Here is a 124402-nt window from a genome sequence, read left to right on the forward strand (position 1 = left end):
ACGACATCAACAATTCGGTCATTCTCTTTATCCGGGTGTGGTTGCGCTCAGTGAAACGACTTGCGATTTTATCAAGGTTTTGTGGTTTTTCAAACTATTTAGCAGTACTTTTAAGATCCATCAATCATCTCATATTCGCTATCATCCTGTCCATTATGTCATTCGCATAATTTTCGCATCATCACCCCTTTTTTGTCACATCATCACCACTTTTTTGTCACATCATCACCACTCGTGTTTTGTACTGTACGCATTTCCTCGTGAATTATTTTATACTGATGAACCTTTTCCTGAGACAATACATGAAATTTTTGAACGAATATGTTGCCTATGTCTTATTACCTGTTTAGTATAAGTAAAGTGGTTTGCGTGGTCACCTCCATTTTCCGGTCATCAACTATAATATTTCAAGAAGCCCTAACCCTGGTGGAGAAAGGAATAACTACAACGGTCCCTTTATTGGGTTCCTTGTGCATACACGTGTATTATCCGGTTTTTAGCAGACATGAGACCATTTATACACCAGATTTATTCCGTTTTTACTCGGGTAATAACCGTTTGACACGAGATAAAAACACGTGTAATATACGGCCTATATGCCAGTTTGCGACCGTTTGTGCTGCATGGGCAAGTGTTTCCAAGGATGTTAAGAGTTCAAAAGATGAAGTTAAATTAACTAAGCAAATAGAAAGCTATGTGATCCATGCTGAGTGAGTAATACGCCACAAGTTAGCCAAATAACTTAATTATTTTGTAGGCATCTTATAGAAGTTTTATAGGTAACATTAAAAGATGTATTATCTTATGTTTATCGTTAACCAGCCACTATAAAATCGGCTCCAAAAGCACATAACATATCAAAACCTGACAACCTTTCAGACAGTACGCACACAGAATATACCTTTATACTGTACATAATATGATTTGCATAATGTGTATAGAAAAATTACCTTATATCTGTGCACAGTAAGTATTTCAAAACATAATGAATCAAAAAGCTGACATCATACTGAAAGCAAAAAATCATAACTCGTACAATATAAACTATATTTGCACTAACTAGATGGTTCAATATATCATGCAGATATTTTTAACAGAGGCCAAGTAGCTACTTCTGTATTCGTAAAAGCTGGTCCAGTAATGACAAAATAAGCTAGAAAAACTTACTGTGAAGCCTTCACTTCTCTAAATTCGGTAGGTAAAAAGTCCGGGTTACTTTTAAAATATAATGCCATCATTATCAAATCCACCTTTGAGAGATTATCGCAACAGCCTTTCAAGAAACCGTCTTCCATTTCGCATATATTCGATACATTCTTTTCTACGAATACAGAATATGGATGAAAAATTACTGACGTGACTAACGTCATAAAATTCCTCTGAGAAAAAAACGCATTTAAAAAAACACTGATATATTCACTTACTCAACGACTGCTTCATTGTAGCTTCTTCGGCCGTGCATGCAAAACAAAAAACGCCGTGGGAAGAATTGACGTCACCAACAATCAGAGCTAAATTCGCGTTTTCAGACGAATTTCATTGTTTTAAATGAATTCTAATGCTAAAATCAATGGCTTACGAGAAATTTGATTGGTGAAAATGGATTCCTGGTGAAAATTGCTATAATAATCATGTAATACTTCGATGAAAAACATTTCATGCAACTTTCCCATTTTGCATGAGTGTGGCCCAGGGAAAGGGACCGCCCTCCCCCCTAATAGGTGGACTTCACGGTCACGTGGCTTAGTACGAAGAGAGCTCTGCCCTCGCCTACCAAAACCAACCTCGGTATTACAACACTGATATTGGGAGCTCATTAAATCATCAGTGACGCATTCAGTGTTTCAACCTGAAGGTTGATTTGGTTGGTGATGGTAGAGCTTTCCCCGAAATAAACCACCGACGATCGAATTTCACACATTCAGGGAAGGGAGTCCAGTTGCATTCCCTGGCCCGTCTCACATATCGAGAGTTTTGCTTGGGGTTGGCCTATGGAAAGGGCCTGCCCTCCTACCCGCAAATAGATGAACTTCACACCCCAGCGGCTTAGTACGAAGTGAGCTCTACCCTCACCTACCCTTAGTATTGCTTGAACAATTGAGAATGAATATATTTAAGAGGGACACAGAGAACATTATATTAGAGCCACACTATATTTCCAGGTCCGATGGAAGCGATAAATTAAGAGAGATGTTTTGCAGAACGGATAGATATGGGATTTCGTTTTTCCCGGAACCATAAAGGGCTTTAATAAATACTCGTCCCAACCTCGTTAGATCACTTCATTTTTTTTAGCTGTAAACGGCTGGTGTCCTAACACCCCCTGCCACATGCCTTATAGGCGGCTTGCGGGGTATTATGTAGATGTAGATTACATCACTGAGAGGGGTTGCTCATAAAAAGCATCACTCAAATATTCAGTGATTAAACCTGAAGGTTTATTTTCATAGATGAGGGAAGAACACTCCAGAACTAAACCACAGGTGCGTGAATTTCATATATTCAGTGTAGGGGAGCCAGTTACTTTCCCATGTCCGTCTCCCAAAATGAGAATTTTGTTTGAGGGTGTACGAAGACCTCACCCAGTCTTCGAACCCGGAATCCCTCGATCAGCACCCAAGCACTCTATCCACTAGACCACCACGCCCCCTCCACGGACATCAAAGAAGCCGAAATACAAATTATTCCATGTATAACTCCTAATTTTTACTATTAATAGGGTGGATTCCTAATATTATTATATTGTCCAAATCGAAAGAATACTACTCCTGGAGTACGCATTTCACGCTCTTAGATTTTCAAATGACGATATCTATTTTTCGCGTTTAACGAAAAGTGAAAATTTTCAAGCGCGCGGAAACGCGACGGCTAAGTAGGAATGCTCGGAAAATTCCGTGCGACGTATTTCTGGTTCCAGCTGTCGTCGTGTAAGGTGACCTTGGGGCGAGGCTTGAGCGCTGATACGACGCAGGCTGCTAGCAGGTAGCTGAGTACCCTGCTAGCAGGTAGCGCTTAGCTTAAGTAAATAAGGATTATAATTCCCCTATCAAACGAAGGAAAATTTCCGAACTTAGGTAATTTTGATCGGTGGTTATTAAGAGATGTTTCCCTGAGCTCTGTGCCTCATGCATGCATTGGTAATCTCAGACAATGTAATACTCCTATCTTCTCGTATAGAAACTAGGTCCCTGTGACGTCACGAGGAGTGGAATCGCATGGGCGCCAATCTGGCCTTTTTCAAATGAGGTTAAAATTGACCATTGCCATTCGTCTAAACTGGGATTTCTAAAACCAAATAATTTGTATATTATGAATACACTAATGGTGGGTAACGAATCGCAATCAATGCCTTTCGTTATCTTTGATGAAGGAAACTACCCTATTATAGCTTCAAACTTATCGAGGGGAGCATAATTGAAAAATAAATGACAGAATCCTAAAGAGGTTACGACTCCCGACGCATGTTACGAAAAGGTTATTGGACGAAAAAGTGAAAGATGCGCGCTGCTTCGCACTCGCCAAGGTACAATAATAATGTCGAAAGCGCTCTTCAGCAAGTATATGAGATCTGAAGACGCCTGCTGGAATTCCGACGAAACTGTCGTCAACCTCTGACAGTTCACGCGGTGTAAACCCCAAACACGGAGAGATCCACGAATCCAGAACGCCACAAAAAACCACAATCTAATAATTTAGTTGTATATTTCGAGATATTCAGCAGTATCCGAAGAGATACTGGCAAGCGGCAAATAAAATTTCCTCTATCCAGCGAATTGAAGCATTATAATCATTGAATCAGGTTCAAGAACTGATTCTGTATACACCACGCATGCTAAATCAAAATCTAAAATCAATTTATTCCATCACATCAGGTTACTAAAACAATCGTTATTAGCTTAGAAACATTAATGGTAATTATTTATAGATGTCAAGACCATGGCGGTTTTTCAAAGACCAATGCTTCTTTCCAAAGTAAATCCCATTGCAACCAACGAAAAACCTCGAAAACGAAGCAAGAATTTGGGATCTTGAGCAGAAAAGTTAAATTTAAGATGTAATTAAAATACAAAGAAAACCTCCGAGAGTTGTCAAAAACTGCTACGATCGAACTCAGAGCGTTCGACAGCTTTTACATGCAATGGGTTGGGGTTACGTGGCTCCTCAGAGGGAACGTACTAGACATAGATGGCTTTAACAATTAAGAACAGTTATTTTATAGTAACAGAGGTTAATTTGATCAAAATTAGGCCGGCACTAAAACAAAAAAAAACTTTTAACTCACAGTTTAACTTCAATTAGGAAGTTACGAGCGTGCTGCGCCCGCTCCCAGCAGGTTTCCCCCGCTCTTTTCAATGCAGGTCCATAGAGGGATAGGCGCGTTTCTAATTTTAAAATGTAGAAAAAAGGCAGGGTCTTATGTACAAATTAAATTGGAATGTTCATGCAAAAATTGAGGTCAGAGGACCTCTTTAAACACAACATTGGAAGTAATTACACTATCCTCTGTTAAGCGCACATGATGACTCATACTTACGTATCAACAGGAGACTTGAATGTGGAATCAGCCGCATTTTGATAAAAGTTATTTAAAGAATGCGAGATATTGTTGCAAATGAACAAATGTATCAGTTGGTGCGCCGTTAACTTCAGGAATATTTGCCGTTTTTTTTGTTTTTTTTTTATTGTTTAAAAACCAATTTTGGGAAACAATAGCAATATTTAGGAAGTAAGATATGCCGTCGCATGTATTCTGATAAATTCTGTGCATTTTGGAACCTCATTTGTAGAGTTTGGTTGCGTATAAGTTGAGAAAAAGGTATCTATACAGCAGAAATAATATAGAAGATTATGTTATTAGTTCTCCTAACGCCCTCGCAAAACCTCTATCGAGGCCACTAGTGGGGTAGCATGTAGATGTAGATTCGTGTATTTCTGCATCTACGAGTTTTGGCCGCATTGGTTGTCAGAGGTTGACGACAGACGACAGTCAGACGACAAGATGTCTCCAGGTGGAAGGCGTTCCTCCAGCAAGCATGTGATATCTATCTATAATTATTTATAGATTTCAAGCCCATGGCGTTCTTTCGAAGGCCAATGCTTCTTCCCAAAGTAAATCGCACGGTAACCAATAAAATATCCAGTTCCTTACATAAAAGGAAATGCATGATGAGTGCACGAAAGATAAGTACGTAATATCTACTGGTACCAATTAGCAAAATCTCAGAGTCCAGTTTATGTAACTATCTTAATATTTTTTAGTGGAGAAACTCCATTCGTTTATAATTGTACCTAGTTTTTAAGAAATAAATTAAATTTAATCCTAAAATTTACTTTTTTCTTTTTGATAATTTATTTTTGGGTTAAAACTAATAGGGGATAAGCTCTATTTTTACTATTATAACGATTTGTGATTATATGGTTGTGATGTAGGCGACATGAAAAATGATGCATACTATGTGAGCATAGTTATTGCGTTTTATTACAAATACGAGAACGAATATTGTTGGAATTCGTTTTTCCTTTAATTCCCATTTGCAAAAATTCTGTATCTCTACTAATACCTCGTTAAAATAAATTTCTTTCAATAACATCGAATGAAAAAATTAATAATTAAATCATATCATACCGCCAAAGCAATTTGATGACCGTAAACGAAATCTCTATTTTAAAAAAATTTTTTAGTGGAATTACTATGAGAGCAGAGAGGACAAATACTACGGCGATTGCAGTGCCATAGAAATCTGTCAAAGGACAAAAGAGCCTATTGTGATTATGATTATCCTACAAATTAGCTTGGGTTTAAAATCAATGTATATACATAAGATGCTATACACTTTAGAATCTCCTTCCGCAACGTGGAAAGTTAGTTGTAATTTTGTATTGCAAGGAATGAAATACATTCCTGAAATTAAATGTGCATTCCTGCCATAAAAACTTAATAACTTCAAAAACTTAGCTATTTCCTTAAATAAAGTTCATGGTGACTTAGTACCGGACATAAAATAGTCAATTTGCCGGCTTCGGTAGCAGTGGGGTAATATCCCCGCCGGCCACAGCGAAACGTCGGTAAAGATGGAGAGCCTCACCCAGACTGTACAAAGGGTGGTCAAAGAGTTCCCAACGATAATCTTGAATTTTTTCGTCATGGACATTTGTTCGTCTATTTTTGACGCTCCGTCAGTCACGTCACATTTTGGAACGTTATTTGTCGTGCGGAGTCTCACAGGTGCCATTTTTGGATGGCTAAACAAAATTCATGAAAGTAGGAATAAAATTTTTAGCTACAATAAATAATTCGATGAATACTTAATTTCATTAATGGGCAACAAATTTATGCATAATAAGGATTGAGATATTTGTATTAATAAAAGACTGAATTACTTTGAAGTTTCTTATAGTTTTTCTTTCATTGAAATTATACCAACAAGTTTAATTTGGCCGGTAAACGCAAACATATTTTGCACAATTTCACAGCGCGGATTTTCCAATAACCTAACAAATACTTCTGAATATAGGGGGAATCATTGATTTCGGAAACATTTTATATTGATAGCGCGTTCAGTTGAACTTAAACTAAAATATCTCCTATCATATTGGAAAGTTATTATTCAGGTGTTAAATTAATTACAATAAAACATTCGTAGCAGTAAGACGCATATCCAAAATTTAATTCTTTAAATAGCTGCTGCTTTAAATTATAAACTTATTTAAAACTTTGAGATGAATATCACGAAGCTATTAGTATTTAACGTATTGTAACTTAAGTTGTCGCGCGGCGTCTACCAGACTCCAAAAACAAAAAATTCAAAATTTATTCCATACATATGTCACAAAACATCATTTTGGTGACTATGTCAGAATCATAAAATAATGAGACACAAGTAATATGACTTATGTATGTATGAGTTTCCTAACTGTGAAAATACGATGTGGTCAAAGAAAAAAAAGACGTCTTGTAGACGCCACGCGACTAACGGAGGGTTAAATCAGGGCACTATTGTTTAATATATCCTTCACTCATAACTGCAGGTCCATAAACTAGGCAATACTCCCGATGAATTCAACGAGCCGAAAATCCTTCTATATGCAAGAATCGTACGGCAGAACGCACAGTGGCGTAAATACGGGGGAGATGAGGGGATAGATCTCACTCCCCAAAGCATCAGAGAAATGAAAAAGTCATTTAAAAATATTGCCTAGTTTTGAAATATAATAACTGCATCTGCTTAGATTTAAATTTTTAGAGCCAAAATGATGTAAAATTTATATTCAGGCATGTCATTTTCCAAAAAATTTCCCGCCCCAGGCCATCTCATCCCCCCAAAGTATATTTCTTTTAATTTAATATTCCTAATAATTAATTATGGTTACGCCACTGAGAACGAACATTACAGCTGGCGGGATCAACGAATGTCGCGGACATTGTTTTTTCATGCGCGGACAGGCAAACGACGTCTGAAACAAAACAAATGCTACTCTAGCTTCTCAATAAATCCGTTGACGGCGCTGCTGGAGTAAAACTGTTACCCCGTTTACACTACGATCGTATCGACGTTGATCGGAACTACGGCGCGTTTACACGTCAAAAGTTACCATCGTAACTCAGTGCTGCCCTCGTTGTGGAATTGTGTCAGATAACAACTGACGACGAGACTGCGTGAGAAAATTGAAATCCTGGAAATTAAAAAGCAAAGGAATTTTAAAATTTTCATGCGCTAAAACTAAAGCTAGACCGAACTGTCGGTAAAACGTCAAAGAATGTAGGATTCATTATGGGAATCTATCCTAAATTTAACAATATTCATTAGGCAAAGACAGTAGATATGTCGCTTTGCTTCGTTCCAAATTGGAATATATTTTTAACTGGTCACCTTATTATAATATCGACTCAATCTGGCTTGAACGTGTCCAAAATAAATTTCTCAAATTAAATAATTACGATTTAGGAATTTCTCTGTCTGATTATAACACTTCATATCTTCAATTCCTTGTCAATTTGAAAACCATTGCACGACACACGATCCTCCAACAATGCCCTATTCCTCTACAAAATTATCAATTCCTATTTAGGTTGCTTCTATCTCCTTTTAGTTAATTTTAATGGATCCCGTCATAACTATACAAATCATCACCTGCTTGTTTTTAACTATCATAGAGCAAATTATGTCTTCAACTCCCAGCTATCCAGAATGATGAGGTATTACTAAAACTAGTCATAACAGCCCGTGAATCCTTTAAGAATCTAGATTATTTGAGAAAATGTGCCAAAAAATTTAAGAATATTCACGCATTAAAGAAAGTATACATATTGCTCTCATTATTTAACTAAAAAAGGCTTAGATTTCGGCTTTGATTTCTCAAGGTCTTCATCTAAATGTTATAGTTATTTATGGCGAATTTAATGGTTATGGGTTAACCTCTAAATAAAGAAATACATAAAACTGGTATAGTATAGAATATCCGATATCATTTGCTAAATAGAACATCAGAAAAAACTTTCCCCTTACGTCCTTCCATTACCTGCTCAATAATGTCTTCAATCGTTGCCATATATCTTTGATATATTAGAGTTATTTATGAAACATCAATTATCGTATCAAGATTGCGACGGCGCGAAAGAATCGTATGTGTATCGATCGTCATTTCCAAACTCTTTTTTCTAGGCACACTAGCGCTAACCATCGTAAGTTCGGCAGTGTTAGGTACTAAGGCCTACGATGGTAACTCTGCGCGTTTACTCGACGTTTTGAGGTAACGCGCGTACGGATCAACGTCGATACGATCGTAGTGTAAACGAGGTATGTGTTCCGAAGCGCCAATATTTAAATACAAGCAAACGGCACTTACTTTATGAATATGCTTCGTAATTCAAGGGGTCCTTCGCCCTGGAAAACGGGTACGGAAGAATTGTTTTACTTGAGTAATTTCGAAAATATAACGGAATTCAAATCTACGGAATTTCGACGAGGCGGCAGTACATGAATCAACAGCGAAGATGTCGCAATCGGAATTTAAACTTCCCTCCAGTCTTCACATTTGAAAATCTGAAAGTCACCAAGAAAAATACATGTACTCGATCTGAATCGTGTTGTCTCAGGTATTATTAACCCCAAAAGTCGGTCTCCAAGGCCAGAGAGAGTAACCGATAGGTAAGTTTAAGTTTTCCGTTCACCTCGAACTTCGGTTAAGACCTTCGAAGGACAAGCTTGCTTTACTCTCTCTTTTCGCTGAGGCTTACGCATTGCATTTTTCCTCATTCTCCAAATGTCCCGCACAATACCTTGACTCCAGAAGGATGGCAGAGATTAGTTCCCAGTTAGGTGAATGGTAGGCAGTGCGAAAAATCCACAGAGAAAAAATCATTCGCCTTGACCGGGATTCGAACCCGGATTCGCGGATTTCCGGTCGAATGCTTTAGTCAGTTAAGATACCGAAACGTCCTTCCTCCCAGTGGAAACAAATTTCCGAAGGGAGGAATTAGGCCTCGGTAGCTTTACTGGCTAAAACACTCGACCAGAATTCGATGGATCCTGGTCCGAATCTCGGCGATGACGAATGATTTTTTCCCTGTGAATTTTTCACAGAGTTGGTGCATTGCGGATGACTCCCTTTAATTTATCACTGTGGTTAGTCCCGGTACACTTAAACTAATAGTAGGCATATCTAAACCTAATTACAAAACTCACCTTTCCTCGCAGCTACTAGCCCAGGATAAGATACTTAACGTACACATTTTCTCAAATGCATAAAATAAATACGAATAAGCGGGTAGAAATGTCAAAATTTGAAAACTTGGCAATTTTATTATAAAGAATCAACAATTTCTGGGATTAGATAGGCTCTGCTCTCTATTCCATTCACCTATCTGTGAATCTATTGAGACACAACCCATCTTCAATACAACCTTCACCACGTGATCCATTTATCTCAACCGAACAGAGGCGGATTACGTTCGTTGTTTCGAAGGGTATTTTGTAATTACTTACCGAGGCACCTTGGTGGTTTGCAATGCCTCTCAGCAATGATACGTCTGCGGCCTGATGTGCGAACGCAAGTAGTTTTTAGATATTCATCAACTATTTTTAAAGATTATTTGTTAAGCTGGTGAAATAAAATCTTACATTGGAGAGCCACCTGAAATATTACCATTTTTCCGATTTTTCCCATTATCATAGTGCATCGTCCACTTGGGTTTCGATTTTTACCAAAATTACGTGTGGGCCCGTCCCCACACTTGATTCGCCACTACGTCTGGTACCTTCCTTCTCCGCTATTTCTTCCTTTTTTCAAATATATCCACTTAAAAAAGCTAAAAAATATGTTTATTTGCGTATTATGACGATGTATCCCAGTTTGACTTTTCTAAATCAACGTTGCATTGTTTTTTTGTTATTTTTTTTTACAAAAAAAGGGTCCGCTATTTTTATCGAATCGTAATTAAAATATTTTCAAAAATGTCTGTAACTTTTGCAAAATGTAGATAAATTATTTTGATTGCGAATGGTAATGTTTTTTTATAATATATAAATCATTATGAATAAGAACTTTTGGGCTATGTCGCCGCGTCAATTCTTGGGTGGCCCCAACGTTTCCCGACCGATGCTGGTCGCTTTTTCAAGGGATTCTGGAGAGTTGGGAATTTAAATTCTTTTTATGTAGGTAGGTATCTGTGTCAGGTGGTGGGGGAATGGAGCGGGAGGTTGGAGGAGTGGGTTGCTGATTCTCACTACGGGTTGCAAAGTACGGCTAATTTTAATGCAGGGTGAAATTATTCTTTTCTTCTTAGGATATTTCAATGGCTTCTCCGACGTGTCTCTGTTAATACCTTTTACTTTGGCAAGGATTTTGGCTTCCTTGTGTGGCCAAGCGCTGCGTGTTCGGCTACCGCGGACTTCGTAGATTGCCCCAGTCGAATCGCTCTCGTGCTCCTCTAGGCGTGTTTTGACTGATCTGCCTGTTTCGCCGATGTAGTTCTTCCCGCAGGTCTGGCAAGGAATTTGGTAGACCCCATCCACTTGTAGTGGAGTTCTATCCTTGACGATTTTTAGGAGATGTTTTATCTGTATGTGATGCGAGAAGGTTGTCCTTACCTGGAATTTACGTAGGATATTTCCTATTACGTCAGTCATCTCCTTAATTTATGGCAGGAAGGCTTTCTTCTGGTCGCTGAGGTCATTTGTGGATGAGCTCACGGCTTCTGCGGTATTGTTTTTGATCTCGTTCTTTTTGATGACTTTATTAAATGTGCGAGAGATAACTCTGTCGTCGAATCCATTTCCCCATAGAATGGCCTCTGGCTTCCGCCTCTCTTCGGCAAAGTTGTTCTAGTCACTTATCGTGTAGGAGCGGTAAAATCAAGGTGTTGACTACTCCATTTATTTGGGCTGGGTGATGGTGAGATAAAGCGTTCAGGTACCGATTTGTTGCTATTGGTTTTCGATACACTGTATGCCCCAATTTTCCATCCGCCTTCTTTTCCACGAGAACGTCAAGAATGGAAGTTTTACGTCTTTCTCTACCTCCATTGTAAACATTATATTGTCGTTAATTCCGTCCAAATAAGTATAAAATTCTTGAAGCTACTTCTTGTCGTGCTTCCAAATTATAAAAGTGTCGTCGATATATCTGACCATAATCCTAGGCTCGTGGGCGGCGTTCTGAATTGCTGTTTCTTCTATGTGTTCCATAAATATGTTTGCAATTGCTGGGGAGAGAGGGGAACCCATTGCTGCTCCAGACGTCTGTTGATAAAAATTATTCTTCCACCGGAAGAAAGTGCTCTTAACCTGGATCCGCCCAAAATATTTTTTTTGAGATTAATAATTCATATTCTAGGGGAATGGTAAGGGTCTCATATTTACTACATTCTGAAAATATTACGTTGATCGGTTGTGTAGTTTCCGAGATACAGGCTGTGACATAAATGTCACATTGGGCGGATCTGTTGTCTCTTGGTGCAAGGTAATATTTCCCCAGAAAAAGCAAATATTTTTCGCATTTGAGCTGCACTGTTCATTTAAATGATAAAAAACACTAGAAAACATATTATTAATTACGTACACTATTTTCAAGCTTTTGTTTAAATTTAAAGTAAATTGTTTAAAATTTAGCAATAATTTTCAGAGTTCCATTGCCCGCGATTCATAAATTTTTCGATGTAAATTGTGATGTTTTAAGATGTACAAATTTTCTGGATTTTTTCAATGTTATTTCAGAAATGTGGGGTATATTTAACTTTATAATGTTTATATTATAAACTTGTCAAATACACATCAAGAAAATTTTTTTAAATTTATGTAAAGTTTTCGGCAGGAGTGTTATGAAATTACAGAACCTTGAATTGACACAATCAATGGATTTGTTGAAGATACATTTAAATAATATTTTACATGGCTAATAAGTAAAACAGTTGAAAATGCATTTCTCAATTTTGGAAAATACATAGAATAAATATACATGATGGAAAATATTATCACAAAACATAAGAGTGTAATACAGTATAAAATTGAATGAAATTTGAATCAATTTGTTTCAAATAAACTAAAGGTTGATTTTGAATTCAATGCCGGCGTATACGTACCATTTTGAGTGGTAAGTAGTAAAGCAATATTTGTTCTTATTGCATGCATCGCATGCAGTGCATTTGACGGAAGCGCAATGTTCTCTAGCACGGCGTCGCCATCTTTTGTTATAGTAAAACAGAGACTAATTGCTCATTAGCATCGTAATATATTTCACTGTCTGGCTCTGTTGAAAATGAAGTAGTACGGCGGCTATACTTTCATCGATGTATGGTCAGTTATGTTTGCACTATTACACGCCTAATTGTGACATGCAAGGACCAGATTTCGCTTGTGAACAGATTGTGAACAGCTTCAGATCGTGAACAGCTAAGGAAATTCCAATTTCTCCAAATTTATCCGAATTTATCCAAAAGCCAAGGAAAAATATTCCACCACCAAAACTGATTGTCTTCCGCCGAATGAATTGCATGCGAGGACGGATACCAAAATACGCAATCATACTCTTGCCAAAAGAGAGTTTTCTCAGTGGGAAAAATCCCCCTGAAACGTTCTTTCAATTTAGTGATCTACGGCGAAGCTCCCACAATTTGTCTATTATGTCGGGCATCGTATTGTCTGCACAGTGAACGTATTTACCTATCACAAGGAACCTATTCCTTTCCTTGGCTACGGCAAGCATTGAGTTTTAAACATCCCCAGAATCTTCCCAGGAGTATCGCTTGGATGGAACCTTGTTACAACCCCATAACAGTAAAATTCCTATGAATATTTTCATCTCCTCTTTACTGATACTAGGAGATGAAAAAACAATAAACGTAGTATAATTATCTGTTTCTGCTGTGAGAAAACGTGTAACTGGTACCGAAATTCTTCCGGACTTCTCTTGAAATTCATTAGCATTATCATTATCAAGCTGCAAAACAAGCTCCACTCTTGCGAAGTTGTCATCCCGTTCAATTTTCCACATGTCCACCAGCCTGGTCATCTGCAATGTCCTCATCAGTGACAATTGCTGCTTCTGCTGGCTCAAGGTATATTGATTATACTTCGTCAAAGTCTTCGTTTTCCGGAAGCTATTTGGCTTCACACAGTGTAATATCTCTGAGCTATCGATATCCCTAATATTAAAAATTTTAATTCAAAAGTGATTACCGGAATAAAAGTTAATAAATGCAAATTTATCGATTAATTGATAAATAATAAATATTTTGGCGGGAATACGAAGGAAAAAACGTTGAAAATGTAAAAATTCTAACTAGAGCATAAAATTCGAAACTTTGAAGATTTGCATTGGGATCCGCCCAATGTGACATCTATGTCACAGTAACATTTATCAGAATATATTACAGAAATAGAAAGCAATACCAAACATATTAATGTATTATTAATAATATTGTACCATTATGTTGATACATACCAAAAATTGTCGCTGTAGCGCATATAGTTAATGAAAAAATTGAATATTTACACAAAGCGAACGTCCATTTTTAGTGTCTAGGGAAGGCACCTAAGTACCAGGGGTACTTAAAGGATACGTTTTCACTCTCACTTGAAAATTCTTACCTTGAATTGAAGCACTTAGCTTGCTCTTTCTCATAAGGTATAAAACACAACAATATACTGTGCCCGAACGATGCAAGAGCCATTACAGTGGAGCGATACAGGGTGTGACATTTTTGTTACATTGGGCGGATCCAGGTTAAGGCAAATCTCTACCAGCTTGGCGATGTTTTCTCTGAATCTGTCTTTGATGACATTTACCGCCTCGTCACAAGGAATATTTGTGAGGAACGATGTCACGTAAAAGCTGACTAGGATGTCTTCTTTTTTGACCTTGATGCCACTAAAAATCCGAAGAAAATGTTGAGATTTTTCACGCATGATTTCGCCTCTTCTACTACGGGCTGTAAAATCGGTGCCAGGTATTTCGCTAATTTACATGTTGGTGAGTCAATGGCGCTGACAATGGGCCTAAGGGGCACTCCTTCCTTATGAATTTTTGGCAGGCCTTAGATACAAGGAGTTTTCGGATCCTGTGGGTTGATTCTTCTTCTTTCGGCGGGATCCGGTACATAAGTCTTGATTATTTCTGTCACTATCCTTTTGTATCGGGAGGTTGTATCTCAGTCGATCTTTTGATAAGGTCCTTCTGCAAGTACTTCTTCCATCTTCTTATCATATTCTTCTTTCTCTAGGACGACCGTCGCGTTGCCTTTGTCAGCTGGTAAAATCACGATGCTGATGAAGCTCAGAAGAGAAATTTCTTGCCATTTATCTTGTATGATGTTGGGCATGATATGGTGGAAGTTCTTAATATTATTAAAATAAGACATTACTATATTTCCACTGAGTTTTATTATTACGCAACGCGTTTCGTCGTTACAAAAAACACTTGATAATGTTGTTTGTAACGACGAAACGCGTTGTGTAATAATAAAACTCATTGTCAATATTGCAATGTCTTATTTTAATAATTCTGGCCATTTCTTAATCACCAATCATTTTTGCGATTTTTTTTCAAATTTTCGAGAAGATATCAAATAAACTATTTTGGACTTTTGTCCGGCGATTTTCGATTTCGGAACAGTGTGTGGCAACTGCGCGGATGTTGAAATTAATTCCCACCGTTGAAAAAGCATGAATATTATCCAAAGGGGAAAGGTTTTTAGTGGATTTCCATTCCCACCCGGGGTTAGTTCGTCTTCATTTCCCACCCCTGGCATAATAATCATTGTGGAGGGACAGGTGATGTGGAGGAACAACTTGGATGGTAATCACTGCCAGACCGCAGATTGAAAACTAGACTAAACCTGTCATATAAATTCAAGAGCAGTTTATTTTCCAAACAAAGTTAGCCATACCAACGCCGGGTTTCCCTCCACATTAAATTTCCTATCCTACCTCTGCAACACAAAGGGAGCTGAAAGCGAAAAAAGTTGGCTAAAATATCAAAACAGTTTTTTGGTAGGAAAGTGTGACCTCGCATAGACGAACGCCAACATGCTACGGTAGATCAGATCATAAAAAATAAGTTAGATGGACTGTAGAACAGATATATTTAGAATGTCGTTTTTTCCCGCGATCGATTAGAGACTATGATGGCATCGTTAGGGCTTAGAAGTAGGTTAGTTGATTGGTAGTGTAGCTTACTAACTTATGCATTTCTTAATAAATGTTTCTGAAATTTTCAAGTATTTCTAACTTCATGTTCAGCATGTTCTTGCTTCATAGGCAGACTGCCTTTTGCTAATACCAACGCCGAGTTTCCCTTTGCACTTCCTTTCCAATCCTTCCTTCGCAGCACAGAGGAAGCTGAAAGCGAAAAAAGCTGGCTAAAATATATTTTTTTATTTCCTTCCCACACGTTAATAAAATACATGAGGACAAATTTGAACAATTTCATAAAAAAAACGATCTCCTTCGACTTACATTTGAAAATTACCAATTTTTGCCTCCCACTGTAAATTAATAAATGGCATGGTGGAAAAAAATTGTAGAGCAAGTTTTTTCTCAGCCAATTTTTAAAATATGTGCACATAAAAAGAAGATAATTCCGTCAAGCTACTAATACCACGTCATTTTACACAGCTTCTACTGGTGGATCTAAATTAAGAGCATACGCAAACTGGCGACAACGAATTTTAAATGATTTTTTTCGAGAGAGCGGTCGACTTCGGCAGATAGGATAAGCGCCAAGTTAATCGAAACGGAAAAGGTGCAAAAGAGATATGGCCAAATTCACTTTTCTATCATCGTAATCAACATTATATTGATTTAAATTAGTCTCCTCAAAGTTCTTTAAATAAAAAATGACGCTTTTAATCTAATCGCGGTACACCGCACAAGGTACAATGAAATACTTCTTTCTTTGAATCCAGTCAAAATTTATTCACACAATTTTCACCTCAATTATGCACTTAACTTAAGGAAGAAAAAACGTTTATATAGCTGACAATCGGCTCTTTTCTGTAGGGACGACCCTTCAAGTGGGGTCTTACGAGGCATTCACTCCCTAACCTGCTTTACCTATTTAAAAGCCTGCCAAATAGGGGCGTGGAAGAAGCGACATCTTGATTAACCCATTATAACACAATGATGCTTCTATGGAACATCAAAAATTATACATTTTCAGCTCTATTCAGGAAAGATTTAAACTACGTTTTTTGTGCTGTAAAGTTTAATGGTGAAGTATTTAGTGAAAATTTTCATTTTTTTAAATGAGAAGTGAAGAAATTAAATTTCTCCCAAACGCAGCTCTAGGTTAGAAAGGGTTAAAGGCCCGCGGCCCTATGATGGATTGTGTTTGCAGAAAAAGTTAATTTGGGACGATTAGAGAAGGAATTTTGAGGAAGGATAACAGGTCCTAAAAGACAAAAATAATTTTGATCCACACCCATTTCTAGTAATGAAATGCCCCTAGCAAACTCACCGCATGTAAATCTATTGGAGATAAACTTCTCCAAATGGGTTACTATAAGATTAAAGGTTACGGTGACTCGAAAAAAGTGAGTCTCCTGGGGCCTAAAAGGCTCCAATTTGCGTTTTCTAGTGTCGTTCGTATACGTTTAAACGTATTTTTTTCAAAAAGAGCCAGCAACAATTCTACAACATACAGATAATACTATACATTCTATAACAGATACTACATATGAATATACAGTGTACGAATTGAAAATAGATCCGGTGTTACAGAAAGTATGATTTGTAGTACATTTTCCGTCAATTCTACGCGCTTAATCATCAAGGAAAGTGGAAAGACCAGTTGTGCGAAATCAATTAACTAATTCTATTATTTTAGAAGGACTGAACGCATTATAATTCATTTTCCAGTTTCTCCCAAATCACTTCTTGAGTACGATTTAAGTTAACGTATTGGCACACTTCTCGTTAAATTTCATTCGGTAACTTTCACAGGGGTAAAACAGGAATAGACATGCTTTGCCTGTCTAAATATATCCCCGTACATTATATGAGAGTAAAATTTTCATTATTTTCCACTGAATATTTCTTCATCGAAAAGTCAACTAGGAATATGAAGAATTAGGTGGATGTAAATAAAGTGAGGTTTTACTTTCAACATTAAACTGCGTTTTAATGTTGAAATTTAAACATTAATTGAGTTTTAAGTTTAACGTATTCGCTCACTTCTTGTATTTCATTTGGTAACTTTCACTGGAGCAAAACAACAACGGAATAACTTCTCCAGGTTAAATATATCCCATTTTAAATGATACAAAAGTAATTTTTCACTATTTTTCACTGAATAGTCTTCCTCAAAAAGTCGACTAAGGCCTGAAAAAATAGGTGGATGTAAGTAAAGTGAGGCTACAGTTTCGACATTGAACTCCTGAATCAATTGATACCACAGAATAAAACCCGTTTCCGAGGTAAGATTTGAGCCTCGCATTCTCCAGAGGTTTGCTATTATGTTTAGCTGGAGTCACATAATTGGCTTAGTTATGGGGATCAATCGAGAAAACTCTAATTATGAGCGTTAGCGCTAGTTAAAGCGTTAAAAGGCTGTACTACGTCACCATCGGAATCACTCAAAACATTAATGAACCGTTGGATCGAATCAGCAGCCAAACACAACTCTCCATTCAGATATTCATACCACTCAATCTCTTCCAATTAACGCCTTCATTTTCTCGTCCTTCATGTTATTTGCTCATAATTTCACGCGGTCATTCCCTCTGTCAGACACTAATACGAGTTCATGTCAACAGGTTGTTATCTCAAAGCTAGTCCTTTCAGCTAGTTTTTTTTTTAAAGAAATTTCACCAAACCTTCTCTCTCCACAGGTCCTCCTAAAACTTTCATTGAAAATTCTGATAGGTCAAGTTAACTTTCGAAATCTCATAAATCTTTCTAATTTATTTTGGTCTGCTCCCTGTGTGACTTGCGACGGTGGACTTTTATCTTACGGATTTTGGCATGAGTAAACTTGAAATTTCACTCGTACTAACTGCTTGTCTGATACAAATCTTAAGCTCAAATCTCACACTAGGCTATGGTTAATAACATATAAGCATATTGGTACGTAGGCTTCCGCGGTGATTAAATTGGTAATTGTTTTACGGGATTTGGACCGGAAGACGGAAGCTGAAATGCGCCCTAAACTGTCGTCCACCAAAATGAGTCAACGTAGCAATAACCCGAAAATCAATTTTTAATATAACCCTATAGTTAATAATATATATAACTAATATCGGCGGTGCTAATATTTTTATTGAACTATAGGTCATATAATTAAGGCCTAGAGTAGTTATCACATCCACAGACTTTAAGTACAAGTCTACTATACGCAATAGCAATTGAGGTGCTAGAACGCCACGCGGGGCCTAAATTTAAATGTTTAAACATTTAAACAATTTCCATACATGAGTTTCTTATAAATTTATTTTGTAATACTATGTATGCTATTCTAGATAGTATAGTAATAATAATTTGGGTCAATTCTCAGATATACTATCCGAGAGAAGTTTATTAAATATTTTTTTAAGATTTTAATATTATAATAATAGGGAAGGGAAATTAGTCATTTTTTACACATTTTGTGCCTTAGGTACTTAAAGGCTAACTTTAAAATAAACCATAAATCACGGCTCTTTGATGATTTCGTGGAGATATAGACTGGGCCCTTTTATGGAAAATGCGAAAACAATTCAAATGAGCGTAAAACACACATTTTTTTCGCAGCATGATCTCGGTGCATTTAGTTTCAGGTGAATAGAGTGATGTGATATACACTCATATAGAAATTTTCACCAAAATCTTAAGGCCTGTTTACACGATACATTAACACGTACGAGTTAATGTACGTTTGCGTGAATGATTTTGGTGGACCGGAACGGAACATGTGCGAATGCATGAACCAAATTAGAACAGGTTCTATTTTCTGTGTATGCATTCGCACAAGTTGGGTGGTTACACGGTGCATTTTGGCGTTCACTCTCGCGTTCATACATTTAGACATTAACCCGTACGTGTTAATGTACCGTGTAAACAGGCCTTTATACCCTATAGGACAAACGTGAGTAAATTTGAGGTGGAAAGACCCATATCAATGGATTATATCCAACGATTAATGTCTACGTTTTTTATGGCTATCTTTAGCATCCTACTGATAGAACACTTACTGGTTTTGTGCAAATGTAATCTCAAATTTCTTTTAAAATTCATAAATAACAATATAATCGCCAATTGTTCTTAAAATGTGATGAGGTACGAATAAAAAATTGCTAATAATACTAATATAAATTAATAAATAACGTGTTGGGGTGAGCAGTACTGTGTTAACTAATTGAAGTAAAGCAGGGTTTCTGAGATTATTTCAAACCGACACAACTTAAACTGGAAAACATGTATCATGTCTATGCTTGCTGCAATTAAAATTAATGAAAAGTTTGACGCCGTATGATCACAATGAAGACAGCAAAATATATCTCCAGGCCGAAGCCCCGAAACTTGTCCCCCTGGGTGGGAGTCGCATACGCTACCACAACCCCACATGACCCGTCTGCTTAAAGATCCGATATTTTGGAATTATATACGGCTTATGAAAAGTACCGCATGAAAATTAATTAATTACAGCCAAACTAAGGCCCATTCAATGGAACCACTACTAGTTCAGAGATGTGTTCACCATTCCGAAGGGCATAAAAATACGGCATTGAAAAAGGCGAAGTAAGGTACGTGGTCTCCCCCTGTAAGTTACGAAGGTGCTCGATCAACTCCAATATTTTTCTGCTCTTGCGATTAATCAGTCTTCGACGCAGTCAATTTGTATCATGCTCATAAATAGTTCCGACTTTTTCCTTAATTTAATTACACAATGTCGTAACTCTTCTCCATTTGCTTGAATAAGTTTTTGCTCTTATCACGGTACATGGTTCACTATTAAGTACTATATATATTTGGTACTTTATATATTTGGGGAATCGATGCGCTGCAAACTGTAAAAAAAATCAGCACTTAGTAGTGAACCATGTACCGTGAAAAGAGCAAAACCTTATCCCCAACCTAAATTTTTTGAAATGAGGAATTTTGCATAATATATCTTTCAAGGGTAATCCGGCTTCGAAAAAAAATGGAACTCACTCACCGCAAGGGTAAATTTTTATGACAAGTGCATGAATTTTCCCCAGCTTAGACGAACGCAAAAATCTTTCTTTAGAAGCAACGACTATAGCCATCGAATTTTCGCAAAGAGCGGTACCGTACCGTTCAATTAAACGATTTTCCATTGCATACTCAAAATATAGGCTACACCTTATCCAAGCAAATAGAGAAGAGTTACGACATTGTGCAATTAAAATAAGGAAAAAGTCGGAACTATTTATGAGCATGATACTAATTGACTGCGTCGAAGACTGATTAATCGCAAGAGCAGAAAAATATGGGAGTTGATCGAGCACCTTCGTAACTCAGTGTTTTCGGAACAGTTCTCCATGAATCCAAATGAATCAGTGATTTCTTCATGTCATTGTTTTAAGAATAAATATCTTCCGATAAATAAACATTCCATCGATTTACTTTACCTGTCGGAAAAATTTAAACGTTTGACAGTAACTCTTGGTTCTTGGTCAACTGAGAGACTAGTTACTAAGTGCTGGGGGGTAGGAACCTTTTAATCTTTTTTTTTCCGCACCTCTTCCTATCCTTTCCAAAACCTCTAGACGATTCCTGAACGGGAGGATTTCGTACAATACAACGAGGTTCTAAATTTTTTGAAATGAGGAATTTTGCATAATATATCTTTCAAGGGTAATCCGGCTTCGAAAAAAAAAATGGAACTCACTCACCGCAAGGGTAAATTTTTATGACAAGTGCATGAATTTTCCCCAGCTTAGACGAACGCAAATATCTTTCTTTAGAAGCAACGACTATAGCCATCGAATTTTCGCAAAGAGCGGTACCGTACCGTTCAATTAAACGATTTTCCATTGCATACTCAAAATATAGGCTATGTATGAATGTTAAAGGAAGTCTGTAGGCATAGTTTTTATTCTGCATTTCAGTTACGGATATAAAAATACTGAACTGAACTGTAACTCAGTATCATTTTTCGCAAAACTTTGGTGCTTCGAGATTGCTATCATCACCGAATCCTGTCCAATTGATTCACTTCTACGGCGGTAAATTTAATGTCGCTACCACAAATACTAATAGATATTATTATCAGGTAGAATCATTCATCGTAATTGTTAAATTTATCAAAGATGACCTCCAGCCAACCCTAGGCATAAATCCCCAAAACCTGACGTATATATCCCTCCACGCACAGTTGATTACCTCCCTTTCCTAAACTTTTAATGAGCATTTCTATAAACTATTGTTTCTATAGACTAATGTTTGTAGCTGGCCTCCTCTTCCTCCATTTTTCTTGGCATTTTTGATTATTTATAATACCACTCTTATCAAATACCCTTACCCACACAAGTTCTACCACCCCTCTCAAATTTCACTAGTGCTCAACCCCTGAATTAATATTAATTTTAAACGATGCGTAGCCAGCTTCCGTCCAGAGTTTCTTTCAGATTTTGAAGACCTAATTGAACGAATTTCCGTTAAACGAAATAAAAATAAAATAAAATGCGTATAAAAGCATGAATTTTTGTACAAATCTTTATAAAGGACAACCTTACTACATTGTTGACGCTGCTGCCCCTTGATCATTTCAGTCCTTACAGAAGATTGTGGGACGCTCAAGTAACGCGTAACTTATATAACATAACATTCGTCCATTTTCCCGCCGCTCTGGCGCAAACATCGTTCCAATGTATGCTGATCACCCAAGTAGAACTTTGAACTGTATCTTACATAAGGTCGAATCTCAATCCTATCTGATGATTGCCAGGATAGGTTCAAATCGGGAATTTTTAAGCGCTTCACAGCAAGATTGTTGCGCGGTATCTATTGGCATTCCAGCCACCAACAGACATTATCCTATTGCACTTAAAATCATGAGCTATTACTGCGAAGGAAAGTTTGTGAGTACTGTCCTTGGCTCTTTCATTCCGTATTTTCTAATCTTCGACGGAGGCGTCAATGAAGTAATTGCCCTCAAGCGACGTAATACGCATGCCTAACAATGAAGGCACGATGCCAACTGATCTTCCACGTGGTGGATTTTAAAACTAAAACACGCACCTAAATGATTAACTTGTTCCAGAACCAAACCGGTTGTACGGACACAGGGAAGACAAGTTTGAAGCTGTAGTAATTTCAACCTTGGGTCATAAAATCCGAATTTAATCCGGGAGTATGATAAACGAGACGTAACGATGCGCGTCTAACGATAAAAGCACAAATCCCACTTATCTTCCACGTGGTGGGATTTTAAACTACAGCACGTCCCTTATTATAGAACTCGCCTCAGAACCAAACCAGCCCTACGAACACTGGGAATTGAAGCTAAACAGTAGTGCGTTTATCATTGGGACATAAAATCCTAATTAATCTGGGAGTAGGATAAGCGAGACGTAATATGCTCGTCTAAACGATGGAGGCATCAATCCAACTAATCTTCCACGTGGTGGAATTTTGAACTACAGCACGTCTGGCTGTCTCCAGTGGGTTTCTAATACTTTCATTTCTGGTAACTTTTGTCATGCTTGTTTATAATTTTTCAGGTGTATAGTTGTGAAGGTAACCCGTAGAACTTGTCCCAAAGCTAAACCAGTAACACTAACACAGGGATTTTTAAGCTGAAGCTGTAGTAATTTCAACCGTGTGACACAAAATCCTAACTAACCTTGGAGCATAAGCGAGGCGCAATATCCGCGCTTAGCGATGAAGGCGCGAATCGACTAATTTTCCAAGAGGTGGAACATTGAACTACAGCACGTCCCTTATTGTAGAACTTGTTCCAGAATCAAACCAGTCCCAAGAACACTGAGAATGGAAGCTAAAGTAGTAGTAGTTGTAACCTTGTGACACCAAATCCTCATTAATCTGGGAGCATAAGCGAGGCGTAATATGCGCGCTTAGCGATGAAAGCGCGAATCGACTAATTTTCCAAGAGGTGGAACATTGAACTACAGCACGTCCCTTATTGTAGAACTTGTCCCAGAACCAAACCAGTCCCAAGAACACTGAGAATGGAAGCTAAAGCAGTAGTAATTGTAACCTTGGGACATGAAATCCTAATTAATCTGGGAGTATGATAAGCGAGATTTCCATCAACTACTTCATTGGGCGTCATGTGTTTGTTTACACTCCTCCCTCCAGCGCCTCCCCTCTGCTCTCTCCCCTCCGCTATCTCAGCGCCCTCGGCCGCCCCCACGGCCTCTGCACGCATTTCCCGTCAATCATTCGTCCTCGAACGTAGGGAGACGTCGGCCGCACCATGGTGCCACTTCTCGTGCTCCTGTTGGTCATCCAGCCCGCTGCCTCCTCCGACGCCCTGACCGTCCTCTTCCCGCCCGGGGCACAGCTCTCGGCCCACGGCGCCCTGGCCCTGTGGGGCGAACTTCGGCGAGGGCCCGAGTCCACGTTGCCCGCTAGGAGCTCAGCCGACTGCCTCAGGGATGGCGAGCGACCGTGTTGGACATCCGCGCCGGTGAGTGAGAGCCACCAATCAACGTCCCACTTTGACTCACTTAGTGTCGCTCGTGATACTGGCCGGGGCGTCCGGGAAGCAAAGCCACCGGCCACCAGTGCTCATTACAGTGTGCCCCTCACAAGACCCTTCGCCAGTGTGGAGTCGGCGGTGAAATTTTTTCGCAAGACCACGAACGACTGTGGGACGTTCAAATAGCAGGACACTGGGATGGAATAAATACCGCAAATATTCGAATACCAAACCTATTGCCGGTCCGCTTCGGTATCCCAAGATTAGATTTGCGAGCTCTTCATTCAATTCTCCATTAAGATAACCTTTTCACTCCTAATAATTTCTTCTCATCACGTACTTAATTATCCGTTCCATATTTTTTTATCCAAGATCTTCCATTTCCGTTCTTGCCATCCATTTTTACCTTGACGATTACCCTCATGAGGCTCTTATTCATCAATATTTGGCCGATTAAGTAGCAACATCTTACTCTTATACATTTCCGAAGGCTCCTATTCTCTCTCACTCTTCTCAAGACTACCTCATTGCTCGCTCGATTTGATTTTCATCATTCCTCATCGGTATAGATTTCGAATGCCTCAGCCCGTGATATCTCCGCAGCTGTCATTGTCTAACCCGCACTGTCATATACATACCATAGATGTTAGCTCTGGTGAAGTGTTATATGCATAAATTTCCTACTCTTTGTATATCCTTCTTTACGTGGAATTCTCTCTTTAACTGGCTGTTATACAGTTTATTTCTTTCATGCTTCATCTATACCTGCAGGGCTATTCTGTGAAAGATAGCGGCTGCACTATTATGACGAAGATGCTATTAAGGCGCAATATTACGCCCCCCCCCCCCCGATTCTCTATCTCCAAATAGCGGCCCCAAACGGAATTTGGCTGGCTTCATTCCGATTGCGAACCCCTACCAGGGCATTTTTAACGCGCGGATCGTCGCTCTCAATTTTTTCGATGGAGATGTTGAGATGGAAAAAAATTATCAGTCCGTTACTATGGTTACACATCGTGCACAAATTCACTTTAGGGAGAGGCGCTCCGCCTGGAAAGGATCGAATGCCTTTGAAGTCAGAAAAGAAGATTTGATAAGATTTTTTCGAGCGACTAAGGAATTAGGGAGATACTTGTACCAACAATTGGAACTGACATTGCCGAGGAGAGTTCGAAGTGGCTTAAAAATACACCCCCAATTAGAAGGTTATATGAGATTGTCTACATCGCTAACAACATATGAAGCAGCATATTTCTACAAACGGAAAGCATTTATTATTTTTTTCGTAGTTATACCTGATTCTTACCTCTTTATTCCTCGTGGTTACCCCACCAGCACAAATACGAGCGTTCCCCTTTCTCGCCTTCCCACGGCGGTCATTCCTTTCCTAAATACTATTACGTTACATCTACATAATACCCCGCAAGCCGCCTAAAAGGCGTGTGGCAGGGGGTGTTAGGACACCAGCCGTTTACAGCTAAAAAAGAATGAAGTGCTCTAACGAGGTTGGGACTAGCGTTTATTAAAGCCCTCTATGGTTCGCGGGAAAAACGAATTCCCATATCTATCCGTTCGGCAAAACATATCTCTTAATTTATCACTTCTATCGGACCTGGAAATATAGTGTGGCTCTAATATAATGATCTCTGTGTCGCTCTTAAAGATATCCAGTCTCAATTGTTCAAGCAATCTAAGCCTAGCGCGCAGCCTCCGAGTCTCCAACGGCTCCCAGCCTAATTCGCTGAACATCTGGGTAACACTGTCTGTACGCCCGTAGTAGTTTTTGACGAAACGCGCAGCCTTCCTTTGTCAATTATATTGAACATAATTCATCATATTCAACATACGGATTAGGGATCGAACCTTGCTATTATTTTCCCATACATAGTTAATTATTGCATGCATTGGCGGATTTAGGGGAGCACGGGGGCACGCTCCCCTCCCCAGGCGCTTAAAAAATGGACGAGATTTTTTATACAAATATTCATAAATGTTACATTTCAATATAAAAGTTATAAATATTTACATATTAACAATTTTTATAATAAAATTAAGAGTATCTTTCGAAGACTAATGGTTGTATGCAGTTTTTTATCTCAAATATGAGAAGATCGTGTACCAGTCAGACCCTGGTGCCCTCCCAGAAAAATCCTGGATCAGACCTTGATTGCATGAGTACGCATTCGTATTTAACCATTAATTCCGCGGTGAAATCAATGCCGTTGTCAATGTATTATGACTAACCTTTCCATTATGTAACCTCTACTCGTATTCACCGCTTTAAATATATCTTCATGTTCGATAAGTTTCATCATAAACATTGTATGAGTTTGATCTAAAACCCCATACAGTTGTAAGTCCTTACTGTAAGACTCTTGAGTTTGATTTTCGTCGCTTGCAATGCCCGGAACTGTTTTCGATCGTCAATTTGCATCTTGCTCTCTGACCTCTTGGATCAGCAGGTAATATCATAAAATCTAAAATTGGCTTTCGCTGTCCGCTTTGTAGTGATGAAAGAATTTAAAAATATATTTTAGTAATTCTTATTATCTAATGATTGCATATTTATAAGTAACTTTCTGAATTACCCGACCTGTATCATTTACCCTACGATAATTTTCAAACTGACGGCAGATTTCACAAGGGCGATATATTACGCCATCAAAATCAGTGAAACATAACGCGGTGCAATATGCAGAATCAAAAACGATGATTTTTGATAATGGGAAATAGCGGCGGCGCAACATTGTGCCCTCAAGATACAGAATAGCCCTGCTGGTTATTCTGCTTCCCAAAAAACAGAATTCATTCATCTCTTCCACTTTTTTCCCCCTTGGATAGCCCATCGGTTCATTATTGCTGAATCCATATATTCCAGGCACAAATCCTTTTGACAGAAATTAGGGATGAGCAAATTTCGTGTTTATTTTTTGAGAATTACATTTGATGCTTCGACTTTTTTACTGCACGCGCTGTTTTGGAATTCATGGTTCTCATTATTTTGAAAAAAACTTAAACCGAGAATCAAAACGCGGTCCCAATGCTTGGGGAGACGGCGCGCCGTAGACCGCCTCAATATTCAAGTCACTTGACTCCCGAGCCAATATACTGGGGTTCGTGATGCTGGGTACTGCTTTACGCGGCCGGTTTGAAATAAAACGCGTTGGTCGTTGGGATTCTGTAGCTTTCGGCCGGTTAGCTCCGCCTTCCCAATTATCATCTTCTTGATTATTCTTCTCTGAGCATATCTTTTCACGCATACATACTTCTTGTCTTTTACATCTTTAATAATATATTCCATGTATTTTACCCAAGACTTACCTTTTACGGCCTTATCCACTTTTCCTACTAATATTGTCTCCATCAGACCTAATGATCAACGAAGATATCGTATTACCCACAAATTTTATTAGCAGCGTAATACATATGTCTTAACTGTTACAAAATCACCATTAGGTACTAACAAAAAGTACAGGTACTAACAAAAAATACAGGTACTAACAAAAATACTACCTGAATATGATTGTATAACAATTGAAACACGTGTAGTGCTCAGTAAATAAAATTTGTGGGCAATACGATATCTTCACTGATCATAAGATATGTTGTTCCACGAAATCTCTCCCAAAAAAGTCGACTTTTTTTCCATCAGACCTTCTTTCTTATGATATGATTGATTAATCTGCTCTGAATTGTCGTTACTGTTTTCATCAAACGTCCCTTCTCTCCAACTCTCCTTCGCAATTCCTCATTACTAACTCGGCCCTATCAATATCTTCCAACAGACTTGGGACTAGATTGGAGCAGGGGAGGCACGTGCCCCGGGCAGATATCAGGGGGTGGCAACATTTGATAAAAAATTTTTATTAAAAATAGGGATTTATTTTTTTTCGAAATTACAATGATACAATCGATATTGTTTGATTTTATTTGATTTTGTTGCATATTTTTATCAATTTCTATTACCTTGCCGCTGTATACCATTTATTTTCAATTAGTCAAAACAGGTAGAAGAATTTACTCATATTTATATTCGTCATGTTTGATTATAAAATAGTGTATTCATTTAATTTTCATCAACAAGTGTTTTTCACGGATAAAACTTCTTATTAGCGTACATCGGGCGTGTGATTTTAACCCACGCATCTCAAAAAATAGCTTACGGAGGTATTTACTAGTACTTTTTTTTGTCAGTGGTGGAGGAAGGGGAAAGGGGATCAAGGGATGGGGGCGGAAAACTTATCTTTGCCCTCCCTGACAAAACTCCTAATTCCGGCCATGTCTTCAAATAAATATTCCCGGCGCTCTTATGCTTAATTATTCGACGCTTTCGTCGGTAATCAAAGTGATTAAGAAGCTGAATGTTTGACAAGAAATCATGATTTGAAACGGATGGTTCTAAGGCAACTCCCAAACATTATAGTATTTGAGTGTAATAATAATATACGTTTTTCACATTGGTTCACTAATTTTTTTTGTTGGGTTCGCTAATATATTGAATGTGGAGTACCTGTTACCAAGAGGACTCCATAGAGGAAGCCCAATTCTATCCTAATTAAGGAATACTTCAGTTCGCCACTTCGGTCGCATTTTAATTGGTTTTCAAAAAAGTCCGCGGCGCGATGATGAGTGCAATGTTATCCTATTTTTAAAATATTTCGAATACAATATTTCTAATTGCGAGGAATAGCATTGAGATTTTATGAATTTGATAGATCACATCCTCATGTACATTAATTTCTGTTAACACCCCTAATTATACCTCATTACCTATCATGCGCGTTCAGGAGTCTTGACACTGTCCACATGACAAACACAAGAGGGAATCATAATCTTGTTGTACCTCATCACCGAACTGTCATTTACAACGAATCATTTACCGTTACTGCATGTAAGGAATGGAATAATCTTAGCCTTTCAACTAGGAACTCATCATCATTGGCATCTTTTAAGAGGAGGCTACACAAAGCACTTTTCACTTCACAACTAGCTGGTTAATATACATAACACTGAGCGGCGCCTACGGCCAAGTGATATGTATCACTGAATGAACTTTTATGAATTTATTATATCACATCATCATGTATATAAATTTCTATTAAAACCCTAAATTATACCTTATTTCCCCGTGAAACTCGGATCAATTCGTCCGTCAGCGACGCGAGTGGCGACTTTTATAAACCCATTTAAATGTGCGGAGGGTGACAACACATTTAGAGGCCGACTGAAGGATCCTCTTTTGTGAGGTGAGCAATTCTTTCCCTTAGTAAAATGTCCTTCCTGCTAGAGAAAATGAAACGGATCTCTAATGACGTCACCGACTTCTAAAAACTGGGCGGTAACTTTCGCATTTCATTTTAAACTTAAAGAGAACGGCTGAGCGGCGAAGATTTTCTTCGTCGGGACTTGACTTTCCCTTTCATATGAGAACGGAGATTTCTTTGGAGTGACGTCACCGACTTCTAAAAATGGGCGGTAACTTTTGCGTAAGTTGTTGATGTTGAAAAACCCGTTATAAAGGCCGCAAAGTGCTGTTTACGGGGAAATGGGAAATAAATAATTACATTTTATTTCAAACTTAAAGAGAATGGCTGAGCGGTGAAGATTTTCTTCGTCGGGACTTGACTTTCCGTTTCATCTGAGAACGGAGATTTCTTTGGCGTGCGATGAAGTTTTTCATTTTCGGTCGCCAACTTCGGTTCGAAACTATTGCCTTCGCTACAGCAACTGACGCGGTAGAGACCGAAAATGAAGAACTTCCCTTTCATTGCCTGATTTTTTTAATGAATTGCGAAATCGGGTCTCAGTGAAGGTGCCCATAACCTTCTCTCATAGAGGACCAAGTTCGGGTCGTTATATCGATCTCATTGAATCTAGATCACTACCTTAGTCATGAATACTTATTACTTAAGTTCAATTTATTTGATTTTGTAGCACATTTTATGAATTTTATTACACTGTCACTGTATACCAAATCACTTTCAACTAGTTACAATATAAACAAATTATTAGTATCCGTCATGTATAAGTATATTGTAGTGTATAAAAATAATTTTTACTAACAACTCATGTCCATTCAATCTATGTGTACACATAATTCAGGATTTTTAGCTACATTTATTTGTTTTTTCTACGATGCTTTATTCATTTGTTGTCTATCTAAATGTATTATTTTGATTGTACAGCCATCAACGTCTAAAGGACTCAGAATTCCACGATAATAAATGTTATTGTTAAGTTCGATAGCCCTTAAGTTCAACGTCGTATGCGACGATACTGTGCGGATCATTTCTGTGGACAAAAACGTTTGAAACCTAGAGCTGGGGGCGTGTGCCGAAGAACAAATAAACGGATTCGCGAAGCCAAGAAAAACGAAACTGAGTCCACATTTTAGCGCTATTACTCCGCCCAAGTTTCGGCTCAGGGTATGAATTTCAAGTTCCAATGCCATTGAGATGAAATCTGGGTCGTACAAATAAATTTTAAATTCAGTAGCACTGTTTCCTTTTTCCCTTGGGCTTTCTAGGGAGAAAATTCCGCCACGCAAACCCTGAAACAGTCTCCTTCACCCGATAAGATCGGAAGCGAGATGCGTAGTCTACATAAGAATAGAGGAGGAAGCAATATGGATCACGGTCAGGAAGAAAAATCCATATGGATAGGTCACTCTTCAGACGTAACAAATTCGTAAGGAGCATAATGGGAGAGAAAAATAGAATAGAAAGCCCACGTGGAAGACCAACAGACAAATATATAGGCCAGGTCAACAGAGACACGGCAAAATAGCCACAACAAAGTGACGAAACTAGCAGTTTAGAGGGTAAAATGGAGATTTACACTCAACCAAACTGGATATTGAATAACCCAGAATGGCAATGTCTAATTTTTTAACAGATTAAGAGTCAAATTTTGTCTGTCCAGTGTAGATAATACAAAATAGTTTCCCTTCCATTCAACAGCGTAAACCATTATACCTGACTTGAACGCGAGATATTACGCGACTTTTTCACGATTTAAGTTTGGAGCAGATAGAAACTCGGAAGCTTAGTTTGCTCGAGATATAAACGCCAGACATCTTTCAGAGCGACACAGAGAATGTCATCCTAGAACCTCACAATCCTTTTAGGTCCGACAGACACGATGAAGTAATAGAGAGATTTTGCCGAACGGAGAGGTATATGATTCCGCTTTTCCCCCGAACAATAAAGGTCTATAATGAATGACCTTATCTTCTTTTCTCCTATTTTTTTTGTTAACAACTGTTGTCCTAACATCCCCCGCCCCTCGCCTATTGAGTCAACTTGTGGGGTAGTACGTATAGATGTACCGAACGCTACTGTTCTTGTAATGTTTCAGAGTTAAAGTGTCCTTTCCGTTTATTATCCAATTGCATTCTTGGGGATCGGGTAGCAGCGGTGAGTCACGCATTGGCTCACCATCCTCAGAGTTTATACCCAGTAGTACACTCATGAGTTCATACCCAGGGTATGTAGCAAAGGGAGAATGAGCTTGGGTGCTGAGGAAATCACATCACTATATATCATAGCATATCTACATCCGTCGATAAAGATCGCTTTTTCGTAGGCACCTTTCATTAAAAGCCAAGGTTTATCTCCGCCATTCCTCTACTCCAAAACTCATTCTCCTATTGAACTACGTGACCACGATATCAAAAAAATGTTTTCGTTTGTGTCCACAGGCGCCGACTCCATGGGGCCTGAGGGGGCCCGAGCCCCCTCAAAAATTCGTTATGGATGTGAGAAAAAAAAGTGTCAGGCTTGTCGATTTTCCTCGGAGTGTCCAGATGTCGAGATTGAAGTTACCAGGGTCCTAATGTTGATCATATGACTCTTCTAAAATGCTTAAAAAACTTAAAACTCACTACTTATAAAATTTCCCGGGGCAAGATCCCCGGTTTGGCCCCCCCAATATTTTTTGTAAGTCGGCACCCCTGTTTGTGTCTCCGAATTCTTGGCCATCATATTTATAGTTTTCTTCCTCTTATGTTTCCACACATATATTATTCACATAAGATATAATGTGCGATCCTGTAAGTCCCATCGGTGGCTATAAATTACCCGCACGCCCGGATAGTATTAGATCCTTAACTGCCTAGGTCTAATCATCCACAGCAGTGATATCGTCGATAATTTTCCCAGCGTTACTTAGATTTTGAATGAAAGGAACAATTTTTTCATTTCAATCTCAATGAATTCGTGCAAGAACTTACAGCTTCGTACATCGGAGCTCACTTAACCTTGGATCACAAAACCTTCGTAATTCTTACGACGCGCCAAATGAAAATTCCAAAGTTTTGGAAAAGGCATTTTTTGATAAAAATGACGCATTTTATGGTATTTTAAATACTATTCCCAGGAATCCTACACCATAATTTTTGTCATAAATTACAGTAAAAAGACTCATCTAAAATGTTTACTATGAAATACATTACTTAAACTTTAAAATATACATTACCAATGATAAAACTTCAAGTTACTTGGTTGAAAGCACAAAAATAACCTCATTGTAAGGCAAAATAATAGCGTCGTCAAAATGAAGAAGTAGTGACCACGTGACTCTGAGTCAGGTTTAGCAATAAAGGGTCAACTACTACCAAAATCAGCAACAGACTTTGCTTAAAACATATTTTTATGATTTTAAGTAAAAAAAAACGGTGACGCAAAGCCGTTCCCACACGTTAGCGCTCCCCCTCACGATTGGCCCTGAGTCAAACAAGCCTCATCCTGAAGTAAAATGTCCTGAGTATTCGAACCCAAGACACCATAGCCCATTAGTCAGTCCATACTCGGTCGGACGGCTGCCAATCTGACAGCCAACGCTCGTTTAAAACTAGTTTTGCTTCGTCTTGCATAGATCGTAAATCTTGAGGAAAAAAATAAGAAACGCTTCAGTGAGATGTAGGAAGGGCGGTGACCTTGACACACTGCGTGAGATAATTCTCGCTACAAAAGTGAGTCGTGAATTAACTCTCTCTTTGCCAATGGAATCACCAACGACAGAGATATTGCTCGTCATGGAATCGGGTTGGTGTAAAGGTTAGGGAATTGAGTTCACCAAAATGTTTTTATTCGCGATTGTGATAGCTATTCAAAAGAAATACTCGCATTTTTTCCAGTTTTCGACCGATCTCCTGCTTCTCAAGCTATTCGTGACGAAATATCCACGACCTCAACCCTTTTATATGTTGATGACGTCACGAGATTATGAAGAGCGTTCACCCGCTTACCGGCAACTCCTCGACCTAGTGCATGGCCCTCCCGTGGTTGACTATTGTTTGCACCCAGGTGAGCAATTCCTTCCGTTGGTGAAAGGTTCTGCCTATTAAAGTAAATGAACCGGATATCTAATGACGTCACCAACTTCTGTAAAGTGGGCGGTAAATTTCGCATTTTATTTCAATTGTCGTCCTGACTTAGCTTTTCCTTCCATCTACCAAAATTCTTTTAATGAACCTTTCTATTAGTGAGGTGGTATGGTGTTTGGAGGAGGCTACCGACGTCTGAGGTCATATACGTCATGACAGAAGATTATGGAAGGAAGGGTGGTGAGAAACCCGGCGTCGTCATTAGCCTGTCCTTAACGAAAGGCACCAAGGGGACAACGCCTTAACGTCCCATCCGACGGACGCAGGATTGCGCTTGAAATGTTATCCACGCATTATTCATGCAGGGATCGGGTAGGCCGAAAATTCTATTTCACCACCGGGGTTCGAACATAAGGCCACGGGGTAGGAAGCAAATACTAGTCACCACAACAACCATATACCCCTATTTTAATGAATAGGGTTGTTCACCAATTTTTTTTACTGTCTAAAATGAAAGTACACACCGAGGGGATACCGGCGACAGTTTCAGCGCTTTTCTAATAAAAAATTTAATCCTAAAAAGGCTAGGCGAAAAGTGTGGAATCCGAGGGCCGGCTCAAACGCTCCGAAAGCGCACGAAGGTTGCCGAAGGCATGCTGACGTCACACACAGCGAACTTCTCGCGGATGCCGTCAACCCGGTCGAAAAACCTGTGATCCTGCGTCAGAGAAGAAACAACGAGGGTGAAAATGGAGGAAATTAGGAAGAAGGCGTATATATATAGCGGCGCTTTCTACCGCTTTGTAATTCTACCACAATAAGAAATCCGGGAAAACGTTTTATAACTGTGCCTCTTAATTCTCGTGTGCGAAGGAAATGGTTAACTGCAGCAATGCGAGATGACCAAAAATATCAACGGCAAGACATCTTATTATTGCTGTGAAGATTATTTTAATGTTAGTGTTAAATTTATACTAAAAGTTAATAAACATCACAACGTCAGTTTACGTGATATTGTTTTACTTGCGGTCTTCCCAAATAAGTCGAACGGACGAAAAAAATTTTAATTTAAGTTATTTGAATGGAAATAATTTACGAAAGATTAAGAACAATGTTTATGCTACTATTCAATGATCACCGAAGTTAATTGATGCTAACATAGTCTTAGATTTTTAATACACCAAAGATTGACACACAGTAACCAAACATAATGTTTATTGATGAAATATTCTCGAGCACATTCTCAGCCGAGAGTTTTGGAGTTGGTGAAAACAGTAATATAACTGACTTAATAATGAAGCTACCCCTAGAGATACTTAGGAATACCTAATAATCCAATGTACGCGATTGATTTGCCCTCTGGAATATTTAAGATTGCCCCTAGAGACATTTTCATCACCATCATCAAAATTCAATTAAATGACAGCTTGGAGAGATTAGGAGACCAATTACAAATCAGTAAGACAAGAGTTTTTCTACTATCCACGCAACTTTACCTCTTATTTCACATTGCTTAAAAAATTTAATATTCTTTCCGAAGCATAACAAACTTGATCTACCTTTGTCTTTTCAAGCCAATTACAGCAATGTACAGTATATAATTGAATGTTTTGAAATTCAAATTCGAAAACCCTCTGATCCAATATATCAAGCTTTGACATGGAGTGAGTATAAAAAATGTGATGCCATCAAGTATTTAGTACCTTGTGAACCAAATGAATTTGTAAATTTTGTTTCCCCTGGGTATGGCGGAAGAATAAGTGTCAAAAATTATTTTTCCTGTGGTTTCTTCTGATTTTTTGCTCAGGACAAACTCTTCCTTTCATAGTGTATATATTATTCTCTTTTAAGTTAGAAGTTACAAACTGCTGAATCGCCGTATTCTTTTCTGGCAGCGCTGAGATAGTTTTCAACCCTTATTAGGCCCATAATAATAGACCCGTAGCGCACCCCGATTTTGGACGGCCGGCAACATTCCAATAGTGAACAATGGAAGGGCATGGGAGCTTGCACACTGACCGACCGCGCACCGGCAATGGTAACAAGTCTGTTAGCTACCGGCCAATGCCACTGCGGATCCCCTGCGCCAGCTCAACAAGCAAACAACTTATCTTTTGACCTGTGAAAATCCGGCGTGTGTGCAAGTAGTGCTTCACCGGTAAAATATCGGCCGGTATTTTACCGGCCGTCCAAAATCGGTGCGTGTGCAAGGGGCCTTACAGTAACATTCACAAGAATAAATATTGACAATAATTCGCCATTCCATATCATGATTCAGACGAATCTGCGACGAACAAAAGTGATTATTTTATGATAATAGTTTCCTTATGTCACCTAAGTTTTTATAGGCTATAAATTATCAAAAGCCTTTAAAACTAAAAAACGAGCATTGCGTGACAGGGATTTGTGATATAATATGAAATGTACCCCTCGAGAACCATTTCAGCGTTTACTAGGGGATAATTCGAATAATAATGGAAGCCAGGGCTGAGTAAATCGTAACAAAATTAAATATTTGATGGAAAATATACTCTTAAGTACGATTAACATATTTAACAGTGCTATAATAATTAATATGCATTGACTCCTAACTTGCCTGCTTGACTCCTTGAATTTCCGGAGCGCTAAAAATGTCATTACTGCGTATTTAGATTTTTTTCTTGTCTTGACCTCTTCTTATTCATGATAAAAAATGAGCATCAGAGCACTCATTTTAGGTGGGGTAGTAGAATTAGCCCTCACAAAGCCACAATCCGAAGGCATTTCTCACCACGGCATCCACAAATTCAAGCACGGCACGGATAACGGCGTTCACCGAAAGCGTGCAGTCAGCGAAGTAGCTGTGTGTGACGTCACAGCCATTCGAGCCTGACTTCCCGCCGAAACTGGCCGTTTCAAAGACGCACAAATTTCAACGGAGCACCAAAGAAAATGTAATGCACCTATTGCAGAAATTTTTTCACCAATGTGAATTGTTAGCCAAAACTCACCGTTAGCATCTACTTAAATGGGTAATTTCGTTTGAGGTTAACACCCCTATTGCGATAACAGGTCTCAGTGAATGAATCCATTACGTTCTCACTTAGAGGGCCAAGTTTGGGTCACGATATTGCTCTTATCGAATCCCAATCACAACTCTAGTCATATATATTTGCAACTTTAGTTCAGATTCCTGCATATAGTAAGATACTATTCAATGGGGATCATTTCTCCCAGCGATAGTTTTCTCCGCACCAACACATTTAGCCAACTCATTTTCCAGTGCCAGGACCTGATATATCGGCTTTGACTTATCAAGCATAGCTTCAAGCTAACACACCGGCTCCATAAAACTGGCGAGAATCGCTTATCACCTAGAATATTTTATGAGTTTTTCGATAGACAAAAAGAATACCACCTAAAAACGGCAGACTGGAATTGTAAGGCTTAGCTATTGAATGAGATTTGAAGTTATTAACCCTTTCTAACCCAGAGCTGTTTCTGGAGGAAATCAAATTTCAAGATTTTTCATTTTGAAAACTTGAAAATTCTGCGCTCAATTATAATTATCGTGGCAGCTATATATTTCGTCTTTAAAATTTACACCACAAAATAATGCATAGTTAAGATATTTCCTCAATATGCCAGAAAATTAATATATTTTCGATGTTGCTTAGAAGCAGCAGTGGGTTATAATGGGTTAACGCCGTTGTCAGTTTTTTTTTGTTTTTTTTAAGTAAATGAAAGGTCGTAGCACTTTTCCACAAGAATTTTTAATGCGTACAACGCGTTTCGGCTCACTGAGCCATCATCTGGTACAAGACGCTTGAACACATGTGAAGATCCCTTTTATACACTTGAGAAAGGAGAGTATTGGAGAAGGAGAGGATTTGACATGTTTGAGGATGGGGGGGGGGTGGGAACGGGTGTACAGAGTATAGACAATGGGGAAAGATACTACTACGGGATGTGGAAAACCCACGTTGGACCGCACGTCCACATCCCGTAGTTGTATCTTTCCCCATTGTCTATACTCTGTACACCCGTTCCCACCCCCCCCCCCATCCTCAAAGATGTCAAATCCTCTCCTTCTCCAATACTCTCCTCTTTAGGGTATAAAAGGAATCTTCACATGTGTTCAAGCGTCTTGTACCAGATGATGGCTCAGTGAGCCGAAACGCGTTGTACGCATTAAAAATTCTTGTGGAAAAGTGCTACGACCTTTCATTTACTTAAATATGTCTAACTTCCACCAATTGAAGCCTGAATCTGTTGAACTTAGCCGTTGTCAGTATTGCATTTATAATTAACAAAGGATTTCTGAAACGTTTGATGAAAAATTGCAAGGTTGAGCTTAAGTAGGTACTTAAACAACATCATTGCATGCAACATTTGAAAGTTACACTTCGCAATTTAGATATTTTTATACTGAATCATTGGACGACCAACTAGTTTCTTCAGTATAGTTTCATCCAGCTCAAGAGGGTTCGGGTTGATGTGGTGGCTAGAGTGTTGGCTTCCCACCCCGTGTGCTCGGGTTCGAATTCCAGCGGTGGCGGAGAATTTTCAGACTGCTCGATAACTGCTTGAATGATGTTAGGACATTTCAAGCGCAACACTCCACCCGTCCTATGGGACGTTATGCCGTGGTCCCCACGGTGCCTTTCGTTCAAAGCAGGCTAATGCCGACGCTGGGTTTCTCTCCACGCTTCCTCCCATACCCTTCCCTCGTGGCGCAAATGACCTCAATTGTCGGTCGCCTCCTTCAAATATCATACCATCAAATTCAAAAACATAAAGTGCGGGAGTAAATACAGGGTGTCCCATTTATCTTGACCACCCGAAATAACTTGTTGTCCAGATGTAAAGTCAAAAATGTGTAAGCAAATGTCCATTAGCCGTCAGGGGGACATTAATTAGCATGATTTCCTTCCTTGTAGCTTTGTTATTCACAAAGATATGAACAGCGGTATTCCTTTTTTAGATGGCACCATTTATTTTTATTCGGCAATTAATTTCCTCCATTTATTAAAGACATACCGCTGTTCATATCTTTGTAAATAACAAAGCTACAAGGAAGGCAGTCATGCTGATTAATGTCCCCCTGACGGCTAATGACATTTGTTTGACACATATTTTTGAATTTGCATCTGGACATAAAGTTCCTTCGGGTGGTCAAGATAAATGGGACACCCTGTATATCACATCAATAGCATTGACACACTTCATCTCACTGGTACCAACAGCTTCAGCCTTCAGCCGCCTCATGGATAATGAGCAACACTGGATCTCCTTTGCAAATATTTGAAGATACAGAGACAGAGAGAGAGAGAGAGAGAGAGAGAGAGAGAGAGAGAGAGCTGGGGATGTCAGGTCAACGAAGTTTGAACGGTCAAACAATCGTAGTGGGAAGGCAGAGATTAGGAGGATGACTCTGAGTCATTCGTGTTCGTGGCCAGCATGTGGGCAGCTTGATTGCTGCTCTTCGATTCGCGACACGGCTACTAAGAGCGCCCACGGTCGCGTCGGGACAGAGCCCAAAGAATGTCTCCCCAAAGTGACTGTGACGAATATAACAAAAGAGGATCCTCAAATCCCTAAATGTTTTGTCAACCACCGCGCATTTAAAAGAGTTTACAAAAGTGGCCACTCGCATGGCTGACGGGTAGAGTGATCCGAGTTTCACGGGGAAATAATAATCAGCACATCACAAGTGGATGCACTAACTTATCCCAAAAAGACTATCTGCACCGTCACAATCAAATATGCAACATCATTCACCAGAAATTAGCTCTAAAAATATAAACTCATAGAAAATGCAGTTCCTTATTATAAGTACACACCTAAAACCATCCTTGAAAACGATCACTGTAAGATTTATTATGACCAATTAATTATTGCCGATAAAACAGTCCATAGCATTTGACCTGATCTAGTAGTGCAAGATAAAACTCACAATGAAACGTACTTGATAGATATTGCCGTACCTAATTAGCATAATACCACGACAGCCTACACCAACAAAATGGAAAAGTATGAAGAACTTAAAGATGAAATTAAGAGATTGTGGAAATCAGATAAAGTACACATAATACCAATCATTATCTCTCCCACAGGAGTAGTGCCTCATTCAATCCATCAAGGTCTTCAAACTATTGGACTGCCGAAATACTTGTTTATTACAATACAAAAAGTAGCAATTTTAAATACTTGTCGAATTGTCAGAAATTTTTTCAACACAGAGAAAAAAGACGAGAGTGCTTGGTGATACCTGTACCTCTCCTAAAACCAGAAAAAATGCGGTGAAAATATAATAAATAATAATAATTATTATAATTATAATAAGATGTTCTTATTATAATAATAATTATTATTATTATAAGATGTCCTTATTCGGGCGAGGTTGAGACGAAGAAGTCCCCTCTTTCACCTAACCTCTCGATAGCGTCAATGCAAACATATTAAAAAATGGTAGATAAACGTTTACAATACAAAATGTGCGCAATATACACTATTTGTGAAATGTCAAAAAAGTTAAACTGTTAAAAGTTAAAGATAAGTGAAAATTTAGTGTAAAAAAGATTTTTGTTCGTGGGAAAAAACATGAGGATAAGGGTGTAGTATCCTTCAGCGAAAAAACCCACTGCAGGAAAACGCCCACACAAGAAGGGGGCATGAAAAACCTGCGAAAACCTACTGGTGAAAGCTAATGCCATGTTACATGTAGAATACAACATAGTTAATGAGGTACAAAGTATACACAAATATTACACATGCAATTAAGACATAAAATGTAACACATATATGTATGTATGATGTATATATGTAAACATTCAGTGATACATATCACTTGGTCGTAGGCGCTGCTCAGTGTCATGTATATTAAGCAGCTAGTTGTGAAGTTAAAAGTTCTTTGTGTAGCCTCCTCTTAAAAGATGCCAATGATGAGGAGTTCCTAGTTGAAAGACTAAGATTATTCCATTCCCTACATGCAATAACGGTAAATGATTTGTTGTAAATTACAGTTCGGTGACGATCTATAACAAGATAATGATTCCCTCCAGGGGCGGATCCAGGATCTCTTTCTGGGGGGGGGGCACAAGGTTACCCCGAAATAAAAATTGAGCGCCATGATAACGGGACCGTATTAAAAATCTTGCATAGTTTTTAATGGTCTAGGGGGGGGGCACGTGCCCCTGTGCCCCCCCTTAGATCCGCCCATGATTCCCTCTTGTGTTTGTCATGTGGACAGTGTCAAGACTCCTGAACTCGCATGATAGGTAATGAGGTATAATTAGGGTTGTTAACAGAAATTAATGTACATGAGGATGTGATCTATCAAAATCATAAAGTCCGATGCTACTCCTCGCAATTACAAACATTGTGCTGCAAAATATTGAAAAAAGTGGATCGGTTTTGACAGAAATTAATATACATGAGGATGTGATCCATCAAATTCCTAAAATCTCAATGCTATTCCTCGCAATCACCAACATTTTACTCGAAATATTGGAAAAAATAGGATGACATTGCACTCATCATCGCGCCGCGGATTTTTTTGAAAACCGATTAAAATGCAACCGAAGTGGCAAAGAGAAAACACCCTTAATTAGGATAGAATTGGGCCTCCTATATGGAGTCCTCTTGGTAACAGGTACGCCACATTCAATATATAAGCGAACCCAACAAAAAAATTAGTGAACCTTTTTGAAAAAGCAAGACCCTGGTTTCATAACATAACCTGACTATGTAACTAAGCTGTGAAAGCCGGACCGTGCCTTTTCAAATATATTAGTGAGCGTAACAAAGTTTGTTCTTTCATTTTCCATACTGGAAATGTTTCACACAGTTGAGCCTGAGGTCTTGAGCTGTATTTTGAAATTCCCAAGTTCATCTCATACTCACAATTCTCATCTTACGCTGTAAATAAATAATACACACTCAATTACACTCGCATATTTTAATTCAATCGAAAAACTTTTGACGGGATCTTGGATATGAATGAATGAATGAATTTATTACTCCAACCTTGAATGTACACTTTTTTTGACAACACAAAACTAATGGACCTTTAGGTAGCTTCAATGGTTAAAATAAAAAACCGACATGGAAGCTACCTATATTCTCGACCGCCTCCCACCTGCTTGCTGAGGTCTTAGTAATTTCAAATATAATAAATTAAGCATCATTACGTAACGTGAGAAGCACAAGGTAAAGAAAAGTTGATGGATAAGTGGATGACCGAGGGCAAGTGCTAAGGACAAGTCAAGAAGGTTAGGGGGAAGAAGAGCCTCAGGAAGGTAAAAGGACAAGCTCTGAATAGGGTAAAATGAAGGGTTGCAGTATACTAATCTTAGGATTACAATACTACTTATGTATTATTTTATATATATTTTATGTATATAAGTGAGGCACTAAGATTAAATGATATTAAGAAGCATCATAAGAGGTAAACAGCAAATAAGGCATTGTGCCATCTCTTTCTCCGACGGAAATACATTTTTGGGGTTGACTGGTTAACTCTCTAGGCCAGGGGTCTCCAAAATACGGCCCGCGGGCCGGATCCGGCCCGCGCACTCGTTTCAAGTAGCGCGCGGTTCTCGCTCGTGTAACTCTGTGAGACGCCGCTAGGAGCATTGCAGCGCTGTACTGCGCGTCAAAGTCGCCTTCAACTGTTCGTAAATAAGAAATACGCCACCGGATACTTCAGTAGACGTTGGTATCGAATACTTCAGTCATCGGCAAATTTGCTATCCGGCCCGCGGGGCGATTCGGAACTTGTAATGTGGCCCTCGTGGCCTAGTAAATTGGAGACTCCTGCTCTAGGCAATCCATTTCAAAGTGTCAGCAATTTTAGAACTTGGAATTTAAGTTTAAATAATCACAGCGATTCAACGCCAATGCTCGTGACGACAGGTGAGGAGTAAATTCTCCGGAATTGTCGTCGCGAGTAGCTCGAGGAGTAGGCGATGGATCAAAAAACGGAATTATACGAGTCCCTATGGTTTTCAGACTATCAAAATCGGCAATAAAATTAAATTGATGAAAAAGCCCATTCAGACACCCATGTATTAGCGTGAGGTGAGCTCTACCTTCACCTATCCTAACCTACGGGTTGAATCACTGAGAGAGTACGTGAGGGAAGTATTGTTATCCACGAACAACTTTTTGAATAACCCGTTGAGCAGCATCTATACTCGTCACTGAAACCATGGATACATTTCCACCTCATAACTTGCGCATTGGAAATTAAGCGAAACGCTTCTCAACCAAACGGCTGCGTCATTTTGTAATAGTTACGGCAGTTAGCGCAAATCAACCTTAATTTTCCGACCAGGGATGGATTACGTAACCTGGAGAAAAATAACGATGGTGGCTGCACCTGTTGAAAACCAGGCCCTTGAGGTCTGTTGGCAACGACTAATAATTTACATAGTTTTATCGTGAGTTGAGCTTCATTTAAATGATTATAGGCAATCTACCGTTACATACCTGTGTTTACACAGGTGTGTTTAGAAAATTCTTCCGATACTCCGGTTAATTTTTCCACGTTAATCGAAAAAAGGTTCAATACATGAATGCGTCGTAAACAACATGTGGACATAAGACTACAGCTACAAGAAATCGGTGACTTTTTTAATATGTAGTTGTTGAACTAGGGATAACAATTTACTCAACCGAATCTCAGAAAAAGAGACAAATAAGTACGAAAGAGATTTTCGTTCTCAATATTCACAGCTCTTAATATTTGTATTCCGTTTTGTAGTGCCTGCACATATATAATCAACCGCACATCAAAATCACAAACTTTTCTACTTAATTTGAGAGGTGAAACAAAATCTGGAAGTTTTCGTAGCGCCTGATACTTCATAAATTGGATCAAAGGCTTAGATTTTTTACAAATGGGCTTTTATCTTCAGTTAGCACTTGGTCATAGGAGCCCATTTGGTAAAAATAAGTGATACCCCATTTTTTTACGAACTTACAGGAAACAGTACATATGAGTGGCATGTTCTTGGGTAGATATTTAATGAGATGGACTACACCAAGTCATGCTAAGTCTTTTTCAAAATGCCAATGATAGCTAAATGCCCAAGTTTCAAGCGAAGCAAGGCAGATTTGCAAGAAAATATTTTTCATAGTGAAACGATAGATACGTAGTGATTGGAAAAAATAGATGCCCTGGAGGCCCTTCTTACAGCTCAGTCCTTCAATTTTTCATTACTTTCTAGGGATAGTTCAGGAATTTTATTCACTGACTATAGGAGAGACTAGTGATTATGTTAGTTAAGGTACTTAGATCGCTATTGTGGAACTGTTACACCTTGGCGAATAAAATACGAATTTCCACTTTTTTATGACTATTTACTAAGGCGAACGAAATCAATACACTATAATTTTATAGCATTCTATTCACCAGTGTATGCGATCACAGATAATCATATCGTCACCAGTGTTTTCCACTTCTAGGCTTGAGAACTTCGATAATCGGATTATTTCAGTCATTATAATCGAAATAAATGTTCTCCACTCTAGTAAGTCCTCTACTAAAGGAAATGAGGCAGAGGTTCTAGTAGTAGGTTAGAAAGTACCCACGGCCTGCAATGAAGATGGGGTATGCCATAATACTTGGCATTTTTTCTTGAGCAATAAAGTATGGCTTAAAATGACTAGCTTATCCAAAATAGATTTTCTGCAGTGATAAATGACCACATTCTATAATCGGAAAATGTATTGAGAACAATTTTCAAGAGCTTTGGATTAGGTAAACATAATTTTTGCTTAAAATGATTTTATTCCTAGAAGTTTCCTCAATTACCCATTTGCTGATTTAATAGTAACTCAATTTGAGTGTACTCATAGAAAACTGAATAAAATCAACTATAGACATAAAAAATATGCAGAACATATAGTTTTTCGACCATTCAGAGCGGAGTAATGTCCTCTCCGCTAATATAAATGCACACGCCTAAAATACGATTCAAATATGACGGAGAGACGTGTTAGAGGATCGGCAATTACGATACAGGAGCACAAGATCTCAAGGCTATGGGTTTTTGTATGAGGCTGTTGATTTGCCACTATATACTTCAAAAGGATGGAGTTTTGCCCAATAGTTGAACTTTCCTGGCCCACAGGAGGACAAGAGGAAGAACCGTTGGCTTTAACAAAGCAAGATGCAGGTTATCCAACAAAAAAAGACCCAATCCGTTTGTAAAAAAATGTATCTTTTCTATGAAATAAATCCTCGATTTTAACCGCTTTGTAGTAGCGTCAATTACAAGAATTACTGGCATTATATAGTCAGGAAGCATAAAATATTTCAACGTGAGTTTATTGATTCCTCTCTTAGTTAAATTGGTATCACTGAATTTCCAGAAAATATGATGAGAGAAATAGTAGCAGAAGCAAACTTTTTGTGTTTTTTTTAATGAAAATGTTTCTGGAAGGAACTTTTTAAGATGGCGCATCACTTCCTCTCGACATATTTTGCCTTTTTTGGTGGTGACATATTGATCCTTGAAAACGTAAGGTATCACCTTAAATTTTTCAGGCTAGTTATATTGAGTAGAACTTCGCCAACGTGTACCTGTACCTAAAATATTTTAAAAAAAAAGTTACATCCCATATAATACTGAGGTACAGTTTTGAACTTTGAGATAAAAGGAAACTTTGAGGATTGAGATCGAAAAACGAGTTTTAATAGTCAAAGATCGAAAAGGAAATCGAGATGAAGTCATGATCTTCGAGTTTCGATCCAAAATTGATTTTTCAACTTTGGTATTAACCAATTTGTTTGATCCCAGCAGTGACAGTACTGGCATATGGTAACACCACCCGTCTCATTAGAAAGACTTTTCTCTAAATTGGAAAGAAACGGCCTCGATTATCAAGAAACCATGTCATTCAGTTGATTTTTCTGAAAAATTGTAGGAAGTCGACTGATTCACGGTTCTTATCAGTGATCCCAAAACTTAAATGTGCATGCATTTGTAAATTTTTACTTCTAATCACTACTTTACATACCTTGAAAAGTTCATGGTGATAGCAAATTCTTTTAGAGTGATTCGTCACCCAAAAGACCAGTCGAGCTGGAAGCATTCATCGGCTTAAGGCATCGATGAATAGCTTCCATCCACAGTCAACTTCCGAGGTAATGAATGCGTAAAGGAATCCAGACGCTGATTCAACGCTATCCTTCGCCTAAAATATCTTGAACGAGATAAAACGGAGGGTCCGCGAAATATGCAGGGCGATAAAAATTCCTACTGATAGAGGAACAAAAATGTGTCTCAAAAATGAAGCAGAAACTCATAGCACGCACATTCCATAGTACCACCGACTAACCTCGCTTCGCGCACGGCAAATGTTTAAATAGGGCTAGACATGTGGCCACATATAGATTATTCACAGATCCCTGCGTCTCCAAGAGTAAAGATGCCGATTTAAAACATTTTTCCTTTTTCCTAATGCCCTATGTTATCAACTTCATGCTTTAAGACTGCAGTCACGTCATGATAGCCGCCCTGACCAAATATAACCTCATAACAAAACAACACATCGCAATAGCCATAAATTTCAATCATTCTCATCGAAGTAATTGATTTGCTCGGCTGAAAAAAGAACAAAACCACATTACTCAAACATTCCTTACAAATAAATTGAATCCTATCGGCCACAACTTTGTAAAAAATTATGGCTGATTTAAAACACAAACTGTGTGCATAGTTTTCACAATAATCATTAATATCTAATCGGAAAGATTATAATATATTATTATACTTCTCTTATTTTACCGGTAAAAACGTGGAGCTATTACACGAGAAGTTTTATTGCCAGGGGATATGTGTTGCAAACACAAACATAGTAGCCTCAACATGAAACCCTCCCACGTGATATTCTAATCGTCAAGTACCCCCAAAATATTTTCAACTTTCCCAAAAATGTAAAGCGTCATGTCGTGTTAACTAAAACACGGTGTTAGTTACCGAATGGTATTTTTATACATGCCTGATTTTAACTATATTTATTACGTTTTTCGAAAATCTCTCTATAGGGTGGTCTATACACTAACGGACTTTGTTCACTTTCAGCATTTAAAGAGGAAGATTGACTTACAGTAGACTTACCCCCCAAGCCCCGAAATTTGTTGTTCGACTGACTTCTAATATAATGTAATTTAAGGTAATGTACGTCGATTATCTACAATCAGCCAATTTTTAATGGAACGTTGAAGGCGAACGATTAATTGAGAATTAATAGGCTCCAATGGAAGCAAAACGGTCGAACTCAAACAGCTTTAAAAAAACATAGATATCTAATCGGATAGGTGACATTGAAATTTTTGTTCGCGTTTATTTTACGAAAAATGCTTCACAAAGTCAACCGATGACAGTAGTCACGTAATACGATCGTCCACTTCGATAAGAAATCGTAATTCGTTACAAATATTCGGCGGAAGGAAAGGAAAGAAGAGATATGATGAAAAAAATCCTCCTCCAGTAGCCGTTCCTTCAAACTTTTCAAATCAAAACACTTCCGTTGCCCTCCACTTTATAGGAGTTGGTGACTTCATTGGCTCGTTCTGGATCACTATCCTTACAAAGAGGTGAGTACATATCACTCACGAGGTTTTGAACAAAAACGAACAGCACTATCCCATTCACAAGGAGGAGGACACGCGGTGTCATCCCTGGCAGGAGTCGTTGACGTCATCAACTCAACAGCGAAAGGTGTAAAGCCATCGCTTTTATGCCGAAAATAGCTCGAGAAGTAGCCAAAGGACCAAAACTGGAAAAATACGGCTCTCTTTATCTATTTATATATTTACCTATAATATCTAAAACTATCACAATCGGCGATTTAAAAAAATGACGAACGAGCCCATTATCCATAATCATCGATTTGCAGTCGATTGTCGAGGGTCCAATTATTTTCCTCGAATAATCGAATCCAACACAATCGACAATGAACGAGCTCACGTGAAGCATATTCGACCATCGGCAGCTGGTGTCCATCCTTCGGTGCCCGCCATCGAAAGCGGAGTCCATCGCACAGGTGTACTTAGTTTCTACTTTATTCCACCGTGTCTCATCTAACCACAAACCATCCATTTCCCTTCCCAAGCCCTTTATCCTTATTCTGCACAACACAGAAACCGTCTTCTTTGGCCAAGTCATGTAGGTTCAACATTTATACAGTCATCATCATTACAAGTACGATTATTATTCAGATTCTCTGGGTGAATGGCCCCATCTTCAGCATTTGGTTGGCTCGCACCGCTATTGCCTTCAAGAGTGAAGAATGCTTAAAGTTAAGACTATTATTTCTTCACTTCTCTCTGCAAAATATTCCCTAAAACTGTTAGCTTTTGATGCAGCTGAGTTCATTCTCAAGCTGTACCAAGTGGTAAATTGTTAAAAGTCTTACTCTAGAAATTGACGTACTATTGAAGTGGTGCTGATAAATATTGCCTCCTACAGATTGATATAAGCTCTTTCATGATAATTATTCACCCATAGTTGCTCAGTCAAACCAAGAGTGTTCGCCACGGCAAAAGTTATTTGGTTTAGCCGGAATTCGAAATCATATTTCTCAAACGCCGGTCCGGTATGCTACCAGGCGTACCACCAAGCCAATTTCCCTAAGGTGAATTTCATTGTCACTGTTCATTAATTCGAAAATTCTATTGCTATTGCTATTAATAATGCCAATATTTTTTATTCATTGCTTTTAATTCGCTGATTTATATCAAATGGGAAATGTTCACTCACTCTAGAGGTGGATTAGGCTTGGGCTCGGATATTCAGAAATAAAATGCACCCTATTCTATAATACTCGTTTATCGTTGATTAGGGGACTCCTCACGATGAAGCAAGTTAGTAACCACGAAATTTTTTGCACAAGGACAATAAGACGGTTTTTGATTCTTAGCCTCTGCTTCTATTTACAAATTTTTTGACATAACCCCGTCAATAAGGATAGATAATTAAATGATTGTAATGATTTTTGTTTTTAAGTATACAGTGATGGTCTGGCGGGGAATTAGCGATTTTCAAAACACCATGTTACGCAAATTTCATCCATAAAAATTAAAGAAAGGTATGCAAAGTCCTACAAGGCTAGAAAAGGGCTAGTTCGGAACTCTTTCAATGATACTATTCCATTGACGGTTTCTTTAATATTTTTTTATGTAATAGAAAACATACAACAACACACCATGGAGGAAAAATTGCAAATGTGTGCAAATAGAAAGTCTAAATGTGTTTTACGTGAAACTTCACATCAATGAATTCCTTGTGGATGTTGAAAATTAAAGGTATTTACCAGGTGGACAGGAAGAGACGGGCCACCGATAAACGGTTAAATGATAATTTTTGAGGAGCTGCCAAGACGAGATTATTTCAAGTGTCGACAGATTTAAAAAAAAATGGTGATAGCCCTATCAATAGCGTTGATAGTCACGCAAGCATGGTCGACTGCCATTGTCACATGGAAAAATCTCCAATAAGGCAATATATATCTTGATCACATTCTTTTATAGTTGCACTTCACCATAACACAAAAGGCAATATTTTAGATAAAAATGTTTCGATAAAATCATCTAATCATGGTTTTTTCCCTTGCCAACCATGAAAATTCATATATGCAATTAGCCTTACGCGAATTAATATTTTTTCAGAAGTAGTGATATATTAAATGAATATAATATTTCATTCCGAGTATGTGCACCATACAAGGGAAGAGGAAATTTATCAATTATACTGGCAGCGTATCACGTTTAGAAAAGCTAAAACACCATTTTAACTAATTTTTCGCACGGAGTGGTCTCAGAATTTTCGAAGAGGATCCTTTTTGAATACAATATATTTCTATATCGTCTAGGGATTTTCCCCATAAAGTGTTTAACGTCTTTTCAGTACATTATAAATACGTTGAAACGCAAGGACTGCCTCACCTCATAGTTACGATTGTCGATTATCCAATACATAGTATAAATCTTTAAATAAATAATAAATTAATAATCACCTGAGGGATCATCCTGTTACCATGAAAATGTTGAATAAATTAGGCAACCGTAACACTTATAGCTATTCACGTTAATGTTCTGATTTTTATCTAAAAATTAAAGCATATAAAAAGCATTAAAGCATATAAGCCAATAGAGCAGTATCTCATAATCAGAGCATGAACAGCCTTTTTCATTGCCTTATCACTTGATACAGTACCGCACGCAAAATCATTTTTCAATTAGTCTCTACATGAAATAAAAAATTTTAATCGGTATATGATTCAGTCAGATACAATTATTTCTAGCCAGCCTGGGTATTTAAGAGCAAAACCATGACACCTGATGCAGTGCATACCCCTTTCACCATGCAATTCCTATTGGTATGACGAATTAGATAATTTCACTTTCGAAAATTTAGAGACTGATTGTCAAGATGAGAGAGTGAATATTTTTGAGCTATTCGAAAAAGATTTGAGGCAATGACATGAATTTCAAAGGATTTTAATGCAGATGATTAGATGCCAAAATTGTGTGACGGTAATTATCATTACTGTAAACATTGCAGCTGTCAATGCCAGAAATAAACTTAAAGACCATCAGATCGACCTTCACGTGAAATACTCAAATATATTTTTGCACAGAAATTTGGACTCAATATTACTAATGTTAGACCAAAATAATGAGCATTTAATTTGAAGTTTTCCCGAATATCAGACAATTACTTATACCACTTATTTTTTATCAGAGCGCGACCCGGGTTTCAATGGATTATCATCATCTTCAGGCGCAAATTATGATAATAATTATAATTATATCATAATCAAGATATCATAATTTGCGCCTGAAGATGACGATAATTCATTGAAACCCGGGTCGTGCTCTGATAAAAAATAAGTGGTATAAGTAATTGTCTGATATCCAGGAAAACTTGTAATGGAATACCACAAAGTAAATCAAGATTTGGTGAATTTTATTTCATTTAATGTTAAACTTCATTCCTTAGTAAAATTTATTGATTCCAATGAAATTACTAAAGAATGAACAGTTTCTGTTGAACACTTTTATTTTAACATTTACTCCATTAATAAATTTAAATAATACTGCAATCATAATCAGCAACCTCTAAAATCTATGTGGATATCTATTCGTGCAATTTCATTCAAAATTTTATACTGCGAATAACTCTTCATGATTTGGACCCATACATTGGATCGCGTGCCGTAAACACAGAGACATAACGCTTACCGCGCAAAACAAAAACAACGAACGCTGAAACTTTACGCTTAGTTGCAGACCAACCCCAGTTACGTGAAAAAAGCACTCTATGAAGATCATCTACAGAGGTGAAGTCGATGACTCAATATTTCTGATAATTGAAGCCGTTAGTTCAAAAACAGCCAAGTCCATTCAGCAAACTAGTGAAACAATATGTTTTTGTTTACAAGGCTATCAAAACGTTCAATTCCACTTTTCCCGTGATTATATTTATACAGATATGCTAAAAAATATTTTAAATGAATATGAATGCTATAAGGACGTTTATATGAATATATTACCGTATATTATATTCATTAGTAAATAAAAATCCAAGCAACAGATCTAGAAGCCCGAAAAATATATAGGCACATTAAATCTATTCCTCCGGAGTACCTCTCTAAAGGACTAGTGCTGTATTCGAATTCATGGCATCTATTGTTAGATGGTTATTCTCCAAAAGAATACCCTTCCAATCTCACATTCTTTCCCCTGGAGGACATCGTCAAAATAGGTGAACAAAATTCGTCTGACTCTCTGACGCCCCTATCTGGTCCAGTTGGCACTTCATTGGACACTAGAGAGCTATGGTGCTTGTGAACATCAAGTTCCTGTCTTCGATACCCCACCAACACTTTCGTGTCTTTTCCCCTTGTTGGCAACCACAGCGAGTTATTCAATTCCAAAGAAGTGCATTTTTCTCGAAAATTTCGGTTGGACCTCTCACTAAAGAATCCCTTTGAATGTAGGTTGTGTAAACTACATCTCCCAATATTCAGATGCTTCCGTTAAACTAAGTCTCCTGCATCGGATGCTACCTCTGCTGACAAATGAAGTCGCGCCTTTGGTGCCTTAGAATGAGTTAAATAAATTTTGTTAAATTCTTCTTTGATTTATGAATATTATTAAATTTTTCCATGTAATGAATTTTGTTACTAACTTTTCTATGAATTTAGTTATCCAGTCCAGTATACGAACGATCTGTCTGAAATGTTTGTTTGTACACGTAGTGTTTTCCATTAAATGACCTTAGGAATTCAACAAATTCAAAGTTTTGTTTGGAAAAACAACATATAAACAACATCGTATCTAGCATACGAACGATCTGCCTGAAATGTTTGATTACACACGTTGTGTTTTCCATTAAATGACCTTAGGAATTCAACAAATTCAAAGTTTTTTTAGGAAAAACTACACATAAACAACTAAAACTAAAGTTGGTGAATTCGGTAAAGTAGAGTAGTTTCTAGAAAAGGTAATGAATTCAGGTATGAATCTCACTGCCAATAACTAGGTTACTGGGTAAAGTCATCAAAATGTTAGCAATGCCAATACTCTGTGGAGGAGTACTTTTAATAATTATTTATCTTCATAGAAAAATTTAATAATATTCATTAATCATAGAAGAATTTAAAAAAATTATTTAACTCATTCTAAGGCACCAAAGGCGCGACTTCGTTTGTCAGCAGAGGTAGCATCCGATGCTGGAGACTTGGTTTAACGGAAGCATCTGAATATTGGGTGAAATAGTTTACACAACCTACATGTATTCAAACGGATTCTTTAGTGATAGGTCCAACCGAAATTTTTGAGAAAAATGCACTTCTTTGGAACTGAATAACTCCCCTAACCAAATTTCATTATTTTCTATTACTGAGGTGCAATGCGTACAAAAACTGCAGTAATTTTAAACCTAAAGGCACTTTTTACCTCATTAGCCGGGGGGAAAGGTCTCTAGTCAGCGGCAAAGAACTTGATTAAGATCTATGCCCAGCATAGGCCTGCTAGAATGTAATGCTAAATCTCGTGAAACAGGCATTTTTATTTCTTAAATTTAGTTTATGAAAGGTGCCAGGAAGTAATGTTGTTAAACAATAACCCATTAATCTACAAAAAACTATTCTAGTAGTTTTGTGAAACATTACGAGCATTTTACCTTTCACTGGAATAAAGTTCTGTTCACAACATTGCTACACCTCAGTTGCGACCGTTATCTAAATGCTAGGTAATAAGTCAAACAAAGGCATAGTCCGAATCAATTGACTATTCCCTCGAAAAGCAGGAAACTCCGTTCCGATGTATTCAAAGATATAATTTTTCGAACCGTCACTTACTCTGTCTCTCAGTATAAATTTTGGTTTGGATAGGCGAGGATAGAGCTCTTTCGAAACTAGTTCACAAGTGTATGAATAAAACAGCCGCGTAGATCCTTGCCCTGGGCTATCTAGGAAAGCGAGAATAATTCTTTCTGGGTATCCGTAGGGTTTCACCGGGATTTCAACTAGGAATCCTTCGGTCAGGGGGTTTGTATAGATAAGTATTAAGCTCGCCCTAAACTAGCCCAAAGGTGTATGAATAAAACTGGTAGATCCTTTCCATGGGCCACCTAAGAAAGCGAGAATATTTCTTTCGGGGTGTCGCATCGACTTCAATAGGGATTTCAACTCGGAGCCCTTCCGTCAGAGGGTTTGTATAGGTGAGAATAGAGCTCTTCTGAAACTAGTCCACAGGTGTATGTATAAATCAGTGGGGTAGATTCTTTATCCATGAGAATAAACTAAAATGGTAACCTAAGGACCTTGATAATGACACTACGTGTCGAAACCGGGTCGGTACATAACTAAATAAAATTGTGTGGAAGGTTACTATTTTAGTATATTCTCGTGGATATAAAACATTTCCACCAGATATCGCCGGACACTGTGAATTAGGGTAGATTCTTTCTCTGGGCTACCTAGGAAAACGAGAATATTTCTTTCTGGGTGTTCCGTAGGCTTCAGTCGGGATTTCAACTCTGAACCCTCCGGTTAGAAGGCCGAACGCTCTGACACCCACTAAGCTACCACGCTCGCTTTCGAAACGTTTGACTCATTTTATTTCTTCATCATTGGGTTGTTTGGAGGTTTACGTGCGGGACGCGGGCAAGTCCTTAGGGAGACAGACGCTAACTCCTGCGGCGGGCATTGTGAGACCCAATCTTGCTTTCGTCCAAAGAATAATCATCTCTGTGGTAGCGGTCCAAAAATTGGCGGTCACAGCGAGGGCGAGTCAACGCGGGATGCATGACAAGGAGGCCTCGTTCAATTGAAGGCAGCAGCGGGAAGGGGACTATACTCGGAATTTCGCGATCATAGTCGAGTAACTCCACTTGTTGCAGCCATTACACAGGCAAACAATGAAAAAACTTGTTTACTGAAAATACCTTATTCCTATGTTTTTAAAGCTGCTGAATCCAAATATGATGGTTTTAAAGTTGTATCGCCCATCATTTATTCATATTTTACAGTTAAATTTATGAAATCAAGCTATATTTTTAGAATTTAACAGCTTTTTTTATAGTTATAATAAAATCGAAAAAGTAGGTCTAATGAACGAAGATAATGGGGATTACTGTTGGTACTTCACCGAGAAGCTCAGCGAGCGATTCATCGCTACACAAGAAGCTTCAAGGAAAAAAGGGAAAGAAAATGTAGACCAATTCCAGTTGACAAGTGAACCCTGCATTATCACGCAGTAGTAAATACAAACAATTTTATCACGATGTAGTGAACAGTAAATACAAACAATTTTATGATGTAACACAGTGTTTCATTGATTTCCCTGTATATACCGTATAGGGATATTAGACTAAATATCAAATACATATTGCTTGGAAACTATGGGTTATACAAAAAAACTACGGCCAGGTTTGGATTCGGCGCATCAAAATCTATAAAGATCAGCTATTAAAATTTAAAAAGTTTTCAAGCAAAATTTTTTGTTGGCCTGTGTTATTTGCCATGCCTTTCCGTCACGATGTACTCTAAATTCTTTGCATGATGTAGACAACACTGGGAAACAATTTTTCGCACATTTTCTGTGGACTTCAACTCTTGAACTGCTTTAGGGTAAAATAGGTAAGCAGATGGTTGTGTAGTAGGTACGCCATAAAAGGGCTAAATGGTAATAGATCATCGTTTTATCAGTATTGAAACATACGTCAGGTATCAAACTTAATGGTGTTGAGGCACATTACCCATTAATTTCACACTACGATATTAAATTAGAATGACAGTGAATTTCAATTAAAGAACAGTAAATATAGTCAATGAGTCTAGAAATCCATCGTTCACATTAGTCCAATCAGAAGCATATAAATTGTGAAAAATAGTCAAATTTTCTTGACCTTCTCATTTAATAATGTTTGGCGTCTTACAAAAGGTCCTTGGTGATGCTTTTACATGCGCAATTTCTAAGTTTCTGAGCGGGATGGGATTTGACAATTGATTTCATACAGGTAGGTCAGCGTTGAAAATTTGTCGTATAGATCTTACAGTGTCCCTAATTTTCCATGAGTAGTCAATCCGTTCAAATGAAGTGAAACGTCAGGATTTTTCACTTCTTTTGTATCGGAATAAATATTCCATGGAAACTGTAAGATTCCCATCATTCGCATTGCCATCTTGATTAATTATCTTGCCAATTAATTTCCTAAGCCTTCCATATCTACTCCCAATTCCAACCAAAAACGGTTATTAACAATATGTATTAATGAAGTTTACGTTATGCTATCTTAGACCAGTAGTCATTCTTCAGTCGAAACAGCGATAGCTAAAAGAACATTTCACCGTCTCCAACAGCTAAAAATTATACGAGAAACCAATTACCTTCGAAACATCCGTAAAAATTAAATAAACATGCAATAGATTCCGTCTGATGATGCTAAAGTGCAGCAAAACAAACGGCATGCGAAACTCCAGATAACTTTATACCGCAGACGAATTTGCTAAGAGAATGACACTTATGATTGAAAGCAGAAAATCGAAAGAGTATAAAGCAAGAATGTTTGCGATACTTCCCTTGCTCTTGCTTCGAGACAAAATATCACTCAACGAGATTCACACGAATGCATTCAAATTGATAACCTTTTCTCAATGGATTCGCGGATCCAATGACTAACACAAACCATGAAGTGAGAGATTACGAGCGCAATCTTCGCTGCCAAGATAAAATTGAGATGAAACGTGATTTGGGAGATAAAAAAAAAACTATGACTTCCCGATACGATTGAAACTTAAATGCGTCATTTAACGATTGAGAAAATACGATAGGCATTTTCCAAAGGTTTTCGTGCAGTTTAATAGATTAGCTAGACTGTTACCCGGATTTTTTCAGTGGTTTCGTTTTACTGACGTTAACGTTGTACTTCCAACCGTGCTGTACGGCCTAAACCCCGCCTTAGATGTAATCGTGGAAGAAATACACCCGTGGAATTTAACAATTATTTCGTTACATTTGAGTGGCAACCGTGTCAAAGTTACAAAAAAGATTTTAAAAGACACAATTTTTCCAAAAATAGCGCAAAAAGTAAAAAAATAAACTTTTCACCTTTCTTATAATAAAGCGTGACTATTGCTAAGGCTCATTAGAAGGGAGTGTAGGGGAGCCTGATACGTGAGTAAAGATTGAGAAGCGATATTAATACCTAAACCTAATTAGCTCCCACGCTGACGACAGCCCATGGTTATTGTTGTTTATTTATTGAATCATTTTCTTATCCAAAAGTCCATTTAGGGCCCACTAAATTGCAACACCCTGCATGCAAGAAGACCAGATGGCTAAAAAAAAGAGGCTACATAATTCGGGCCCGATATAAACGCACGGAATATTTTTCCACGGAATCAAATATGACAACCCAAGGTCTACTCGGACTCGGGTCCCTGACAGAAAATATACACCCCCAGGTACACGTGGGATTGGGCTTCAAAGTGTTAGCCTATGCCCAATAACTCTACCTCCGAACCAAGGGACTGCATTGAGGTGGCCTTATTACATCACATGATTATTATTATTATTATCATTTAGCCGTTATACTGTATGTTTTGTTTTAACTTTCGACCATTTCGTTATTTATGATCGGAGCACTTCGCGTTTTATATCATTCTTCTTAGCTTGTTTAATACTTTACAAAGTATTACTTCAGTGCATTATATGCATGTGACAACGTTGTATGACTAGGCAAGGGTGTGAGGTGCATTTGGGGGACAGCGATTGGTTGCAAACCATGTTGGCGCAGGGTTCTCCGCCCGTGCTTATAAAGTGCCATCGGACAACTCTTGCTGGCTGGACTGTAGGGCAGGCGCGCACTAGTGCGACCACGACCACGACCTGTGGCACACGACCAGTTTTAGCACTGCAACAAATGGAGCGACGCGCACTAGGCCAAGTGCGACTCGTTGGTCGGACCCGAGTCGTCCGACCAAAATTTTTGAATTTGGTCGTCTCCGACTCAGCGGTCGTTGCGGCCAGAAATTACGCACATTGTAATGGCGCGCCGCGCACTGACTCCGACTTCACTCCGACCCGACCATACGAACTGAGCAAGTGGACGGTGAATGTGTTTTGCTATCGTGGGTGTGGTCGTGGTCGTGCTTTGGTCGGATGGTGTGCGACAGAGATATGTCGTGGTCGTGGCCGTGGTCGCGCTAGTGCGCGCCTGCACTTACGGTATACACACTATAGTTTCGACCCGAAGTAGTTTTGACTCCGATTTCGTTTCGACCCTGAGTTGCCCCGGGTTTATATCCATTTCGTTTCGTTCCAAAATTTCGCTCCCTGGAACGAAACTATTGAAATTTTACTGGTTTTGACTTTCGTTTAGTTTCCGCTGCCATCCCTGCTTCCAGCGATGCTATTACACGCTATCCGGAATTGATTTATTGATAACAATGGATTTATCGGTACCCATATTGATGTTAAAGTATCTGGAAGTTACGATAACTTCTAAGTCACACGCCAACTGGCTTTCGAGGTAGTTGAATATGTAGACATAAAAATTTACTAAGAGATGCAATACTACGCCATGTTCAAAGTGGTTCTTTCTCGGAGTTTTTCCATATTCGTTGGTGATTTGTAGCCTTAGAAAATATTTTTCTGATCAGGATCGATGGAATCGGTTAACATTTTCAATCGAACCATCAGCAATTTCTTCTCTTGTCCTCTGCTTTATATCCCTTTAAATAGACTCCGTATGAAGTGGAGAAACATTGATAGAAAACTTCATTAATCAAGAGCTAACACTATTGTCCCTTACCGACTAGTTTTTCTAGATAACTTAAGAACAAAAAATGTTTTTAAGATTCTTCTTCTTTCTTAGATGTTCTAAGATTATACAGATAGACGGTTATGGATCGTTTGAATTTTGCACCACACAGCCTAAAGCGGAAAAAAATTGTTGAATCACCATATTTATCGTTACGTTACGAAATTCTCGAGTATACTGAAATAGCGATATTAATACCTAAACCTAATCAGCACCCATGCTGATGACAAGCAATTGTTTTTGTTTTTTTATGTAAAATCATCAACTGGCTTTTAAAGAGGCTGTAGAAAATAAAATAGGGGAGGATCCGACCAACAAACCAATGGAAGAGAGTTGGAAAACCATTAGAAGTGGTCTGCAGGCGGCAGCTGAGGAAGTTCTTGGTAAAAGAAGAGTCGTTATGAAAAAACCATGGATCACGCAGGAAGTATTAGATCTCATTGAAGAAAGAAGAAAATACAAGGCTGCGAAAACAGAGGAAGGACAGAATCGTTACAAGAGGATAAGGAACGAAATATGTCGTAAAGCGCGGAAGGCTAGAGAAACGTGGATGAAAAGCATTTGCGAAGACGTGCAAAACAATCTTAAACATGGAAAAGTAGAGGCCGCCTATAGGATAGTGAAGAACCACTTTAAGGAAAGGGGCGTAAGATGTAATACCCTTAGGGACAAAAACGGAGAACTATTGATTGAAAACGAAGAAAAAGGGAAGAGATGGAAGGAATATCTGGAAGATTTGTACAAAGGAAGTCGCCTCAGAACGAATGCTATCGAAAACGAGAGGGAAGTGGATGCCGATGACATGGGAGCCCCAATTTTAAGATCGGAATTTGATGCGGCTGTAAGAGACCTCAGTATAAATAAAGCGTCTGGTATTGATGACATTCCTGCAGAACTAATCAAAAATTCAGGAGAGAAGACGTTGAACCAGCTAAACAAAATCATTAGTGAAATGTATACGACAGGTGAGATACCAAAGGATTTCGAGAGGAACATTATAATCCCTATTCCTAAGAAGAAACGAGCGGAGAAGTGCGAAGATTTTAGGACCATAAGCCTTACTACACATGCATCAAAGATACTGACAAGGATCATCTATAGAAGAATAGAACGAAAAGCAGAAGAGTACTTGGATGAGGACCAATTTGGATTCAGAAAAAAACAAAGGCACAAGGGAAGCAATATTGGCCCTAAGACTGCTCATAGAAAAGAGAATGGAAAAGAACAAGCCAACATTCGTTGCGTTTGTGGACTTAGAGAAAGCATTTGATAACGTGGATTGGAGCACGATGCTTGGAATCCTAAAGGAAATTGGGGTTCTTTATAATGACAGAAGAATCATCCACAGTTTATACAAAAACCAAGTAGCCGTGATAAAATCAGGGCCCAGCTGTGAAGAAGCAAGAATTAAGAAAGGAGAGCGACAAGGCTGTACATTTTCACCCGTAATTTTCAACGTTTACATTGAAAAAGCCATTAAGGAAATCAAAGAAAAGGCATTGGGAGTGAATATCCATGGAGAAAAAATAAGCATGCTAAGATTTGCCGATGACATAGCCGTTATAGCAGAAACAGAGAAGGATTTGAAAAATATTCCGGTTAATATGGTTAGGGTAATGAGTAGATATCAACTGAAAATAAGTACGAAGAAAACCAAGATCTTAGTATGCAGCAGAAGAGAAGAAGTCAAGACCAACATTAAAATAGGGAGGCAAAAACTGATAGAAGTGGATGAATTCTGTTATTTGGGAAGCAAGATAACTAGTGACGGGAGAAGCAAGAAAGAAATTATCAGCAGAATAGCCCAGGCGAAGAGAGCATTCCACCAAAAGAGAGACCTGCTTACAGCGGGAAACTTAAATATGGATGTAAAGAAACAATTTATAAGAACCTACATCTGGAGTATGCTCCTATACGGAAGTGAGGCATGGACAATGACCGCAGTGGAGAAAGCAAGGATAGAGGCCTTTGAAATGTGGTGCTACAGAAGAATGATGAAAATCAAATGGATCGACCGAGTTAGTAACGAGGAAGTCCTAAGAAGGGTAGGAGAGAAGAGAAGCCTCATGAAAACCTTAATAAGAAGACGGAACAACCTTATAGGCCACATCTTGAGACATGATGGCCTGATGAAGACAATCGTCGAAGGACAGGTGGAAGGCAAGAATGGAAAAGGAAGACCTCGAACAAAATATATGGAACAAGTAAAGAGAGATGTGAAAGAGAAGAAATACGTAGGAGTGAAAAGATTAGCTGATAGGAGAACTGAGTGGAGAGCTGCGTCAAACCAATCCTAGGATTGTTGACCAGTGATGATGATGATGTAAAATCATTTCTCAAACCGTAAAAGTACATTTATGAGCCGCTTAATTCAGCACCTTCCATGCAAGAAGACCAGATAGCTAAAGAAAGAGGGTGCGTAGCTAATAGGTCGTCACTAGATTAATACCTGAGTGTAACCGCGGCATCCATTAGCTGTCTTTGAACCAGAGCCTAAATGCCTAAACCAGGTAAGAATTCACGAAACATAAGAAATTAGCCATGAAAATTAACGGGAGGGTTTAATGACTCAATATACGCCCAAAGAAAGAAAACAGGATTGTGCAATAAGTAACCATCAAATAGTGCTAATAGTTGGAATTAATATGACTTACATTAATATAGTAGAAATAATAATACCTACTCCAAATGTTTACTAAAGTATTTTATGCAAAGAAACAATTAGCGATTATATAAACAATGTAATGAACACTAAGCATTACTGTCGAGCGGTTAGTCAAAGTGAAATAAAAAGGTTTAAAATATTTTCGTAGCCAACGCTTCGTTGTGTTTGACAGCTTGATCAGGTCTTAATCATAAAAAGTATTGAAGAAATTGATATCATGGTCTTAATTTCTATCTTCAGGTCATCATCGTCAACTGTTGCCTGAAATGTAGACGATGAACGTAGTTGGTAAAAGGAACACAAATCCCATTGGCTCATAATTTTATGAGAACTAATTGATGAACCAAGTTTGCCAGGATTATTGAATAAAAACTGTGAAATGACCCTGCCAAAAGAGTGCCATTAAACGAGGAGAATTAATCGACCAATTTTGCCGGTACAGCGACAAAATGTAATTTATACTATTTATTACACTGATTCTCACATTAAAATTCCCATAATTCTCCCCCAATTAGAATCCCCAAGTTCAGTTAAAATAGAAACATTTCACGATGCAATACTCTTCATTCTCAATTGCTTTCTCAAGCTTGAAAACGCGGTACTATAGACGTACTTGAATTGTAGAAGGGCGATCAAAAAGTGAATATTGGTCCAGTGACTTGGCAACAGCGTCACATATTATCGGCTGAGTTGAGACACAGATATAACTGCTTTTCATTCTTCTCGTCAATAATGGGATAAGATGTACACAAAAGTGTTGTTTTGATACGGTATCACTCACTGTTTTATCATTCAAATTGTATCGCACGTGCTTTTCCGCTCGTACTCACGAAATATAATGACCGACGAAAGGTAATTTACAAGTCATCAAAATTTATAAAGAATGGTTGCGATAAGCACGATCACCCTACTTTGTAGTCACCACTCCCACCATCCTTACCCTGAAAATGTATCATGTTAGTTTTTTAGGGTGATACGCTTCTCTAAGAAAGAAAAGTCTTTGAATCAGTGATGGAGAGCTTTTCATCGGCTAGGTGCACGAGTTAAATTTAATGAGGCGACTGATTTGTACAAGGGCCATCAAGAGCAGTGGCGCAGCGAGGGGGGGAAAGGGTTTTGGGGGATAAAACCCCCCCAGAGCTCCCAGAAATTTTTAAGTTTAATCCATTTTACTTCATTGGATAAGAATTACTTATAGAATAGTGATAGGATTAATCAAATACCCCTCAGAAAGCCGTAAAACTCACCATTTTGAACCATTATTCTTGAACATTTTCTGGAGGAGAGCCCCCGCAACTCCTACTTACCCTGGCGGGTATGCAATACCCCCACTCCCCAAAGTAGAAGTTGCGCCTAAACCCCCCCCCCTAAACTTAATTCTTAGCTGCGCCCCTGATCAAGAGAGATGATAATAATCATCATCATTAGTCAACAAACCTAGGATGTTTTGACGCAGCTCTCCATTCCTCTATCCTTTCCGCTAGCCTTTCCACACCAACGTATTTTTTCTCTTTTACATACTTTACTAGCTGAGACGGCGAACTTCGTACCGCCTATTAATCACTGAAAAGTTTAGTTACACCATTTATTAATCAACAGCGGACTGAACTGATTTTAATAATTATATTTAGATTACGGTAATAAAATAATGAAAATTTAAAAAACATTAATAAGCATAACGACGGCTGGTTATAAATATATTTTCTTTATTCAAACTACACCGGGGAAGTACACCAATGTATGTACATGCGGATTTTTTCAATGAATTTTCTATTTTTTTTTTGTTTTAACTTTGGAGATTTAAGATACTGTGGTCTTATAAAGCAATTATTAATTGATTGTTTAAGGCGTAACTTTCCGTCCGTTGCCTTACCACCTGTCCTTCTCAGGGCCGGATTTACCGTAATGCAAAATAGGCACGTGCCTAGGGGCGTCGCAGTCCAAGGGGCGCCTTCTGTCACCTCATGCGAGTGGCTATGTCTTATCATAAAAATCGGGGAGGGGGGGCTCAAGTGCGGAGGAGCGCTCAATGGAGAGGTGCCTATGGTGTAATTTGGGTAAATCCGACCCTGGTCCTTCTACGATTGTTTTCATCGGGCCATCACGCCCCATAATGTGGCCAACTAAGTGGTCCCATTTTCTCCTTAAGGTTTTTTTTAGAGGTTTTTCTTTTCTTCCACTCGTCTTAGCAAATCCTCATTACTTACACGGACGATCCGTTTTATCTTCACCATTATATACAGAAAATTGGCTTAAAACTTGCTCCGCCATTTCGTTTTTTATCAAGGGTTGTTAATTTCTTTCATTAAAATTTTTTGCAAAACCTTCTAAAAGGAAAGAAAGAACCCAGTCAACACAACAATTATGGCCATACTGTGGCCTAATTGTGGTTTACCCGTGGCAGCTATGGCTATGGCTAGCCACAGCTTGCCATATTATGGCCAGACTGTGGTTGCCATGCGGCAAGCCATCGTTTGGCTTGCCAAACATGCCAAACTATGGCCACACTGTGGATCGTCTCAGGAAGGCCACAGATTGGCAAACCAAACATTTGTAAACATAAGTATATTACGGTTGCCAGTGGCGCAGCGAGGGGGGGGTTTGGGGGATAACCCCCCCCCCCCCCCCAGAGCTCAGAGAAATTTTTAAGTTTTATCCATTTTACTTTTTTGGATCAGTATTTCTTATAGAATAGTGATGAGATTGATCAAATATCCCTCAGAAAGCCATAAAACTCGCCATTTTGAACCATTATTCTTCAAATTTTCCTGGAGGAGGGCCCCCGCAACTCCTGCTTACCCTGGCGGGTATGCAATACCCCACACCCGTAAGTAATAGTTGCGCCTAAAACCACCCCTAGCCTTCATTCCTAGCTGCGCCCCTGACGGTTGCTATTGATACAGGTTAGTTGGTAGGTTATTAAAATGGAAGTTGGTTGATTCAATTGATATAATGGAAGTGTATTTTCCATACTTGAGCCACATTATGGCGGGCCACGCTATGGCCGGGGGTCAAAACCATTATGGGGCCATAATGGCAACCCACTAAGGCCACAGTACAGCCACATTGTGGCCACAATTGTTGTGCTGACTGGGAAGTTTGTACTAAAATGGTGTATTGGGCTTTTCCACAATCATCATCATCAGTCAACAGTCCTAAGATAGGTTTGACGCAGCTCTCCATTCCTCTCTCCTTTCCACTAGCCTTATCATACCAACGTACTTCTTCTCTTTTACATCCTTTATAACCTGTCCTATGCAGTAGCGGATACAGAAAAACACAAGGGGGGCGCAAGTGTTATCTTGAGCTACCTTTACACCTATCGTAATAAAAAAAAGTATGCCATATGCAAAGTTTAAGAAAGGTTTATTTAAACAGATAGTACGCATATAGAAGGCAATGCCTTCTTATGATAAAAAAACTAGTTACAATTTTGGTTCTGTAATTTTAGGCTACGTGGGCGGCCCCGCAAGGGGGGGGCATACTCCCCCTTATGTATCCGCCACTGGTCCTATGTATCTCATTCGGGGCCGTTCCTGGCCCTTCTTCCCGTCCACCTGTCCTTCTACGATCGTTTTCATCAGGCCATGATAATTTATAATGTGGCCAACTAAGTTGTCCCGTCTTCTACTTAAGGTTTTTAGAAGACTTCTCTTTTCTCCCACTCATCTTTGCATTTCCTCGATAGTTACTCAATCGGTCCATTTTATCTTCATCATTCTTCGGTAGCACCACTTTTCGAATGCTTCCCCTCTTGACTTCTCTGCTGCTGTCAACGTCATAGCCTCGCTTCTATGGAGAAACTTGCTCCATATTGATGAATTGTTTCCTTACTTCTATGCTTATACTGTCAGCTGTAAGAAGATTCCTGTTTTAGTAAAAAAAAAGTCCTCTTTTTTTCTGCGCTATTTTACTGACTTTTTTTTTGCTTCGTCCATCGATGGTAATTCGGCTTCCAAGGTAATAACTCTTTCACCTCTCCAAGAGAGACTGGAATACGAATTATGCACTTAATCCTGCAAAAGCCATATCAATTTTAAATAATAAAATTCATGTTCTGTGGTAAATACCGTAACTCATTTCAAAAATATTATGAATGAAATGATTCTCTAATTGGTAGAAGCTTTCGAGGACCACGGATACTAAATATACTATGTTTTTCGGGTATTTTCCATATATTTTTGTGCCAAATTTTCAATCTGAAGAAGCCTTCAGCATTCCAGGGGAAACGTCAGAGTAAGTGACAAAAAAAGTGACGCAGAAAGCACCCAAAACGAAGTTTATTCATAATGAAATTTGAAATGATTTTGAAACAAAAAGGTAAAACATAAGAAAAGACGCAAGATTAAAATTGTAAGCCTTATTCGTCAAATCCATAATGCACTTAGGAATACGAATTCCTCCTTCCCTGAAAATTCTACTGGCATCGTAACCTCGAACCTCGGATTTTAACCCCAAATGAATAGCTTTGAGCTGCAGAGAGGAGATTATTTTCCCCACTTTCAGCAGTACCTAAAAGATTTTAAAGCTGTTCCCGCCGTTATGCTTTCTTCTGTGCGTGAAATCGGATTATATGGTGGTAAAGAAGCGCTATAAAATTGCTCTCCAAGCTCAACACGAGTATCCAACAATATTGTGTCAATGCATATCGGCGTCAGGAAAAAAAAAGTTTCAAGATTTTTTCAACGAAATGCTTCTGCCTTTAAAATTCATGTTGACGACGAAAGAATTAAAAATCAAAAGTGCTGTAATCTCTTCATGATTGTTACGTCTAATAAAAGATAACGACCTCCAGACACGTTAGAAGCTCACTGGACACTAAAAATTCAAGACTTACGAATTTGCGAAAAAACTGAAATGTCTTCGATTGAAAAAAAAATTACTAAATATAAAGCGCTTATCTACGAGGCATCACTTCTTTTCGTCACGTTCGAATTTTCAATGCCGTTTTCACAAAGCAAAGGAACATTTTTTTCCGCAACAGAACGCTGAGATTGCCGATACAACTGATCTGATTGTCATTTCGGGATTCAGACGATGATTAGGAGTTGGAGCGATAAAAGAATTCCAGCGGTATCTGAAATCGCTGCCGCTTGATAACAGTGCTGACCACATTGTACCATGATAGGAGGGGTGAGGTGCGTTTGCTATGATTAGAGTCGTCGATATGACGGGGTTATTGGAAAGTTCTGAATGACCTCCCTATCACACGTGTCACTGCATTTGGCCTCTGACTGGATAACCTTCGTCGTCTGTCTTGACCGCATGAAGGAGGAAAGCTCATTCAGTGGCAAGAGCAGCGGCGGATACACGGGGAGTCAGGAGGTTATGAACCCCCGCTCAAGGGACAGGAAGCTATACACTGTGTAGAGGCCGTTTTACACGGTACACGGAATTGCGCAATCTGACGTACGTGCGAAGGCGCAATCAAAATTGCGTCATGTAAAGCGGTGAATTGCTAGAACGCATGCGAGAATGCGTGGATGCGAGACGGCAATATAGCCCCTGTTCTTATTTCGTTCATGCATTCGCGCAATTCCACGCTATTTTAGGAATTAATGCAGCTCTAACCTGCGCCATTCCGTGCCCCGTGTAAAACGGCCTTAAGGTTGGAAGAGAGGAAGTTCTGGGCGCGTTGAAGTGGCAAAAACAGTGGGAAGATGTTGCATGCAGGGCTTTGAAATTCATCGTCGCCAAATAGCGACAAAATTAGGGTTTATTTCTCCGACAGTGACTTAGTAAGCACAATTCCTATTGCATGAGCCGCAGAGTGGACTTGTGACGTCAACACCTAGCTCGTTAAAGCCCATCGTCAATTTCGCTCTAAAGGCCGCTATACACGGCGAATGATTTCATTCGCATGATCATTCAGCATGATCATGCGCATGATCATTCACCGTGTATAACGTACCAATTCGCGAATGAATCTTCATGCCCATGATCATTCAGTGCAAATTAGAACATGTTCTATTTTGCTCGCATGATCCTGTGAATGATCACGTGATCTTTCAGCATGATCATTCGCATGATCATTCACCGTGTATAGCGGCCTTAAGAAGATTGCTTGAGGGATTGGCTGACAAGCCTGACTAGCAATTGATACATCCGGGTTCGAATCCCGGTTAAGAGCGCAACTTCCGTCGCATGCGCCACAGAGTGGACTAGTAACGTCAACTCCTAGCTCGTTAAAATCCATCCCGAATTTCGCTCTCAGAAGATGGCTCGGTGATATAATAGGCTAACAAGCCTGGGCGGCAATTGATAGATCCGGGTACGAATGCCGGCTAAGCCAACTATTTTTTCACGGCGAGCTTCATCCTTGGTGCACATAACTTTGCACCCATCCCCGTGACTGCGTACTTCACTTGTTTAAGAGTTTAACTTTTTCTCGGCCTGGCTAGTATGAAGACTAATCGCGTTCCCTACCGCTTGGTAATTTCGTTGGATACTAACGTTTCGAGGGAAGTCCACTATCGTCTTCAAGGTAAAATAACCATAAAATATTCCACAATAATGATGATAGAGGACCTAATCCTTGAACCGTCAGTATTACCAGCCGGTGGGAAACCCGAAAAATCTTCCTGCTAATCGTGAGAGAAACCAATGAACCCAAAATGGTAGGATAACCTTCGGAAAAACCAAATGAAAATCTTCATCGTGCGAGGTGGCCCAGGGAAGGGAAATACCCTCCCCACCTGAAAAACTAAACTTTACCCCGTAGCTTAGTCCGAAGTGAGCCTTACCCTCACATACCAAAGCTAACATTATTTCATCACTGGGTTCGTAAAAAGCATCGCGCGCACACTCAGTGATTCGACCCGAAGGCTGGTTTGGATAGCTGAGGGTAGAACTCACCCCAAACTAATTTACGGGCGTGCGAATTTCACGTATTCCGGGTAGGGGGACTGTTTACTTTCCCTGGGCCATCTTGCACTTCGAAGATTTTTTTGGGGGTGTCTTATCTTTGGGGGGAAATCTTAGGGGTGTCGGAAGTCTTCGCCGGGGATTTGATCCCAGCACCCCTCGATCAGCAGGCAAGTGCTCTACCCACTAAGCCTGGGGTCTCGAAACTATGGCCTTCGGGCCACATCCGGCCGACACATAATTTCATCCGGCCCACCAAATTATTCTCTGTGTGTTGGCCTTAAAAATAACTATCGTACGACCGGCATCGCTGAATTATTCAAAGCAGGGGAATTATTCAGAGCTATGTGAAATGTAACTATCGAGCAAATTTGTCTGATGGTCATTTGACATCAATTCTTACAATTGGCTCAACTAATATGGAACTTGATTTTAATTAATTTTGAAGACAAAACTATAGTATCATTCGTCACACTAATTTGGTTTAATAAAACTAAAGGCGGGAATTATAATATAGGGATGGTCGAATCGGCTACCTCGAATACAAATATCCGCGGATATTGCCCTTCATCGGATACATCGGATCCAAAGTCGCGGAAATTTTAAATAATAGCTTCAGTGAATGCAACTAAGGGTGGAAAAGGGTGGAAAGGGTGCAAAAATAAGGGTGGAAAGAGTTCCGATTCTATCTTGGAATGCGCCGTCGCATGCGATTCTTGTCCTACTCATGAGCCGTTTTGTTTGAAAGCTCTCGCAGAGGTTACGTGGGAGAATTTCAGCCGTAGAAAATAAAACAGGAAAAATACGACTGCCAGATAGTGTGACTCTTCCCAAGAGATTAAACAATCATCGGGGGAATCTCAGCGCCAGGAATTTGAAAATGCATTTGGATCCGAAAATATCCGATCCGAAAGATCCGGCTCCGAAAATCAAGGATCCGATCCGAATCCGAAAAAAAACCTGGATCCGTCCATCCCGAATATTTAGTTTACCCTGATATTTTCCAACATGATATTTTTAACGCTTCCAGGTTTATGCTCTGGAAATTCGATTACTGGCACTGATTTGTTCTTTTTATTCCTTCGGCAAATATAAATGTAGGAAATATATAATGTGACCCTTACATTGACAAGTTAGGAGACCCCCGCAATAGGCTATCCCGCTCCCCCAAAAAGCATATACTTCGCGTAGGTACCTCAAACGCATTCGTTGAAAATTTCTGTACCTAAAAATACCTCCATGGGTTTGACCTGATTTGGGAAAAAAGAAAAGGTGACTTCCCCTTCTATGCCTGACGTCAATATTTGCGCGTTGTCAAGGATACGCTCAATGGACCACAGCGATTTTTTCACACATAGATAGTTCAAATTCAATATCGGGTTCACCATTAACTCAATTGGGTGGTTTCCTATTATATTTTTATTGCCTAAATCGAAAGATTATTACTCCTGGAGTACGTATTTCACGCTTTTAGATTTTTAAATGATGATATCTGTTTTTTCGCGATTATATGAACAGTGAAAATTTTCAAGCGCGCGAAAACGCGACGGCTAAGAATGAATGCTGGGAAAACCCCGTGTGACGTCATTCTGGTTCCCACTGTCTCATTGTCGCCGTGTGAGGTGACCTTGGGGCGAGGGTATGTGCTTCGCTGCGATGCAGGCTGCTAGCAGGTAGCGCTTGGCTTAAATGAGGATTATTAATACCCTATCAAACGACGGAAACTTTCCGACTATAGGCAATTTTAATACGCGATTATTAAGAGATGTTTCCCTGAGCTCTGTGCCTTATGCATGCATTGGTAATCTCAGACGATGTAAAAATCCTATCTACTCGTGTAGAAACTAGGTCCCTGCGACGTCACGTGGTGACAGAAGGCGTTTGCACGAAAAAAGGCGGCCAGATAGACCGCTACCGGAGTTCCTAGGTCTTCGACCATATACCTAAGAAGATATGACCTTGACCATGTCCTTCTATACAATTAACCATTGAACTAATATCAATGATGAATTTCCCATAAGGGGATCGGGTTGGTGTGGTGGTAAGAGTGTTGGCTTCCCACCCGGCAGACTCGGGTTCAAACCCCGGCAGTGGCAGAGAATTTTCAGTGACTGCCCGATCCCTGCTTGAATGTTGTGTGGAGGACATTTGAAGGATAACACTCCGTCGTCGGATGGGACGTTAAGCCGTGGTCCCCTTGGCGCCTTTTGTTGAGAGCAGGCTAATGCCGACGCCGGGTTTCTCTCCACCCTTCCTTCCATAACCTTCCCTCATGGCACAAATGACCTGAGCTGTCGGTCGCCTCCTCCATATGCCATACCATACCGACCAATTTACCTGAACCACTGACGTCACGTTGTTCATATTTTCACCTGAGAAGACCATACATGGCATAGCTTTGGGCAACTTGTCTCGATTACATGTATGTACCACGACTCATGAGGTGTGTGATTTTAGTGGTACAGAGATAAATTCACATGATTCCTCATGAAAAAGTGTTGGTGTTGTGACCAATAGTATGTCCTAGCAACGCATCCGCTGTTTACATGACTGAAGTCCAAGTCACCGAACAACTGACTACGGCAAGGCGAGAAGCGCGTCGGCTAGGTGTCTATTGAAGCGAGAACGCGTGAGCACAACGCACATTGGGCTGAAATAAAAATAAGTTGGCCAAAGGTCAAAGGTTTTTTTCAAACCAGGTGGCTGGAATTTCCCATGAACATTCTTAAATGACTTGTGTATGCGATAATGTTTAAATAATACCGTACTCTTTAATAAAATACATCGATGATGCCAAATTTCGCAGCAAAAAAAAACTCCCCAAGGTAATTTTTACATCGTAAACCAGTAATCATGTCCTTTCTGAACCTTTCTAAGAGATGAGACCTGATATTATTTCATGGAACTGTTGTCTTCGTTAAAGAGTATTGAACTTGCTTTTTGCATTTTTTACCAAATATTTTAAACAAAATGGCGGTATCTCATTCTTAGCACTTTTTTTGGATGCGTGAGGAGAAGTATTGAATATCATCGCCGGACATTACGAAGTTTCTTGCAGAGGCACACACTAACAGGGCCAGATTAAGAGGGGTGGGGAGGGATACATCACTTAATCCAGGAAAAATGAGATGTGATTCATTAAGGTGGCTCTCCAATGCAAGTTTTTATTTCAAGCTTATATTTAGCTCAACAAACAATGGAGAATATTTATAAGCCACTATTCCGCAAGCAAACACATAATCCGAGAGATATTGTATACCACCAAGGGCCCGCGAAAACTATCGAGCCTTCCCTATACAACGACTTTAATCCGACCCTGCAGTGTAAAGCTGGATGATCTCTACGCCTCCATACAGAGCTACACAGCAATCCACAATCTTAAGGCCTGGTTACACGGTGCATTAACACGCACGTCTGTTTGCGTGAATGACTTTTGTGGACCGGAACGGGACATGTGCGAATGCGTAGTGGCGCAGCGAGGGGGGTTTTGGGGGATAAACCCCCACCCCCCAAACCCCCCAGAGCTCATAGAAATTTTTTAATTTAACCCGTTTTACTTAATTTCATTGATATCCCTACTGGAATAGCGTAAGGATTAACAAATTATCCCTCAGAAAGCCGTAAAACTCACCATTTTGAACCGTTTATCTTTAAAATTCCGCAATTTATTAATCTCGCACCTGCCGCTTATCCTGGTGGGTATTCCATACCCCCACACACCCCGGTATTAGTTGCACCTAAACCTCCCCAGCCTTAATTCCTGGCTGCGCCCCTGCGAATGCATGAACCAAAATAGAACAGGTTCTATTTTCTGTTCATGCATTCGCACAAGTTGGGTGGTTACACGGTGCATTTTCGTGTTCATTCACGCGTTCATACATTCAGACATTAACTCGCACGGGTTAATGCATCGTGTAATCAGGCCATCAGCCAGCATTTAATTTATATCCTTCTATAAGGCCCCTGAAAGGAGGAATGCCTGCTAAAAAGTTTATGAACGACATCAATGTATTGCGTGGGAGCAGATTAAGGATACCCCAGGATACTAAAGTTTTGCACTGATACGAGTGGAAGGAGCAATTTTATGGAAAAGGAAGGACTAGCGTTTGTGATAAGAGTGCCGCCAAATAATGCAGAATGCGTACACGAGTAGCGGGACTCGATAAAGGAGCATACTCCTCTGCTTGAGAAAAATTGAGCAAAAGAGTAAGAAGTCAAAGGAATCAAGGGAGATCGAAGTACACTTAAAACAATTAAAATTGGATGATCCGGTCCAATGGGATAATAGGGTGGTTTCCTGTTATTTTTTTATTGCCTAAATCGAAAGATTATTACTCCTGGAGAACGTATTTCACGCTTTTAGATTTCTAATTGACGATATCTATTTTTTGCGATTAAATGAAAAGTGAAAATTTTAAAGCGCGCGAAAGCGCGACGGCTAAGTATGAATGCTGGGAAAACCCCGTGTGACGTCGTTCTGGTTCCCGCTGCCGCAAGTGATGTGACCTTGGGGCGAGGCTTTGAGCGCTGATACGACGCAGGCTGCTAGCAGGTAGCAGAGTACCCTGCTAGCAGGTAGTGCTTGGCTTAAATAAGGATTATTAATACCTTATCAAACGAAGAAAACTTTCCGACCTCAGCCAGTTTTAATAGGTGATTATTAAGAGATGTGTCCCTGAGCTATGTGCCTCATGCATGCATTGGTCATCTCAGACGACGTAAAAATCCTATCTACTCGTATAGTAACTAGGTCCCTGTGACGTCACGTGGAGTGGCATCGCAGGGGTGCCAATTTGGCCTCTTTCAAATGAGGTTAAAATTGATCATTGCCATTCGTCTAAACTGGGATTTCTATAACCAAATAATTTGTATATTATGAATACACTAATGGTGGGTAACGAATCGCAATCAATGCCTTTCGTTTTCTTTAATGAAGGAAACTATCCTATTATGATGGTTCGATGTTTTTCATGCAGTTCGTCGTAGAAGACAAGATGGAATGGGTTAGAGAATAAGGTGGAGGAGTGGAAGTATTAGGGTATCAGGTTGGTATGGTGGCTAGTGTGCTGGCTTCCCACCTAGATGGTTCGGGTTCAAATCCTGGCGGTGGCAGAGATTTATCCGAGGCTGCCCAATCCCTGCTTCAGTGATTTGTGATGGGCACTTTAAGTGCAGCACTTCGTCCAGCGGATGGGACGTTAAGCCGTGGTCCCCATGGCGCCTTCCGATGAGACTAGGCTAATGCCGACGCCGGGTTTCTCTCCACCCTTCCTTACCTACCCTTCTCTCGCAGCGCATTCGACCTCAGCTGTCGGCCACCTCTTCTAAATAACAATGATACCATGGAAAAATGACGAATCATATCGGTACAGAGTTTCACTAAATACCCGGAGGAAATAATTACGACGAGAAATATTTTAAGATATTGTCCCTGTTTGACAGGTTCCACTCTGGAGCCATATTTATGTATCTCCCAACCGATCGGTACGGCAGCTTTTCCAATGGAAACACTGTGAAACAGGATGCGCTGAGGTCCAATTTTCCCTTTCGCCTCCGATGCTAATTCCGTTTTAAAATCACTTTATTCTGTCGCAATTTCACTTCATTTCCCAGCCCGCACAATATCTTAAGTTTACGTGATATAAAATTTACCTTTAAGAATTCATGTTCAATATGCACACGTAAACGAATCGAAGAGGCCAACCACCGGTGTGATTGCGAGAAATATAGTCCGATAATAAAATTCTATCTATGGGAAAAATATCACAGTTTTTTCTCTACGCATACGTGCAAAGCAATTTTTTTCTACAAGCGACCCCGCGAAGTTTTATCATATAATAGGGTGGTTTACTTTTTTTTTAATTGCCTAAATCGAAAGATTATTACTCCTCGAGTACGTATTTCACGCTTTTAGTTTTTTAAATGACGAAACCTATTTTTCGCGATTAAATGAAAAGAGAAAGTTTCCAAGCGCGCGAAAGGTGACGGATAATTATGAATGTTGGGAAAAGCCCGTTTGACGCCATTCTGGTTCCAGCTGCCGCCTTGTGAGGCCACCTTAGTGCCAAGCTATGAGCGCCGATACGATGCAGGCTGCTAGCAGGTAGCACTTGGCTTACATAAGGATTATTAACACCCTATCAAAGGAAGGAAACTTTCCAACCATAGGCAACTTTAATAGGTGATTATTAAGAAATGTTTCCCTGAGCTCTGTGCCACATGCATGCATTGGTAACCTCTCACCTGGAGTGGCATCGCATGAGCGCCAATCTGGACTTTTTCAAATGAGGTTAAAATTGATCATTGACATTCGTCTAAATTGGAATTTCTAAAACAATATAATTTGTATATTATGAATACACTCATGGTGGGTAAAGAATCGCAATCAATGCCTTTCGTTTTCTTTGATTAAGGAAACTACCCTATTTTAAGGACCTATCAAATTAAATGCGGAGAAAATGTTTGCATTGGATTCCCGATTTGCGCGAGGAGCATTTCATACATTCCAATATCGACGCATGCTCTCACTTCTAGAAAATAATAGTTGAATATTATCGTGATAAATAAATGCAAGGAGTAAACTGGGGCTCATCCGAAGTAAACTAGTCATAGGTGAACAGAAAATGGTTAATCGCCAAGCATTTTTCGTAGAGTAGGTTGTTTCCTCACACAATCAGTGGCGCTGACTCCATGGGGCCTAAAGGGGCCCGAGCCCCCTCAAAATTCGTTTTGGGTGTGAGGAAAAAATGTGTCAGGCTTGTCGATTTTCCCCAGTGTCCAGATATCGAGATTCGAGTTATCAGGGTTCTAATGTTGATCATGTGACTATTCTAAAATGCTTAAAAAACTTAAAACTTACTAATTATAAAATTTCCCGGGGTAAGATCCCCAGTTGGGCCCCCCCAATATTTTTGTAAGTCGGCATCCCTACACACAATCAACTTGTTTTCATTTGCTCCACAGAAAACATCAGTGATTTTGCACAATTGGCTTCACTCAGGTGAATGAAACGAAATATTGTTTACAATTTAAATCCTACCTCGAAATCACGGGCTCGTTCATTGTTATGCGAGTTATAAGTTTAAACGCCTATCATTAGAACTCAAGGGATCTCTCTCCCTCTCTTATATGTATCAACACGACAGTTTACCTTGGCCATTGTGTAAGGGATTACGGTGCGGAGGGTCGGGGTTCGGTTATAGGTATCACCATTCATTTCAAATTTTTTCTTCAGTATTTTTCCCAGATTTCCGACGAATAACATTTTAAAGCAGGAGCAGGGGCAATTGCATGTAATTCGGCATTTTTACAGCATAACATAACGATTTCAACGTATGGAATATAAGTTCAGCCCGCTTGCCGTTCGTTTTTTTGCACAAGTGCCAGCATCCACGATCCTTACCGATCGCCTCTCTTTACAAGGGACAGAACTTCCTTTGCCTCCACTAGGCCACTACAACGCATGCAGAGGGCCCCCATTCGAGAATAGCTTTATCAATGTAGTTCTACTTTAATAGATTAATGTAAACTTATCATGTTGCCATATTTTTAGCAGCCATTTTTAAGAATATTCTATCGTATTGTCTATGGGTGTATTGAGTTATATTTTAATATTTATAATTCATATAAGATTGTAATATTTTTATTAGTACGATGATATTTTGTCGGTTTCTTCATTGAGTTTAGTGTATTTGTGTTAATTCTCATGTATTTTTATGTTGCTTTATATTTTAGTTTAATATATATATATATATATATAAATCTAATGATGTAATCGTGGGAAATATGGGCAACTCACCTATAAAGACTAATAAATTAAATTAATAAATCCTTAAATCACTTATCAATTTTGAAAGTGTTAATTTTTTTCTGGAATTACTAGACTTTTGATTTCAGCGAACAACTTTCATGCCAATGCGAGCTTACATTTTTTAATAATTCCCTCTGCTTCTTGGAGCATTAGTTGAAAAACTCTCATTCTGGCAAAACATTTAAATGTTGACTTGTGATTTCGGCAAATGGAAAAGTTTATTTTTCGGAAACATCTCGGCACATAAAAAAGTTCTAAAATGTCTTTAATACACGTTATATTTAACAAAATAGGAGATGATTTGCAATAATAAATCCAAAATTCCCCCTTTAACAAAAAGTCATAGACTTTTTCCTGGGGTCTAACAAAAAATAATCAAGGTAGGACAAAGAGAATAGGGAAGTTGCTCGACTATGCTGTAGCTGGTTCCGTAATCTAAAGAAATGTGCGAAAAATCCACAAAGGAAAAATCATTCGCCTAATGATTTTTCGCACTATTTGTGCATTGAGGGTGACTCCGTAAAAAGTTATCACCGTGGCTAGTCCCAGTATACTTTAATAAAGAAATGTGATAATCGAGGAACATAAACAAAACAAGCAATTACAATAATCAAGAAATCTCATCTATCTGTGGCTTCCCTCAGCATTTCTGGCTTGAATTAACAGGAAAAAAAACATCTCCATTGGGTGATTTCCTGCAGAATTAGATGAAATGCAAATGTAATTTGCAGTTTGCCTATTGCAAAAAAGCTGATTTTAACGTGCACCAGAGGCGGAATAAAGCTGCTGTTTTGAGGGTGGGGAAGTTCACTGCTTTCCGTGGTGCCTTGGTGGTATGCAATACCTCTAAGCGGTATTGCATCAAGGCCTGATGCACGTGGACAATTGGACTTACGATATTCATCAATTATTTTTAACATTATTTGTTTAGCTGGTGAAATAAAAACTTTCATTGAAGAGCCACCTTAAATATTACTACCTTTCAAATTCCATGTTCATTTTATAAAGACTTGGTAGAATTATCTCAATTTCACAGGACTTCTATCAAAGCAATCTAATTTTTTTCCAGTGTGACCGCATGAAATCCCTCTCTGGAGAAGATTATGATAGCCAGAATGATTCAATGAGCAATGCTAACAAAGACTGTGATATGCTGTTGTTCTACCTTGATGGCGATCATGTGGAGAGTAGAACAAATGATTCATCTGAGAGGCCAACACCTATTGAGGGTGAGTACACTATGTCATTAATTTACACTGGAGTCTCTAATTTACAAAAGTAAAAGCATCCATTATTCTTCGTTTAGTACAACGGAGAATCTGTATAGGGGAATTTAGCCTCATGTGCTGCGGGTTGCATGAATTTTTCACCTAGGATCACCAATTCTACTAACGATATCATCTTGCCAGTTAACACAAAAGACGTCAAAAATTATTAAGAATTAGTACATGGAATTTCATTCCCAAGATATAAAATTAAGTACTTGATCGCATGAATTTACATTTTGAATTTTTAAATAATTTATTGTACCCCATAAGTGTAATTTCATTTCATAAGTTAGCATTCAGTAAGCCTCAAATACATGAAATTAACTTTGATGTACCAAGACCTCAGAAAATAGTATTTTAATCCACAACCATAGATTCAAGAATTATCATTAGAAATTCAATGGTCATAAGAATCCATGTTCAAAAGATGTTTATTGCCTATGCCCCAAATTTTACACATCATTACGAGTGCTTTTCACAGTACATTACTGTTTACTAAGCGAAAATGTGACTAACTATAATTATCCTTATCTCTATGAAAAAGATTAACCCTTTCGCGACGGTCCTTGGTTCAGGGAAATTCTTCCTCAATACGAGTCTCTTGAAAGTTTTATTTACTCCCTTGTACGAAGCGTTTTCACGTCAACTGAAGGCAGTGGTTCCCTCCCTAACTATTTTTGGACCCAACTCAGAAGGCGCCGATCCCTTTCCTCGGCCTCTGTCACAGACCCTCGAAGGATTAAAAGCCCCTTCCTAGCACGAGTTCGCGGTCAACAGGCTAAAATGTTAATGCAAAATATATGAAAATATTTGTTGCTCGCACCGATTTTTTTACATTCAAAATGAATTTTGTGTTTTTTTCTGAGCATGCAGAAATTTTAAACGAAGTTCTAACGTTGATTTAGACGGATTTAATGTATTCACTAGTTGTTTTATAACTCCGTTGAGATTAACGTTAGAATTTTGTTTGAAATTTCCATGTGTTCAGCAAAAAAAGACGAATACATTTCTAGCATTGAATTTCAAAAGTAAGCAACAAATATTTTTTTGGAAAACACACTGCAAATAACAGTAGTTGACCGCGTGGAGAGGATAGTAAAGGGTCGACCTGAGCGGCCGAAGATGGGACTGGGCTCGCACTAAGGCGGATCGTGAGGGGCGACCGCGTCCGTGGGTCTATTGTGTCCGCGACGGTCACTTTTTTCGGCCTGTGCCGCACAGGCGCGGCATTCGTTGGTTAGGGTAAGAACATTCAGGACGCACTGGTGTGGCATTCGTTGTTTAGGGAAGAAAATCCTCGCCGCACAGGTGAGGCATTCGGCGCGAAAGGGTTAAAATAAAGTGTCCACTTGTCATTTCCCAATTGATTCATTATGTTATGATATTCTGGTTAATTATTTATGCATTGCCTTGCATTAAAAAATTTCTTTGCAGTTTGGGGCTACGGACTCTTATCCACAGGCCTCATTAGCCTTTCTGGAATTGGAGGAATTATTTTACATCCAATAATGACCAAGGGTTACTTTAACGAAGTTATGAATTTTTTGATTGGACTTGCTTTTGGCTCCCTATCAGCAACATCTATTTTTCAACTACTACCAGAGGTAATTATGTTTTTGCTACTTATAATGGTGGTAAAGTATGTGATTTTCTTTCACTTATCAATTTCTATCAGAGGATTTGTTTTAGACAAAAATTTGAGCTACCCCTGAAAGCAGGTGAAAAAATAATCATATAATTCAAGAAGTGTTCAGCTACATCTGTTAGCTGTTGGAATCAGATAGCTATGGAAAAGGCAGCCCAAGGTGTAGAGTATAAGATGTATTGGCCAAATATTTCTCACTTATTTAAAGTATGCAAAATAAGACACTTTTTTCCACACATTTCCCATAAATTTCTAATAATAAATTTAAGGCAATAATAATTTTTAATCTAAAGAAACCCAAATAAATGTAGTTTAAAACAAAAGCTATGAACTAATTCTCCTTTTTAAAAAAATGATATTAGTGTAAGACATGGAACTAAAACAAAAATCAATATTTTTCAAGCGAATAATTATAAAAACTAATAAATTGCTGCCATAATTTCCTTAAAATTTTGGTTTCATTGAAATCCTTTTCTGTGCAAAAAAGTTACAACTTGAATGACCACAGCTAGTTTTGCGTCCCCTAGTTTTGATTCTGAGTACGCCCGTGTATAAAAACCACTTGTCTAAGTATATCAGGCCTCGGATACATTATCCATAAGGGGTACTCCATATTAGCAAGGAAAGTAACAAGATCCCTACCCCTAAACAATGGCCTTAATCTATCCCTCCCCAAGAGAAGCAATAAAAAGATACAATAACTGCCAGCAACAAGAATGGAGAGGAAACAATGAAGCATCCTAAACATGATAACCTATAAACTGATAGAAGTCATAGCAGAGAAAAAACTACAGGATAAATACCTAATCATGACATCCTACAAATTGCCAAAATGACAGGGCAGTTCATTCTAATATGAATTGTACTTGCTTGGACCGTTACAGAGCAAAAGTATTGTCACTCTGTACTACCCACCACCTTCAAATTGAGGACACCTACATTATTTCAGGTAAAACTACAGCATGCTGCAGATGGACTAGGTGTTCAGATGACATGGAGAAATTCAGATATTATAGGATACCATTGTATGCATCCTCCATTATCCAAAATCCTCTCGATGTACCTTGAAAATCTCGTTAACCGGCAATGTAGCAAATAGGATCCAGGCCAATGATACCTTCATGCAAGCAAGCTTAGGAGCACCGGGGCAAATCATTACTCTTCCCCAGACTGAAGGCACCATATGACTGATTATGATTTATTTAATCCTCCACCATATAGCCTGTATTCAGAGAAAATTATTTTCTAGGTGAAAAATGATTATAGTGCAATAATTTCCCATAGATATAAAATAAACACAATCAAAATAAATGGAATGACCAACATAAATAATAGCAGAAAAATGAAGTAAATACCCATTCTATGAAGAGTTCACTCTATGTTTTAATGAAAAATCTATCCATCAGTCATATTCTGGGGAAGCTCCACTCAAAAAACTTAGCTCTTTCTTTTGTTCACCTCTGATTACTAGTGATAGGCTGTGAGGATGACTACTATTTAATATCACTAGATGTTTTTTAAAATATGTACATACATTAGTTTGATTATTGCAGATTCAGAAACTGAAAAAAATTCCATCAGTCAAACCCCAATGCCCATCTACACAAGGAGGGATCAAGATTATACTAATATCCTTAAATAAACTGCAATACAGAGGAAAAAATACTGACCTACCACAAAAATTACCACTTATCCACTGAATTGATAAAAAGGCTTGCTTTTGTGGGTGAGATTAGTACTAACCTCGATCAACTACAAAATTCCACAGAGAGGATTCTAGTTGGGGTATTTTAATGCTTCACCCAGATGTTAACAGGCAAGCCTTTAGTCCATAGACAAATGTGCTACTCTTCAAACGATAATATGTCAACCATTACAAGTATATTACCATATAAAATTCTCTGGGAGCATACCGATTCAGAAATAGGCTTTCAAAGTAAATGTAGTCTCAACCTAAATAAATATTTATACTTCATGAAGGCATTAGGCTTGGACATGATAATACGATTATTTGTTCATTATTGGCACTTTTCATTGAGCAAAGCTTATAAAAAATGTATTTCATGTAAGAAGAGATGAACTATGGTAGGAATATGAGAATTTTTGATCCTCGAAACTTTTTTTTTTCAGAGTTTTGGAGTGATGGAATTTGATGAGAATTACATAACCAAAGCATTAATTTGCTGGGGTAGCATATGGTTATTTTATAACATTGGAGTATTTACAACCCTTATTTCTGGAAAGAGAAAGGTCAGTTTAAATTAAAATGATGTCCATTTTGTGTTATACAGGCATACCCCAAGTTACGTATGTCTCGACTTACGTAAATCCGTACTTACGTAAGCGATAACCGTATTTCAAATGATTACGTTAATTTTCGAATTCGAGCGCGAAGAAGTAGATATTCGCTCGTACAACCTATGGTAGAAAAAATATCGAATAGTTATAGAGTTTTTTACGTGCTAAAAATAACAAAGTGACCCATTTTTGTCATTCCTCGAAGGAAAATTCATTAATTTCTGTAGAAAAATCGCTTATAAATCCCAAGTCAGCAATCAACGTGAAAATTTGCAGTTCTAGCGATGGATGTGGTGGCGTATGTGGTTGCGCTCATTCCTGTACGATACAACTTGTTATACAGCAATTTCTGAAGCGCCAACGCAAAGGTTCGACTTACGTAAATTTCGACTTACGTATAGTCTGCCGGAACGCATCTCTTACGTAACTCGGGGGATGCCTGTATATCAAAGAAATTATCCAGTATAAGTTTGAACTGCATGTATGAAATTTCCTTTTATTTAACATTTGAAAGAACAGTAACATTCACCAACTGTAATCCATCTTTAAATAGCATCAATTAAATATTGGCAATATATTGATGAGGGACTTCCTATTTTAAAAGCTGTCTTCATAAAAATCTTGTTATTTAAATGATTTATTGCTGATTTGAGCAAAGTTAATGACTTGACAATCTTCCCAAAATTTTTTATTTAACTCTCTCTTCAGCACAGCCATGGCCATAGTCATAACAATAAAAGGGTAAACCATGATGTCCACAGTTTAACAGATCACCAACCAACAATGAATGGTTTAGAGATGACAACCACCAAAATATTACAGGATGAGGAGGAGAATAATGGCTTCCTAAATGCCGTAGAAAGAGCAGATTCCATCAAAGAAGAAAAGGTAAATTAGCAACCTCAAGCCAAGATGCTATGAATACATGAAGATAATTCTGATTCAATTGGCTTAATTTAACTAATGTTTAAAATGCTTTGTAAAAAATACATTTCGAAGTGAAGATTTAACCCTTTCCTTATGGTGGAGTTCTCTCTTTAGCATGACTGCTGACTGAGCCCCAAGAGAATCTTTTATCCATGTACAGAGCATTTTTGCAGGACATTCATTAAGCAGCATCTTGCTAATAATCAAACACTCTCAGCTCAAAATTTTTTCAACCCCTCCTAATAGGGACTCTGCATTATCTCGGACTCCGAAGTCTGAAGGTAGTTGGGCTCACTTCTTCCTGGGTTTATAACCCTACCAGCGGCATTGGTTCGCACTCAACTTATGATCTGTTTATATGTATTAGCTACATGTATAATTGTTGCTAACTCGTGCATTGCAGACTTTGAATTGAATTTCTTGATTTTTTGGTCATTGTCAAATTTTGAACAAAGCTGTACTGTCGATAAAATTGGATTTAATGCATCAATAATTTCCTGGTTGAAGTTTATGCTGCTGAAATCAATATATCCATGGTAGAATTTTGTTTAAAATTTGATAATGCTGTTCAAAAGACAAAGAATTCAATTATTGGTTTATATTTTTTGAGAAAGGAAAAAATAATTATTTTGCAAATGACTGAATGAACAAAAAAATGTATGACCCTTACCACAAAAAGGGATAATATAAGACGAGGGTTGCGGGAACCTGCTCCCAGATTTCGAGGGTAAGGCCTAAGCCCCTCTGCGTTGGATCCCAAAACTAATACTTCGCATACCTGCAGCCATCATAAAAGGACGAGAGAAAAGACCCGGATATTTACAGCATTCATCTACCTGCGTAGGAAAATCTCCGACTTATATTTTGTCTCCCGGGTCAAGAAATGTACCGAGGGATATTTCCGGCATTAGTGGCGAAGGGTTAAAACTTATTCAAAACTTCTATAGCCATAAATTGGGCAAAATTGAGTGTGATGGCTCAAAATATCACTTCCCATTAGATAAAACTCAGAGATGCATGTATTTGTAGAGTAAATATTGGAAAATCAAATTTGAAGCCACACAGTAGTTCAGGATGAACCAATGAATTCTACCCCCTATACTTTGAAGTTTCATTCATTTTTTAAAGATTTTTGTTTTTCTAATTCGCAGAATTAGGAGTTTGCTTTTACTGATTAGTTTATTTCAAATATTTTTGGCTCCCAACAAACAGTGCAAACATAAGCAAGGGCCACTTTATCATCATACTTCATTTCATTCATTGAATTTGAGATATCCCAGGAATTAAACTTTCCTTCATTGTCTTTAAGAAGATATGCAATTCACTCAATACATATATACACATATAATATAATCATTTCATGTAACATGTTATAAACTTTTGCAAACCATGCTCACATATTACCAGCCTTAAATGCTAATTGTACTTCAAATTCAGTCACCACGATTCTTCAAATGATTATAATTTTATGTAATCTTTCATAATAAACAAAATGTAACTCCTTAATTGCGCAATTGTCCTCTGATTAGGATTACGAGGAAAACAATTTCAGATTCAAATTATGTCACATTACTATCCTCACAATCCATGTTTCCTAGGTTAAATCGAAGAAAATAACTGCCGTGATGATAATCTTTGGAGATGGTCTGCACAATTTTGTCGATGGAATGTCAATTGGAGCTGGCTTCAGCCAAAGTCTAGCTACAGGGCTCAGCATTAGTCTTGGTGTGGCCTGTGAGGAATTTCCTCACGAATTTGGTAAGTGCATCACATAAATAGTCAATTCTCCATAAAATTAAGAACAGCAATTATGTGTGCATACATATTAATAATTTTTAGCAGCTACCTATTGAGTAATTAGCATTCAATTTCAAAATAAAGAGCTCTGTTTTTCCTATTTCAAATTAGGACTCACTTATCAATGACTTATCGCTCAAGTTAAAATCAGTGACTGGAGTCAACATTTCACGAGAACATATATTTGCACCCATTCCTAATTTATCAAAATCTAAACTTTTTTAGCCAAAAATTAAATACAAAGATAGTAAAATATAGTAAATAAATAAGAAACTAAATGGAAAAACTTTTCAATTTCGGATCTGAAAAATGCAACAAGCTCTATTTTTTAGAGATATATACCTTGTAAATAAAAGATCTTGAGCACCATTATTACAACAATATCACAAGGATCTCGGATAAAATGTCTTCCCTCACAGTCATCAATGCTTTCAGAAAAGTACAACAAGCAGAAAACCAGGACTCTTCCTGTAATCAGTAGATAATACATGAATAAATTACACAGAATTCTCTTTTTTCAAATGCATCATTATTTAGCACGAATAACAATAATTATTAAATAAGACACTCTCTACTGAATAATGTTCCTTTTGATATTCCTAAATGCTAATTTCCCACATTTCCAGGGTTGTACCCTCTTAATCCCAGTCACAAAATCCAGTGGTGACAACCTAGGTAGTAGGAAATAATCCAACTTTGACTAAATGCTTCACACAATATTAGTGACACACATTGGTTACCATGCTTCTCATGAAATAAAAATGACAGAGAAAACATAAACCATTTATAGAATATCAAACTCATTTTCTAATTGATTTTTTGCTACAGGAGATTTTGCAGTGCTAATGAAATCAGGATTTTCCTTTAAAAAAGCACTGAAGTTCAATTATGCTTCAGCATGCACAATATTTCTGGGACTAATAACTGGAATTTTACTGGGCCAGCTGGATGCAAGCATTTACATTTATGCCTTTGCTGGTGGACTGTTTCTTTACATTTCCTTGGGAGAGCTGGTAAGAAAAAAAATTACATATAGCCAAATCAACCAACCAATTTTATAATTAATTACCATCCACCATAATAGGCAAGAAATGAACTATGAATGCACAAGAATTGGTGACACAGTTATAATTAAGGGAAAGAGGAATTGATTGCAATGACAGAAAGCAAATGACTACCAAATTTATTTTCTGGTAGCTTCTCTGATATAATTTAGGACATTTTGTTTGAATCCCAGACAAGGTGCAATTTTTCTTCATGGCAAATCTCATTCTCCAAAACATTTTTCTTTTTGGTACATTAATCAGCAAATAACTAAGCCTCTTAAATTTTGATTGGAGAGGTTAAAAAATGTTTCAAATGCAAGTGCAAGCACTGCCCTATGCCTAAAGGTCAAAAGAAAAGGTCATTTTTCCAGTTAATGCACCACTCCTTTCATTAATTTTCATTAATCCAAAGAAACTTGAAAAAATTATTCAAATACAGTAAAACCTCTTTACATCATAATGTAGGGGACCAAAATTTGGGCAATTCGATGTATGGAGGTTCACTATAGAGAGGTTTCAGTGATAGGCACCATTGTTTCATATCCTTCAGAAATGAAAGGCACCACAGTCTTTTAAACCATTATATTTGTGTATTCAAACAAACATGAATGCATCAGTGAACATATATTTATTATTTAATAATTACAGAAAGCAAGCGCTATCGCATGATTTTTACCATAATTCGAGAGAAAACAATGTGATCTCTCTCAATTCAACAGTCACTAAATTAATAAAAAAATACACAATGATTAGGATAGTTGGATACCTTTTTTCTAATTTATTGTTAGGTATGCTCTCATATGGAATAAAATGGCCATAACTAATAATTAACGTGAAAATTACAGCATATTAAAGGTATATAAGGGAAAAAAAAAGAGTGAAACCTTTATTGCTGAAAATGTCATTCCATATACATAATCGCGGCTGCATTATGGTCTCTAGTTGTCTCGGTACGATTTGCGGAGGCAGTTGGGCCGTCTCGGAGGTATCTCCTTGGTATGATAAGTGGAGATTTTACGATATAAAGAGGTTCACTGCAAAGAGGTTTGCCTATAAATTTACATGTAAATCTGACGGGACCGTAGGGGTGGTATGAAGTATGGAGATTTACGATGTAAAGAGGTTCACTACATAGAGGTTTTACTGTAATAGTACTTATAAAATAAATTACAACTTAACGGCTAAAATTTTCTGCAAAATCTTTTGGCTTGACAGGGATTTGAATTTTCTGCTTCCAGTCATTAGCTTTGAAGAATGATGGCTCAGCTGCAAAACGCGAGTCATATGACACATGAAATCAGGAGTTGATGCGCTTAAGTCTCAATCAAGCAAAACGATTTTGTTCAGAAATTTTTTTCCCTGGTTTTCTACGCAAAATTTTCTGTGACTCTAACAAATAGTCACGTGTTTCTTTACTATTTTAAAGCATTGATTTTTATGCAGGTACCAGAATTGAAAGAAATGATCAATGAAGAAAAGAAGAATGGTTTAAAGTCTTCACTAGTGGCATACACACTGCAAAATTTGGGCATGTTGATTGGATCTCTAGCCTTGTTTCTTGTAACAAAATACTTATAGACACCACTCAAAGGTAAATTATGTCAGTTTTAAATAAAATTTCAAAATTTTAATTTCTTATGACGAAATTGGAGGTACATCTTTAACTACTCGCTAAAATAAAATGTGGCGCAAGGTAATTTTGAAAATATTCACATTCAATATTCATTAATGACAAAGTCTTTAAGCATAGAAAACATATGAATCTCAAGTGTAAACTTAATGGAAAACTAATTGAGTTACAATAATGGTGAAAGGCACAAACAATTTGAATTCCATTTCATTATATTTCAGGTCAACCAGAATGGTTATGTTCTCTTCAACACAACACGTATATTATTATATTGCATTTTATATTTTAACTTCACGTCATGGGACCACAACAGTCCTGTGAAGAAATGTGAACTTTTAAATGCAGTGCATTTTTTTATATGTCTACCTAGTAGGTGGGACTTCATTCTTTTTTATTTATGTACCTAGTTTCTAAGGTTGACCTGGATTGACAGGAAAATAATACATAGTTACCTACCCTAATCCCCTGGTCTTTTATAAAAAAACATCTTAGATATGAAACTATTTTGAGTTCTCATTTCTTGGAAATACTCCATGATTAGCCATAAGCCTACAGCAATGAATGACTCTTACGCTCACTACATGAAGGTTGCTATGTGCTAAATATCATTTTTCATCCAAATATTACGCTAATGTTGCAGCAAAAATTGAATTAACAGGATTGGACTTTTATCCGCTCAGCACCAATGTCAACAATAAAATGCGATCCACATTTTACAATTTTCAGCATTAGAATGCTAATGTGCGCGGGCAAATTAGCATTTCTCCCATATCTAGAAGACATATGTATTATGGACGTTTATGCTTATATAGTTAATAAATATTTTACTAAAGTCAGTTTGGGTATCCTCAGTCTCTCAGTCTGTCTTTATGCTTTGCCATTGAAATGTTTCTACAGTCATCACGATTTAACAAGAAATTATCATGGCTATTTCCATCAAGTACATCAAAATAACTCAATTTTGACAAATTTTTAATCGATAAACTGATTCAATACCGGAGATAGCACAAGAGAGACAGAAAGGTTTTGAAAAAGTAACCACAAATAGATTTTAAATATTTACAAAATGGAGGAGAGGATATAGAACAAATATAATTGATAATTTCAAATCTGTCCCAATTGGCTGAAAAGTCAATTTTTAATCCCTGATACATACTCATTTCTTAATGCCAATTCCAAGAAAATTGACAATATTAAATATTTATGGCCACTTTAAGACTTAGTACAGTAAATTTATTAACTTTGTTGCATAAAAGAGACTTTGTTATGCTTTGAATTGCTAAATGTAAATTTAGTTCACTTCAATAATGTCTCGCCATTTTATTACAATATGTTCAAGTAAATACTGCTACAAACACACAATGTAAGTTAGAGCTTATTCCCATTACAATGTAGACATGTTATGAAGTTCATGTCTTTTTTTAAATGAAGTTAACCTTAGAAAAAAGCACATTGGCACTTCAATTTGCGAACGCAGAAAAGAATAGAAGAAACCATATATTAACTTACTTTTATCATGAAATAGCAGAATGGTATGAGTGTGGTCACATTCATTCGCTGTTAGGTTAAATAAGCCAAAGTATAAAGGATCATTAAAAATCTCAAACCCATATTGGGGATAAAAATAATGCCAAGGAATATTATGAATTTATAATTAATGAGGCATTTTATTAATTATTAATTTTACAACAAAAGAAGCAGGGAGGATACCAATGGCAGTAAATACAACAACTAGCAAAACAACTAATATGGAGTGTTAAGAAAAAATACTGTCATAAAGACAATGTTCTGTGTGATATTTACAGATGAAATGACTGTATGAATCTTAAGATTTTTAAAAATGAGTGTGATGAAATGTTATTGTTCAAATGCATGAATTGTATTATCTTAAGTACATTATTGTGCTACTATTTGAAAGAAACTGGTACCTGAAAAAAGCTTGTGCCAGTATGCTGTATGTCTATATATTCATTTTATGTGTTGTATTTATAGCTAAACCAGTATTACATAAATTTTGTTTGCACCTTGTGATTGAAAATACCATCACTATTAAAGAATTTAATCACAAAAAAATGTTCCTTATTCACTTTCACAATTATTTTTTGAAGAAGCAGAATCTCATTTTCGCTTCAGTTTGGAGATTCAGCCACAGAATGCTATTATGTCCAAACAATTTATGGACTCTTTTAGGATTGAGGCCCATGCATCTGGAAACGCATTGACTGATGCCATAGGTCGATTACCCTTTTGAAGATATGAGCTTATAGAAATAGTCCACGTAGTAAAATAACGAACCAACTATAGCCAAAATTTTTAAAACTATACTCAGTATAGTGAAACACATTTGTACAGTAAAAATGTGGACCTAATTTTTCTCCCATATGTAATAAGCATTTTTATTCTTTGCATAGAAAATCCCTTTCTTACAAAAATTTACCAAATCTATATAAAAAACTATGTGTGGCACCCAATTAATACTAACTCTACTTATGATAGTTAAATGGTCTTCACAATCTTCCACAAATAAGCACTGAAATTTTCATAAATTACTTGGGTTACTTTGTGGTTTACCACAGTCTTCAATAATTATTTTATTTTTAATACAATATAAATTTCAAGAATGGTAAGCATTCTTCTAACTTCACAAATATTTCCACAGTGGCTTATTATGAATTAACTATACAGAATGTATAATAAATTCATTGCTTTAAATTTAGAAATTCACATTAAAATGTACAAAACTACTCTTCTGAAGAAGCAGAATCTCATCTTTGCTAAGTTTGGAGATTCAGCCCCAGCATATTATCATTTAAATGCAATTTCGGGACTCTTTAAGACTGAAGACCATCTGGGAACATTTTGACTGATGCTATAAAACCAATGGTAACATTTACAACCAAAATATCCTTAGAGATTGGTTCCATAACATCACTCTTAAATACTACGCATAGGTGTACCCAGCATGGGGGAGGTGCTCCCACACCTTACAAGTAAAAATATTACACAGCTTCAAAATTTTAAACAAGTTTTCTTCAAACCCAAGAAAAGTGATATAGGTAAATGCATGGCATATAACTAGAGGAACAAAATCAATAAAGTATGGTATGGTATTTGGAGGAGGCGACCGACAGCTGAGGTCATTTGCGCCATGAGGGAAGGGTGTGGAAGGAAGGGTGGGGAGAAACCCGGCGTCGGCGTTAGCCTGCTCTTAACGAAAGGCACCAAGGGGACCACGGCTTAACGTCCCATCCGACGGATGCAGTGTTGCGCTTGAAATGTCCTCCACACAACATTCAAGCAGGGATCAAGCAGGGACCTCAGCTGTCGGTCGCCTCCTCCAAATACCATACCATACTTTATTGATTTTGTTCCTCTAGTTATGTGCCATGCATTTACTTAAATCACTTTTCTTGGGTTTGAAGAAAACTTGTTTAAAATTTTGAAGGGATCTTTGAAAATTCTCTGCCACTGCTGGGATTTGAACCCAAGCCCGCCGGGTGGGAAGCCAACACTCTAGCCACCACACCAACCCGATCCCCCCAAAATCAACAAAGAACGAGCAAATAACTGTTATAACTAGGTACCAAAACCTGAACAACTACAGCTTCCTTCCCTTCCTCCCCCCCCCTAGTTTTGATCCTGGGTGCACCCTCGGTAAAGTGATAAGAAAATTATGCTCAAGAAAAGCTTTGAAACTGGTGTTTTTTAAACTAATATTTCCGGCTCCAGTCAATTCCAGTTTTAATCTCAAGAACCAGTGGAACTGAGATCCAAAGAACTGAACCAACCCATTACTACTCAATACCAACCAATGCAGTTACACTACCACCATAAGCACAATCATTCATTTGAATATAATCAAAAAGGAGAATAATATTCCTGATTTTTGAATGAAAAACTTTGCTGTTTCTACAATTTGGAACTTTATTTTCCTGACTAGTTTCGATACACTGTATCATATTCATAGGACTAGCTAGAATATGATACAGTGTATCGAAACTAGTCAGGAAAATAAAGTTCCAAATTGTAGAAACAGCAAAGTTTTTCATTCAAAAATCAGTAAGATTGATTTCTACAACGTGAAGGCCTCTACTAATCAGTGCATCGAGAATAATATTTACAGCTAGCACTTACATGCATCCAAAAAGATGATGAAAAGCATTTCTGGAAGCTGATACCAAAGATGATTCTTATCCCACCCTAGGCAACACCAGTGGTAAAAATTTTTGCCAAGGAGGAGAAGTTATTTTTTTCTACGGCTGTATGGCACAGCTGAATTAGATTAGCTTTTGATGCTCCCACTGAAACAAGCATAAGAAAGATAAAGTGAATTACATTACCACATCGAACAATAAAAGAAATGCTGCTTCAAAAAATGCCCACCTCTTAATCTAGAAGCTTTCTGCACAATAAGGTTGATATCTTTCAATATTGTTTGACTTTCCTCGTGGGTATCACAGTATATTTTATGATTATGAATTAGTGTCTCAGTGATTTTACTCAAATTAAAACAGTGCTCCTTCAGACTGTCCCTGAAATGGAATGAAAAGGCATTGACTCAAGTTTCCAGCACAGCTCCACACGATTAATTAACCATTAAAAATAAACGAATCCAAATTTCTTAAAGAGAGTCAGGTTTCTGATTAATAAAAACTTTTAGGCTATGTCGCCGCGTAAAGCATAAGAAAGATAATGTTAATTATATTACCACATCAAACAATAAAACAAATGCTGCTTCAAAAAATGCCCAACTCTTAATCTAGAAGTTTTCACCACAATAAGGTTGACATCTTTACGTGACAACATAGCCCAAAAGTTTTTATTCAACATGACGAGTACCCGCGAAGTTTTAATGAAGTCAGGTTTCTATCATAGGTTATTACCAATACTTTATCAGTCATAATAGTCATGTCAAGCTTTTATTGTTCATTAATAGTTTTAGTTACTATTATGCTAATTAATATTCTAGACACCTCATTGCATCTGAAGTATTAATATTTTTGACCCCGTTTGAATTATTAGAAAACTTAGCTTCATAAATGCTACCTGTGACAATGATTCCTCATTTAGTTTACATATATTAAAAATGGTATACGCTTTTATTCTTTGATGGTGGAGTCCGGGAGGGGTGGCTGGTGAGAGGGGATGAGAGTTGATGAGAGTTGATGTGTTCTTCTAGTCTGAGAAGAGGAGCTCTGGTGCTAATGGTAGATTTCTCTTTGAGCATTCGTGGGCAAAAATACTTTGTTAATGCTAAAGCTTTCAGAATCTTTAAATGAATATGGAATTGCCATTTATAATTGCTTAGAAAGGTTGAAAGCATAAAATATATATCTAACCAGGAGACAAACTTCGTTATAATTTGACTCACTACATTCATAGCAGTGAAAGGGTTAAAATCAGGATTTTTTACATGGCCAATAGTCCTCTTTTGATGCAGAATGGCTCTCATTTGGTTATAAGCTATATATCATTATTAGCAGGTTCATTATAAGTGGGCTCCACTGTTATGGAAGCATTCCAAGAGCTACAAAGAGTGAGGCATGATTTCTTAGGTGGACAGGTGAGTATGACTGAACTCGACAATTGATCATTGAGAGTAACCATACTCACAAGAGAAGTCACTCAAGTGCTACCACCAGATCTCACTCAAATTTTGCTAGGTGATAGGTAATGGATACCCCAAGGTCTTGTTTTTGTTTCAGCCACCAATGCTCATTATTTTTCAAGATATTAGCAACGGAACATAAAGGAAAAATTCCTTAATTTACGCAACCCACATAACAACAATACATATATGTACAGTCAGTATTCTTTGACCTGGCAAAAAAGTATATGGGTCTATTGTCGCACTGCAGGTTTCATAAATTCAGATGTTTTCCTAGTACTTTCCACCCCTAATATTTCGAAAAGTATTGAGTGTTGGAAAACTACACCTAATGGGTATCTATTTTCTACCAGATAGCAAAATTTGAACAAGATCTGGGGGTTGCACTTGAGGGACTTTCCTTGAGACTTAGGTTTCCAATTACTCCACCAAATTGTGAGATCTCTGCCCATTTTTCAGTCATAACCATAGAATGAGAAATGACACACTAGCAGCCAATCAATAGCGGCCGATTACAGAAGCCATTTTGCAGGGCTTTAAATGCAGCCATGACAGGAATAAATCATTTTTGAGCATTTATGAAATAAATCTGAATTCATGCAGGAATTGTACATACAAGTCATTGAGAAGATATGAATCCTCCGTCTGAACGATGCTTTTCCGGATGTAAGCAGATGAATTTGCCATGTCCCTCACTAAATGACTTTCAGCTTCCTTCATACTAGGCATTTGTTCCATCAATTTTTTCAACTTCTCTAACTCCAGGGGGAAGTGTGCCACAACCTATCATGCATAGAAAATTTTACAAATACAAGAGATCAGTAAAATAATTCACAATAAATACATTAGAGAAAAAATAATCTTTAAATGGCATAACCATAAATTGCATCCAAATTGAAAGTTAAAGATGAATTTTTCACCATCAATATTTTCATAGACACAGATGAATGTACCATCAAGAATAGAGTTTTAACAGTGGCACCGACTCCATGGGGCCTGAGGGGGCCCGAGCCCCCTCAAAAAATTCGACATCGGTGGGAGGAAAAGATGTCGAATTGTTGAGGCTTTCGACATTTTCCCCAGGGTGTCAAGTTATCGAGATTCCAGTTATCAGGGTCCTAATGTGGATCAAATGACTCTTCTAAAATGCTAAAAAAAATTAAAACTCACGATTTATATATTTAATGTTACGGGGCCAGAACCCCATTATAGGCCCCCAATAATTTCTATAAGTCGGCACCCCTGAGTTCTAATCAAGAAGAGCTTACCCAATATTTACATAATAGCAATGAACAGACTTTGTGACTTTCACAGTTTATTAAACACAGAGCCATTGTCCAACCATCTCGGGTATACTGAAAAACATGAAGGGGGACAGGCTTATATATACTATGCGAAGTTGCTAAGGGAAGGGGGGCTTTTAGTGGTTGAAGTTGGTTGAGCAGGGAGGAGAAATGGGAGGAGAGCACAAAATATGATTTTTATTTCCTGAACATTTTCTCAACTTCCCTGACCAATATAAACCCTCATATCCCAGAGGATGATGGCCGAGTTGGACGTCGAAACGTCGACAGTAATGGAGTTCCGTAAAAGTACTAAACCTTTCTCCATGCTTGAAGTTGGCCTCACAGCCGAAACCAGTGTGTAAAATAAACTGAGGAAGTCACAAAGACTCTTCAATGCTATTAAGGAGCCCTTCAACCACATCATAGCTTTCAATTTTGATTCAATATTCACAATTTAAAACATTCACATACTAAAAATTAAAAGCTGCTTGAGGATCAGTGACAAAAGCAGAGCCCAGGGCTATATAACACACCTCTACTTTCCTAAGGAAACCACTGCTTCAGCTACCTAGAAATTAACTTGCAAAGAGATTCAGGTTGAGCAGCCTTTTGAAATATATAATCCTCAGATATGTGAACACAGACATTTTTAATCCCCATGATTTCACTGAGCTTTCATATCAGCCAAAATTTTCATATGTATCTAGGTTTTACTTCTCTTTTATATCCCTCAAAAATTTTCCAAAATATCTGATTTGGGTCCTTCCCCTGCCTTTCTTCCCATTCCATTGTCCCACAAACTACCTCAAATTTTAATGATAAACTCTAAAACAAAACAGTGAAATGACTACTATGCACTGGAAAATAATACATATGACCCATTAACACGTTGCGTATGGATGGCGAGAATTCTCATCATTTTTTCCCCGAATGTTCCGACGGGTGACAAAGATTCTCGTCATTTAGGTGCATCAACCTAAACAATTTTAAATCGTACAATACGTATTCCTCAGTACTTTTTCAGTTGTTGTTCATTATTCATAATTAATTGATGCATCATAATGTTTGATTGGATAAAGTTATATTCTAAAATTAGCATTTTAACCGTGTTTAAACCAAAGGCATTACGCCCTAATAGGCACATATTTCCAATCTCGGCGTTCCTAGGAATTTAAATATGTACCCCAGTACGCAACGTGTTAAAAACTATGGAGTATGTTCAATTCAACATTCCCCTCCTCAATTTTACGATAAAAATATTAAATTTCCAAATTATGGTCACATATGTCACACAAAAACATGCATTCCCACTAAAGACAGGAGAGGAGGTAAACCACGACCATCCAAAGAAGTCATGGTAAAATAGTATGCAAACAACCTGCAAGTCCTCCAAGTTCAAAAAAACTGCCAGAGACTGGATCAGATCTCCAGCCAAACCCATGTCATTTGTTTTTATCACAAAGTTTCCACCAGAATCCATAGTCATGGACATTTCTTCATTCGTTCTCAGGGAAGAAAATGTGCAATTCAATCCTTCCTCTTGGAATTGGATGTCAGACGGCAATATGAAGTTCTGATTCATCCACATTAATATCTAAAAAATTAAAAAAACACAATCAAAGCATGAATAAATCTAATAGGAATTTTAAAAAAATGGTGAATTATTACCACAGAGGTTGTAAAAGATAGATTGAATAATAGGTGTAATTGTATTCTACAATGTGATACATGGGCCAAACAATTGTGCTAGATAAATCACTTATTGGCTACATCCGGCTTCACCAAGTCAAGATAATATAATACATAAACACTTACTCTCTGAACTCTTTCCCTCAAGTTGAAAGACACATAACTGACCACATTTGTGTGATGTGAGCTTATTACTTTGTACATTGAAAAACGTGGAATCTGCCGGGTGAGTTCAAAAACATGAAACTGTACACTTCCTGGATAACCTACAAGTGCCTAATTATCAAAAGAGAATGAAAAATCATGTAAAGTATGTAGGTAGTAACTAATTTGAAACAATTACAATTTTCGATCCATTAATGAGATAAATTCAATAAAAGCAATTATCTGCCTAAGATAAGCGACTTGGTTTTGTATTGAAAATAGCAAATTAAGATTTTATAAAAAATTAAAAAGTGAAGTAAGGCATAAATGTATGAATTTCTTATTAAAATTACTACAATTTACCTCCAGTGGTAATCCATGTGAGTCATTTCAATCAAAAAAGTATCCAATTAAAAGTGCATAGTTTGGAAGAACCACAAAAGCAACCATCATCACTAAGCAAACAAAATTTTACAGGGGGAAGGGAGAGACGAAAAACTCAGAATTTTATTAAACCCTGGTTAAGTACAAAATTACCTTCCTTGAAATCACTGAGTTATGTAAAATCCTGCAATAAGTAACTTGAGCTATGGGAAATACCTATCAAGTTTCATTCCTCAAACTGAAAAATAGTAATACAGTAAAACCTGATAAACCAAGGTTACCACACAATTTTTGACTGAGGCAAGTACATATAAGTAGATATTATTGCATGCAATTTTTTTAAATAAAAAAGCAATTTTCAGCCATGATTCCTGATGCTATCCACGTGCCCATTGTTTCTAACATCCAAAAACGCACAACATGTGATTTGTCAGGGCGCAAACATTATCTTTAGCCAGGGACGCCCATTTGATACTCTTCAGCCTCACTGAATTTTTGCCACTTTTTCTTCACAAAACTTCAAACAAATAAACTGTGGGCATAGGCCACTTTAAAGTTTTTCACTAAATAATGTTACAACATTCATAAAGATCTCTTATGCCTGCATATTAATTTTTTTACTTCATAATATAAGTCTTCAACACATGGAGCCTGTGTATCAACCTTAATGCAAAATTTATCAACCACTGGGAATTTAAATCTGGTAGCAAAAGGTTAACAATACATTTTCCATTTCATAAATCATTTAATATTCTAAATTACAAAAACTCTTGATGAAGCATATAGGATAAAAGTGAAAACACTCCAAAATTATACAAATACATCTTTTTTTAGAATTCAACGTGTGTGTTGTGATACAACCTCATCTTTGGCAAAGAAGAAAAAAGGCCAGTAGGTTCACCACAGCAACTAATATAGATGCTTGAAAAATTGCCTCAAATTACGATTGAGTAAGACTCCCAAATTTGTACTGATAGTAGCTGTGTTTCATTGAGAAGAAATACATAGCTGAAACTTGGTCCAACTTCCCATGACTGTTATGCCTCAGATACAAGGTATTCGTAAATTTCAAGGGAGATGCATGCCAAAGAAACAAAGTGCTCATTCAAAGGATGAGCAAAATTAAGGCCTTCAATGTATGACATTGAAAATAAAAGGGTCAAAGCTCATGATACAAAATATGGAAATCCTGGCATGAGCCGAGGTTATAGTATATAATTTCTGCTTGAGGAATTGATCCCATTAGAAAGTGTGCAAGTGATACCACAGTGATGCAAGCTGGCTAAACATGGAATTGTGCATTAAGTAAGCGAAAAAAACTCCTGGCCACCTTGTTTAAAAATATAAAAATTATTTTAAAAAAGTCTGTGCTGATCATATTATGATACATATGTGATTTCTATTGAAGTCGTTGGTAATGTTGCTTGAAAGGTTAAACTTACCTTCAGGTGAAAATCTAAGGGAACATCTCTTGGGGGGAAAAGGGGTACTTTTACTTTATTGAATAATTGCGACTCTTTGGGATGAATTACATGAGTCTCGCCATCAAATATTCCTTCCCCATAAACCAGAACAAGTCTTATAATAGTATCATTATTGGTTGATAATCCCAGTTCCACATGGGGCTATAAATGAGAAGAGAAAAATATTTTACAGACAAATAAATGAGAAAATAACATACATTGTATGTGGGAAGACAATAACAGAGGGAAAAATTCTGAATTGAAGCACATTTTTCATGCAATTACCAACAAGATAGAAGTACTTCAATTCCAATACAAAGTGCACCACAATAAGATTTGTAACACTAATTATTAGACGCAAAGATTTACAGTGAATAAAATCTTCAACTTTTTCAGATAAATCCGTCGACTTCATTTCATAATTTTGCACGACTTTTGATGGAATTAAATATGCACCCTGCTTTCCACCATCTCATTAAATGTAAAGTGCATAATATCATAAATGATGGCCAACATGCGAATTGAAAAACATCATTTACTATGAGGACTTAATTTCTCAATACCATTTTCTTATATTCCCCATTTTCTGGCTGCAACTGCATTCGACTTGGAAGAAAATTGTTTGTCTCATTCTCGACTGTACCCTAAATTTCTGAGTAACGCACTCAATCATTATGTAAAGGTCAATCTTTGGCTATTACTTGTCTCCAAAATTTCAAGTGTAGGATAAAGATATTAGGTATAAAAAGTAAAAAATGTCATACTCAAAAATTTTTACATTTTAAATGCCACATACATATATCATTTTAATGGTGCATGAAAGGGATACAAAAAAGATGATGTTAGTTGTAAATGAGAACATTTGACTATTTTGGATACTCTAAATTCTCAAAAATAATTCCGATTCGTGTTTTTTTTTGCAATATTTTCAAAGTACATATTTTGATACAGCCTACACAAGAGGTGAGTAAACGTAGGTTGTGCTTAAAAATTATAAGGAAGGTACTTGATAAAATATATCTCAAAGCACTCACATATAAAATCAGTGAAATGATGATAATACTTTACAGTGGCGCAGCTAGGGGGGGGGGATTTGGGGGATAAACCCCCCCCAGAGCTCAGAGAAATTTTTAATTTTAATCAATTTTACTTAATTGTATTGATATTACTAATAGAATAGTGTAAGGATTAATAAAATATCCCTCAGAAAGCCACAAAACTCACCATTTTCAACAATTTATCTTAAAATTCCCCAATTTATTAATCTCGCACCTACCACTTATCCTGGTGGGTATACCATACCCCCACACACCCTTGTACATATTAGTTTCACCTAAAACCCCCCCAGCCTTAATTCCTAGCTGCACCCCTGATACTTTAGAATCCCAATGGTTCTGAGAATATGAATGGTTCTGTAGGTGTCATGCACATATTACATAAGATGGAAAATCACACTTGAAATTTTAGAGACATGCAATAGCCAAAGATTGACCTGTGCATTATGCTTGAGTGCGTTACTCAGAAATTTAGGGTATATATTACTAAAAATATAGAACATAAGTGAAATCTATTGATAATGCCTTCTCTAAAATATTAATTCTCAACTAAGTTCAACGCAGGGTTCAGCTCAGAGGACAGAAATTAATATAAAAGTTTCATTCACCTTTATTTGAGAGTTGCCCATGCTTATACTAACTCTTGTCTGAAGTCTTGTGTGAGCCTAGAGGAAATGGGAGAAAGAAAGAGAAAAGAGAAAATCATCAGAATGCAGGAAACATATCTTACAATTCCAAGTTTAGAGTAATTACATTAATAAGGAAAAATTTTTGAGAGAAAACCCTAAGTTAAAACTCTTGGAATTGCTTCAAATGGATCAAAAAAATTAAAATTTAAGATATGATCTGTAAAAATCAGGCAGGATAAAATATACATTTAACCACTCAAAAGAAATTTACCTTGAAATCATCTATTTTCCTTTTTTAAGTCTTTAAAAAAGTGTGAAAACAAAATTTCTTCAAAAATTACAAATTACAATACATCTTGCACAAAATTCCTGCGTATTGCACTCTCCTTGAAATACATTGAATTGAAAAGTGTGCACTAGGGAAAAATGGAGGCCTACCACAATTAACATTAGATTTAAACTATAAAACACCTGTAACCAAAATATGGCAAAGCAATACAAATATGCAGCTCAAAAATAAGTACTACTACAACAATTTTTTAATTACCGGAATTACTCCATACTCTTCTGCACGAGCTCCTCTTACACTTCGGTCTGCACTTCCTGATGATCTGTCAGTATACTTTGCATTCCCCTCATAATTTTTCAATTCTTGCAACAAGTCTTTCCTCTTTAACATCATATCCTGGACTGTTTCTTCTTCTATCCCTGGTTGCCATTTCTGTAAGAAGCTTGTCGGCTGTCCAACTTGGAATCCCATTACTGGAAAATAGATATTCACCATGAAAAATGAAAAAATTACAGTAGAGACCGGCAGGCAGACAGTTTGGTTAAAGCCTACACCTAGCTCAACTTATGATATCCAACTTACCATCTCCATTTTCTGAGCAACACACTAAGTCATCCTTTCCAGAGAGCATCAAATCTGCCTTCGCAATTCCAGCAACACCATCATTCATGTGCTCAGTAAAAACTATATCTCCTGAGCGACTATTTCTAGCATCAATTTTTCCATTAGACCATCCAGTGATCAATTCTTCTACACCATCTCCGTCAATATCAAATCCAATAATGGATACAGCTTGATTTTTGGACTGCAATATCAGAAAATTTCTTTTAATATGGATGAATTTAAAAGTGTCCCATGATATGAATAAAGTTTTTTAATTGAAGGTTATTAGATTTCATAACTAAAATACATCACATTTGAAAACAAACAACACAAAAAATTAAAAATATTTCATAAACTAGATGAAAACAAATTATGCAGCACTTCCCCTGAGGAAAATCTCAAGCATTTCAATAACTAAGGATGGGACACTTCCATAGGCGCCGACTCCATGGGGCCTGAGGGGGCTCGAGCCCCCCCAATAATTCAAGAAATTAATTAAGTCATATTATGCTTTGTAAAATCACAAAAATATGTTGGTATTTTTAATTTTCCTTGTTTGACGATAGTTACCTTTTAAAATACATTCAGTGATGATATAAAACAATAATTATTACGGTATTAAACATGTTAACTGAAAAAAGTGGTGTGAATCATGATAGTGTTTCGGGGCTGCGACATACTTTGAATTTTTCCCGGTGCGTGAACCTTCGGGTACAAACTGGCGGGCCAAGAGGGATGTAAGCTGCCTCCCGGTTGATTTAAATGGAAGAATGACTTATTTTTGCTCCAATAATGATCACAAATTGACCAAATACAACATAAACCCTACTGAAACCGGCCAGACAATAATGGGAGGTTTGTGGCGTTTTGGACCCTTTGTGTTACCGTAGTTACTCACACATAAGATGGCTTTGAAAAAAGAACAATATAGGATTTTAGAGAAAAAAAGAAATTGGACCTCCTTGCTCCTACTAAGTATTATGGATGACGTTTTGAGGGAGAGTGGGGGTTAGGATTTTCTTACATGGTCTTACGTAACGAGGGACTGGAACCATATTACGTAAGATCTTGTCCGTATTGTAACATTGTATTGTTCTCCAATAAAACTTAGTTGTGGAGGTTAGGCATTCGCTCGCTACTTTCGTACATTTTGTAATCTCACCCCTACCATAATGCTACTCATCTGTCGCCTGACTGCCTGGCTACATTGCCTTCATGGTCAACCAAAACAGGATGTATGCAGGAGACATTGGTTGATGGATTGGTCACTCCCCCTCACTACATTGTTGTGGACGGTGCAACAAAGTTGCTAGTCAGAAATTGTCGATTTGCGCCTGGGTATCAGATGGCATTGCTGCCGCACCGGGCTCATCTACACGTTCGCTTCCGAAGCATACGCAGCTTGGAGTTGTCTGCCGCGAATCCTTCTCTCGCGCTCATATAACAACCCTGATTTAGGCGAGTAAAAGCCAAAAATCCTCATCCTACTTGTAAGTAAATAGGGTATAGAATTGAGTTTTAGAGACTTTTTAGAATTATAATGACTTTTAATGATCAAGATCAGCAGAAATAATGGCCAATAATGGTAATAATGACCAATTTGCAGCCTTGCGGGCCAGCGCTGCGGCCGCGGCGACTGCTAAAGGACTGAATCGGAAAGCAGAAGCACCTGAAACCCTGCGCGCCTCCGCCTCGCGTCGCCTTGACACTTCAAGACATTACGACGCCGCTGCAATATGGAGTTCACCCTGCTGGACTATAAAAGTTAGTTTTGGATGTACAACCAAAAGCAGGTTATGTGCACTGCACTGCTCACAGTTTAAACTTGGCAGTTGTAGACAGTCTCCGCGCTCTTACATGTATGAGGGATATTATGGCTTTTGCCAAGGACTTAATAAACACCGTAAGGGAATCCACCAAAAGGATGGGACTTTTCAGAAGCATACGCTGTGAGAGCGCCAACGGTCAACCTGGTCTACGACCTCTTTGCCCGTCTCGATGGACAATGCGAGCTTCCAGTATTTTGAGAATAGTGAAAAACTTTGAAGAACTTCTAGAGTTTTTCAAAACATTTAGTGCAGAGGACAAAACAGAGGCTGGTTACAAATGTGCAGGCTACCTTGAGTCAATGTTACAATTTAAGACTCATTTATTTTTACGTCTTTATTGCCATGTAATGAACCCAGTAGAGGATGTCAATGAAAAGATTCAATGCTCTCATCTAAGTGTTGCTGATCTCGGGAAAATATATGAGGGCTTGATTTGTATATTGAATGGAAGGCGTGATAGTTTTGAGCACTTTTGGGAATTGTGTTTTAAAGAGAAACCTTCACAAGTTAATGATCCTTCGCTTACTCGGAATCGACTTATGCCAAAGAAATATTCTATTACGACAAATCCAGCTCACCGCACACTTTCAAAACTCCAAAGGATTACTACAAAGCTATCTACATTGAAGTTTGTGAAACGGTGCAATCTTACATTACTGAGCCGTTTGCATCCACTGGACTCACGCAGGTTATTGCAGTTGAACAAGAGTGTTTGCTTCCAAAGTAGTTCCATTAACCACAGCGACAGCAGAACGGTCATTTAGCGCCCTTAGACGTCTGAAATCATGTCTTCGATCAACAATGGGACAGAAGCGATTGAACAACTCGGCTGTTCTCCATGCCTACCGAGATGTTTCGGATGAATTGGATATCCGACCAGTCATCAGCGACTTCACATACAGTAATCCGGTCAGACGGTCGACATTTGCACCTTTCTAAAGACACTCTTGCACTAATAATGGTATTAATAGAAATATTAAAAATCTTTATAAAACAGATATATTCATACAGAATGTTACATTTTCAGTTTCAAAATGTTAGTGATAGGTAAGTACTGTATTTATGTATTATGATTATATCTATGTTTCGTACTATAGCACTGTATTATTTATTTTCAAGTACTTCAGTATTTTTAGAGAGTAAGACCCAATTATAACCCGCTATTTACATACTTGTTCACTGAAAGTATTAGGCGTACTTTATAAACGTTGCTAACTGTATTAAAGGATTAACGTTGAGATATTGTTTTAATTCAATGAACCCGGAGTCTTCTTCAAAGTAAACTTAAATTACCTACATCACTTATTAATAAAAGTGCTATTGCTGTGCAACAGCAATATTTTATGTTTTATTCTTTTTATGATAGTTTAGGATTTATTTATATATAATTTTAATTTGTTCAGAGCTACATATTCACTGCTCTGTAATAGTCTATGAGCGTAATTATAACTGTAAATGAAATTAGCTTTTTACCAAAATACAGTGCTGTTGATGTTTTGTTTCTTTTTTCAAAGCCAAAAAATGTGTCAGGCTTGTAGAGTTTCCCGAAGTGTCGAGTTATAGAGAGTCGAGTTTTCGGGGTTCTAATGTTGATCACATGACCCCTCTAAAAGGCTTAAAAAAAACACTATTTTTTATCTAAAATTTAGAAAATTTCCCGAGGCAAGACCGGCGGTATGGGCCCCCCCAATATTTTTTTATAAGTCGGCGCCCCTGGACACTTCAGTTCCTCGGTTCTTGGTTCCACCAGTTCTTGAGCTTGGGATCAGAACCAAATCCAAAAAGAATCCAAAATAATAGGCACAAAACCCTTGCTTCTCATAAGTTCCCTCGCAGCATAATGATACATATATTTTTGATAACTCTTCATATCAAAAACATGATGTTGGTCAGAAGAAAGTGGTATCTTTCAGACTTGAAAATGACAAATCATGCTGCTTGGGTTCCTTGAGCACAATTTACATTAAATATATACTATAAATAGAGCAATGCTATGGTTACAATCACTAGGGAGATAGCTTGATTGTCATTTTGTCTAACAAAAATCATTAACAGCTTCTGAAAATTATTCAATGAAAAATGAAAATTATTGAAAAACAGAACTAAGAGCATGAGCCAGTGCCAGGGACCAACTTAAAACTGACAGGAAAATGGAAACAGCTCATCATTACAAATAAAACCAGTAGTAAAATTAATGACAAATTATGTACAGTCGGATCCGGATTCAACGTCTGCGCATGTAACGTTTTTCCGCATTTAGCGTTTATTTTTTAGGGTCCCGATTCATTCCCTATTAGGGCAATGTAAAAATTATCCGTATTTATTGTTTCCGCATTTTGCGTTTTTCCGCATTTATGGTCGTAAAAATTTTTCCCGCACAAGATTTTTTTGCCCGATTTTACGTTTTTTCATGACGGCTCATGCAAATTGATTATCCAAATCTTCGAATTTCTGCTCATCAACAAGAAGAGTCTCATGAAAGTTTACCAAGAGTCAATAGAATCTACCGGGGAACGCTTCTTCAACTGCTTTCTTCCGCGAATGCAGCGCTGGGACCTTCAACTCGCAAGCTAGGTGATTTGTCTTCTCGTAATGTTTCGCTCCCCTTCTGATCCAAACACCAGACACTTTTTGTATCAGATCCGATCTAATGGAGCAAATTCATCCCTTAATTACCTCCAACTACCTTATCCTTCACTTCGTGACCTTCGATGATACGTGACGACTGATGACACGAGTCATATACTCCGAGGGCCGCTACAATGATGGTTTCCTTGTAATGTTTTCAATTGACGGCTTATGCCCCTTTCAACTCTACTCTCTACGGGTAGTCCATTGTTAGCCTAACTTTCTCTTTTCAAAAGAGGCCCAATATCATTTGCGCAGTTCACTAGAAGATTCTTCTTATAATCCATTCCAAGGTCAGTTTCCACGGAGGAACAGCGAAAGAACCGAGGAAGTGTTTCCCCTGTCATGATTGTGAGTGAGAGCATTCTTTCCCTGCGGAACCACATTATTCTACATCGAAATTTAGATATCCCGGAGCCCATACACCGACATGCGGCTGGTTGATATCGCTGCCGATTCAAAGATATTTATCTGGTGCTATTTTATGTCAAAAGCGAATGAAAATCGGAGTTTTGACGAGCTATCACGGTCCATGACTCTAAATAAATCGCTCATGCTGGAAAAAATCACCGCATAATCACGGTAAAATAGACGAGCGCGGAAAAATACGAAAATCCAGCAGGAATCCCTTGGTGGTTGACTGCGACATCATAACTCGGACGAAATTGCCAAACTCCGGAGGCACTGACAATTTTTCAGATGAAATCCAGTTCTATTGAAGATTAAAACTTTTCACTTAACAGAGTTTAGCTAATCGTTATACAAGGTCCAACCAAATTTTATTAAAAGCGGCCGAGAAACGGTGAGTCGGAGTCAAGGTTATCAGCGCGCCGCGTACCTAAGCAACTTCTCCCGGCTCCATTCGTCCGGTATGAGGCCGCGGATATGACAACGAATCTGGTGTTATCACACCATCGACTCGTACGCATACTAGAAAAAAGATTCTCCATTTTTGGATGACCTCGAAATCCAAAATGTGCGCACAGGAGGCTCATAAATCGCTCGTTTCGCCGAGGCAACAGAAAACGTTAAATTGGCAAAATTCCAGTAAATCTCCCTTTTCCTAGATATTTGGTATTTTAGAATTCGGGATTAGCGATCTTCTGCTGTCCCTTTATTTCACTCATCTTCATTGATGCAATGACGATTTTTTGAGTACCTACTTACACCTTTTTTATTTTATTAGAAATGCTATAGTCACCTACATGTCACGTTTACAGAAAAAAATTTAAATTTTCTTCGAGGCCACTGAAATATGCGTAAAATGGAATCACTAATTTCCATAATAATATTCCGTGTGGGAATGCTTTTAAGTTGATGAATAATTTTCTTAAAATATTTCATTGAAACAATTGTCATCTTCTTATTACTTATTTTTACTACCCATTTCTTTTGCTGATTCCTGAGAAGTATTATCCAGCCTTAATTCGGCAAATAACATTTAATCAATGAATTTGTTGCTGCATGCAGCAACTTTTAGTTATTTAAAATAATATTTTTTATTCATAAAAAGCCATTCCAATCATTACAGACCCTCAAAACTGAAAAAAAAATGGCAGGCCCTCATTTAGTGTTTTTCCGCATTTAGTGTTTTAAATTGTGTCCCCGCTGAAAAACCTTAAATCAGGATTCTACTGTAATTACATAATTATACACCTTAGCATCTTCCTTTAGACTTTTATCACTGGCAAGAGCATAAAATATCACATACCTTAACTCTCCACCATCGCTGAAGCTGGTCATACATCCCAATGGTTCCATTGGATAATGCATATGCAAATGTTACCCCATCCAAAGGGACCAGTTGAGTCACGACCTCAGTTTCTGTTATCTCAGAAACGATCATTTCATTCTTAAAAGCAGTGATTTCATAATCTGCAGACCCCACCACCAACTGAAAATGCAATTAATGAATATGTTGTCAGCTTTGCAACTCTATGCTCCGAATGTGGTAGCCAATAATAATAATAATAATTTATTGATACAACATTTACAGTTCATAGCATCATTACCAGCTACAAGTAAATTGGTGTCTCGTATTAGTCAAACAGGAAAAACACAAATGCAATATATAAAAACCTACATTAAGGATATACATTAAAATCATTACATAAATTGTATAAATGACAAACGTAAGTGAATGAATTATGAAGGGAAAACATTTGAGGCATGATAGAAGACTTAAAACAAATTCTATTCAATTATGGTAAGAATTGAACTCTAATATATTTTTAGTCATAATATATTCATCTTTTCCTAATAATCACATTGTTTTATTTTGACGTCACTATCACCATATAGTACATATGTCCCTACGCTAACCCCCTGGGCCCTCCCTCATAGCCCCTCCCCTCTCTTCCCTCATCCAACATTTTCCTTGACCCTGCCTCCCTTATATCCTACCAGTTCCCTCTTTAATGCTGAGAATGTAGCAGATGCTTCAAAAGCTCCAGTAATAACATTTTTGCCATGAAAGTGTTTTCTCCTCTTCTGTGTTTCTGTTTTTAGTGATAATGTCTTGCTAGGCCTCTACTTCCCATATGGACACAATATGGGCTGCGCTGACTGTGGATGTTACCGCAAGCACTGCCACACAACCCACATCTCCATTTTTGGATGTGTGGACAACAAGTGTGTTGATCCTGAGGGTCTCATATATATTTTACAATTATCCAACAACATACATGCACATTGAAATTATTCATCCACAAAAGGATAGGAACCTAAGGAAATCCACATTTTGTTTCCCAAAATTATCCAAGAAAAAATAGGTTTATGCATACATATATGTATGATGTAGTTCCATAAATCATTACTATCATGCCAAATATAACCATAATCTTTCACTAAACTGTTTCATACTTCCTCATCCAGGTGGGAAATTCAACAATTAAAATTAAAAATAAGCAGTGTGAGGGTTTCCAAAGACTCACCTCATTTTCTCCATCTTTGTCAAAATCAACTAAGGCCATGGAGCAGACACTATCTCCCACTACATTCCAGTATACTTCACTTCCGCTGGCATCAAAGCCTCGAACACAACAGTTACCACCAACGAGAGCCACAGGATACTTTCTGCGACCAAAGTTACCAATTGATATCGAATTCACACCATCTTTCACCTATGCCAGATAAAAGACACCATAACTTCAATAACACATAATATTGGAGTAATAATTCACTCTTTTTTTAATTTTTGAACAATAACTACTGTTATTTCTATAAGTATACATATATACTATTACCAGCAAAAAATTGAATGGTTGGGTAAACAAAACACTAGAAAATATGCAGTAGAAATCATCTGTTGTTTCATTAATCGATCCTCTGCTTATCACTTCACAAGCCATTCCTCCAGCCCCTTCCTCTCTCCATCCTCTTAAGACTTTTTCCTAAACTTAAGATAAGAAACTTAAACCCACAATAACAAGAATTTTATTGGAATGGGTGAAAAATGTCCTAAATAGACCAGTGCGCCACCATAATACCGATACCAACAACTGGTGCACACTGCTATGCTGCCACTAAGCCTGCTCAAAATAGTTTTATAAATTCTGCATTTACTCAGTCATTTAACTAGAATGAATTTTCATAATTTAATCTTAATTTTACGCTTCATAATGATTGTATTAAATTTTCAGCACTCTGTGACCAATTAGTGCCACATGGACTATTGGAACAAGACCCTCGGTGGGTCTCATAGAGGATATGCTCCTGGGATTAGGTCTACAATTCAAAGAATTTACTGTGAGGATGGGAAGGAAAGCAGAATGACGTGATACCACGACTTAAGAGCTCAACAATGCCTCTAGGGTATGCAGGCGGAAGGGAAAAGGATGGAAGAATCCTGTGCCGTCATTAGGGCAACGCAAGCTACCACTAGCAAAACCAAATAAGCTTTCCCAGAGAAATGAAAGATCATTCTATGAGGAGAATGATCCAAAGATTTTTCTCAAGAAACACCATACGGATTATTAGTATGGAAGCCACCACTTGCAGCAAAAACCAGCTCTGGACACTGCTGTTAATTTACATTTTTTGGATTTCTCTTCCAACAGGGCAGTTAATCGAAGCTCTATTGTATTGCCATAGTAACATTGAACAGGTATTTACAATAGTAAAAAAATTAGACAAACCTTCTGATAGAATAGATCAACATTTTTGTGCACATCATATGCATGCAAGTGTGAATCAGTCCCAATCAAAAGTACATCATTCTCTCCATTCTCATTCAAACAACCAGCACAAATGGATGTGACCACTTGGTTGATATTCATTGTGATTATATCATTATCTTTGCTGCTGAAATATTTCCTCTCTTTTTGATTCTTGCTCTTTGGTTGATATATCAAGACCTGTGGACAAATAACACTTTAATTATAGTTTACATGGCTGAAAATATGAGATAAAAAAGTTTATTCACTATGGGTTTGATAGGAGAAATGAAAAATAGCAAAGCACTAGAGGGGCACATAATTTTTTAGCCCTTCTACTCCACCAGGCCAATATATTGGCCCTCGCTGATTGAGCGAAAAATGCCAGGGGCCGATTTATCAGCCAGAATTATTTCACTTTTTCTGTGATTGTGGCCTTTTCAACGGCTGTAATAGGGTAGTTTCCTTCATCAAAGAAAACGAAATGCATTGATTGAGAATCGCTACCCACCATTAGTGTATTCATAATATACAAATTATTTGGTTTAAGAAATCACAGCTTAGACGAATGTTAACTGTCAATTTTAACCGCATTTGAAAAAGGCCATGCGATTCCACTCCACGTGACGTCACAGGGACCTAGTTTCTATACGAATAGATAGGAGTTTTACATCGTCTGAGATTACCAATGCATGCATGAGGCACAGAGCTCAGGGAAACATGTCTTAATAATCACCTATTAAAACTGGCTAAGGTCGGAAAGTTTTCTTCGTTTGATAAGGTATTAATAAACCTTATTTAAACCAAGTGCTACCAGCTAGCAGGGTACTCTGCTACCTGCTAGCAGCCTGCGTCGCATCAGCGCTCAAGCCTCGCCCCGAGGTCACCGCACAAGGCGGGAGGGGGAACCAGAAATGCGTCACACAGACTTTTTCCCATCATTCCTACTTAGCCGTTCGCGCGCTTGAAAATTTTCACTTTTCATTTAATCGCAAAAAATAGATATAGTAATTCAAAAATCTAAGAGCGTGAAATGCGTACTCCAGGAGTAATAATCTTTTGATTTAGGCAATAAAAAAATAATAGGAGACCACCCTATTAATGTAAACCCCCACAATCTATCTATGGTTATAAGATGTAAATATATCTTAAGAATTGGGAAGAAATCTAGACGTATAAAATAAAATTAAGTAGCTGAAAATTTTTAAATCTGAAATGTTGCTAATTCCGAAAAATACCATTGGCAGTCTTCGTACATCCCACCTGAAATGGGCTGGCAGTAAAAGGATTAACTGAGAAGTGGCCCCATTATAAATATCATATGATCTTCTCCCATAATCTTCTACAACAATAAGGACTGTAGATGCAGAATGAAAAATATCACCTGATACACATAGATGCATTAAAACATGAATACATAAATTGGAGTATGGAGGATAATAAAGGTGCCTCCTTAGGTTGCTCATTTATTATTTATTTGGTAGGATAAAGATGCCTAGCACCTCCTCAAAGGTTATGCCCCAGCAATACCCAACACAATTCCCTCAAAATAAATTTATAACACCATGAGGGAATTAAAATTTTCCTCTTTAGAAAAAACACAGCTCTCTGTATCCTACTGTAGTAATTTTCCAATTTATGTCATAGAAAGAGCTTGACAAATTTACATCAATAAAATGAACTTTTTTTTATTCAAAATACATATATTGGTTAGAAAGAGCCATAATCATTTTCGATGGTAGCTCTTGGGCACAGCTACATTGTGCATAGCTACTGATAAGACTCAAGCTTCCGTGGCCACTGTAGGTTGCATAATCATCGAGAGATCCAACCTCAATTCTAATAAAGGAAGTAGGAAGAGATTGAAAGGTATGCATGCTACATCAGCCTGAGGAGGGAGCTGCCTGCCGAGATTGAGTTGCAGATGGAGGCTTTCAGGTGCTTCTTCTAGGATTTACTTTTCACAGCCACTTCTATTACTGTTAATTTAGAGGTTCTATGCCTGCTATTCCAGCCTTCTCCTTAAAGGGACTGTGGACTCACTGCCTCTCTAGACTCAGCAACATTTATGTTCTTATTTCTTTGTCTTGCAGAATTATTTAGAATTAGCGACTAAGACCAAGCACTACTGAGTTAAACTCCATCGCCATAATAAAAAATTACAGGTAATTTTTTAATTTCTATGCCCAGGCAAATTCCCAGTCAAATTTTTTAATCTGACCTAAAATAATCCGTGCTTCACAACAGCAGAGTTCTCTTTAGATGTGTCATTGCAGATATACTTGCCATATATGTCTCATATACAAAGAACATGCAAAAAGATTGTCTACAAAGGTCATCTACTAAGAGACGTGTTTCTCTTTGTAGATGACCTTTGTCTTGGTGGTGTCATTAGATTTCTGGTTCATTTACTTGTCAGGTTCAATATCTCATTGAGGGAAGAAATCTGTCAAATGTATGAAACCAACAAGAAACCACTCAATGCAGATGCAATGAGCTTAGTAAGCACGAAACAGATCAAGAAACAGTAAAGTACAGGTTTATTTACCATAAGTTCTATCTAAATTGACAACTACATAATTAAATTGGTGATGGAGCAAATCAGAGGGTTGAATTAAAGTAAAAGATACAGTGTGCGGCATGATACGGTGGAAATCTTTGATATTCAGCTTCGTAAAACCACTTGTCTGTTTCCACACACTTTTATTTAAACCGACTGTGGTTTTTATAAAATGGGAAGTTTTATAAACAACAGACTGGTCTGGCTATAGGGTCACCATTATCACCAATCTTAGCAGAAATTTTCATGGCCAATCTAGAGCAAAACCTATTCAAATCTATAAATCCCCTGCTCAAGAATGTTGGTAGGGTATTTGGAAGAGGCGACGGACAGCTGAGGTCATTTGCGCCATTAGGGTAGGGTGTGGAAGGAAGGGTGGAGAGAAACCCGGCGTCGGCATTAGCCTGCTCTTAACGAAAGGCGCCAAGGGGACCACGGCTTCAGGTCCCATCCGATGGATGGAGTGTTACGCTTAAAATGTCCTCCACACAACATTCAAGCAGGGATCAAGCAGGGACCTCAGCTGTCGGTCGCCTCCTCCAAATACCATACCATACTTTATTGATTTTGTTCCTCTAGTTATGTGCCATGCATTTACTTAAATCACTTTTCTTGGGTTTGAAGAAAACTTGTTCAAAATTTTGAAGGGATCTCTGAAAATTCTCTGCCACTGCTGGGATTTGAACCCAAGCCCGCAGGGTGGGAAGCCAACACTCTAGCCACCACACCAACCCGACCCCCCAAAATCAACAAAGATCGAGCAAATAGGTAACTGTTATAACTAGGTACCACAACCTGAACAACTACAGCTTCCTTCCCTTCCACCCCCTCCCTAGTTTTGATCCTGGGTGCACCCTCGGTAAAGTGATAAGAAAATTATGCTCAAGAAAAGCTTTGAAACTGGTGTTTTTTTAACTAATATTTCCGGCTCCAGTCAATTCCAGTTTTAATCTAAAGAACCAGTGGAACTGAGAACCAAAGAACTGAACCAACCCATTACTACTCAATACCAACCAATGCAGTTACACTACCACCATAAGCACAATCATTCATTTGAATATAATCAAAAAGGAGAATAATATTCCTGATTTTTGAATGATAAACTTTGCTGTTTCCACAATTTGGAACTTTATTTTCAGGCAGTCTCTAAAAATTCTCTGCCACTGCCAGGATTTGAACCCGAGCCCACCGGGTGGGAAGCCAACACTCTCGCCACCACACCAACCCAGTCCCCTTATCCTTAGAAAAATTTCATCCCCATTTACACTGACGGATCAAAGTACAACTCAGCCTATGCATGTGCAGCGTTCTCTACTCTCCATGGAGCTTTGAAGGCAAAATTACATCCTCTGCATAGTGTCTACACAGCGGAACTTTTCGCAATTAAGATGGCTTTGGAAGCTTTAAGTGACGATGGTGGCTCCTTCGTCATTTGCACCGACTCCCTTAGCTCCCTACAGTCTATTTCTGGCTCCTCACCCATGCACCCAATTGTCCAAGATATTCACTCAACGCTGCTGACCCTCAAGAGAAAGGGAGTCATTGTATGCTTTCTCTGGGTTCCGGGACGAGTGGGGATAGCGGGGAACGAAAAAGCAGACGTCTTGGCCAACGAAGCTCTAAGCGATGAAGTTCACACATCAATGCTAGTTCCATACGAAGACTTGAGAGCGTCCCTTAGAAGAGCTGTGCTTGAACAGAGGATGGAGTCGTGGAGGACTATGAACGATAATAAATTACAAAGCATCAAGGCGACAACTTCAGCTTGGCCCTCCTCGGCCAGGAACAATCGAAGGGAGGAAGTGGTAATTACTCGGCTGAGGATTGGGCACTGTCGCTTGACTCATTCCTTTCTCTTTACGGAAGAGAAGGAAGCGCCTCAGTGTGATGAGTGCGGATATCTTTTAAGTATCCGTCATATCCTGACAGAGTGCGACAAATACCGTGACGCGCTGATTCGGCTCAATATAGGGGGGGACCTTGAATCCCTCCTCGTAGACAACCCGACTAATCTGAACGGTATAATTTTGTTTCTCAGGGAAACGGGTCTGTTTAATCAAATTTAAATTTTTATAAATAATGTCTGATTGTTTATAATCTATATAAATAAATTATGCAGTGACGATCCTTCTAATTTAAGACTTGAATCTAATGACTGAGTAATGGTGCAGAATGACCTAGCCGTCGATGCACCCAAACGTTCAATACTACTCCTACTCAAGAATGTTCGTTCTTGGTATCGTTATGTGGATGATATTTTATGTATGTGGTCAGGTACCTCACGTCAGATAGATGGTTTTTTGTCCCTTTAAACTCAATTCACAAATCAATTAAGTTCATCATAGAATATGGAGGAAAAAATATCAACTTCCTAGATTTAAGCATTTCCATTGAAAAGGGCTATCACGATTACTCAATCTACCGTAAGACTACTTTTAGGGACATCATAATTCCCAACTCTTCTATCCACCATCCTTCCCACAAAATAAACTTGTACAAAGCAATGATCAATAGATTAACAAACATCCCAATGTCTGTAGAAAATTTCAACTTGGAGTTAAATGACATCAAAACCATTACGATAAGGAATGGATTAGGCACACATTTAATTAACAAACTCATAGAATGTTCTAGACGGAAAAAAGCCCTTAATAAGATAACCCGCAAACCAGAGAATAGAGACAAGCCATCTAACTGGTGAAAGATACCATTAATCCAGAAAATTTCCTTTTAAACGTGACAAGATTATTTCAAATGACAAAATGAAAGTGGCTTTTTATAATCCATTTACACTAGGTCCCCTCTCCAACTCTCACCACCCGCCCTATCACCTACTTCAGATTTCCCAGCCACCCCTTCCACCTACCTTCTTCCTCCCCCACAGATACCACATGATATAAAAGGATGTTTGATTGCTTGTAACTTTTGTACTTGATGATGATGCCGCTGCGTCGAAGCTAGTCGTACCGCGTAAATAAATTGGTGGATTAATACAAAGTTTGTTCGTTTTTATTCATCAACTCTCCTTTCTGGAATCCATCCCCCAGATTTCGAGTTCATCATCCATTCTACTGTGGTCATCATTATCTTTAGCCAACAATCCTAAGATAGGATTGACTCAGCTCTCCATTCCTTTCTCCTATCCGCTAGCCTTTTCATAGCAACACATTTCCTCTCCTTTACATTCTTTATAATCTGTCCTATGCAACTCATTCGGGGCCGTCCCTTGCCCTTCTTACCTTCCACCTGCCCTTCTATGATTGTTTTCATCAGACCATCAAGTCTCATAATGTGGCCAACTAAGTTGTCCCGTCTTCTACATAAGGTTCTTAGAAGACTTCTCTTTTCTCCCACTCTTCTTAGTACGTACTTCCTCATTACTTCCATGGTCAATCCATTATATCTTCAATTTTATCTTAAGTCTTCCACTGTAGGTAGAAATATTTGAAGGAGGCCAGGCCTTCTGGAGGGGGCAGCATGTCTTTGAAACTTCTGACCTTTTGGTCGAGGAACCATCGGGAAGGCTCTGACTATTAGGTAATGACTACGTGAAACGTATAATCAATCACTGAATGAACTTCTTTCTGTAGATATATAGCTATAATTAAGCATGAAGTTTTTCATGAGCTTTTTCATACTTTTCTTCTTAATTTGACACAAAAACATTAAAATCCATTAAACAGTTAAAAGGTTCATCGGTTTAACAGTTAAATTGGTTAATCCAATAATGATACACTGGCATTGGTGGCAGCGGTGTAAAGTCCATGACTCCCAAAGGTCGTGGGTTCGAGTCCCATCAGGGTAGGTTGACCCTACCCAGGGTATGGGTTTTTGTGAAAGTCCATTGTTACTGATGTTGTTAAAATCTCCTCACGTATATGCCTTAAAATATGAGCTGTTTTCGGGGTGGTGAATATAAATAATACTTATTCCATGCAGGTGAGACTACCATAGTAAATAGAACATAATGGGTTTTAAGTATGCCAGGACTAGTCATGGTAATAACTTTTACGGGAGTCACCCACAATACACAAATTGTGCGAAAAATCATTTGTCCTGACCAGGATTTGAACCCAGATCCCTAGGAGAATGATTTTTTTCTGTGGATTTTTCGCAGAGGTATTGGGGACGCAAGTTCAGAGCAAAAATCACCATTCATCAAAAGAATTTGGCAGATGGGAGGGAAGGCAAAGCTACGATGTAAGAAAAATCTTCCTTACTCTGCCATTCTCTCATAATTTTAAAATTAAAAAAATGTGGAAGTTATTGCAGCCAACTTTTCATGAGCTGGAGAAATTATTAAGGCTTTGTTGCAGCAACACTCATGGAGAGAGGATTGCCTACAGAGAGAGTAAACACCAACAGGCAACAAAAACCAATGCAAATAGATGAAGACTATCTGAGACGTGGTGATCCACTCAGCTGGAGTTTGCCACATCGACTTATCAGAAAAAGGATCAAGGGCATCGATTTTTCACCACAAATTTTCTTCCTTGGCCTCCTTACTTCAAGGATTTCATTTGGGGATGTCTAAGGCCCTTATTAGATGAGGTAGCCACGCGACGTCGCCAGCAGCAGTAGCTGGCGACGCACTGGCTACCAAATCTAGTAGCCAGAATTTTTTCCGCATTGATAAAAATATTTGTCGTGCAATCTGACCGAGTGGCGACGTGAAACTGGCGACCTAGTGTAATATGCTAATAGGTATGTAATATGCTATATGGAACAAGTAAAGAGAGATGTGAAAGAGAAGAAATACGTAGGTGTGAAAAGATTAGCTGATAGGAGAACTGAGTGGAGAGCTGCATCAAACCAATCCTAGGATTGTTGACCAGTGATGATGATGAGGTATGCTAAAACGCAGCGTCGCCAGTATGGGTTGCCAGTGGCGACTGGAGTGGCGATGGGGCCCGGTAGCCAGTCAGTCGCCAAAGTGTGGCTACATTGCTGGCTACCCTCGTGTAATAAGATCCATAAGAATCAATGACCCATGACAAGCTGAGTAGCCAGTTTCGTCGCTGGCGACGTCGCCTGGCTACCTCATCTAATAGGGACCTAAAGGCTTCACCAATACTTAAAATCTTGGACACTTCAATCAGCAGCCAAGCACTCTACCAGACTAAGCTACCATGCTTCCCAACTGTCTCACAAATAAAAATAACAGGATTTTAGGGCCACAAACTGAGCCAATGGATAGGCAGGAGAGACAATGGATTCAAAAGAGGGAGTGCATCATTCTTAAAAATCTTGGTTCTGCCACTAACGCTGGAGTGTGCTTTTAAACTATGGGAGCAAAGAATATAAATTGCTCTTTCAGAGGTTTAGAAAATGCTTGAATTATTTCCTCAGTTACATTTCTCCTTAGGCTGCACGGTCTTTCTCCTATCTCTAAATTTCTTGCTGTGGTGAAGCTTCAACGCTGCAAGTTTCCATGAGATTACTACAGGAATATCAGGGAAAACAATGTCCTCCACTGTACACTTTTTAAGCACCATCTAAGGCCAGCCAGTATTATGAAAAACCTTGACACCTGGCCTCTGATAAGCTCAGTGCTGCCGAGCAGGAATTCAAGTTAATGGTGCAGATTGGAACTGCAAGCTATTAAGACAGCAGCTAATCATTGATGAATTCTCGCACCTCATCCAATTGCTATCCCATCCCCAATCAGAGGACTTCCCATGTTTTATCTAGAATTGAATTAGTAAGGCCTTATAATGAGGAAATATACTTTAAGAACATTCCCAAAACTGCAATCATTAGGCCTCTTAGGCTGCTCATATTTCCCTATGTCATATGACAATGCAGCAAAGACATTTCGGATTTTTTCTATGAAGTGCTCAAAAGCCTCTGTACCTTAAGGGCGACACCAATGCTCTCCCCCTCGGCAGATAAAATCTCCCTCTTCCACAAGACCCTAACTGGCACAACTGCCTTAAACAAATTATGCAGCTTACAAATATTAATAAGAGAACAGTTCTCCATATCAGAACACATGGAAATCTTAACTGGGTTCATACCAACTTCTCACTTTCAATTTTCCTCATTACCAGTCCAATTTTTAAAAATTTCTAAATTCTACCTTTATATCAAAGGCAAAGACGCCATGAATAGGAATTCCAAGGAAAAATGCAGCAAACTTTATTGTGAAATCAAGTGGAGCAGTTATAGTATTAGCAGCTGTATAGTCAACTAGCACTGCGTCATGCCACCCAGCCAGGACAGCAAAAAAAAGCCCTTCTAATTGCTTGAACGTAGCAACCCTCCATGAGTTCAACTACAATTTTCATTCCTTTTCTGATCATAATGAGTTTTTCCCCCGACCATTATCTCATTTTCCCTGCCTTTTCCATGACTTCCCCAAATGGTATAAACTCTCATGTCTAATGTCATGTAGATATCACAATACGACAACCTCATTCAACATAAGCCAATGCCAGCAACACTTAGGAATTTGGGAACCTAAAGATAACAAAGTCAGAACTGGCCCCTAAATCACAGTATTCCAATCATCATTGAAATAATTTAATAGCATAGACAAAGGTGAATCATCAGTGAAGCCCCACGGTGAGGCAGGGTCCCTAAAATGCCACGTGTTTTTACATGCAATATAAAGGTGAGATATGCTGTTCTTCAAAATGTAATCCAAGCTATTACAAAAAAGTGCTATCACACCCAGTGCTTATACCATGGTGCTGAAAAGTGCACATGCCAAAGAAGTCAGTGATTCTTAGTGGCATACTTTCACATTTAATTCTATCTACTCAGAAGCAGTACAAATATAAAATGGTGAGAGTTAATATTGGGTCATTCCATGTCAGTTCATCCAGGCATGACACCCACCGACTCGGATTTTGATGAAACTTGCCAATTTTCATCCTTCCATGCTGGAATGAAACAGTGTAAAATATTTCTTGGCTATCTCTAATAGTTTTATTTTCACGACCATTTGAAGTTTGGGTGAAACTGCAGTTTTTCAATGAATGCTGTCTCCAGAAGCACTTGCGCCTCCAGAGGGAAATAATTTGTCTCAGCCATAGTTTTCATCCGATTCTTATGAAAATTTGCAGGTTTACTATAGAAGTCATGAGGATTCCAAAATCTTATTGAAAAATATCCTAAGGAATATTGGAAATTCTCTAAACTCGTATGTTTCATAAGATTTTAGAATATTTTGCGTCAAAAACATGGTTCTATAAAACATCAAATTTTGACCTGAGGCAATATCTGAATCAAGCTAAATTATTTTTTCTAATATTCCTTAAGGTATGACCCACCACCTGTGAAAATAAAACTATTAGAGATAGCCAAGAAATATTTTACACTGTTTCATTCCAGCATGGAAGGATGAAAATTGGCAAGTTTCATCAAAATCCGAGTCGGTGGGTGTCATGCCTGGATGAACTGACATGGAATGACCCAGCAAGCAAAAAGCCATGAATTTTATTTTTACAGGTGGTGGGTCATACCTTAAGGAATATTAGAAAAAATAATTTAGCTTGATTCAGATATTGCCTCAGGTCAAAATTTGATGTTTTATAGAACCATGTTTTTGACGCAAAATATTCTAAAATCTTATGAAACATACGAGTTTAGAGAATTTCCAATATTCCTTAGGATATTTTTCAATAAGATTTTGGAATCCTCATGACTTCTATAGTAAACCTGCAAATTTTCATAAGAATCGGATGAAAACTATGGCTGAGACAAATTATTTCCCTCTGGAGGCGCAAGTGCTTCTGGAGACAGCATTCATTGAAAAACTGCAGTTTCACCCAAACTTCAAATGGTCGTGAAAATAAAACTATTAGAGATAGCCAAGAAATATTTTACACTGTTTCATTCCAGCATGGAAGGATGAAAATTGGCAAGTTTCATCAAAATCCGAGTCGGTGGGTGTCATGCCTGGATGAACTGACATGGAATGACCCTATTTGGACATCACCAGAAGTAGGTACAGTAACCTGTAGCACTAAATATTTTCCGATCCAATAGTATTTTAAATTTCATACACTGAGAAGATAATTCAAAGACTGACAAGGGAGACACATCAACTCTTCCCTCCAATGGAGAAAGGAATAGTTAAAGGAATATCTGAGCTGTATCTAAAGCTCTAAAACCTTAATAATAGTGCCTATAGGGGAGCCAAAGATTATTCTTTATTTCGAGTCATCTTATTACCACTGTTCGAAGCAGTTCTGGATACACCTTTTTCTTAGCAATTGCATTGACCCTCAGGCTGATGAAACAACAAGTAATCACTCTTTCATTGAGATACATTCCTTCGAAATTACGCTTTTTCTTTACTTAACCTCTCTCCTCTGAGTATCAAACCTGAACTGCTCTGATACCCTCTTCGGCATCACCACTTTTAGCTTTCTAAAAATTACTCTGTGAGCGCTTCCATCCAAGATGCTAAATAATTGCCATGTGGAAAAATTCACTGGAAATGGAAATCAAATCATGGACCTCAGGCCCCTCGGACTATTAATTCCTATGCCAGCCATGATCAGTCTTCATGTGGCAATTTTGAGAAAGTTTACGGTGCCAGGTGCTAAAGAGGTTGGTGTATTCCCCAAGAAGACCAAGAGTCCATGGTTTGATTTCCTCAACAGGGCAATTTTATCACAAGACTGACGTTATAGTTAATTTCAACAACATTCGATTCAATTCAAAGGTTTAAAAAAATCATACTTCACAAGGCCATAATGCCTATACCTCACATACATTTTACTGTGTTCGACCTTCAACAATTAGTTCCAATTAATTTAAAATTATACAGATAATATCCAAACTAAAAAATATGTTCTACTCTTCCCCAAAAGTTGAAACAACTTTTGGAAAACCTAATCCTTCCTTAGCATACCTAATAACTTAACTTTGCAGCTATTGAAGTCCATGCCTTTTTTTGCATTATTTCATCTAAAAAAATCTTTAAAATCTCCAATTAATAAAAAATATCTACCACTCACTCAACATATATCAGAATAAGGAATGTTACCAACTTAAGAATTCTACTCTGGATATTTTAAGTGAAGAGTTTGGTTAAAAATTGATATAATACTGAGTATTCCTCTTGAGATATTTCTGGGAAAAGTGGAAATCCAAACGCTTTTCTTCAGATAATGCATCTGTTGTCAAACCATTTTGTAAGAATCCTCATACACTCAGTGCTTCAAGATAGCACAACAATAAGTGCTTTGGTACACATAGTCGAGGGTATGGACTTGCTCCTTTCTCTGGACCACCTCTTGGGGAGGATTTCCCACGGATTGTCCATGCATTTCACCCAAGATCCGAGCCCTATAAATTCGGGTCATTTGCCAAACACAACGACTATGCTACCAATTTCCCCACTTGCAAATGACTGCTCCACTCAATTAATGGCACAATTAATTCAATGTGCGGTGAAATATAGATTAAGGATTGACTGAGAAATTCCGTAAGTTTAAAGTAATCGAAATTCAGCAAAACAAACACTTCTACTAACAATTTAGGTACTGATAAAACTATTGCGTATTCCTTTGTCTAATTCAATTCCGATGAACATGAAAAAGTTACATGACCCTGTTATGAATATCTGTAGAGAATTCTAAACGATTTACTGCACAGAAAAAAACGTACCTCCATCCTTATCCTAAGATAGTGCCGATTCGATTTGCAATGTTTCTCACCGCAGGAGACCATTGCCTCAAAAATTTAGATGAACGTAAGAGAATGGGTACTGCTTGACTCTATGGTGCAACATAAAACGGAGAAAAATCAAAGTAATACAGAGAATAAACAGGTAAATTGTGCGTGTGCAGTGAAGTTAGTGGATAAGGAAAACAAAATAAACCTTGTTCGATGATGAGACAGCAGAGAGAGCAGGATGAATGCCATCATATTTACCCATGGTCACAAAACCGGGGACAATTTTATAATTAAGCCGAAAAGTATAACTGGGCGAATCCATGTACAGCAGGAACAGAACGGCTTCGAAAATGAAAGTGGTACAGAGACAAAACATACGTTACATATCTATCTTTGTAAGTTCGTAGTAAAAGGAGCAGCGATATGACGAACAGATTCTCTCCGTAAAAACTGTTGGCTATGGTCTTCCATTCATGACATTCATATATCATTCCATCGTTCCCACATAAAAAGTTCGCATTCAAAAAGACATATTCACGACGATCTCATGGCAAATTTACAATGGCCCCAGACATTCCGGAAGTCTCAAGTTTCCGGAAATGACAAATGACGCTAGTGTAGGAGGCAATTATGAATTCACTTTCTTCAAGTACAACATAAGTTTATGTGTATTTCACTGCATAATTTGGCAGAGGTAGGGCAGGAGAACAAAAAAAGGAGAGAAATATATCATGAATAGTCGAAAATGAAAACAGCAAAATGACGTAATGGACATTGCAGGGAAATGTAACGTTGCTCTCATGTGCTCTGTGATAATTTCAAGAGATTCCCTAAAGAAGAGGCATTTAAGGATTTCCTTGGAATTGATAATAGCTAAATAGGTTCTATAAGTAAAAATATGATATTATGGTTTATAATTCAAAAATCCGTACTTCAACAGGGAGGTAGGATAGGAAGGGTGACAACACATCTCACCACAGACCAAGCCACACAACAGTGTGTGGTGACAGTTTCAGTAGGGGAAGCAGATGTCCAAAAATGTACTGAGTGAGCGGCACTAAAGGTAGTAATATGGTGGAGGAGGTTTGAGGACAAGTAGGGTGGGAAGATGGTGACTTTAGGGGTAAACATATTTATCTATTCATGAAAAGATAACATGGAGTCGAAAGAAATTAAGTAGCTCTAACTTAGCAACAGGGTGGTTTCCTATAATTTTTTACTGCCTAAATCGAAAGATTATTACTCCTGTAGTACGCATTTCACGCTTTTAGATTTTTAAATGCCGATATCTATTTTTAACGATTAAACGAAAAGTGAAAATTTCCAAGCGCTTGAAAATGCGACGGCTAAGTATGAATGCTGGGTAAACCCCATGTGACGTCATTCTGGTTCCCACTTTCGGCATGAGAGGTGACCTTGGGGCGAGGCTTTGAGCGCTGATACGATGCAGGCTGCTAGGAGGTAGGGCTTGGCTTAAATAAGGATTATTAATACCCTATCAAACGAAGGAAACTTTCCGACCTAAGGCAGTTTTAATAGGTGATTATTAAGAGATGTTTCCCTGAGCTCTGTGCCTCATGCATGCATTGGTAATCTCAGACGATGTAAAACTCCTATCTACTCGTATAGAAACTAGGTCCCTGTGACGTCACTTGGAGTGGCATCGCATGGGTGCCAATCTGGCCTTTTTCAAATGCGGTTAAAATTGGCCATTGCCACTCGTCTAAACTGGGATTTCTAATCCCAAATAATTTGTATATTATGAATACACCAATGACGAATCACAACGAATGCCTTTCATTTTCTTTGATGAAGGAAACTACCCTATTGGACATTAATCACATTTGGGTTTGCTAATGTTCCCATTGCACTATTTTCTAAACACTAGGATCGCAAAAACTAACCTACATATATAGAATAAGATTAGAATACTGGAGAAGGATGTCACAACCAGTGGGGTGACAGGTCTTATCATGTATGTAGACTACAAAACAAACTACCTCGGTTTAGAGTGGTATATGTTTACCTACATACGCATTCTTTCCCGATTGCTCTCAACAAATGGAACTTACCTACCCTCTATCTCTGTGAAATGAGATACAGGTGCAACCCTGATGAGAGATAAGTTTTTTTTCCTGAAAGCTGCAAAGGCATAGAAAATGTGTTTGGTAATTTTGGATGGCAGGATGAGGTAGTTGGAAAAAATACAACCTTGATGGCACTGGAAAAAGCAAGGGAAAAAGTGAATAGAAAGAGTGACCTCAACAGGAGATGATAGTATGCTGAATTGCCATGACTTATTATCATTTCACCACTTTTGTAGGCTCTGACATATCATTTGAAGTAACATAAAGGGAGTGAGCCACTGAGCTTAAGTCCCTAGATGTATGATTGATACAATTGTTTAACTCAAGTGTCTCAGTAAATAAGTGATGATTTTTACCCAAGATGAAATGTAATAAATATGAGGAGCATGGTGCACTTTTTGGTTGTGCACAAAAATTGCATGCCTCAGCTAGTGGTCCAAGATATAACCTATTCTTACCTCACCTAATGATGCTAATGATATTGTAGATCTCAGATGGCCAGCTATAGTTTCACGAGTTGCAGCTGATTGGGCTAAATCCCTCAAATAAGATAATCCTAATTTCATCCAACTTCATACCTCAGTCCTTCTGAAACACCATGTGGTTCCAGTAGAATACGCCACTACCAGTGAGCCAAGTACATTTTTCACACCACTCTAATTGAAAATGCCTAGTTATTTAACATATTCACCGTTATCTGTTATTTTAAATTGCTTTTGTTTGAAAGGGAAAAGAGTTCTGAACTTCGATTTTACTTGTAACCTTAATAACATCCTCTGCAAAGCTTTAACTTCTTCATTTGAATATGTGGTCATAGCGATGTGTCTGTTGTCAGTTGCACACAGAGGATACTTGGCACATGAAGCACACTAGATGGTGGCCTTGGACACCAAGGGCAAAGGTACATACGACGGAGTCCAGAGGTACTAGATGGATAACATAATGGTTGGACAAAGGCTTAAGAACAATGTGAAAAACTCACACACCTGTAGTATTTCAGTGAGTTTCAAGGTTAGATTTTTCTTTCCTGCCATTTACTGTGGATGTGGATTCAGGCCTCGATTAAGAGCTAATGAGATGCAATGTGAGGATCATAAGGTTTAGAAAAAACAGAAGGGCAATGAAGTGAAACTTAGAGGTTTTAAAGGGGAATAAGAGAAAGGGGTATCAGCAGTGGCGGCTGGTGGTAATTTATCTAGGGTGTGCATTAGAGCAGATATAGGATGATTTAATTATATTATGTTAATGCTAATCCATATTTTGTCGTAATAGAATGCATAGCAAGCAAAACATATCACTGGCATATTCTAACCTTAAAATTGCATGAACAGAAATAATATGTATTAGCATGAATGAAAATAATTATTCTAAACACGCCTTTACAAGTGACGGAAGGCGAAATTCATTCTCCTCTCCTTACACCCTATGAGGAAGTAGTGTAGAAAACGGCCATACAGATGACTCTGTAGACGGACTAGGATCCTGGGCGCAGGTAGTGTACGTGGCGGCTACACCACTACACTACCTGCGATTCACTCACCAAAAACATGCGCGTGTGCACTCGCATCGTTTTGAGTCTACTCCCATCACCCATTTGAACTGCATATACCCCCCCCGCATACTTCGTCCCGCCAGAGCACCCTCAAGGGATCGCAGAGACCAAAAATGCACCCAGCCAATGCCTTTGGCCCGGCACGAATCCACTGAGTAATCGCACACTTGTAGAGCGGTGAATTCGAAAAGGAGATAGCTGTAGCGTTCATGTTTCTAGCATATGCAGACAGGATTTTTATCCTTCTCGTTGCAAAGGAATAGTTTTCTTTTATAATTCATTCATCTTTGGGTGTGCACTTGCTAACATGCGTATACGTACGCGCCGCCACTGGGTATCAGGAGCTAATGGAGAATGGCGTGTGGGAGATGGGAGACATGCACCTCTAAAAGGTTCAAAGTTTCAATGAGTGTCAAGGTTCAATTTTGCTTTCCTGCCATTTACAGTGCCCCGGGTGGCTGACCTATTTGCCCTTGGTACACTAACACCCTCTGGTGTACTGTTTAAGTGTAGGCAGGGAAAATGTGGCATTGAGTTAACAGCATCAGTTTCATTCCACTTGTAAGGGGTGGTATTGTGTTAATGCATTCATATTTATAGTAATTTTTGCAAAAATGAACATGTGTTCAATGCCACCTATAATATTATGCTGAGAAATGTATACACAACTTCATGGGGACTGCTCTTTTACAGTCCAAGGTGGACATTTCTTTTATTGAGAAAGAAACTGTTTATTTTATAACTTAAGTGATGTTGCACCCAGTATTGAGTTTTTGGTGAAATGTATGAATAATCACAGATTTTAGAATAATTCGCTTAAATGCAACAGGATGACCAAAGCTATACAGATACATATATGTCAATTCTTCTGTACACCGATGGATTCATCACTCTAAAAAGCAGCTTGTCTTTTTTTAGATGCATGGCGGTGTTTATTTTGTATTAAATTAGAATATTAAATGATCAGGCAGAAAAACAAGGTGAAAATTCTATTCTTTACTTCTTAATTCTAAATTTTTTTCATTGGTTAGGAACAGTCCATATGCCCGCCCTCCCCCTCTTGTGGAGCAGGTATTTCTGGTGGGGGGCACTGGAATTATAGATCCTTTGCA

The 124402-nt window shown here is 38.1% G+C and overlaps 2 protein-coding genes across 4 annotated transcripts; one reads left to right on the forward strand and one right to left on the reverse strand.

The window, feature by feature from the left end:
* Positions 1-23847: 23847 nt before the first annotated feature.
* LOC124170876 (metal cation symporter ZIP14-like) lies at positions 23848-87773 on the forward strand. The gene is made up of 9 exons (XM_046549893.1): positions 23848-24087; positions 76159-76318; positions 77792-77961; positions 80133-80252; positions 81009-81188; positions 82826-82985; positions 83853-84037; positions 85514-85661; positions 85922-87773. Exons 1-8 carry the CDS (start codon positions 23875-23877, stop codon positions 85646-85648), a joined length of 1323 nt encoding a protein of 440 aa, XP_046405849.1. The 5' UTR covers positions 23848-23874; the 3' UTR covers positions 85649-85661; positions 85922-87773.
* On the reverse strand, positions 82992-120218 carry LOC124170875 (Bardet-Biedl syndrome 2 protein-like). 3 transcript variants are annotated; one of them, XM_046549891.1, is made up of 15 exons: positions 119857-120218; positions 119643-119752; positions 107444-107662; positions 106241-106429; positions 105019-105201; positions 98830-99052; positions 98506-98720; positions 97938-97994; positions 96254-96436; positions 94410-94559; positions 93973-94188; positions 91925-92091; positions 90084-90232; positions 89835-90001; positions 82992-83492 (listed from the first exon to the last, which is right to left on the reverse strand). In XM_046549891.1, the coding sequence occupies exons 2-14, from the start codon at positions 119703-119705 to the stop codon at positions 89901-89903; spliced, it is 2115 nt and encodes a 704-aa protein (XP_046405847.1). In that variant the 5' UTR covers positions 119706-119752; positions 119857-120218; the 3' UTR covers positions 82992-83492; positions 89835-89900. The 3 variants fall into 3 exon arrangements, with proteins under 3 accessions (XP_046405847.1, XP_046405846.1, XP_046405848.1); XM_046549890.1 differs by lacking the exon at positions 119643-119752; XM_046549892.1 differs by lacking the exons at positions 94410-94559; positions 119643-119752.
* Between the last annotated feature and the right edge of the window lie 4184 nt (positions 120219-124402).

The sequence above is a fragment of the Ischnura elegans genome, chromosome X, assembly GCF_921293095.1.
Source record: "Ischnura elegans chromosome X, ioIscEleg1.1, whole genome shotgun sequence".
Lineage (NCBI taxonomy): Eukaryota > Metazoa > Arthropoda > Insecta > Odonata > Coenagrionidae > Ischnura > Ischnura elegans.

Coding starts and splice junctions, on each gene's coding strand:
- LOC124170876 (XM_046549893.1), top strand. CDS start 23,875: ATGGTGCCACTTCTCGTGCTCCTGTTGGTCATCCAGCCCGCTGCCTCC. Junction 80,253..81,008: donor TTATTTCTGGAAAGAGAAAG/GTCAGTTTAAAT, acceptor CTCTCTCTTCAG/CACAGCCATGGCCATAGTCA. Junction 84,038..85,513: donor ACATTTCCTTGGGAGAGCTG/GTAAGAAAAAAA, acceptor ATTTTTATGCAG/GTACCAGAATTGAAAGAAAT.
- LOC124170875 (XM_046549890.1), bottom strand. CDS start 120,027: ATGTTTTGTCTCTGTACCACTTTCATTTTCGAAGCCGTTCTGTTCCTG. Junction 106,430..107,443: donor TTGATCTATTCTATCAGAAG/GTTTGTCTAATT, acceptor TATCTGGCATAG/GTGAAAGATGGTGTGAATTC. Junction 105,202..106,240: donor ACAAAGATGGAGAAAATGAG/GTGAGTCTTTGG, acceptor TTGCATTTTCAG/TTGGTGGTGGGGTCTGCAGA.